General features: G+C 39.0%; 4 protein-coding genes across 6 annotated transcripts; 2 read left to right on the forward strand and 2 right to left on the reverse strand.

Moving 5' to 3' along the window:
• Positions 1-731: 731 nt before the first annotated feature.
• Positions 732-34,971, forward strand: phip (PHIP subunit of CUL4-Ring ligase complex). Its single transcript, XM_079255268.1, has 40 exons — positions 732-871; positions 986-1,044; positions 1,134-1,163; positions 1,317-1,376; positions 5,325-5,475; positions 5,573-5,671; positions 5,764-5,924; positions 8,874-9,095; positions 10,206-10,306; positions 10,533-10,603; positions 11,733-11,833; positions 12,041-12,081; positions 12,539-12,637; positions 13,941-14,097; positions 14,482-14,616; positions 18,114-18,242; positions 18,339-18,564; positions 18,882-19,028; positions 21,562-21,745; positions 21,841-21,943; positions 22,065-22,202; positions 22,419-22,516; positions 22,618-22,825; positions 22,986-23,096; positions 23,362-23,469; positions 24,904-25,028; positions 25,354-25,436; positions 25,554-25,665; positions 27,425-27,486; positions 27,571-27,726; positions 28,350-28,470; positions 28,546-28,671; positions 30,177-30,252; positions 30,556-30,615; positions 30,765-30,917; positions 32,093-32,245; positions 32,521-32,717; positions 32,803-33,035; positions 33,151-33,294; positions 33,385-34,971. The coding sequence occupies exons 1-40, from the start codon at positions 832-834 to the stop codon at positions 34,086-34,088; spliced, it is 5,484 nt and encodes a 1,827-aa protein (XP_079111394.1). The 5' UTR covers positions 732-831; the 3' UTR covers positions 34,089-34,971.
• Positions 34,972-37,462: 2,491 nt separating this feature from the next.
• On the forward strand, positions 37,463-40,823 carry LOC306767551 (uncharacterized protein). Of its 2 annotated transcripts, XM_079255617.1 has the most exons (8): positions 37,463-37,540; positions 37,630-37,694; positions 37,940-38,144; positions 38,243-38,332; positions 38,408-38,502; positions 40,133-40,293; positions 40,386-40,502; positions 40,581-40,823. In XM_079255617.1, the coding sequence occupies exons 3-8, from the start codon at positions 38,020-38,022 to the stop codon at positions 40,683-40,685; spliced, it is 693 nt and encodes a 230-aa protein (XP_079111743.1). In that variant the 5' UTR covers positions 37,463-37,540; positions 37,630-37,694; positions 37,940-38,019; the 3' UTR covers positions 40,686-40,823. The 2 variants fall into 2 exon arrangements, with proteins under 2 accessions (XP_079111743.1, XP_079111742.1); XM_079255616.1 differs by having other exon boundaries at positions 37,520-37,694.
• A 157-nt stretch (positions 40,824-40,980) lies between these two features.
• irak1bp1 (interleukin-1 receptor-associated kinase 1 binding protein 1) lies at positions 40,981-42,617 on the reverse strand (the record flags this gene model as incomplete). The annotated part of the gene is made up of 4 exons (XM_079255145.1): positions 40,981-41,407; positions 41,510-41,640; positions 41,726-41,807; positions 42,391-42,617. 4 exons carry the CDS (start codon positions 42,615-42,617, stop codon positions 41,146-41,148), a joined length of 702 nt encoding a protein of 233 aa, XP_079111271.1. The 3' UTR covers positions 40,981-41,145.
• An 84,045-nt stretch (positions 42,618-126,662) lies between these two features.
• On the reverse strand, positions 126,663-134,434 carry tbx18 (T-box transcription factor 18). Of its 2 annotated transcripts, none has more exons than XM_079255498.1 (8): positions 134,011-134,434; positions 132,699-132,861; positions 132,234-132,335; positions 131,043-131,214; positions 130,483-130,650; positions 129,658-129,722; positions 128,270-128,364; positions 126,663-128,150 (listed from the first exon to the last, which is right to left on the reverse strand). In XM_079255498.1, exons 1-8 carry the CDS (start codon positions 134,243-134,245, stop codon positions 127,609-127,611), a joined length of 1,542 nt encoding a protein of 513 aa, XP_079111624.1. In that variant the 5' UTR covers positions 134,246-134,434; the 3' UTR covers positions 126,663-127,608. The 2 variants fall into 2 exon arrangements, with proteins under 2 accessions (XP_079111624.1, XP_079111623.1); XM_079255497.1 differs by having other exon boundaries at positions 132,699-132,864.
• Positions 134,435-144,179: the final 9,745 nt, after the last annotated feature.

A 144,179-nucleotide genomic window follows, 5' to 3' on the forward strand; every position in this document is an offset into this window, starting at 1 on the left:
AGCTGCATTCCCCTTTCTTTCTCCAACCCTTCCCCCATTTTACTGCCTGGCAATATTTGGAAGAGAAATGGACGACTTCCCCACCAAACAGCTCAGAGAGAGTGGGTGTGTTAGCTACACATGAAGTTACACAAGAGGGGTCACAACAAGCGAGGCCACCTCACCGCTTTAATACAATTAACTAGCTGTATTGTTAAGCTTAAACATAGCTGAAACAGATCGGTTGTAAATCCCTCACAAACACGGGAGCCATATTTTACATCCGCAGATACACATTTAGAAAAAAACAAAAAATCTAGCATGGACTACGTTTTGCAACAACGAGCTTTAAACTAGAGAAAGGAAAAAAAGAGCTGTGCTACTTTAATTTACAAAAATACTGCAAATATAATCTTGATACAAAGTAACAGCCATGCTGCCGCAATGTGTCCTCTCCTTTAGCAGGCTGCCATTTCTTCCTCCCTTCGACAGAGGCGGGCGTGAGACATGTATGCTTCCGCAAAGGACTTGCGCTTTGAGGGGGAGGGGGATTTAAGCAAACATACTCCTACAGCAACCTAAACGCAAAAGAAATTCACCCCGAGTAACATTCAGTACAATTATATTTCAACAGTTCGTTCTCTTCCGTAAGAACACGGTGTATTGAACGGGAAAGAGTGCACCCCGCACTAATTGGCGCTTCGCGGAGGAATCGTCGACGCAGCCGGGACTATGTGTGAGCGAGGCTGAATGGAGGCAGCCTCTTCCTGGTGGATAAACAGTGACAGCTACAGGGCAGCCACCTAGACCCAGCACGCAGGCTCTGGCGCTGCCCTGGCAAACAACACCAAAATGGCTTCAGACAGTACACACACCGCGCAGTTGACTTCTGGTGAGTAAAGGAGAACGGAAAATATGTCATGGTTGTTTTAATATCCCCCCCAATTTCCTCGGTGCCCTCTTCTAACGCAGCTCCCGTCCTCTTCTCCCCCTCCAACCATACTAGAACTGTACTTCCTAATAGCCCGATTTCTAGAAGCTGGACCGTGCCAAAAAGCAGCCGAGGTTGGTGTTTTTACATTTTAGGATAATTTATAATATGTCCGATAATGTCACGAGGTGTAATTTGTGTATTTTTTTTATCCTATTTTCAGACTCTGATAAGGGAGGTGGAGGAGAAGGAGGTAAGCAGTCAGCACTACGAGAGAGAGATGCATCTCTCCACACTGTACTTTGTCATGTTGCTTTTACTCTGATTTATCATTTACTCTTTTAAAACATCACTTGATACATACATGAACTGGATGATCACTGTCGACACTATTTTTCCATCTCAGCTGCTGCCCAAAAGGCTGGACTGGACAGGACTGGAACACCCCGGGACATACGAAAATTTGGTAAGGGTGCTCTATAACTGAGGAAAAAGTTTTTAGAGAGCAAAATAAAAATTGAATTTCCCGCAATTTTTAAATCAGGTGGTGGAGAAAAAAAAAAAAAAAGGCGAGTTGGCTGAATGTTTGGGGGTTGTTTTGCAGCACCAAATGGGGGTCAGGTCCCAAGCTCCTGTGCGGCATGGTGTGCGAGTTTGGTGCCATGCAAGTCCTAAAGGTTTTTAATAGTTGTTGAAAATTGTGTGTGAAATGTTGATACGTCATGAGTGTTGTGGTGTAAGAGCGCCAGGATCCGGAGGAGGGACTCCCTGCGCCACAAGCCAGAGAGAGATGGAGGCGCTCTTGTCCTGCAAGAAGCATAATTTGTGTGCATGGGTTGAAAACACACAGGGGGACAAGAGTAAAGAAAAAAAAAAAAAACGGACTTTTTACAGAGGAATATAAACAGCAGATTGAGTAAGGCTAGAGTTGCAGCTGCCATTTGAGGCTCAGCAGTAAAGGGATTTATTTTTTATTTTTTTATTTTTTTTTCTCCGAGCACTTTTTGGGAGATTGCTCCAAAACGCAAGCGGAAGGAAATAGGGAGATCAGTACATGTGGAGATGAGAGGTAACTTCTCACAATCGAGCTATTAATTGAAGCGCTAATTTTTGTACGTAAACAAACAGGGGCTCGGCTGGACGCGTCCTTTACGCATGGGGGCGTGGAGAGAATTCATCACAGCTTACACATTTAGCTTCTTAGCCAGACTGGTTAAACCGCGCCGTGCTGTTTTTATTTATCTTTTGAGATCTTATAAGTTTAATTTGAGCAGTAAAAAAAAAATAAAAGATAGTGACACGTGGCTCAACGGAGCTTTTAAGAAAAAGCGCGTTTTCAGTGCACAGTTTCGCGCTCACATCCACAAACCTAAATCGACGAGCATCCACGACGGCACGAGCTTGAGTAGCATGTTAATGTATAGATGTTTAGAAATTATTGCGTCTTTAGCCAGCTGCGTTTCATCTTTTTTTTTTTTTCTCTCTCTCTTCCTGCTTGGCTCGTGGGGCTCTCCGTTCCTCCTCCTCCCTTCCCCAAACGTGCAGCCTGCCTCCTGTCTATTGTGCGTAATTTGTCGTATTAGGGAAAATAACGAAAATAAAACTGCGGATGGGGGGGTTTAATTATGCTAAACGGGAACGGGGAGTGGAGGAGGCGAAGCGCCGGGGTATCGGGTGTTTTTTTTAGCGGTTGTGGTCGGATATGACCGCTGCTTACAGAAGGGGGTTGGGCCGCATTGAAGAATAAACGCCGACTTCAATGATATTGTTGTAATTAACAGCATTAATAGTGGCTAATTAATTAAGGCGGATTAATTAGATGTTTGATAGGTTTTTATATGCCAAATAAATTAAAAAAAAAAAAAAAAAACAATCGGGACAACAACATGACATGTAATATGGGTTTATTTTTTGAAAGAAAGAAGAAATATTTTTAAAAAATATATATTTATATTTACATCGTCTAATATATATATATATATATTTTATTGTTGTCAGTATTGATTTATTTAAACATCGCAGGGTATTTCAGTTCACATATGTTAAATTAAATACTATATGTTTGTATTTATTGGGCAAAATACATTTAAGAGCGTATTAGAAAGCAAGGTGATATTTAAGAGTGTAAGTTGCAGTGGTGTGTGTGTAACAGCGTGTGAACTCTGGTGCTGCAACTGTGGCTGGAGGAGTGTGATCCATTATCTTTGAGAAGCAAAGAAAATGGAGCAAATTAATGCAGGAATAATTTCCATGAGTATTTCTGTGTTTTGCTCTTGAAATGTGGCTTGTGCTGTTATATGTGCTTATTAACACTGATCACGTCTCCATAGCCAGCAAGGATGTTGAAAGCAATTAAGGGGTCATTAATTTTGTGTGTGAGCGTGTGTGTCTGTGTGTGTGTGGAACAGAGAAAGAGAATAAGAGTTATTGTCACCACCAGTTATTGATGGAGAAAACGAGAGCATTTAAAGCGTCAGTGGAAAGGTGCTTAAATCAGATGTGACTGACGCAGAGCTGATTGCAGTGTGTTTATGAACACATCTGAAGCGATCCTGCTTCCTGAAATAAACACACACACACTGCTGCATTCTTCTCCTTTTCATCCTGTGGTGTATCGCGTGCTCTTCACATCATTCAGTCTTGTGTGTGTATTTATTTCCAAAGTAGGCCATGTAAGAGTGCCCCCCCCCCCCCCCCAAGTGTGTGTCAGTGGAATCGGTGACACACTGTTTATAACAGTGTGGGTTTCTTTCTGCCTCATGCTTATGTTGCGTGCCACACCCCCTCTGCTCCTTGCCGCTGTCATCTGCAGCTGTAGTCCTGTAGAGAAGAGGGAATATATTTTGCCCTTGGATATATTTCTACATTTTTACAGATATTTTAATTATCCCTCACTGTTTAATTGGAGGTTGCGTTTTCAGCGTGATTGTGATTCATTATTGGTAAAGTAATTAATTATTAGTCTTTATTAAACTTGATGGTTTTATTTTTGGGGAATCCCTCAGAATAGTTATTGATGCAGAATTTTAAAGAGCATCTTAATTCTGAATAAACAAACTCGCTTTTCTAATCATGAGCTTGTGAAAATCTTTGAAACACCAGTCCTTTCATTTTTGATGTCGTTTATGTGATAAAAGGCTGATGAATGCTGAGCAGTTGTCATTTTTATATACTAATCGATAAGATGTCTTCATGATTTGTGTGTGTGTGTATTTTAGAGCATAATTCAATCTGGTTTAAAGGGGTTTCCATTCTTTTTATTCCTTTAAACAGATTTATTCAGAATAATTTCCATCCATAATGGCATATTAATACAAACAACAACAGCAAAACAAAAAAAAAAAGGATACTCATTAAAGGAAAGGATGCAATTTTTCAAGCAAGGTTTTAGTTTCAGCATCTAATTTGGCTTCAAAAAGTTGTGAATGAAGAATGCAGAACTGAAAGTGATGAGAGGAGCGATCAGTTTTTACCCTTTGCTTTCAGGTTGGTTGTTTAACATTTTCTGCTATTTAATTTTTTTAGAGATTGATCAAAACTGAGAAAATCAGTCAAGTCATTTGATTCTTTCTAAGCAAATCTAAAAAAATATTCACTTGTTTTACCTGTAATCCCATTTTTTCCTCATAAATAATAATGTATCTGTGGGACAGTGAAACAAACTGTTCTGTAAATGTTTCTGTAGTTTGTGATTATTACACATATATAATGGATTTTAAATATTTTTAACATTTTTAAAAAAGTAGTTCTTCTGCAGTCCAAAGTTATGTGCTTTCTTATGTTTTCCTAAAGTTTTAAAGGTGGAGCATGTAAGATTTTCAATATTTTCAAAATAAATTAACTAAAAAAGTAACTACAATCATAATTAGTTTTTTTTTTTAAACATGTAGGTTCCAGTCTGTCCATATGTGATGTGTTATTAAATTACAAGTTTAATTAATGACAAAGACCCTTCCTAAATGTTTGCCTACCAGTAAAAAAAAAAAAAAGTGCTTTTTGTCATTTGTCATTAATTAAACTTGTAATTTAATAACACGTCAAATATGGACAGACTGGAACCTACATGTTTAAAAAAAACTATCTAATTATGATTGTAGTTATTTTATTAGTTAATTTATTTAGAAAATATTGAAAATCTTACATACTCCACCTTTAAAAATAACTATCAAATTCATTCATTAGAAAAATTATTTTCTATTTGCAGCTTTAGTGCTGACAGCCTGGTTCCATTTTTATCTTTACAGGAAGATTTTTCTCACCACTTCCTTCAGGGTTTAGTTGCAACAGAAGAGTTTATCTAAAACACATTCGTCCCTCATCCCTCCAGTTTTCTTTTCTACCAATCTGCTGACAATGATTGCTGTTTTCTGGTCAGCCGACTGCAGCTTTACCCAGGATATATGCTTGTGTTCAGGTGAAACTCTACAGACACATCACTCCAGACCACCTGCTACAGGTGTGCACCAGACTCTGTCCTCTGCTGGAGAGGGAGGTCCCTGCCAGCGTGCCTGGACTCACCAGCCTTCTGGGGGCTGGCCGCCAGAATCTCCTCCGCACCAGCAAGAGTGAGTGAATGTGCCCTACCGTGCATGAACTGCTGTTATGCAGCTATTTAAACTAAAGCACATGCAACAGTACGAATGTTTGTTCATCTTTTTGCAGGTTGCAAACATGTCGTGTGGAAGGGTTCAGCACTGGCTGCACTGCATTGTGGAAGACCACCCGAGCCCCCTATTATATATGGGAGCCCACCCAACATAGGTAGAGATATATATTCATATTCTAAGCTGTCAGTGTATCACAGACATTTTCTCTGCATGCTTAATATTTCTATTTGTTTACTCTGCGTCCAGTGGAGACGAGCTACAGCCGGCGGCTAAATGGCTCCTACCGTCTGCAGCAGCTGGTGCCCACGGCTGTGTACCAACACATGAAGATGCACAAGAGGATCTTGGGACACCTGTCGTCAGTGTACTGTGTGACCTTTGACCGGACGGGGCGACGTATTTTCACTGTAAGGCTACAGTTTTTGTGTCTTTTTTTTAATTTTTTTTTTTTTGTTCATGGTGTCCCTGGAGCCTGAATTTAGCGGTGCTAAGTTGTGCTGATTGTGGTGTTTCCTTCAGTCACCTCTTGTGTGCTGTGTGTGTGTGTGTATGTGTTTGATCGTTGCATTGTGTTTCGCTGAGTTCTGCATTTAAACATCTGTATAACCTGCTGTAACAGTTGTAGTAGGCGGTAATTAGTGTTTACCTGACAGAGATTGGATACTGTGCTCTGACTCACAGTTTGAAGATGTAAGAGAAAGAGATGAAGCAGCTTTTTTTTTTTTTTTAGGAAAGATTGTGTTTTTAATGAAAAGATGGAAACAGAACTTCCTAAATCTTTATTCTGGTTGTATTATTGTGCAAAGCAGCTGTTATAGAAATATATTTTCCTTTTTTTTTATGTCAGATATTGACCAAACACTAAGATAATGTTGGTATGATGTTGCCATCATTGTGTTTGGATCCTTGAGTCAAACACTGCCTGCTGCTTTACACCATTTTCAGCTTTCACTCCCTAAATCTCCACAAATGGCTGGCTGCTGCGAGGGAGGGAAGGGTAGGCTTAGATTGACGCTCTCCGTCTCTCTTTCTGGTATCTCTCCCTCTTTTTCTCTCCCCCACTTCCTTATCCCGTGTTGCCCCTCCTTTTGTTCCCTCTCTCACCCCCTCCCTCTTGGTGCTATTTCTCATCATAACTGGAGAAAATGTTTCCTCTGAGGTGCTGGCTAAGTGCCAGCATTAAAATTCATTCTTGGTCTCTCACTTTTTTCCTTTTCTACCTTCTTCTCCCCTGCCGTCTCCTCTCATCGCGACATAACTTTTATTTATATATCATCTTATTTTTAGATCTCTTCAGTCGTTTTTGCTAAGGTTTTGGTGCGGCTGTGTTTTAATATTGTGATTGACTTTTATGTGGGCTGAACATTCTCTGTGATCATTGCGTTTAATGAGCACGTGCATGTGGGTTTGGTTTGGCCGTTGAGTCTCAGACAACTCTATTGATTTGCATAATACAGCTCAGTAGGAATTCATTATCGCGGTCATCGGAAATGACAAATTGAGACAACTTGGAATGGATTAAAGGTCTCCAACTGCAGTTAACATCACCTCTACAGCAGGAAGGTTACGTTTCTCTTTTCCTTTTCCAAACCTGGAACCTTATTTACAACCATCTTCATCCCGTTTGCAGCTCCAGTCATGTTAACAAATAGAAGCTATACCGACACTCTGACTTTTCACAGAAATGCTTTTCAGATGTAAAATTTATAAATATTGCAACCTGAAGTGTGTGTGTGTGTGTGTGTGTGTGGGGGGGGGGGGCTGGCTACCTGTTGGATTGGAGAATTGTTTTGCGATTTTAATCAAGCCACAGATGGATGGATGGCACCACGTTGAATCACAAAACATTTGAAGCCCCCAGCAAGCTGGAGCCCAGCCAGAAATTCTCAGCTGAGCGCCTGAAGGCGGATTTTGAGTCTTGATTGAACTCTTGATCTTCAACAGAGATTTTAGAGATGTTGTTGAGCTGGCTGTGGGCTATCGTCTTTTTTTTTTTTTTTCTTTTTCTTCTCTCCTTAAATGTCCCATCCATTCACTTTATAAACCGCTCGGCCCAGTTCAGGGTCGCGGGAAGCTGGAGTCTATCCCAGCAATCGGGTTATTGGGCAATCCTTATATGTAGTATGTAGTATTAATCATTTTCCTTTTTATCTTTTTTTTTTTTTTTTAATGCATTGATGTTGCTTGTGTTGGCTGAGTTTTTGTCTAAATCAGACACTTCTGATTTCTTAGTCTCTGCTGATACACTGATGCTCCTCTCCTGTCTTGTTGTCTTGGATTCAGTTCTGCTTTATTTCATCTGGACTGAACAGAATCCAGAAAAAAGGGAAACTAACTCGTCTCACACTGGTACTGAAAACGTGGTTAGTTAAGCCAGCAGATTTGTTTTTGTTTTTTTTTCTTTTTTCATGTTGAAACATTTCTCTGCACGCTCCATCAGTGTAAAACAACTTAACGGTTGCATTGTTTGACGGTTTTTGATGAGTTTTACAGCAGCTCAGAATTACACCAGCTGTCAACGTGAAGTCACATAATTTTTGCTAGGTGTACTTGTGCTTGTTTTGTTCCAGTTTTACTTAACTCTAGCTTGTGTAAAGAAATACAGCTTTTGAGTTCTTAAATGTGTGTTCTGCTTGTGTGTGTATGTGCAGGATACTCAATCATTTGATTTATAATTTCCTACAGAAATAATATTCTTGTAGAGTATTTTACAGAAAGTGTAAATAAGTTGAATCTAAGTCCAATAAATTACTTTCATTTATTATAGTTCATTATAATCAAGTTCAGTTTACTACTTTATACTCGTAGCAAAGTAGCAATTTCCACATTAATTTGTCTGTTTGCTGTTTGTCAGACATTTTCAAGCCAGTTAAAACATTTTTCTTTTATTAATGTTAATAATCAGTTCAGTTAAGTTCATTTTACCTGGAAGGGAGTGTCAATGGTTGTTTTTCTTTGTTTTGGCCCTGCCAAAGACTGGTGACCTTTCCAGCTTGTACCCTGCTTCTCGCCTGCTAATTGCTGGGATAGGCTTTAGTTTTCCCGCAACCCTGTATAGGAATGAGTGGTATTACTAATGGATGGATGAGTAATCTGTCTTCATGCAGGTAAATACACTGAAAGTCTCATACCTTGGAAAAAACCGTTGTTGGCACAAAACAAATTAATCATGAATCCCATTCCTTTTAACTTTCTCAGTCTGACAGCTGAAAGCTTAAGTGCACCCAGATATACAGTATTTGTCGTCTTTTTGGAACAAGTTTAAATGTTTTACACGCCGCATCTCGGTCTGTCTCAAATTGTTGTCGTCTCCCTCTTTTCATTGTCACGTCGACATGCTCTCTGTCTCTCTCCAGGGCTCAGATGACTGCCTCGTGAAGATCTGGGGAACAGATGACGGGCGTCTGCTGGCGACCCTGCGGGGCCACGCCGCCGAGATTTCCGACATGGCTGTCAGCTACGAGAACACAATGATTGCTGCAGGATCCTGTGACAAGACCATCAGAGTGTGGTGTTTACAGACCTGCGCCCCTTTGGCGGTACTGGAGGGACACGCAGCGTCCATTACCTCTCTGCAGGTATGAGGGGTGTTGGTGTGGGGACTTGTCTGTGTCTGATTTTAAAAAGCCACCTATCTGCTTGTTTAAGCATATATTTACACTATTTAGACTTACTGGGTATCACAACAGTAAGGAAATCTGATGGGAAGTAATTACACGACCCTTTTAGTCATAGCTTATGTGTTTTCATTATCATTTTATGGCTAAAAAAAATATGCTATTAAATCATATGGATTTTTATTTTCAGTGTATATGCATCATTTTGAAGACATGTATTTTGTTTTTCTTTTTACAAATGAAATAATTACACCTTCGTAGGAAGGGCCCAGGGTTTAAAGTCATCATGCTGGTGTTTGTTCTATAGTTCCCAAAGCACAATCTTTTCTTGGAGTTACTGAAGGACTTGTGTAAATATTTTCCGTGGCACATTGCTCCCTGGGAAGTGAAAAACAAACATCAGCAGGATTTCACTTCTGGATTTACATGTTTTGAAGATTTGAACTGGTGTTTATAAGAACTATACAACAATTTACTTATTTGCTATTCATTATGTAGTACAATGCATATATTTGCACCATTATGGTTGATAGTTGTCTGAATACAACATAAGGCGATTAAGTTTGTTGTGACCTTAAAAGCAGGGAATGTTAAAGAGATGAAATCTGAATAAACCTGGGTGGTTTTCAGCTCACCTGGTTAACTGACCGTCTCACAAACACAGGCTGCAGCTCTTCAATGCAATAAGTTTGAATGCATATATAATATGTATATTTTAAAAATATCAACAAGATCAACAGTGGGGTTCATTTATTGCCTCGTAACAGCAGTGGTCATCTTCAACACAATGGGATTATCTGCTTTACTTGTACATTTTGCTCTTAATTGATGTTTTAACATTTGCCCTTTTTTTTTTTTTTTAATGTTTTGTTTGATTTTTAATTTGTGCAACTGTGTATTATAACCCCACATAGTTTTTTTTGGTTTTTTTTTTTTTTTGGTTTTTTTTGTTTTAATGATCACTTTACCAATTCATTAAAGTGCAGGCTCTATTATTTTCAGTACAGCGTTAGAGATTTGAGTTGCTCGCTCCCTTTGCTTATTTTAACCTTGATCTGGTTGTGTTTGCAGTTTTCACCTCTCTGTAGTGGTTCCAAGCGCTACCTGTCCTCTACCGGAGCCGATGGCACCATCTGCTTCTGGCAGTGGGATGCTCGCACGCTCAAGTTTGGGTGAGAAAAACACAAGACATAATATGCACACAGTCTCACCTGCACAAGTGACTTTCACAGTTTTTGTATCAAGCAGCTTGTTAATATCTTACGAAAGAAGTAAGAATAATGTCGAAATTATATGTTGAAATTAAAAATCAGTGTGTTTATTAGTTTAAGTGTTATTATTTTAATCTATACATTGATTTTTAACTATATGCCGGTTTGATATTCTTTGTGTGTGCAGCCAGAGGCCCAGTAAATTCACAGAGCGGTCCAGGCCTGGTGTCCAGATGATCTGCTCCTCTTTCAGTGCAGGTGAATGCAAATTTTAATTTCATGGTCACTTTTAAAGCATTGAGGAGAAATGGTCATCTAACTGAAAACATGTGCACAGATTGAGTGAAGATTTTGCACAGTAGGCAGCTACACTCAGAGATGCTCCCAGTTTTTCAGTGTACACTGTATATAGACCCCTTAGGTTTACCTGTTCGTACATTTTAATAGTACTGAGCCTGAACATTCACAACTCCAAGACCAAAGAAATCTCAGACACTGTGTAGAAAAGAAGAAGAAGAAGAAAAACAACCAAATGCAAGTATTTGCAACTCTCATAAACCAATATTTTCTTCCCCCCTATAAACATAAACAACATATCAGATGTTGAAACTGAGATCTTTGACCATTGCATTGAAATGGTAGCCTAGAGACTACAGTTGCAAATGAACTTAAGCACTAATGCAGCCTAATATCTGGATCAGAGATGCAGACTGTTCATTGATAACAAGGTGATGAGTTTTGATTGACAGCAGCATGTCTGCATTATGGTTACTTCTTTGCAGGATAGAGATTTAACCTGCATTTGTGGATTTCAGGGTAAAATGTTAACAAACAGTGATGTTTGGATATGTTCTTGAGCCAGTGCAGTGATTTCAAGAGGAGTATTATGATTGGTTGTAATACAATGCTACTTCATGGCCCGAATTATAAACATACAGTTTTTGCCTTCGTTTGTTTTCCCCTGAATACAGAGATTTCTCCTGAGTCTCAAAATCTTTAATGATATTGTACACTGTACTTGATTGTATCAAAGTATTTGAAATTTTACATTGTCAAACATTTTTCTGAGATTGTTCCACTGGTTTTGTTCTGGAGTGGCAAACCTTTAGCCATCTTTACATTGGAGAGGCTCTGCCTCTCTGAAATGCTCCTTTCCATACTCAGCCATGTTACTATTGGCAGCTAATTAGCCAACATGGAAAATCTTACCCATTTTGTTTTTTATTTGGACTAAATTTTTTCCGGTCTTTTTTCTTTTTTTTTTTTAAATCTAATCACATTTCTTTTATAAAACAATAATGCATGTAAATCTAATAATTTTAATAAGATTGATGTCAACAACAAAAACTCTAACAGTAATCTGGTACACTTGTGTGTTTGTATCCAGGTGGTATGTTCCTCGCCACAGGAAGCACTGACCACATCATCAGGGTCTACTACTTTGGATCAGGTCAACCAGAAAAGATTTCTGAACTCGAATCCCACACTGTGAGTCATCATGAAGACTTATATTTATTTTTAGCTTAAAACTACTTAATAATGTTCAGATTTCTATATATTCTGTTGCAGCATTTATTGATAATTTTTTTCTTAAAGTTTTCTTTTTTTTCCTTTTTATTAAGGTAATACATATATTGTGTAGAAATGGATAGGTTAACTTCTCTTTCTTCTTTTTATGTTATATTGTTCTTACAGGACAAAGTTGACAGCATCCAATTTTCACATTGCAGCGACAGGTACGTTTTCACAGGTTGTGTGTGTGTGTGTGTGTGTGTTTGTATGTATTAATTTTTCTATGTGCGCCACCGCTGCATTGCTTGTTTTTTAATGGAACCTCAGGGTGCTGTAATGTGACATGATTGTATCTGCAGAAACACCACTTTTACTTAATGTCTAACACGTGTTTTAATATATTATTCTCACACTTACACACACGTGTTTTGTGTGCTGAGCTGCGTTCACCAAGATGGTGTTTGCAGGAAAATGCAGTGCAGCTGTAATTCTCACTGGTGGGTGTAATCTAAAGCAGTGAAAATGGATCTATCTATGCAAAAAAGAGTTAGGGGGGGGGGTACATATGCAATCATTGGTGTACAGGAATGCAAAGGAAACCATTGTATTCTAGTTAACTGAATGAGAACTGTTTATTTCCGGTGGCATGAATCTGTGCTCTCGTGCATGTTTGTCTTGTAGGTTTGTGAGTGGCAGCAGGGACGGTACAGCTCGAATCTGGCAGCTGCAGCCTCAGGGTTGGAGGAGCGTTCTGCTGGACATGCAGACCAAATTACCGGGGTAAGTGTGTGTATGCATGAGTGTGTGCGTGTGTGTACTTATGCTATTAAGCTCAAACCTGAAAATCAGGATGACACTTGAGTTTGTGATGTCAAATTAAATCCTTACTCACCAAAAAAACTTGAAAAAAAAAGTTTTAAACATGAATTTGGTAAAAAAATTAATTTCTTTTGTCTTAAACTGGTCATTAAATGTGTGACAGATAAATTGACTGCTTTTTGAGACTGTTTGGATTTACTGCTGGTGTCTCACACAATGAATCAATGATGACACAAGCTGTTCATTTCTCTCACCCAACAAACCCAAAAGAAATGAACTAAGAAGAACAACTCTAAAAACATGTCAGTACTGATGATAAAAATCAGCTTCATATATATTCAAACTACTCAGATACTTCTTATTCCTTTGTGTGTTTTTGCTGCTGTAAATTTAACAACAAACAGAGGAATGTTGAGTTACTTGGAAGTAGTTTATTGACTTGCCTCTTTAGAAATCAAGATGGATGAACTGATTTAGGAGGACAGATGCTGGTCTTTGGCCAACATATATATATATATAAAGGATGACTAATGGTGCATTTTGACATTTAAATGTCCTGGTTTTTTTTTTTTTTGTTTTTTTTAAATCCTCCCTGCATCTTCTGCTTTTCCTCTGAAGTTTAAAGGGCTTCATACACCACAACAACAGTTGGTGTCTTTTGTAGCTCATTGTGGGAAACACACTTTATTCAGCAGAGAAAGTGGAACTGGTGTTGGGCTTATCTGTTAGTGGTATAAATCCAAATGGCAGTGATGCTGGAGAATCCACAATATCACCCATGTGTTCAATATATGGTTTTTCTAAATGTCTCATCCAATATAACAACAATCCTAGGTTAGTTACAAATTTTATAAGCAATGGTGGTGATTGAACTTAACCTTTATACTAGTTAAAATATAGCAGGTTGAATTACATGAAGATTCTTACATGAAGTCTGAAAGTACAGGCTAATTTCATAAATACCTTCTTCTTGGAACAAGTAAAAACTTGGAGGACGTTTTCACCTCTGAACAGTTTAGCTGCTGGTTTCTGATGTGGAACAAGATGATGTTGTGGAAACAACCCTCTCAAATGTTCCAGTTCTTGAAGGTTTCCTGCTGTTGAAATGTTTCTTTTTATTTTCAAAACTGTCAGATAGTTATCACACCTCATTAGGGAACTTAAAAAAAAAAATCTTTGTGAACGGAACAAGTTGGTTAGTAGGAATAAACAGGTGAACAGTTATTAACTCTTAAAATTAATCTATATTTATCTTCCATTTCAGGAAGTACAACCCGCCACCACTTGAAGACAAAGTAACTAAGCTGAAGGTTACCATGGTAGCATGGGATCGCCATGACAGCACAGTGATCACAGCAGCTAATAATCTGACGCTGAAGGTGTGGAACTCCATCACGGGGAACTTGGTACATGTCTTAATGGTACGTAGCACTGGGACATGTAAATGCTGATGCATTCTGAGATAAAACTGATTAACGAACTTGTGTTTTCACATTATTGATCAGTTCATCATGTTTTTTTTTTCCTTCTAACTTTGTCTACATTGTGATGCTGATTAAAGTTCGACATACGTTTGTGACCAGATATGTTTCAGTATTTTTGTAAATAAAATACAAAACTAAAATCTAAATGTTGGTAAAGAGAGTTTTGTTGGTCAGTGAGCTGCTTGTCTTGAATATCAAATTAGCCTTTTGCAAATTTTCAGAAAGAACATTAAAACAATCTCTCGCTTATCTTTTCTTTTCTTCTTAGAATCTCTAATTTTTAAACCTTTGCTTGTTTGTTGTCGTCCTGTTTGTTGACAGGGTCACGAGGACGAGGTGTTCGTCCTGGAGCCGCATCCCTTTGATCCAAGAATCCTGTTCTCTGCTGGGCATGATGGGAATTGCATCGTGTGGGACCTGGCCAAAGGAGCAAAGATCCGCTCATACTTCAACATGGTAAGGTTTTATGTTGTTTCTCTGCTGTTGCTGAACAAACAGCTTCTCAGATCCTGATGGTTGTACTCCGCCTGTGTAAGACAGATGTCATGCTGTTTGTAGAATATAAAAAAAAAAGAGAATTTATTGTTCTACATTATACTAGGACTGTATAAATGTGTGCTTTTCATTACAACAAATTCTAAAAACATTTGTTGCTTTCCCACCACACATTCTTTTCTCGTTCTTTCACCAGTGCTGGCCTTTGTCTAACATTCTTTCCCTTTCACCCACTGTTACTCTCCCTCTCCTTCGCTTCTGCTTTCCCTCTTAGTTTTCACAATTTTTTCTCCCTCTCATTCTTACATTTCTTTTACAAAAAGCATGTAGTGCATTTAGAAGTAAGCACACGCAAGTTCAAAGTGTAGTAAAATATCCAGCTGAGGTACATATGTCTTTCACGTAGTGTGTTAATCATTGTTGTATTTCCTGTCTTTGTCTCCATGGTAACTTGGGACGGTGATTATTGCAGTGTCAGATTATGATTCATCAGAGAGCTGGTCCTTTGGCCAAATGTGGGTTTTGATCGTTGTGTTGTTGAACAGTGCTGAATGTGAGAGCTTGATGGAGTAAAAACCTACATTTTTGTTTGAAAAGTCTTGTGAGATTCTGTAAGTTTTGCTAAATAACAGCTTCTGAAGACACAAGTGACAAGAACAGCATGAGTAATCTAAATGTTACTAATGTTAGGACACCATTGACTGAGCAGGAAGTGAACTTTTAAACCGATGACTTGCCTGTTTTTACACCACCTGGCTGTGAGCCATGTTGGCTAAACTCGGTCATCTTAAGCCACTGGACATACCAGAGAAAGTTGCATTAAAGCAGTAAACCCATCATGTAGATGTGCATGTTTCCCACTTCCATGTGAGACCTTTGATCCACATGTGAAGAAATCACCATCATTTTGTTCTGCTTTTAATAAGGTGAAGCCAAAATATCATACAAGTGCGTGCTGGCATCTGTCAGGATGTGCGGATGTTTTCATATAGCTTTTTTTAATGCACATTCATTTTGGCCATGTTTATTAATGGTCTGTGCATTAGATGTCACAACATGCAGTTGAGTGAAAATAAAAGCACGATAATGGCAGAAACCAGCAGTGCGTGAGGCTTGTTTAAGATGTGTGCGAGCTAAACTGGTTATTTCTGTTGTTTTAAGCAAACGCTTAAAACATAAAAAAATTAAAAGTTGATAAAGTTTTACTTTCTGCAGATGTTGTTCTGTTCGACTGGTTTATGTAGCCGATGTTTAGGCTTATTTCAGAAGGTTTTCAGCAACTTTTTTTCTTTTAAACATGTTTAGTTTTGAAGGAACCGGATTTGGTCCTGGGTTGTGGTTCTTTAAACTTTCTGAGTGGCTTTCTGTGTTTTCCTTTGGATGTTTTTGCTCATTTTTGCTTCAGTCCTTGTACCTGACCTTTTTCAGAGGAATGTTTTTGTTGTTTTATTATGTCACTTAAAACTGATCTATGAATAATTACAATATATAAAAGGCAGTCAACTCAAAGAAATAATCATTTTTGTGTGTGTTTATTGTGGACTTGGCAAAGAACCAGTTTTAGGCACATTTAGAGCACATGGTCATATTTTCTTTTGTCACATTGATTTAACAGTGCAAAAGTTAACACTGTTTAAACGACTAAATATTATACTGATTTCAAAAGACCTATAGGTTGAATATAGGACATATCTTAAACCCAGTATTTACTTTAAAAAAAAAAAAAAAAAAAAAAAGTTGCAGTAACTTTACTGGAGAAGGACAAATGAGGTGTCAGGCCCTGAAAAAGCAAAACATTTACGGCAATTTACCAGTATCTGAAAGTGGTCTGGTAAAGAAGTGAGAAAAGCAACTCCACAAAACTAGATGCAGGACCTAAGATACATCTAAACCTTCAGCTGACCTGTCTGCTGTTCACTGAATCTTCATCTGTAACGGTTTCCATGGAAGGTTGGCTGTTTAGTCATTTGTCAGGAAGGGAGACGGCAGAGGTATGCTAAAGTTGTGCTTTTGGCACCCTCTCATTGGAAAAAGGGGGGAAAATACAGCAATCATTGAAATTTATTAAAATTGACCAAGAAAAATGATCAATAAAAATTTAATTTAAATCCTGATATTGCTTTTAAATTGTGGTCGTAAAAAAAAACAAAAACAAAAACATGATGGGATATAAAAACTAGTATTTTGCAGAACAAACCCATGAGGCATTCGCTGTAGTCGGGTGTTTCCTTTACTTGGACTTCTGCACCTGTTTGCTTATTGCTCTTCAACAAAGTTCTCTAATTTGTCTGGAACAGTTTTTTAACTATTCTTTTTAACCATAGTTCAAAAACAGTGTCCCTTTTCACTAAATTATAATTCAGCAAATTTTAATTTAGGACTTTTTTCAGTTTGTAGTTATTTAAGTGACGTTTGTACATTTTGTTCTGTAAGACAACAGAACCGATACACTGTAATAGAACTGTAAATAAATAATAAACAACTGTAAATAAAATCAAACAACTGGACTGAAAATCAGCAGAAACAGGTCAGATGGACGGTTGAATCCTCCGCAAAGCCAAGGCCTCAACATTACTGAAGCAATTTGCTATCATCTGGATAAAGAACAACACAAAAAGGCAGCCAATGGCCAAAACGGGGTTTGAATTTGCCTTACCAATATTGGCTTTTAGGCTCATTAGAATTTAAGATTAGATAAAATAATATTTTGTTCACTGTGGATTTAGAAATATTGGAGTCAAAGCAACAAGGAGCGAATAGAAAATTAAAGAAGAAGCAGAAAAAAATTAAATGTATAACAGTACATGTAATGATAGAAGAAAAAATGTTATAAAATAGATCCCAGATGTCCAGCTTATTGCTTTTTTGGTCAAATGTAAAAAGTGTGTATGATGGTCTGACTAACAGTCAAAGTGCAGTGATAGTTTGTTAAGATGGAAACAAACGTCTCCGTTTTGACAGACAGTTGAACAGTTGAGGCTCAAACTCCATTTTCTGCCTTTATATACTTTTTTTTTTTTAATGTTTACATATTTCAATAGAAACATGTGATGGACTGCTGATCTGTCCAGGGTGTACCCTTCCTCTCACCCAGTGATTGTTGGGATAGGATCCAGCTTCCTGCAAAGAAAATTGATGAATGGATGGATTTTTAAATAGATTGCTGCATTTATTTATTTGCTTGGTAGTGTATGAATTAAAAAAAAAAAAAAAGGGGGGGGGGGTGTCTCCAAAGAGTTTTAGGAGAGCTTGTTGAAGTAAAGCAAACTATTATTAAATGACTGCTATGTCAAACTGGTTATTATGGATTAATACTTATGTTTGCCATTGTGGTTTGCAGACTAAACTATTAGCTGTCTTTGCTATACGTTTGCTACTATTCTCTGTAATTTTCTGCTCTAGTATTGAATCATGATTTACAGTTTGCACCTCTTCCTTGTCTCCCCCTCTGTGGATAGATTGAGGGCCAAGGGCATGGAGCTTTATTTGACTGCAAATGCAGCCCTGATGGGCAACACTTTGCAGCCACTGATTCTCATGGTCATCTGCTCATCTTTGGTTTTGGTTCCAGCAGCAAGTATGATAAGGTATGCCAGTAGGTTCATCTTTAATATTTATAGACATGCACAATAAGTCATGTAACTGAGTGTTCCTTCTACTGCCAAACCTTAAACCCACTTCAGATTGCAGACCAGATGTTCTTCCATACCGATTATCGGCCACTTATACGAGACGCCAACAACTATGTGCTGGATGAGCAGACTCAGCAGGCGCCACACCTGATGCCTCCTCCCTTCTTGGTAGATGTGGATGGGAATCCTCATCCCCCGAGATACCAGCGGCTGGTGCCCGGCAGGGAGGGCTGCAGGGATGAGCAGCTGATTCCTCAGATGGGGGTCACTTCTTCTGGTACAGATACTGAGATCAGACCTTTATGTGCATTTCTTCTTCTTCTTCTTCTTCGTGGCCCGAGGGCACAAACTTAGTTGTATATCCACTCTGCCCTTGTCTGCTTGTACTCATCAGATCAGAACTATGCCTGCAGGTGTTGCTGTCATTTTCAAACTCATCAAGGCTCGTCTGTCAGCTAATCAGGACAACTTTGTTGTTTTTTTTTCTCAAACTGATCATTTGGCTCAGTGTAGCCTGGCAACAAGAAGAAGCAGAAGCTTCTCCTTAAATTCTTCTTTCATATTTCATGCTTCTGCTCGTCTGCTGTCTGTCAGGCTTGAACCAAGTGGTGAGCGAGCAGGCAGTGGATGGGCCCAGTCCTCTGGACACCATGATTCAGAGGCTGCAGCAGGAACAGGACCAAAGACTGGGAACCAATGATGCTTCTACAGTTACTGCAGCAAACATCAGGGCCAGCAGAGGTAAGATGCTACTGCAGGGTGGGCAGATTTTTGTGAAGGTTCACTTGCTTTTCAAATTAGTGTTATTATCTGCCTGCAGCTAAAACTGACCTCTATATGTTGTGGTTTTATAAGTGTAATAATGCAGGTTAAAACAGGATTATTTTCATCCCCTCCGATCATTTTTATAATTCAGTTTGTATGATTATAGTAATTATTACTCATTTATTATTGCTTACTCTGTAAAAGCTTTTCATACGGCAAGGATGACTTAAAGTATTCAGGATGGCTACCAGATATAACTACTGTACCACTTATGTAAACTAAACAAAGCTAGAAAAACTAAATCTAAAAGCAGTTGGTGTGTATGTGGTTATTACAGCCAGTATTGAGGTGTTTGTTTGCAAAGAAAAATCAATGCTACCCTCTTCTTCCGATGTTCATTGAAGAGCAGCCTGGCCTGGAGGAACAAGAAAAGTACATTATTTCATATAGGAAATAGGAAACATACAAAAAAAAATGTAGAAGTATTTAAAGTTGCCATTGGACAGGAAGCATAGAAAAGTTAAATAAATGAGAGACGACTGACAAAAAACTCAATCTTGGCCTGGTTTCCCTTCACTTGATGTTAAAAAAAAAAAACAAAAAAAAACAAAACAACAACTGTGTAAATAAAAAGTGAATTCAGTTATGTTCCTCACAGAACAAATGGATATAGTAAAATCATTGCCACGGGTTAGGTCCTTTATATCCTACATGTTTAGCTTAATGATACTGCTGCAATTGTTTTGGTTTAGTTTTAGCAGAACTTCCTCTAAACTCCAGAAAAACATCCATGCTTGTTCTTTTTTAAGTCAAAATGTCTGCCATGGTAAAAGGTTGATATCTTAAAATTTATTTCAGTCCAAACTGTGTTCTGAAATATTATTCATGATGATGTACCTATGATGAATTTTGATTTAATGTTGCCCGGATTTATTGACATCTTCTTTGTTTACACAGTTTATCATGTTTTAATCTAAGAGATGCATCTGACCCTTTGTGCTTGGATTTACTGAAGCGGGCAAATAATAAACAGAATGAATACATGTATGGGCCCTGCGATGGACTGGCGAGCTGTCCGGGGTGTGCCCTGCCTGTCGCCCAAAGCCAGCTGGGATAGGCTCCAGCTCCCGCTTATTCCTGAATTGGAATAAGCGGTTCAGAATATGAATGAATGAATGAATGAATACATGTATGTAGCAAAATATGTAAAATAATGAGAAGAAAATTAACCCAAAAGTCAGATTTTACTGCTGCTGTTTAGCTTCTCCTGGGATATCATGAAGTGCTCAGGAAAACAGCAACGTGGGGAAAAAAAAACCTATAAAAACCGTAAATAAAATGTAAATGGCAGCACAGATTTTTAATGTGACAGGTGCTGCATGATTCTTTCGTTATAAATCCATGTTGGTTTCAGATTTCCTGCATTAGCTAAGAATAAAATGACGGTTTACTTTCTGATAACGCCTTCCTGTGGCACTTTGGTCCATCACAAATTTGCATGTACATCTTCTTTGGAGTACCAATCACTGCTGGATCAAGCATAAAATAGAAGTAGTGATTCTATTCTGTCATAAACAATGACGCAGTTGGTAGTGAACTGTGTAAATGAATCAAAGCGTTTTGAATTTAAATGATCTCTTTCTTGATTTTCGTACTCCAGTAGTGAAACATCCATACATCTAAAACAGGGCTTGATAAACGGATCAATGTGACCGCACTTTACAGGCTTTAATCAGCTGCATTTTCCTGATGCCAAAACAGTTTGTACCAATCAGAAGGCGATGGTAAACCTGCCGTATAAAAGCCCTTCTGAGTACTCAGAAATTCAGATATGCTGTGAGACAATAAATCTTTGTATCAGTATCAATAGAAAACTGCTCAGTTTCTATCAGACGGGACGGAGAACAGAAAAGTGTTCTGCAGTAAAGTATTTAAATGCAGAAGATCAGAGTCATGTGCTCTGGGACTCTGTACCAACACGTAAGCATGCAGGAGGTTAGAAAGCTGCCCAAAGTGGGCTTCATTTAAAGAAAAGACATGTCTGAGTTTTTATTAGATAAGTTATGGATTCCATTATGTTTCTCAGCTTGTTTTAACTCAATAACTAACTTCCTGTTAAATCAAATTATTTTACTGAAGTTTTCCAGTGAAAGAGTTTCCAGTCTGACTTGTAGCAGTATATTGATTAATTGATCATACAGTAAACAGTAAAGTCAAATGGAATTTTTTTTTCTTTTTGTCATTTTTTATTCTGATTTACAATACACTGACTTACAAAATATATTTTACCATATTATGCATCATTATTTTTGTTGTATTTTCTCTTATATTTGTATCCTGGCTCACTCTTGGGATTATTTAAATTTTCAACCCCCCTTTGGGACACTGAGATGTTGGCACGTCAACAAGTTGACGGAATAATCAATGTCCTTTAACTGGCCTGTTTCTTTCATATTGCTGAAAAAGTGCAGGATTTTTTTTCCTTAAATTATGCTTTTTTTATTATCAGGATCTGTGGGTTCACCCACAGAGGTACACTCCCCACCCAACGTTGGTCTCCGACGCAGCGGACAGATTGAGGGTGTCCGACAGATGCACAGCAACGCCCCTCGCAGCCAGATGGCCACAGAGGGAGACCTAGTGGCCTGGAGCCGCAGGGTGCTGGTCCCTGAACTGGAGGATGCTTCAGTCAGGTAACTTTCCTGACAGGTTCTTGCATCAAATAAGACTGTGAACCAAAATGTAAGTTATTGCTTAAATAAACATTATAATCTGTGCATGTTTGCAGGAGGCAAGTGAACTGGCGCGAGGCTAAGGGGGAAGAGGAGATCAATATCTATCAGTCAGAAAGGAGGAGACGGACAATCCACTCTCTCCCCAAAGAGAGCAGAGTATGTGAGCTCTCGACAGGAGCTGCTGTTTTACCTCTCAGATTTTTTTTTTTTTTTTTTAACCCACTAACACACTGTATTGCATTGTTTCCACTAAGCCTCCACCACTGTGTGTTTGCAGGGTCATCCAACTTCAGAATGTGTTGTGGAGGAGGGGAGGAAGAGCCAGGGGAACCACGGCTATCACACTCGGGCTACGATGGAAGAGAGCAGTCGTCAGAGTGCTGAAGGTGCCGATGACGATGATAGCACCTCGGAGGTACAGAATGCTCTGCTTTGTTTCAGTTTCAGCCTTTAGTTTTCTCAAGTGGAATTTTAAAGCGTACATTTATTAATTTTTAATCTTTTTATTGACTTTTTTTTGTCTTCTTTCCACCTTTTTTTTTTTTAAGCTCTTCTTACATGGCACTTACTTTAGATTTCCTTTTATATCTATATTTATTGCTTACTAACGTAAAATATTGTGCATGTTAAGGGAGAGGTGGAGGTTCGGCAAATTAACGGACACTCCTCAGAGGATGACAAGGAAGAGGAAGAAAAGGAGCCCTGGCCAGATGACCACAGCAGTTCAAGGTAATATTCCTACAACATCTCTACATATACATTTAGATGAAATATTCAAATGAAAATGTGACATGAGCATATTTTTTTACATACGTGTTTTAAATACACAGCGATTACTCCAGTGATTATTCTGACTGGACGGCGGATGCTGGGATCAACCTGGAGCCGCCCAAGAAGAGCGTCAAGGTGAAAAAGAAAAGTAGTGGCTCTGAGGAGGATGGAGAAAAGAAGCGAGAGGGGAAGAAGGAGAAGAAGAAAGAAAAACCAGACAAAGATGGTGCACTGCCAAAGAAGAAGACGCCAAAGGAGAAGAGGAAGGTTTGTTATCAGTAATTCACAAATTTCTGATTACTGGATTTCCTGTTCCGGGAAGACTGATGTGAAGTCACTGCGTGATTCAGTTATCCCCATTCGTTTGCATTTGTGACCCATTGCAGTGTGTGTGTGTGCAGTTTTGATACTGTTGTGTGTCTTTCAGAGGACTGAGTTACAGGAGCAAGGCCTAACCCTGGAAGAATGGCTTCCCTCCGCCTGGATCACAGACACAGTCCCCAGGAGATGCCCTTATATACCCCAGATGGGTGACGAGGTACACGGCATTGCATGTGCACCACATGGCTGCTTACACCAAAACACTGACTTTTATTTTACACAACAACGAGACCAAACTCAGTTCTCTGATGCTTTAATGTTCATACAACACAAAAACAAGAGGCGGTTACAGAAGTTGTTTCATGTATGTGACAAACACGCTTTCTGTCTTTAATTAGTCTTTAGTTGAGACACGGGACATTTATATTTCTACAAGCTGCAGTTAAAGAAATGATCTTTTTAATATTTGTGATTGTGCACAGGTGTACTACTTCCGACAGGGTCATGAAGCGTATGTGGAAATGGCCAAACAAAAAAAGATTTACAGCATCAACCCTAAGAAACAGCCCTGGCATAAGATGGAACTACGGGTGAGAAACAGTTCGACAAAGACGGATCTAACACTCCCTGAAGAGGGACTTGTGTTTCTTTGTTTTTGTTTTTTTTTTTGTGGGCCCACATTCACTGAGGAGAAGTCTATGACGTCTACATGGAGGAAGTACATGCAGTGATAGCCAGTGCTCACTAAATCAAGAGCAAGTGAAAACGTCCCTGTAGTACAAAACATGCATCAGCTGTAAGCCGTTTGAGATCCAACATTTTCTGTGGCTTTTCTCCGTTAAGAATGCTGACTGCACATAATAATGACAGAAAATGAGCCCAAAGGGAATTGGAAAAGAAATGAGACAATCTTCCTGAGAATATATTTCACTACTAGGAATTCATGCACAGTTCCAGCCTATAAGCTGAGTCACACACTGATGTTCTTCCTGCACACCTCATCATGGTCTGCCATCATCATCATCATCATCATCATCATCAGAGTGCTGGTCTGATTTCACTATTAATTTTTTTTGTCTTAAAAATGTCTGTACATTAAGAACAGTTTTGGCTCTGCAGGTATTGTCTCTGTAAAAGAAGAATCCTACCACTCGTGTTGAAATTGCAAAATCTAGGTATACAGCACAATGCATTAAAAGCATTCATTCTATGGCATTACTTCTGAGAATATCTGGGAAAAACTATCTCAACCTCCACACAGCTTAATCCTGCTTGAGTTTGGTGTTTTATTTTTAACAATAGAAGCAATACAACACTGCACTTAAGACAAAGTATGAATCTGAAAGGAAAAAAAACAAAAAAAACAAGATTAAATTTGCTGGCAGAAGAATATTTTTTATTTAATTAAATCATTAGACTTTTATTCAGGAAGAGCAAAATATGACAGTAGTCCATAGGATGCAGCTAAACTATTTTTAAATATCAATTTCCCAGATTACAATGAGTCTACTTTGCCTCAAACCATTTTATAGAAGCTTTGCTTGAGAAGATGACGGCGTTTCTGGATCCCGTTCACATATTTTACTTTGCATAATTTGCGGATGGCATAGTGAACTGTAATTCTGAAATTATTCCAGCTGTTTTTCGCTAACTGTTGAACTTCTACACACTTTCTCTAAGGTGCACCGTTTACACACACTAGTGTGACAGACTTCTACTCAGTTAAGCCAGATATTCGCAGCAAATTGTCTGCGCGGCTTTTCCTCTCTCTCTTTTTTTTTTTTTTTAAATTTTTTCTTTTGTAACGCACATCTGCTGCTGTCAGCAAATTCATAAGTTTTCTTTTTTTGCTAAGATGATAAAACGTCTCACTTAACATATTTTTTTTCCTTTACAATCTGTTTTCAACTTTTTTTTTTTTTTTTTTTTAAACTGGGTTTGAACATCACTGGTTTGTATCTGAACATAATATCTCTCTGTCATGTTCATTTGTATTTTCTTTTTTATATTTTTGGGGTCTTTAGGAGCAGGAGTTGATGAAGATAGTCGGCATTAAGTATGAGGTTGGTTTGCCCACTCTGTGCTGTCTGAAGCTTGCTTTTCTGGACCCCGACACTGGCAAGCTGACAGGTGGATCTTTCTCCATGAAGTAAGTACCTGACTCTACACATGACTAAATGTTGCTGCAAATGAATGCATTGTACGGAGATATGGCAATTATTTCTCACCTCTTCAGATTAAATGATGGCCTCTTTCTAATATGGCATGCTGAATTATAATGTGACACCTGTTGGGCTTGATTAAGCTCTGGGTTTAGAAGTCACCATCAAGGGAATCTATAAAACTCAAAATCAAGTTAAACATTTTTAAATAAATACTGATCTTAGCGTTATTGTGTGACAAGTAGAGAATTGAGGCAGTGTTGAGGAATGTGTGCTGCACACTATTTTGGGCTGTATTCTTTGTTCTTGCAGGTACCACGACATGCCGGATGTAATTGACTTCCTGGTTTTGCGGCAGCAGTTTGACAACGCCAGAAAGAGGCAGTGGAGCATAGGTCAGACCTTTTTGATAAACTTGCAGCACTAGAATCTATTATTAAACATGTTATATACGATATGTGGCTTTTGGTGAAGACCTGAAAAAACTTTTTGGTGTGTGTGTGTGTGCAAAGGTGACAGGTTTCGGTCAGTCATTGACGATGCCTGGTGGTTTGGGACCATCGAGAGCCAGGAGCCCTACCAGCCCCAGTATTCTGACAGCTTGTTCCAGTGCTATAATGTTTGGTATGCCCACAGCTTGGATTATGTCCATTCAGACTAATGTTCAGTGTGATGAAATGCTTGTATTTGCGCTAGTAATAAGCCAAGTGGTCCAGAGTTTTTAAACAAATGAAAGTACTGAGAGTACCTGTATTGATAAATGGCACTCAAGTATAAAAGATCAGAAATGCAAGAATGTTGTTTCATGGGAAAAATGTTGAAATGAGAAAAAAACTAGACCTGAATAAATTAGATTGATGGTGTGGAGAAAAAGAAGGTAAAATAAAGTCGGACATTTTCTGTTTTGAGATTTTGTACCTGCTGCAGGAGCAGTGGGCTCATACAGTACATCTAAAAGATGTTCACACTCTTGTTGAAATGCTGTTCTGTAAAACTGAACATAATCTTTTGTGGATGGAGTGTGAGGTATAGTACAAAAAGCTGGTTGCATAAGTGGGCAAACTTATGAAAATACATACGAAATGTCCCAACATTCAACCTCTTGAGTCCACCAGCACGGAACAGCTTGATTTGGCAATATTTGCCCACTTTGAAAAATTGTTCAGATGGAGAGGGCACAGGCCCCCCAGAAGTGTTCTGTTGCAGGGATGGTCAACTCCAGTCCAGTGGATTATAAATGTTGCACAGCTCGAATACACCTGATTCATCATGAATGCTTCTGCTCAACAATTTGTTTTCAAGCGTGTTGACCCATTGATCTGATTCTATTCTTTTGCTTTTGATTCTGCAAAGTGTTTTTCTTTTTTCAACCAAACTTACAATTTGGAATTGAGACAAAATGGTGACACATTTTCCCATTTACATTTTCTATTTTATTCTCTTTTAAAACTGCTGCCCGTCTTTCTTAGACAATGAAAAAGAAATCCATCCTCTGACCTGACATGGAGAATCCAGGAGATTGTGGTCATATTTAGAACAAAAACGGCACTTGCCAGAAATGTCTGCTGCTCTTTTAGTGCTGCTGGAGGTCTTTTGGCAGCCTCCCTGACCAGTTTTCTTCCATCTTTTTTTATCGCTTTTAAGGAGAACGTCCAGTTCTTTGCTGTGTTAGTGTTGTCCAAAAATTTCTCCAGTTCATATTGACTATCTTTATTATGTTCCATGGTATATCTAATGCTAAAGAAAATTTTATTACCCTTCTTTTGATTGTTATTCAGTACTGCAATACCTTTTAACATTACCAAAAGAAAACTAGTACGTTGTAGGAAAATGCTGCTTTTTTTGGGGTCAACCCTTTTTTCCGTCAACACCACTAAGGCTGGTTAGTTCAATAAATAATTAATTGCAAAAATTATGTGTTACTTTGTCACCTTTGGTTCTGGCTTTGTGTGGCAAATATTCACAATGTGTACTGCTCATTTCATTCAATGACATTGTGGTTTGACATTTACACTCCATGTCTACTTAAAAACAAAAGACTGTTTTAATTATAATGAATTACATGTAACACTCTAGTTGGATCCATATCAAGAAAATGCATTGAAATAAGTTTATAGGGATTATGTTGCTGGGATGTTCTCCCATAGGCCCCATTACCCACAGAAATGTGTGATGATTCATCGGCACAAACTGTTGCTTCCCTTTGTTTCCAGTGTTTACGATACATTTGTAAGCTCATAATTTTCCTTTAAAAATAATCAGTGCTTTCAATTTAGATTTATTTGATCCAACTTGTTAAGAAAATGTAAAATATATTGTCAAACCAAAAATAACAAGAAGTGATGTTTGCTGAGATTTCACATCTGTTTCACTTTCTATCCAGCTGGGATAATGGAGACACAGAAAAGATGAGTCCTTGGGACATGGAGCTCATCCCTGACGATGGTAGGTATTCACCATCATGCGTCCACACTACGGCCCTGTTTGTTTCCACTCTTTAAAATAAGGAGTTCTCTTCTGTCTTTGCAGCCACGTTTCCTGACGAGTTGGGCCTGAGCGTCCCACTGACAGAAGAGGAGCAAAAGGAGCTGCTATACGTCCCTCTGGATGGAGAATGGGGCTGCCGCATGCGTGCAGAGGAATGTGAACGCATCATCAAGGCCATCGACCAGCTCTGCACACTCGGTATGATGTCATCAAGCCTTGTTTGAAAATGATATGGAAATGTTGTGTGAATATGGGGGATGTGACGTTGAGCCAGTGAGGCGCATTTCTTGTAAATGAGCAACAGCAGTGTTACTTCTCATAACATGAGTCAGCACTCTGAGCTCATCAGCATAAGCCTGGATCTCATGGTTAAAGGAATAAGCTGCTAACTTACTGAGCTAAAAACAGAGTGCTGTGTCTTCCCATTAAGTGATGTAATGTCATTTTAGACAAAGACTATGGCTTACTGCAATCCTGTGTTAAAAAATCAGCCTGCAGACTCCCCCTAGTGGAAGTTTGGGGGATTAAAACCAAATAAACCTCACTGATTATCTCTTAATGTACCACCTACATCTTTAGTTGCAGCTGGTTTACACAATTTGGTTCTCTCTGAATGCCATAATTTAGCTTGACAGACTATTTTTTTTTCCTTAAATATATACAAAAGTAGCCTCGCTTTTTGCTGCTTTAGGTTAAACATACATCCTCGCATCCTCATGCCATTTTGTTGTAGATGTTTTACCATAAAAGCTGAAATCACCCAAATATTCCCTTTTTTTTGTAACAATCTTCCAACCATACAAAAAAATGGGCCCCTTCAGATGTGGCAGCACCATTTGCCTTCCCAGTGGACCTGCAGGCCTACCCGACATACTGCACTGTAGTGGCCTATGTTACCGACCTCAGCACCATACGCCAAAGGCTTGTGAATCGCTTCTACAGGTACCTCACCGCAGGTTAAGGCGAAGGAATCGGTGTTATATGTGCGATATTAACACAGTTGTGTCATCATTTCAGACGGCTTTCCTCTCTGATGTGGGAGGTGCGTTATATAGAACACAACGCCCAGACGTTCAACGAGCCGGGATCTTTCATCGTCACCACCGCTAAGTTCTGCTCTGACCTCATGCTGGCATTCATCAAGTGAGTATATGTAATGACATGTGGAGTGTCATTACAGAACTTTGTACCATGGTCATTGAGAATTTCAGTGCCAAATGGTGTGCATTATTTTTATATATGCACACTTGGTTCGGGCAAGTTAAATCACTTTAAATCACTCCGTTACCGGTGTCACTATAGCAACGTGTGTAGCTGGCTTTTGACAAATGAATGAGAGAAACTTGCTGTAGCTTGACAGCAGTTGTTTAGCATAAAAAGAACATTGAGGCTAACATAAAATTGTTCCTGTACTTATTTAGCGAGTTTCAGAAAAGAAATAAACATTTGTTATCAAATGTTTATTTTGTGGGACCATGGAATAAGCAGATTAAACAACTCTGACCTGTGCATTAAAAACGTGTAATGCACGGGTCAGAGTTGTTTAATCCTTACTGTAAATGTCATTTATATAGTAATTTTGATTAATAAGTAAATATTTAACTTTAGATATCCAATATAGACCTTGTTTTAAAGACACACTCAACAACTTCTGCAATTTTTCCAGCGACGTGACCACTATTGACGATTAATTCATAGGACTGTATATGTTTTCGTCCCGATTCGATTCTGATTTTTTTTGGGTGCCGATTCGATTGAAATTGTGATTCTCATGATTCCTCAATATTGCTGATTTTTGTAGATTAAAAACAAACAAAAAGAAATGTACAAAACTTTTTTTTTTACTTGTCATTTCTCTTTATTTAAATGAGGAAAAAAAAAACACACAGTAGCCAGACCATCATTCTGCTGCTATAATGCCCAAGAAGACAAGTAAAAAGATCAATAAAAACAATAAAAATGACAAAAAATTTTTTATTATGGTTTATTTTAAAAAAAAAAAATTAAAATTCTTAATCTATTTTAAAATTGTGAAGCAAAACATCTCAGTATTTGATTTTTTTCAATTCGATTTTCCCACCCCTACTAATTCACCATCCATCTTTCATCCTACTTGTACTGTGAGCCAATTCTTCTGTCCCTTTCTGTCTTTCTTTGTCTTTTTCCTCTGTCTTCTTTCATTTCTTTGCTAAATCAGTAATGGTGCATGTTCAAAATAGCCAGTATGTTTATATCTGTGTGTAGTGAAAATCAGCTGCAACATCACACTCATCTCCTGGATAAAAATAAATTTTATAGCGGGGTTTCTCAGCCTCAGGACACTGCTGCGTAGTTAAGGCACCACAAATATGCATAATAGATGTCGCTGTGCAATGAAACGAGTGCAGAACACAAAGTTTTAAGGTTGGAAAGTTTTGTAATGCAACTTTAACTAAAAAAAAAAAAAAAAAAAAAAAGGATAAAGGTTTCTGTTTTGTGTGTTAGATATAAGTTTGTAGTTTGTTTTCTTAATTAAACATTAGAGTTGAGAAACCCAGATAGCTGGAAAGAAAATTGAACTATTTCAGCTTAATTACCATTTTGAACACCATAACTTAGATAGTGGATTACCTTCTGATCTTTTCTCGTTTTCCTTACTTCTCTCACAGGGACCAAAGTCTAACAGACCTCATGCCTCTCTACAAAACCATGAAGAAGGCCACTTTCTCAGACTCTGAAGATGAGGTGTGTTTGCATGCACACTGAGCATATTTACACTGCGTTTGATTTGAATTTTATATTGATCATCATCATTACCAGCAATATGAACATGCATGGCTTCTCTCATGTACGCGATACTTCTTCATTCCTTCATAAAGATGCATTGGATTACATGTAATGCATAACAATGTCTGATAATGAGCAGAATCTGTTTTTATAAATGATGTGTGGAGGGTATGAGGCAGCAGCATTTTGTTGCAGATCAGCAATGAATCACTTTTAGTGGATAAGTGTGTTGACTTTATTGTTTTCTTTTCTCCAACGTAGGATGATGAAGAAGAGGATGAAGATATTAATACTCCTGGCACATCCACAAGAAACCACAAGGTGACATAACTGACAGCTTCCGTGTTTCTATATGTCTAAGATGGTAGTTCATGGAGGGAAACAAAAGAAACTTTGTGATGTCTGACAATCCAAACAATCACCTATCACAGTTTTTTTTTTTTTTTTTTTCTTTTCCTTTTTGTGTCCAGGGCCGTCGACCCATACAACGACAACTGCGAACTCGTCCTCCTTTGTACGATCCTCATGCCTGGAGGGGGCGCTGTAAAGAGTTGTTGGACCTCATTTTTCAGTGTGAAGATTCGGAACCATTCAGAGAACCTGTGGACTTACAAGAATACCCGGTACTTATGCGATGAAAACTCGATTTATCTAATGGCTTGCATCTATATTGTGTGTGTGTGTGTGTGTGTGTGTGTGTGTGTGTGTGTGTGTGTGTGTGTGTGTGTTTGTATGCAAGTCAAGAGGAAATCCATTTTGTCCTATTGGAATCTCTAAAATCCCAAAAATAAAAGTTAGACTTTTTGTTTATTTCCTTCCTCTAGTCTGGCATTAATTTCTGTCTCAAAAAGAAAGAAGGTAATTAATTTTAGAGAGGCTGCCGTCTGTGCAGGAAGCTAATTAAATAGAAAACAAGATGGGCAAACTACAAGCCTGGAAGTCAAACTGATGACATCCACCTTACTGTTGGGATTTTTAAACACTGATATTCATCATTACTGCAGACAGCATGCAAAGTGACACGTGTCATCTTTCACAGTTCTGACCTACGTCTTCTACCTTTCCTGCCCCTTATTCATTCATACCATTCAGTCACAGTATTTCCATGTGCATGTTACGTAAAACAGGACGAGAAAAAAGCTAAAATTTATCTTTCCTATTGCTGCTTAGAAATTAGAACTTTATTAATCCCCAAAGGACAATTTGTTTTCCATAGTCCACCAAGACCAAGGACAGATTATCCAATGGGCATGTTGGGCATGGGCCCAGGGGCCCTCATACACTTGGGGCCCATGTTGGGCAAACACCAGCAATTTGCACATGAAACAAAATGTACATAAAAGTCAGATAGTTACACCACAGTGTAGTGTATTGCTATTGGTACCACTGGCTGAGAGATGTTAGAAATGTTGTTTCAGTGTATCATTCAGTTTTCGCAATATTGCGGTGGGGAAGGGGGCCCCTGCAACACTCTGGGCCCAGGGACTTGTTCACTTTTAATCCGCCCTTGACCAAGACCATACTGTCACCCCTAAAGAAGCTAAAAAGAAATATTTTCAGAGATGGATATCAAATCAGTGCATTGATGGAGGCACCTTGCAGCAAGTTGATGCAGCTCAATCAGATGCCCTAAACAGATGCAATACAGTTGCATAACTAAGATCAATCTAATACATATAAAAATGTATTTTAATCCAATTTAAATAAATCCACTCTGAGTGAAATCTGATAAAAACTTAGTGTTTATTGTTCTCTTTATTTTATTTGGCTCTTCTTTGCTTCCTTCTACTTCTCCTAGGACTACCTGCAAATAGTTGACTCTCCGATGGACTTTGGGACGGTTCTTAACACGCTGACTGAAGGAAAATATCAATCTCCCATCGAGCTCTGCAAAGATGTCAGACTCATTTTTAGCAATTCCAAAGCTTACACACCCAGTAAGAAGTCCCGGGTAAGAGGAAAACACACACACACACAAACATTTACATCCCTGCTACTGCATGCATATATAATTAGCAAGCACTTATTAATGGTTACTCCACATGAATCATGTTTAGTGTTGTTTAGAACTTAGGACTGTCCTATCCACCTTATAGAAATGGTTATCTAAATGTGGAAATTGATATCGTGTATGTCTTTCTGTCTTCTGTCAACACACAGTTCCCCCCCACTGTGGGATCAATAAAATCCTATCTTAGTAATTTATCATGTTTCTTGTTTTTCCAGATATACAGCATGAGTCTGAGGCTTTCCGCGCTGTTTGAGGAGCATGTCAGCTCCATCCTAGCTGACTACAAGGCCATCCATGGTCTGACAGATAAACTGACCAGACAGACACGACACACTGCAGACAGACAAACACGACATGCAATGAAACGGAGGAGGAGGAGAAGTGAGTCACCTGCCAGCAGCAATGCGTCCAGGTAAAATAATTTTTTTCTAAGTTGTTGGAACTAATTAAAAACAGAAATGAAGGTTGTCAGCACTTCCTTCTCTTCCTGATTGTAGCCCAGAGAGAAAGAGGCGGGTTTCCTCCAGGGCGACTGCAAAGAGGGAACCTTCCCCAGCTCCGTCACGACCCCCCTCTCTGAGACAGAGCATCCCACAGAAAACGCCACCTCAGCTGGTCAACGGGCGGGCAGACACACCGGCTCCAGGGCGTACACGTAGCGCTGCACGCCAACATACAAACTCTTCCCCATCATCAAATAACATCCCAAACAACACGCCGAGCACAGCAGGTCAGACTGAAAACCACTTAAACCACCTAAACTGTTTGTATTTTTCTAGTCTCCTGCACGAGTTGTTTCAATCCTAACCAGCCGCTCAACAATCTTACCTTTTTTCTCTTCTCAGAGTCTTCTCGCACGTTGCGGGCTCATAATTCTGTGTCGGTTTCCGCTTCGCCGGCTCCCGAAAAGCCATCGCTCTCTCAACCCGCAGAGAGTAGTGGCGGAAGCACTCGCCGGAAACTCAGGACGCCTGTGCGACACAGATCCGGTTAGTGATGACGAGGCAAAACAAGAGGTTAAAGTTGAGCAAAGTCGGAACTTTCTTCCTTATGATCTGTCAATCATTTTCCCTTCGCAGGCTCTCCTTCCAGCCCGTCGTCTCAGAGCACAGTCCACTTGAACGGTCACAGCAGCCATGTGACGCTGAGTGTCGGGAGAAAGGGGCGGAAGTCTAGAATGGACTCGCCAGCGAGCCCCCAGGAAGTCACGTCGCCACCCAGCCCCTCCAGACCCCGGGGTCGCCCACCTGGCAAGAAGAGAGGCAGGAAGAGCAAGCAGGAGGTGGAGGAGATGAGGCAGAGCAGCAACCGTAGGAGCTCCACTCCTGACGATGAGCTCGACCAATCCACTGGTGACGAAGGAGGCGCATCGTCCACGCAGGAAATTTCTCTACTTTCAGACTCTGGTACAACATCGACACCCAGACGGCGAGGTCGCCCGCGGGCAGTAAGAACTGAGGAACCTGCCCCTCCTGCTGAGTCCCCCGAGCCTTCCCCGCTGAGGAGGAGCAGTAGGAGAACCAACGAGGAAGTCACACCTCCGCTACAGGCTTCCTCTCAACGATCCAGTCGTAAAGAGTCCACAAAGGAGGGGGAGGAGGGAGCTGGGTCCATGCGTACACGTAACCAGGGGCGACGGTCAGCCTGGTACATGGAGGAGGATTCGGAGGAAGAGCAGAGGCAGCTGCTGTTTGAGGACTCATCAATAACCTTTGGCACCTCCTCAAAGGGACGTGTCCGCAAACTGACAGAAAAGGCCAAAGCCAATCTCATAGGCTGGTAACGGAACCGACACACACGCCCGAGCGCTCGGGAACAGAAGGAATATGAGGTTTCAGAGCCGACACCGCGGAGTCGTCAAACAATCTGTGCTGTTTGGGTTTCTGTGTGCATTTCTGTCTGTGTGCATGTGAGGAGCCGCCGGTCCAGCCGTTTCACGCCGTGGAGACAAACTTGTGCAGTTACCTGTTTGCTCCTTGCCGCTGACCCCACCCTCCTCCTTGCCCAGTAAGCACATCGACACGGCATGTTCGCTTGTTCAAACTCCTCCTACGTTATTGATCCATGTTGGATCCCACAGGAGCTCGTGGAGTCTCATAGCGGCGTGCCTCACCTCTGTCCAGCGAACAACTCTTACACACAGTTTGCTTCCATATTGTGTGGAAGAGTAGTGAAACAGACTTGCAGTACTTGGAAAAAAAAAAATCAAAAGGAGACCAGACATTATTTAAATCTTAATGTTTTTGAGGACCTTTCAAGCGTCTCTGTTAGGAAGGTGAAAGATGCCCACAGAGCTGAAATTGTGAGGTCAGGGATGAACTACAGACCACCAGACTAACAGCATCCTTTACCCCCCTGCCTTCATTGTTCCTGCTATCTGTTTTTCTGTTTTCTTTTATAAATCTTGCTCTCTGCTCTGCTTTTTTTAAGATTTGTACGTGACGATGGCCTCCCTGTTTTTGAAAGTCTTACATGTAGCTGACCTGAGTGTGTCTGTCTGCGCTAAAATACCAAATGGTGTACCTTTTTGTTGGTACTGCATTTCTGTTGGTTTATCTTTTTTTTTCCCCCCTTTTGCATGTTAATTACTTTTGGTTTCTTTTCTGAAGCTGTTTTTACTGTAAGGAAGAGCAAAAGGATGCATGGGTGAAGAGTCGTTTATGTCTCTATAGATCATGTTTCAGTGTGTCTTCAACATTAGCAATACCTTGTGCCTTTATGTCTATGGTATGTGTGTGTGTGTGTGTGTGAACGTGCGTGTGTGTGTGTGCATGGCCTCTTCATGTGCCTGTCTGTATATGAGCTTAGGTTGATTATAACGAGTGCGTGTCATGGAAGGAGTTGTGTGAATGTGTGTTTTTTATAACACAAGTGAGTGTGGCATTCACTTGGAGCGTACAAACAGTGGCACACAGTTTGATCATTGTGAAACCTCTCAAAGAAATGTATTTAGAGCAGCCCAAAAAGAATTTACTGTTGTTGTAAGCATACCATTATTCACGTGGATATATCTTCTTATAACCAACCTTTTTGTCAGTTTCTACCTAAGGTACAGAGTGGAGCTTTTTGGACGACTAGCTTTGAGATGCACTTAACCACAGACCGGTTGTCAATGCAGTCTGAGGGAGTTTTATTTTATACATATTTTTTTTAAACCAGTTAGCTTTTAAAATGTTGATGTTTCTGTGGTGACGTGCACACATATTAAACATGCTGTTCAGTTTTGCATGCTCTAGCACTTTCTTGTGCCTGACAGAAATGGGATGGAGTTGGATCGGGCAGGATTTGGTTGGAACGCAAACTGGAGAAAGACTAGTCTTAGATTCACCTTTCTGGTCGTGTGCCTTTGCTATTCTGGCATATTCAGTCCTCCGTTTCTCCCTTTGGAGTCTTTTTTTTTTTTTTTTTTTTTTTTTTTTTTCTTTTTCTGAACTTCCTGGTTCTGCTCAACGCTGGGTTCAGAGAACTGGACTTTGGGGACCGAACCGGACCTTACATGCATGTACTAAGGGGCTTACGGAGGAGAGAAAAGACTGATAAATTTCTAATCTGAGAGGATGAAAGAATTATGTCAGTTTGTTCACACAAACCTAAAGGACTGAGTTTATAAAGATGGCAGCATCCTGTTCTTTTCTTTTTTATTTCCTCATCCCCAGGACAGAACAAGTGAATGCCAAAATCTGAGAGTTTAATCACATTTTGTAGGGCTGACTGGGGAGAACTGGATGGTAGCATCTCTATAAAACCTGGTTCATCTCATATGTCACATATTACTAAACATATATCTCATCTGTTTATTATTGTTGGTGTTGTTTTTGTAATGGAGTTTTGTTTTATCAATGCCAAATTCTGTCTTTGGGCACTGAAGTTTTAGAACATGGCTTTTGAATGTCTTTGTTTTCTTAAAGAGTTTTATTGTCTCCATAGTGGGTGTTCTTTTACATATAATGTGTCTGTTTTCTGTCCCTGCCATACAAGATAATATATCGGTGTCTGGATTTGTGGGAATGAATGGTTGGTTATGCTCTGCCGCACACGAGGAGATGATTCACAACACTGTTTATAATGTGTACATGAAGAGTTTATTTCCCACGTTAACTGCTTAAAATATCACTTCTTCCTCTCTAAATGACAAACATGAAAGTACATTTTATTTTTAGTGTTAAGGCTAAAATCTTTATTGATGGGAAAATATTTATTTTGTGCAACATTTTCTCAGTTTTACTTTTGTTTCTAAACTCTTCATATGCATATGAAAACTTTTGATTGGATTGTTTATATTCCAGTAACAACCAAAAAGACAACATAATTATATATCTACAGATTATCATGAGTGGAATGTGGAAGCAATATTTGGGTCAGGCTTTTATAAATATGAGGCATCAACTTATTTTAAGTTTACGGAAGCTTATAAAAGTTTAAAAAAAAAAATAAAAAAAAAATTATAATTGATTGGCAAATTGTACCTATTGGCCTGATCAAACTAATTTATATCTGCAAGATCTTATTACATTTATTTTTATTAGTAAAGATTTAATTAACTGGTTCAGCAATTAGGAGCACTTCTGCAGTGTTTGGATATCACAAATTCATTTAGTCTCTTTGTTGATGTGGCAGAGTTGTTTGTTTGTGGCTCCTGTCTGAACATCTCAGTGTTTGGTCAGAGGTTAAAGGTCACTGTGTGTGTGTATGTGTGTGATGTGAGCTGCATGTGATCCACCAGAAAGCATTTCAGGATGTTTTTGAGGAGGCACAGGATGGAAGATGAAGAACAGGAAGGGAGGGCGGAATGGGGTCTGTTTTATGTGAACTGATTGACGAAGCTGTCTTTGTTAGTTTGGATACTTTTTATATATAAAGGAATTAATGCAAAAAAGAAGCATAAAGCCTAGAATGTATGTGTAGGGGAGTACTGCTGTCCTGTTAGTTCATACCGATATTTTAAGTAAATAAACAGTTGTGTTTCCATATTTACTTTTACTTCCTGGTCTTCTTCCCCTTCATTTGGATTTAAATGTTTATTTCTGAAGTCAAACCCGTTTTACGTTCATGTTAATGGTCAGAAGAAACTCCGCCACCTTGTGTTCACAAAGCGTCACTGCAGCTTCCCCAAACCCGGACCTACCTTCACGAGCTCGGCTCCGCCTGACGTGGCGCGCGGCTAAAGGTCCGTCAGTCCCTCCGTGGGCTGCTGCCATTGGACGGACTACTTGTTTGGCAACTTTTCCGAAAAATGTAAATGCACAGGTGTCGGCGGCATGTGTCGCCTGGAGGTTTATGTAAATAAAACAGAAGTGAAACTATCGCCCTGCTCTGGTTTCCAGGCGCAACACACTTAAACGCGATGTTCACCAGATAGCTGAGTAAAGAGTTTGGATTTCAGATAGAGGTAAGACTCATGCGGATTTTGTTTTTTCTTATATTTACTGTAACTGGCATATTTACGTTTTAAACCAGGCTGAAATGTCAATGTGCATCATCCCTTTTTTAAAAATAAATTTATTCAACTCTACAAACAACAATATTCAGTCTCATTTAGTAGTGACAAGACATTAAACAAAGCTTTAACTTTTATTGAGGCTATTGTAATTTTTCCCCCTCACTGTCTCTCTCTCTTTTTAAAAAAAAAAAAAGTGTTTTAAGACTGGATCCGTTCCACATATGCTGCTTGCACCTGCCTCGCCTGTTTGCTCCCAGGTTTCGGCTGCGCAGCCATGCCTCAGCTGAACGCAGCGGCCGCCCTGCAGATCGCGCTGCTGCTGTCGGCCGTGCCCGCGCAGTACTTCATCTCCCAGTGGTGCGGCTCCACGGCAGCGCAGCGTTACCACGCCACCACACGGTAGGACCAGTACGTAAAACTGGCTCCCCTGATGAAGGCGCCTACCCCTTCTCAAATCATACAGCTGTGCTTTTATCTTATGATTTATATTTTAACAGGTTGCTTCGCATATGGAAGGACTGGAGAGCGTCATACCTTAATGGTACTGCATGGATGGACTGGACAAACCAATTGCTGTCTAAAGTCAAGTGAGAGATGAGAGAAAAAAAAAAAAAAGGTCCCACAACTCTACTATATATGGATAAAACATTTTTCTCCTGCAGATCTCTGGTTGGTTTGGGACAGGAGGATCAAGCAGAGCATGCGACACCCCCCATAGAGACCATGCTTTATGACAATGACAAGGGATATTTTGGAGGTTTGTGACGTGTGGCCCACTGGACAACTAACTTGTAAACATTTTTATTTCCTTGTTTCCTTCTTGTCAGAACCTTCAGCAGCTATTGAATCCTGCAAGGTGCACCATATAACAACATGCAAAAGTTTTGAGTCCCGCCTCATTTCTTTATATAGCAGCAGGAAGTGTGTTGCAATCGCCTGAAACGTGCAAACAGACATATTGTGTATAAAGAGAAAAGGAAATGAAAACATAGCTAATTAACTTGAAAGTCAACATTTGATATGAGCAACAACAGTCTGAGCCCTCGCAGACACATTCCCCTGGTTTTCAGAGATTTACAGCTTTCTTTGGATGGTTTTTGGTTCCGTTTCCAGATAATCCCACAATGCTTTAGTAGTGTTGAGTTCCGACTGGGCTCTGGAGAGGATTTATCACTCCAGTTCTGTTGCCACTGATGTTTCAGTGTCATTTCTCATACCTCTGCCTTTGGTTTCCCTTCCTTTTTAAAAGTGGAATCTTCTTGAATATTATATTCACACCATTTCTGATTGGACTTCTTTGAATAGATTAATCAAATAAGTGGTCAAATGTGTCTTTCAGGTCTTGTGTCATGACTACACACCTTGCAGTAATGTTGTACAACCTCTTTGGTTTAAAGTTCAATTCAAATTTAAATTGACAAATTTGCATTCATAGTTCACCGCTTCAATTTTGAGTGAGTTCAAATTTCTGTTTTATTATTTTACATTTTAACTGAGAATAAACTTAAGAAACCTGTAACTAACCCATTAACCAGTTGCTGGGATGTCATGGCGATACCATGAAGCCTGCAAGCATCGTGATCTGGGTTGTTTGGGGCAGTTTAGAGGGGGGTCTTTACAAGGACTTGCAGATGTCTTTAAACTAGACGGTTGCTTCCATTCCACGTCTCTTTTAATAAGGAGTCCAGGAGGCTGATGTTTTAACTTTAAGTGCAAGCAGACATTACTTATATAGTTTTATACTTATATAATTTAATTGCTAGTATCATGCAATACGCAATAAGCAATGCATGGTGGGTAATGGTGGAGTCAGTGCCTTGCTACTAAATATGTAGCTAAGGCAGTGACTACTGCTGCATCTCGCATAGTTCAAATTCACCTTCAAGTTATGGGTTGCGTTTATTTCAGCCTGCGCAGAAAAATCAACGTTTGTCTAAATGTCTCGCCGGTTAAAAAATTAAACGAGGCTTATTTAAAATGTTAGACTTTTATATTTGACATTTTATACGTTATTATTGGATCAGCTTTTTTTTTTTTTTTTTTTAAAAAATGGCCAGGTATAAAGACTAGACAGAACATGGGTAAAAAAGCTAGAAACATAAACATTACAGCTGTTTTTTTCTTTTTTTACATATCACTTTACAGAAAAAGCAATCACCTTAACAGTCATAGATAGGAGGCTCTGATGCAATCATCCTGCTTTCCTGTCATCACTTTAATTAGACTGCACTGTCTTTAAACAGATAAGTGCATGTCTTGTGATAAAATGTTCCATTTTATTGCTTGCTTGTTTTAAAGTAAAAGATCTCACATGTAAATATCATAAAATTATTTTTCCACGCGTTACATGCAAAATCAAAAAAGAAAGCTTGTTTTTGTTTCTCCAGCCTCCAAGATGGTGCGCAGCCCCCGTCCCCCTTTTGTCTTCCTGCGTGTAGGTGAAGTAGTGATGGAGAGAAAGGGCCACATGGTGGGTGTAGTGGTGAGCTGGGACCCTGAACTACAAGCTCCTCAAGAATGGGTCAATAGAGTATATTCCAACTCTGAGGTTAGCAGCTCCTCACCTTCTATGTCATCCAGCTAAACTCTGACAACACCTGAATGGTTTTAGATGAGACCACCTTTTGTGGTTTTGTGCAGGACATGAAAGCAGAGAAGACGCCACATTACAAGGTGCTGTTCAGCGGACCTGGACCCTCCTCTCTGATGATTGCTTACTTGCCTCAAACGCAACTGGAGCGCATCACGGGGATGAGGGTGAGTTTGGAAAAATCCCAGCACATGCCGTACATCACACACATTCCACATTTCAGACTCATGGTTGGCTGTTTCTAGCCGGATATTCCCACCCTGGAGAATTACTTCACACATTTTGATGGGACGCGGTTCATCATGCAGCCCTGGCTCAGGGAGCTATTCCCAGAAGACGAGGAAACTTAACTGCTCAATCCGAACAACTCTGACCCAAGAGACTGTTTCATCTTCTTCCTCAGCCGGCTTCCAGGTTGCAGTGAGGGGATACAAAATGCTGCTTCCTCTAACATGGTTTTGGACCTCAAGTGCCAACGATTGTGTAGATGAGGGAAAAATACTGAAAACCTTACTGGGACTCATTGTAAAAATGCAACGAGCCCATTAATTTAGGTATTAAAGAAACGTGATTAAGCTCATTACTTATCACCTTTTAATTATAAATGTACAAAAATGAAGTGTTTTTAATTTATTGTGTGGAGATTAATTCAATGTTTGAAGGTCTTAAGATGCTTGAAAGCTTTTAAATCTAATTTAGAATATTGTTACGGATTCAGTAGAGATAAAAAAATTGCACTTATATTCAAGCATTTCAGCAGTGAAATAAAAGTTGAACAAAACAAATACACTGTCTGCTTTTGTCACGTCCTTAAAGTTTTTTCCGGATTTTATCTCTGAAGCTGAAGGAAACTGACACCTGTGAGGAGGCAGTGACTGTCGGTATGTGGGGAAGGTATGCAGAAGCCTGTTCCCTGACTCCATCCTCCTCTTCTTCTTCCTCCTCGCACCTCCGCTCCTTGGTTTCTTCTTCTCTAACAAGCAAGGGAGACCCCAAACTTTGCCCCAAGAGCTGACTGACTTTGCAGGCCTTCTGCTGTGCATTTTCTACAGCTAACACACAAGCATGCTGCCTAGAAAACACAGAAACACAACTTGTAAAATCAGCTGCATCTGATTCAAATAGGAGGGCGTCTATAGAGATGAAAGTTAAGTATTAATGAGCTTTTAAATACCTTAGTTGACTCAAGCATTCAGGACTGTGGTAGAAGCGGGGTTTCCCCACACAAACACTCTTGTCCAGCTTTTCTAGCAGGATACTACATATCTGCTCCATCTTCTCAAAATCTGAGAAAGATACCAAGACCTGTGGGAAAAAAATTTAAATTGTCATGTAGATTTCTACACTTCCATGTTGTGTGTCATTGATGATGCCAAGCCAAATACCCAACCTCTGCATTCATGTGATACATATCCGCATCGTGGTGGAGAAATCTCCTCAGAGAGGTGTCTTCATGCCTGATGCCATGTTGTCTGAGCAGAGTGAATCAATAGACATTCAAATAAAGATGAGTGCTACCTCCAGTGTTTAAAAGTAACAAAAAATATATTAATTTTAGGTGTTAGTGGCTGTTCCAAGTTTACATGCAATATGAATTACTGAAAATAAACCTGCATAACTGCTAGTTAGTACACATTAAAGAGACTACAAAATAGTAGTAAAATAGCTGTATTTCTACTTTTATATTATTATTCAGTGTTTTTATTATTCAGCACCTTCTCACCAAAACAAGTTCCAAGTCTGTGAATTGTTCAAAGGCGAAAAAGTCTTTCTGATTATGATTCAATATAAATGTCTATTTGCAGTTCTGACTTATTACTTGTATACATTATATTACATACTTCATTATATATTTAGCTGGAATTGGTTACCTTATGCTTCTGCAACATTTTATTAGAAATCTAAAACTTGTACTTAGAGTTGATCAATAAAGTAGTACTACTGCTATTTTGGGGTCTACTATCAGAGAGACGGATAACACATGTAGCTTAATTAGTTACAAATACCGAATCTGTTCCTCTGATCCACCAGAACCTTTAGAGCCGCAATTTTCACCTGAGAGTCTGTAAAATGTATTCGAGTCTCCGGGAAACGCTGTTGGTCACCTCGTTGACGGACTCTTTGCTGTTGCTCACACTGACCCGTAAAGACGCTCGGTCCGCCGGGGAAGAAACCTCGGCTACTCCGGTGACTTGGACCTCCCTCAGCCGGGTACTGGAGCTATCTCTATGGACTGTTCTCACCTCCTGGGCCGGCTCTTTCTCTTTACCGGAGTATTCCATCCCTACAGCCGCAGGTATCACGGCGAAAACTTGACCTAGCTGTTCATATTTGAGGAAAGCGGAAACAAGCTTCCCGCTGCTATAGCAATGAGCAATGGGCGTTTTGGTCTCGGGATTAGCAGTCCTTTCCACCATTGAACTACAAACATGGCGGCTAGGCTTCAAATTTGTTTCTTTTCTTTTTTTTTCTTTTTAAATTCTTGTTTATTTGAAAATGAATGTATTATCAACAACAGACAAAAATGATTAACAGTCACCCCCCAAAATGCCAAAAACTAAAAAAGACATACCAAAATCAAATCGTTCTTAAACCTTTGGAGAAGCATGGTCTCTTTATGAAGATAACACTGTAAAGTTTTACCCCGAGCTTTAAAATGTATTATAACTGTAACCGGCATAAAGTTATTGAAGTTGGAACACAAGGGAATGTTTTTTTCCTCACCTGAATTTTTCTTCTATTTTGTCAATATTCTGCACATGGAGAGATGTTGCTATGGACTGGAAAATTAAATGTAGCTGTAGAATGAAACCTTACCTATTACCAGTTGAAATTAGCTGACAAATTAAGATCCTATTTTCATTGATCTTCTGTAGTCTAATTTTCTGAGACACTGCATTTTGGGTTTTCATTATCTATAAGCCATAATAATCGAAATTTCAAGAAGCAAGTGTTTGAAATGTTCCACTTTATGTGTAATGAATCGATATAATATATGGGTTTCACATTCTGAAATGAGTGACAAAAAATTATCTTTTTCATAATCTTACTTACAGAGATGTACCTGTCTGTTGGTTTTTCAGTTGTTGTGTTTGGTCAGCAGGTGGCAGCAAAATATAAACAGTGATGACAGAAAAAAAATTAAATAAACCGACATTTACTTGCAGCATTTAATCAAATTCTGTCTATTTTTGGAGACAGTTCTGAACTTGTTTAAAATATTATTTTTTATTGATGATACCATTAGTAAATACACCCTTAAAATATTCCCTATATACATACATACATACATACACAATATATATATATATATATATATATATATATATATATATAAAATATACACACACACACACACACACACACACACACACACACACACACACACACACATATTAAAATGATAAAAATATTAAACCAACATTTTTAGTGATTTTACTACTTAACATGTAAGGAAGTTATTGCTTTGCACAAGTGGAGGATGTATTATTTTAATGCACGCCCCACAAATCTGTCAATATGGATTATAAACTCTCCATGCACTGGATGCACCCGGCTTTTTTTCCTTTTCAAGATGAAGCAGCAGAGATGTGATCCAGTTCTGAACACTGCTTTCTTCATACAGCAAAGTTTATTTAGTTTCCCTGGGGCTTTAAACTGTGAAATGAGCGTTATAATCACAACCTAAAAATACAAGACCATATTTGTTGTTATTGTCTCCGGTTTCGCCGCTCCCCTGGTATGTTCTGTGAAACCCCACATCTGATGCAAAGTTCTGGCCAAGAGAGATGCAGCGCAGTATGATCGGGTATTTTCATGTGGGAGAGAATGAAGAACAGAAAGCGACCCCAACTGTTAGATTTGCCTGGAAGTTTTTTATAAGGGTTATGGGTTGTTTTTATGTATCTACTTATCTGTAGCTCCAATCACTTTAAAAAAAAAAAAAAAAAAACCCCACCAATTTTCATTCTACTGTCTCTATTTCTCATCCTCCATCTCTTAAGGCAGAACTGTGGCTCATTGACAGTGATATTAAATGGCAACATCCAGGCAACATACTGGGATGTTGCAGCAAATGGAAGTGGTGATAAAATATTTATTCAGTTGGCGATCATTACAAGGTACCAACTCGTTATGTAAACAACAAACCATTTTACTATCTAAAGTACAAAATCTTTCTTTCCTGATGCTTATGTAACGACCATCACTTTAATAGTACTTACATTTATGCCTACCATGAAATTAGGTTGTAAAGATTTATGTAAATAAAGAGTTTGGTGCACTAAGTCTCAGAAGTTTTGTCCTCTTTTCTGTCCTCTGCCCCTGCTTACTGGGTGAAAAAGGTCAAGGGGTCTTTGGATGGAGACTGTGGCCACTTAGGGAAAAAGATTTCTATGTAATGGTCTCTGAATCTGTTGATGTGTGTCTCCCCTTCTCCTGCTCTCTCAGATGAAGTAATAAAGTTAGCTGTGCTGGAGTCCCTCCATGTCTCTCCATAGACCACAATCAGGGCCCGTGCAGTTTTATTGCAGTTTTATTTTCATATTGTCCAAAAAATCTCCAGACTCCCTTCTGTGCCCGTTGCCATAAATCGTATATTCTGACTATTTCTTCCCTGCTGCATCTTTTTTTTTTTTCTTATTTATGGCTGAAGGCGATAAAACATACAGCTTGCACTCTGTGTGTCCACAGCTGTCATCTGTCTAAGGCTTTATAGCAGTAGGGAGGTTAAAAAAAAAAGGAAAAAAGAGAAAGTTTCATTTTTTATTCCCCTTCACAAATCTCTTTGCCTGTTAAAAACAGATGCTGATAGAATGAGAAAACACAATAAATGGAGATTTTCATTGTTTACGTCTCCAGACTCTTCCGATGAACACTTTTATTGGTTGTAAAACCAGCAGTATTCATCTAAGTTTAACATAAGATTCAGGTGGTGATCATTGTTTCATCAGCAGGAGGTACTCAGTACCTGCAGACTTGGAGTTAAATCCAACTGCAGAAAAAGCCTCATTATCCAGACTCATGATATGAAATATTTCTATTTCATTATGTCATAATTTGATTGAGAAGAATTGATTTCAAGCTGTGTAATCATACCTTCAAGAGGTTCTTACACATAGAGGGAATTTTATTGTAGTGGCCGGGAAAAGAACACTAGTGGCACAAAACAAGATGCCGAAAGTTATCTGTATCTGTCCTCTACTTGGCCAGGAAGTGAGTGACTGAGCAAAGTTTTCCAGACATTGTGGAAAGTTTCTGTTTTTAAGAGAATAGAAAAATGTTGGAATTTTTTTTGTTGGAGACTGTTTGTAGAGGTTGGACACATTTAATTAATTAATAATAATAACAATAAAAAAAAAAAGTGGTAGTACTGGTGGTAGTAGTGTTATAATGGCTGAACCTGAGCAGGATCCATTTCTTTGTGGATTTTTACATGTTCATTCTGGATTTTCTGGATTCCTCCTACCACCCAAAAACATGCAAATAAGATTAACTGGTAATTCTGAATTAACTGTGTTGTGCAGTAAAAAAGATAGTCTTCGCTCATATTTTTTCACATAGCATAGCTCTCAGTGCCCGCAAACTCCATGACTGTAGGTAATTTTTCAATACAAGCTCACAAATGTGCAGCCTTCTGAAATGCTTATGGCACAGAGCCAGTAATGTGACGTAACAGGAAAATCAAATGCTGACTGGCTGGAAATAACTCTAACTAGGAAAATCTAATTATCGCCAACAGTAGTGATGAGAAGTCTGGCCCGTCAAGGATTCAGCTCTTTTTTATTAGTTCAAAGCTTCATTAAAACTTCTAGCAATTAAGCTTTTAGCTGTAATTCTTTTATTTAGTGATTAATAATTTTTTGTTGAAAAAAAATAAAGTTACTTTATAATGTTTTTGTCAAACCTTTAAATAAACATCTGAGCATGGATCCATAACAAACAAGCCAAATAAAGAAAGAACAAAGTTTTCATGAAAAATGCTTTTGTCCAGATGGGAGTTGTAATGTTGCTCTAAACTTATTTTCCTTCCTTCCTTTTTTTTTTTTTTTTAAAGAAAAAAAAAACAATTTAATTAATTTTCTTCTTTTCCCCAATCTGTCTCTGTCACTGTGTTTCTGGCCTGTACCAGTAAACTGTCTTTTAAGAGTCTCCCCATTCTTTCTGTCACATGATGATATGATACCAGACTTATGATTGGCTGTATGGCCCATGAAATCAAAATCACAACCAGTCTGAAGAGTTGATTCTTCTCATTCACATAAAAGAAGTGGTTCTTGGAGGCCGTCTCAATTGCAAATGATACATCACCTGCAAAAAACAACTGATTTAATAACAAACATGATTTAATAACAAACATGATAACAGACCAGAAATGTTGCCCTTTTGAGCACAAAATCAATACCTGCAATAACATTATTTTATGATTATCCATATCCATAAATTTGTATTTTCTCCATTTCCTGTTTAAAGCAAAAACCAACAGAGCACACACACCTTTCAAGCTGTTTCATATTTTGAGCACTGCCCTCAATGGGAAGCTAAAATGGATAATGCTGCGTTTGTGGGATTTTAGCCCTAATTGTACATGGTTATTTGCTACAGTTATTTCCACGTTGGCTTTTGGATAGACTAGTGACCAGTTCTATGTTTCTTCCTCTCACCATATGGCACCTTAACCCTTTGTTGGGCAAATCAACATATCAAATTTTGAAGGATATCAGAATTTATACCTTATAAAATCAATCTGAACAGTTTATGAATTAATCCACTCATACCAGCAAGTCCTGGGAGACGAGCAAGGAGTTGGTTACTGCTGAGTTCTCTGTATGTTAGTATATTATCATAGGAATTTACTCATGCTGTCACTCAACTCCACTGCGTCTATCTCTGTAAACACCTCATAGTAAAATAAACAGTCCTATCCACAATTCTTCCCTTCTCCCATCACCGAACAGCCCCTCGTCAGACAGTTTGACATGTCATAGCATGGAAAACGCAATTCATTTTGATTACATTTATGCACTATTATTAATATGACAGTGGAATCTGTTACTGGATGTGGCCATGTCATGTTGATACACTGGTGCAAATTTCAGACGGTTAAATGCTACAGACATTGTAAGTGATTGTGGTGACAAAACAAGAAAAAGAGCTTCTTCATCAAATGATATTTTTTCTGAAACCTGTCTATTTTAAAAACAAATTTCTTTGACTGTTTAAAACTCTTGTTGGAAAATGTGCCAACCCATAACATTATGACATGATAACGTTAAAGGAATAAAGGAATTTCTCCGCTTTTATGTTTCCTGTTCATTTCCATTTTGGGGGTCTTTTAAGTCTCACTGATGAGAGGTTTCCATATTAGGCCCAGCAGGGAAACCTGTGTGTGACTACACACACACACACATACAACATGCTGAACCTGTTGTAAAGACCTCGTAAAGACCCAACATCTGTTTATTGCAATGGATGCCAGAAGATTTTGTAACACAAACACCCACTCTGGTAAATACCCACCAACTTCAACACCCACGAGGTCTCCATGTTGTAATTATTTTTTCAAGGCAGATATAGACACAGGTGCAAGTCAAATATACAAATGTATATGTATAATATAAAAAAACCCCACCTCCTTCACCCACCCCTCCCATCTCACCAGGGTAGCACGGGTGGCTGTTCATCTTTCAATCTCAGGCTCTTTACCAGAGTCTTGGGAGCTTAAGGGTCCCACGCGGTATCTTAGCTGTTCCTAGGACTGCGCTTTTCTGGACAGAGATGTCTGATGTTTCATCAGGTATCTGTTGGAGCCACTTCTCTAATGTGGGGGACACGATCCCCAGTGCTCTGATCACTATGGGTGCTACTGTTGCTTTCACCCTCCAGGCCTTGGTACTTCTCCAGTTTCTCATGCTCCTTTCTCCTAATAGTTCCATCATTGGGGATGGATACATAGATCACTACGGCTTTCATCGGCTGCAATTCCATGATCACTATGTCCGGTTGGTTGGTTACCACCATTTTATCGGTCTGGACCTGAAACTCCCAGAGGATCTTAGCTCTCTCATTCTCCAACACCTTGGGGAGAGTTTCCCACTGGGACTTTGGAGTTTCCAGTCCATATTCTGCACAGATGTTCCTGTACACTATGCCAGCTACTTGGTTATGGCGCTCCATGTATTCTTTGCCTGCCAGTATCTTGCACCCTGCTGTGAGGTGCTGGATTGTTTCAGGGGCTCCTTTGCATAGTCTGCACCTGGGATCCTGCCTGGTAGGGTAGATCTGGGCCTCGATAGCTCTGGTGCTCAGGGCCTGCTCCTGTGCTGTTATGATTAGTGCCTCTGTGCTGTCCTTCAGTCCAGCCCTCTCCAGCCATTGATAGGACTTGTTTATATCGGCCACTTTGGTGATCTGCTGGTGGTACATCCCATGCAGGGGCTTTTCCTCCTATGATGGTTCTTCCATTGTCCAACGGTATGTTCAGACCAAATGCGTTTTGAGCGTCGAAAACGCTGAACGCTCGATGGTGGTCTCTAAACTGCCACTTTTGTGTCCGACGCCCAAAACGCTCCTGACACTCCTGCCGCGTCTGCCGCTTGTGTCTGGAGCGAGCGGCAAACGCGGCGGAAAAGAGAGGAAGGAGGCGGCGCTTTTCTTCCGGTCAGTTTGAATGATGGTGGATTCAGTAGAGCGATGGCATGGTTTTATTTAATAAAGAAAGTTATAGAACGTTGTCGTATGGCAGTGATAGTCAGTGTTAATGCAACAAGAGTCGCACTCAGCAGAGAGCCTCTGCTGTCCCCAAACAAAGCGTTGCTAGGCAACGTATCCTGCTACGTTGCCAAATCAGTAACGATCAGCTTTTTAGTAAGGAATGGTCATCCTAAATATTACACGGAGTAATCGCATCTCAGCCCCGTGTCTTGGTTCACCACAGAAATCCTCCAGGAGCTGCGAGCTGATCGCTCTGATTGGTTGACGCCCCGCGTCAAGGGGCCAAAGTTCAGCTTTGCCCATCTCTGGCTTAAAAAGCTTCTTAAATTTTCGGCGCTTTCCGCGCAGAACCCCAACGCTCAAAATGCTCAAAACGTGACACAAGAAAGCTCGACGACCCCTTGCCGTACCTCCCCATAGACTTTACATGGAAACCTGCCGCTCTTGACGCTCAAAACGTGTTTGGTCTGAACACACCATAAGACATTCACTAAGTGGTTCATCCCTTGGTGCCCTCTTCCTGATGTGTTTGTGGAGCTTGGATGTTTAATCTTGTATGGTGGCCTTGATGCTCACTAGTCCCCAGCCCCCTTCTTCGCACTTGGCATATTAGGCCTTCTGAGCTGTGATCCTGCTTGCGAGAATATAATTGCAGCAGGACTGGACAGCAACATCAAATTATGAACAAGTGATGGGCAATTAGTTGGCATCTTTGGAAAAGACAGATGGGAGTCCATTTCTCAAATACCAAACCTCCAAGAGATGGAGGACTCTGAAGAGGAAGATGAGGAAACACCAGAAAAACCACAGGAAGAAAGTGCTTCAATAATCCCCTAAGTTGTCAAGAGGAGAAACAAAGTATTTGAAATGGAATTCAAATATTCCACATTGAGTTTCAACTCGACAAACATATGGACATGTTAGCCCAAGTTCCCCCAAAGTCACTCAGAGTTTACAGAAATTGTTGAAAGATTAAAAACAAAGTTAAACCAACAGCTTTGACAGAAACAAAACTTTTAATGCCAAGCAAAGTTAATGTGTTGTTTCTTACACAAAATTCCCAAAAAGCAAATAAACCTGCAACTAACCAGTTCATGGGTAAGGGCAATGTCAAAAAGACACCTGAGACGACAACTAAGACACACTTACCGCCCATCACAGGTGATGCACAGCACAGACCAACTCGGTATAAAACGTCAGCCCAAGTCCCTCGGTTGGAGACAGACCTCTAAGGAGCACAATCAAATCAGAAAAGCACGCGAGGGCAGAGAAAGAAACAAAACAAAAGTTTTCCTGTTGGGATTCAAACATTCCCCATAAGAAAAGGAAACAACAACAACAAATATCATTACAAGGGCATCAGAACATAACTAATAGTGTGTTACAGCTGTTTCAGAAATCTATGTGGCCAAGAAACAATAAAGTAACAAAACATATTTAAACAATACTTAACAAAAAGTTATCATCAGTGGAGTGCTGACACCTGCAATTACTATGCAAGTTATTTCACCCTATAATGAAAAAATATATAAAAAATAGACTAATAATAAATTCCCTTGAGAGTAATATTGTTTTGTGTTATTGTTTATGCTTGCCTGTGTTTCTGTACAGAACTGAGGTATTCCTCATCCTGTATTATCGCCATATATTCACAGACGTTTTTAACATTTTCAGGACATGGTGTTTTAGAAATTTCTCATATAATCAAGGCAAATGCTTTTCCTTAGAGGTCCACCCTCAAATATAATTCCAAACCTCATTGTGCACGAGCCAAAGTAACATTGCTTCATGGGCAAAGACTGGCCTTATTTATTTATTTATTTTTTTTTATCATGCACAAAGCGCAAATTGGAGGAGGATCACTAAACAGCAACCACAGACTGTTTAGCAATCATAGTTTTGTATTTTGAGTCAATATAAATTCCTCTTGCAAAACTTCAACAAGTGAATTCCCAAATGCAAAATGCATTTAACAGGAAGTGGATGTAAATTGATGCAAAACACACTGTTATCTAAACTTTAATGAGTGTTGATGGCATCAGATTTTAACTTTAATTTTTCTTAACACAATCAGGGCTGTCCATAAAGACACTGAAAATACATTTTATGCTTGAGAATATATTTAACCTTTTCTGGAATGAGTTCTTTTTTTCTTGGTTAAGCCAGTAATATGTGCCTAATGTTGTATTCTTTTTATACTTTCTTACTGGCTTTCTTGCAATTTGCATGCATTTTGTTAAAGGATTTAGTTTTTGTTGCCATTTCTTCACTTTTCTCTCCATTTTGTCATCTGCAAATTGTGTTTTTTAAGGCCTAGTTGGGTTTCAGGGATCTATTAAAAGTTCAAAGGCAGCATTTACTACTGTAACTGGAGCTAGTCTGCACTGAGGCTTTTCACTAATGAGTTTGCAGCATACACTCCTTACATTTGCAAAGCAAAAGGTACACACACCCACACACATATCTGGAATCAAGCAACATGTGTTGCACTCATGGAGGCTGCAGCAATATTCCTCATCATTAGTTGGTCGTTATTACAGTGATTCTGTCTTTTTTAAGCCAAATGATCTATCAGAAACACATCTGACTTTATAAACCTTTCAGCACCATATTTCTACTATTTTGCTCTCCCTCTGTTCAATTCCAAAATTATATTTAAAGCAGTCCCGAACTTGAACTGGAAAGAGTGATTGTATCATTAGTGAATTTCTACTACATCAAATCTTTTTCCCTCAAAAAAACCAAAAAAAAAAACACTCTGTGTATTGAGTTTATTGATATACATACTTTGTTTATAGACATAATGAAGTTTCTTTTTCTTCAAAAATGTTTATATTTAAATTTACAAATTGTAAAACAACTGAGCTATAATTCAGCAACATAACCCAGAACAACTACATGCCATGGAAGCTTGCTGTTTTTCTAAGCATACTATAGCAGTCAAGTGTATGTGTACTTTAGATTTAAAGTGGACATGCTCCCAAAGCACATAAAGACCTTTAAGGATACTTAAATAACCAGAGAAATTGCTAATGGTTTCACTACACTGTGCTCCACAAACCTTTTACAGCAAATTAGAATTTAATAATGTTTGTTGAGCCTTTGGAGCTTTGCAGTTTTGACCTTCCTCTCTGCTGCGTCCTCGGATGTCTGACATTCCAGAGTAAACACAAAAACAAACAAGCCAGACAGCAAGGCCTGGGATCAGTCTGGTAGTACCAACCCTCTGTCTCAGGACAGATCTGTTAGCGCTTATTTTATTGAACTAGTTCATGTTTTATCTTAGTTTTTAATTTCTTTATAAAGTAGGGCTCTGCTGTAAATTGTTTGGATGAATTTATTTGCAGTCCCTTTATAATTTGGGATATATATTACTTAACACAGTAAAAATGACAATATTTTATTCATTTGAGGTAGTTCTTTCTTTTTTCTTCTTTTCAGAAAGTGTCAAGAATCACATTTTAAATGTGCAACACCATCCTTATGTTATTACCGGTGTGGTTCTTTGCTTCAAAAATGCTTCAGTAAAGTGATTTAGATTTCACATGATTTTGCCCTTAGTGTAAAAAACATATTAAAACATAAAAACATATATTCTTTTACTTTTTATTTTCCTTTTTTACTTTCTATAACTGTCAAAAAACACAACAATGACAACAACAAAACAAAACATGAAAAAAAACCACACACAAAAAAAACCCCACCAACAGAAAGAGTGACAGGTGTTCACATTAATTAACAATGAGTATCACGACTGTTTTTGTATATTGTCCATTTCTCCTATAGGTTTTCACATTTTGGAAGTTGTAGCCTAATAGTGTACGTAAGTTTTTCCATGTTAGAAATTTCTTCTACTATTTCTTTCCAGTTCTCTAAGGTGGGTGGGTTAGTGTTGCTCTATTAACAAGTAATGGCCTATTTTGAGGCTGCCAGAAGAATCTTGAGCAGGTATTTATCCATATTTGAGGGAAGATTTCAGCTAAATCATAATTTTAAATTAAACTTTATAAACTATTATGGCAGTTTTAATTCTTTCTCTGACAAATCATTGGTCCAAAAACTTCAGTGTCTATTTAGTTAAAAACAAAACAAAACAAAACAAATGCCTTGCCAAATTTTGTTAAAAAAAAAATATAAATAAATAAATAAATAAAATAAACACAACAAAAAATTAGGCATCAATTCACATTATCTGTACTTGTCTCAGCACTCAGAAAATAAATGCTTCCTTGCCAAATTGTTTGAGGCAGTTATTTATGGATTTTATTTCGCAAAACCATACTTGAAGTCCTGTGATTAGCCACTGTATTTTTTGCTAAAACCCTTTTAAAACTAGTTTAAACAAAGAATTCCCCTTAAAAACAGTGAAATTTAAATGCCACTGATGGGAACGTAACACCTGGGTGCACATGCTAATTTTTACTGAAGATGTTGGAGTCAGAACTACAAGGGTTGGTACAAGCCACATTTTTGTTGCACAAGGTCCGGTTCATTGGTCACAAGATGTTATGTGGAGGCACTGAAATTAACAGCAGCAACCTAAGGGAAAATGTCTGCAAGACTGCTGGAAGCTCCCATCACTTCCACTATGTGGAGTTGGCAACCACAGTCCAATAAAAACAATAGACTAGTCTTATTATTGGTGTTTTATTAAAAATTGAGGTTCCAATCAGCCTGAAGGATATGGTGTAATGTCATCTGTGGATATGTTACTGGACTGATCCTGAAAACATTGTAATCTCCAGTACACTTTCATTCACACTGACTTTTGGGTCAACTTAAACATCTTGGTGAGGTTTAGCCTAACATAGGTGTGTGATTAGGATGAGAGAAAGAAATATGGGGCAAAACATCTGAGACTGTTGATGTTTTTAAGAAGAGGCTCAAGACAGACCTTTTTAGCTTAGCATTTAACTGAATTTTATTTGACTTTATTTACTTATCTTAATTTACTTCATTTATTAATTAATTTATTTTTAAATTGTTTTATTAGATTTCTTATTTTTAATACATTATTGTGAAGTCCTTCTATGTATATATGTATATTTTCTTTTATTGTTGCTCTTATTTCTTACTGCTTCTTAAGGTTATTCATCTTCTGGTTTTGACTCCAGTGTTTTCCTTATGGGGATCCAGCACGCTGGGGGCCCTGCCTGTTTGGTCTGGGGGCTATTGTCATGATGACCGCTGCTGTTTGGGTGGCGCGGGGTCCAGCACTGCAGCTTCACGGCTGCGGGGTGGCCCCTTTGCTGCCTGGGAGTTGTGCGGTTCCTGAGGCAGCGGTCCCTATGAGCATGCGGGGGACTGGCTCCTGGTGTGGATGGATCCCTAGGTATTGTTTCCTCACATCAGCACCAATTCAGAATTTTTATCACTTATTTAAGGTTTTTAGTTGTTTTATTAACCAGAATTCAGTTAAAGAGACAGTATTTAGGGAATGATGTTTTTCAGGGAATGTGGGTGGGTGTGTGTGTGTGGGTGTGGGGGGGTTCTTTGCTCTATGTCCTTTTATGTTTGTGTGTGAGTGTGTGGAAAGAGCTTGTGTCTATTATTTTTAATTGCCTTTTTATCCACTGTTTGTTTTAATCCTTATGACTTGATTTTATCCTGTAAAGCACTTTGTGTTGCCCGTGGCATGAAAAGTGCTCAAGAAATAAAGTTTCATTTGATTTGATGATTAAAGAATATTTCTAACCATTCTTTGAAAACCATCATTACTGTGTAGGAAGATGTGGGTCTTCACACGCATCTGAGAAACAATAAGACAAATCTGTAGAACCTACAAAAGGGAACTATTTGGCAATGTGTGCGTTTGATACATGACATGAAGTAGTGACTCATAGGACAGACATATGGGGTGCTGGAGTAAACGTTTATTATTACCAATGTCTGTTGCAGACTTACTTATAGGGGAAACTTCTACAACAGCGACCCTTGACCCTTCTGCTTAACTCCATCCCCCTATCTCCTCTTCCTTGTTTCACATTTGAGCTCTGAAAGAAGCTGAAAGGAGAATAAAAGATTACAGTGGAACAATATTTGAGGTCATCTGAGCTGACGCCGCCAATCTGAGAGTGCTGGAGTTTTCTGAGGCAATATTCTTTTCTTCTTTTATGGTGGCAGAGAATGAGAGACGAGTGAAAAACACACTTCACAGCTTTTTTTCCTCCAAGAATGGATCCAGGGCGATAAACGTCTACGCTCCTCCGAAGTTTTACAGCTTACCATACTCCTTTCCTCTCTCCATCTGGCCCGCATTCCTTCATTTTCTCCCTACTCTTCCATACCGCTCTATCGTTCCTCTTAATGCTTGGGAGCGACAGGAATCTGCTGCCCGTTGGCACTGTGGATAATAAACACCCCCACTGCACCTCCCCTCTGCACCTTGGGGCAGGAAACCCCACACATACGCACCTGCATGGGCTGCCATGACAACTAGGACCATCTGTCTGTCAGACCAATGTCTGAAAGGACCTGTTCTAAGGCATAAGCACACATACACACTTGCAGACAAACAGTGGACCTGGGTCAAAGGTTAAAGTACCCCCTTTCCTGTCCAGACAGACGAGCCTTCCTCTCAGTCCCTTTCTTGTTCTCTCCTTCTTACCCTCCTCCTTCTCTCTCTGTCTGAGCCTGGCATTCACTGGACTGCATAGGAACTAAGCTTTTGACGGGATTAAAAATGCATTTGTGATGTCAGCCTCATATTAAACAGCTTTTTGTTTCTTTACTGCTTCCCTTTATGCCAGACAAAAGGCTGATTCAATAACGAGTGATGTGGCACGTGCAAAGCCCACTTTGGTTTCAGGAGCTTCATTAAAACGGCCTGATCTTCTGTTACACCAGTTTGATTTGGTGAACGATTCTTGTCAGTCTCTATTGAAAACAGTTCCTCAAACATAATTTTAGAACTGCTTATCAAATCTGTATCTACGTCTCTCAGAAAGCTTTTAAAGCATCTTTAGCCAAACATGCATGGAAACAATTTCATGCATTTAAATAATTTATCAGTATTAGACGCATCTCTTGTAAATCCAGATGAACCAAGCATGCCTTTGTGTGTTTTTAAGCACGCAGACTATTTTTGACGACCATTTTGTTCGCGTCTGCATCTGAGTGAGCCTCTGTGGTGCGCGGCTGGTTTGGTAATAGCCTGTGTGCTCTGCTGCCTGAGATTAATGTGAAGACTTATTGATGTAATGATGGAGCCTTGAAAGAGCACTCTGGGCCGTGGTTTAGGCCCAACACATGATCCTAATGGACTTTGTGTGTGTTTGTGTTGCAAGTGTATCTGTGTGAGAATGTGGTTTTGGACTGAAACAGATGAAGTTAATTGGGAGGTTTTGCATTCACAAGAGATGTAAAAAAAGAAGAAATAGTTTGTACTTCTATGAATGCTCATAGAAAATACCTGACTTTAGGTGAATGCTGACATGTTAGCATGCCACACTGGCAATGGAGGCCAGTTTGTGCCTTCATGTCTTTTCGCATATGTGTGTTTTGCAGTCTGGCCCTCATCTACTCGACAGTTTTGTCAAGTTAAAGGGCAGAGTAGCTCATGCTGACGCTGCAGGGCGGCATGGTTGGACGCGACATAGAAGGAGGCTATGTAAATATGACCGAAATGAAAGTGGTACCTACACACACCAGTGCCCTGCGGTGTGTGTATATGTGTGTATGCATGCATTTGTGTATCTGTAGATTAACCGATGAGGCCCAGCAGGTGCTGACAAGACCCCCTTTATCTCTCCAGTCCCCCCACTTCGAACTCCATTTTTTTGTGTGTGTGAGTGCCAGCAGGCTTGATCTGCTTAGCGTGGGTCTGATATCGAAAGTGATTGACAGCCAAGCAGTCACAGGGGTGATTGAGAGCAGTTGTGGGAAGAGAGGGACCTTACAGCCTCCCTGCCTTCAGCCCTGAGGGGGACAGAGAGACAAAGACGGAGCGAGGGGGAAGAGACAGTCTAAACAGATTAACATGATACACAGAGATGGAGACTGCTGAAAATGAGCAGAAAACAGTTGCAAAATAAATGACGTCCTGCGTGGCTGGCTCTCAGAGGAACCTGTTTGTTGGCTGGACAGAAATGAACAAGATAAAAACTGAACTTACTGCTGATACAAAGCCGTCTTGCTTCTTGATAATCGCCTTGCCTATTCCCTGATCTCATGGGTGGGAAACCCTGGGGACCATGGAGGTTTATGGGAAATGGCTCATACTCACAGAGTGATGTCATGTGTCGGAGACAGACCAAGTTCTCCCTGGCTGATACGGGGAAGGGAGGGTAAGTACAAGTTGCATGACCCAAAACACTAAAGACTTCTTAATTAAGCTGTGTTGTCTTTCAGGCCCTTTATAATCGCCCAGGGTCCCCATTGTTAGGTCATACTCAAAAGAGCTCAGAGAAAGCTACGTCATATTTCTAAATCATATCATGAAGAAACAAAAATCATTTGGCTTGATTTTATTGTTGAACTAGGTTTGCATGTTATTAAAATGTCTAATAAAACCAAAACTCCCCCACTAAAATAATCACTCGAAGTTTGAATCCTTTATTTATTTGAATTTGTTTTGTATGACCGCCATGCAACCTCCTCTTATGCCATGGGTGGCCTGAGTCGAATTTTGAAGGACAGTAAAATAAACCAGGCACGAATTAGCAGTTGTACAGGCCCCAACAATTGCAGGATATAGAATGAATAAATAAAATAATCACATATATACATTGTTTAATTTTTTCCTATTTATGTGTCAAGGAGAGACAACTATGGCATCCTGACCAGTGCTGCATGGGAGAGAAAAGGCCAGTGGCCATCTGGGTTTAGAGGTGTCTTTAAAATGCAGAGGTGTAAATCTACTGCCCTTGTGCTGGAGGGGATGTCCGTTTTCTCTCTGGGCTGTAGACCCACTCACAGATCAATAAAGTTAACTCAAAACATTCACACTCTGCCATCTGAAATCAACCATTTAATGAGTTGCTGTTCCTGTAAAAGTGGAAAAGGCCCCTTCAGATTTATTAGAATGGAGAAAGAAAGAGAGTATAATTCCAGAGAGGAAGGAGAAGTAGAAGAGGAGGAGGACAAATGCAAGCACAGCTCTGGTGCTTTTGTTTGGATTCATTTCTATTCATTTAATACCCACAGAGTGAATCTCAGAGGAACACACAAATAATGAAAGTGGCTTCTTGATCCGTGTTTTATAAGGAACATACTTAAATATGATTTGTTTTTGTTTTTTTACAGCGGTAAGCATGGAAAATCTCCAGACTGTAAAGCAGTCAAAGTCCTGTCATTTCAGATAGAATACTGAAGATAATCCAAGCGTGTCTCTCGTTTCACAAAACAAAAATGCCAGAAGCAAAATGGCTCTTCAAATCACCATAAACTTTTTTACAAACAAGACCAAATGCTGAGCAGAAGGCTGAGTTACCTCCACAGTATTTCCACAGGCCTGCAAAATAACTCCCACACCTGATGATGTGTGAAAGAAGTTCTGGCAGTGTTCATACATTTACAAAGAGCCTGAGACGTCTCTTTCTTTATATCTTTCGCTTTAGTGAAAAGGAAAGAAAACACCTATTCCTGTGCTTTCTATTATCTTTTCATGGCTGTAAAGTTAAAATGTGTGAAGGGAACCAGACATATTGTTTTGTTTCCCCCTTTCCCTCCCATATTTTAGCCGCTTTCCTATTTTAAGAGGACCAGAGTCTTGGCTGCTAATCTCCCTGGACATGCCCCATAATGTCATGTTCATGCAAACCATGGAGTCTACCTGAAAATCATCTGATGATTGTTTTATGCTGATGTGGTGCATATTGAGTGTTCCATTCACTTCCTACTTCCCCCAATCTCTCACCCTCATCTACTGGCCGAGAATCCTCCAGGGGCCACATGGGAAGAAGAAAAGAAATGCATGAAAATGTCTATTTTTACATGGACGTTTTACTTTTGGGGTTTACATTACTACATTAAGGGTAAATCCCTCCAGCAGCTGCCAGAAAGAGCATAGACTCGTGAGATTGTGTTACCTACACACTCTGCTTTATGGCAACTGCAAAGAAAATCCTACAAGTTAACGAGTGTGCATGGAAAGAATTAAAATGTAGACTCCATGCTGTGTCTCGTCAGGTGTGACGTTATGGGGCTAAACCTGCGATCCCTCCGGATGTACAGGATGACAGGCGCTGACAGTTGAAGGCACAGGTCATGCGCACAAATGCTGTACAGGGCAGTTTGTGACATTTACCTCAGTGTGGAGATATGTCTCGTTCGGTGAACACGATTATTTGAAGAGCCGTTCACACACTGAGCAGGAAAGGTAGTTAAACATGCGTGAGGTACATGCATGTTTGTGCTGGTAATGGGTTGTTTGTTCGAGTGTGTGTGAGCCTGTATGTTTATGCTGCTAATGGGGGTTTAATTTGATAAGCGGCTGGCGGATTTGTCAGCGCTCAGCTGGGATGGAGGGAACAGGGCTCTGTATATTTTGGATAAACAAGAATAAATTCACTCCAGGTTTCCTCTCTTTCTCCTTCTGCCTGTACATATATATCCTATTAGTTTGCTAGACAAATATGTCACTGTGTTTCTAAAGGCTTTTTTTCTTTCTTTTTTTATGGAGAAAATAGTTCCAACAGCTTGGGAAAAACGTTTTCATTAATAAGATGGGTTAGATTCTGTGCTTTAAGCTAACTAGCTTAGCTTAGCATGATGACAGGTAATGTTTTGCACCCACAAGTGTTTTGTGAACATTTTGCACTTTTTCTTCTTTGTTTTTTTGAGCACAAATATGCAAAAAACAGCAAATGAGGTTTGATCATTCACCGATGCATCTTTTGTTCACCAATTGCCTCCTACATGATGATGACTGCCTGAAATCTTACCTCCACTTCCAATTTAACTGTACCCATGTTTCATGACAATAAAGGTTTATTCTATATCTTTTTCTGCTTTAACCAACATTATTAAGAGTCTATTTTCTAGTGTTAAATCATGGCATCTGACTGTTTACTTTTGATTATAGATTTAATTCTTGAGTTACATACCATCTTTCATATGCAAACATTTTCAAAGCCATGCGATGTGAGCACAGGAGTAGTAGCAGTAAAACATTTGGCAGAGCATTGACTTGCGTAGAATACACTTGCTTCTTAACCGTGTATTTGCATAGGCAGCCAGTTCTGTCATAAGAAAAAAATATTTGCATTCTTGCTTATGTACTGTGCTTTCTACCTTCCACTAAAGAACTCAGACTGGAAATATTTGTCAAATTTATCAATTGCAAAAACAAAACTATGAACGTGGTGACAAAGGTGGCGTTAGTGTTTGGTTTATGTTTAGATAATGGCAGAAAAAACAACAGCAACAGGAACACAGATGGTACAAAAGGCCCCCTTAAGCAAGAGCACCGTGTTTTATCTTCTAAACTTTCAGTTGTTTTCATCTTTTTTTGACCCTGCGACTTCACATACAGCGGCTTTTGTACAGAACATTCAGTTGTTTACATGGTACTTTAGCTTTTCTTTGGACTGTATGAATTTGATAAAGATTGTGAAGGCAGAGTTGTATCCGTCTGATGTTAGTGAGGTACAAGCTGGCATCTGAGTAACCCAAGTCTGACTCCTCTTTAAATGCTGAAGCATTGCCGACGTACTGCCCAGTTTAATGTAAAGTGGTCCTTGACTATTGACTGCATCAGTTGCCATTTTGAACCAGTCATATTTTTTTTTACTTGTTGCTTTACTCTATTGTGCACGTACAACTCTCAGCAAAGACAGGAAGGAAGTGATGTTTCACTCTAAGTTTTTCTTTATTTTGCAAACAAGACTTGAAAATTAAATTAATTGTCGACTATCTTTATTGTCAACAGCGTCGACTGATCATTGCAGCCCTGAAGGGCACCATCAAATCAAACTTTATTTGTATAGCACTTTTCATACAAAAGCATGTCAAAGTGCTTAACATTAAAAAATTAAAAACAGTTTCACACTTAAACACACACACACACACACACACACACACACACACACAGATTTATACAACGCAACCCATCCCCTGACCATTGATGCCAAAATATCTGTATCCACCCTATGTGAACACAGGCACGAAATCATGGCATATATATATATATATATATATATATATATATATATGTATATATATATATATATATATATATATATATATATATATATATATATATATATATATACATATATATATATATATATATATATATACATATATATATATATATATATATATATATATATATATATATATAATATACCTGCGATGGAATGGTGAGCTGTCCAGGGTGTACCCTGCCTTTTGCCCTAAGACAGCTGAATGGATGAAAATATACACACACACACACACACACACACACACACACACACACACACACACACACACACACACACATATATATTTATATATATATTTATATATATATATATATATATATATATATATATATATATATATATATATATAAATTCATAATAATAATAATGTGAATTTGAATGATGCAATTGATGTAGCTAACAGTATAGAAGTCCTGAAATTATAGAGTGAACAACCACATTATAACCACAACACTATATATATATATATATATATATATATATATATATATATATATATATATATATATATATATATATATATATATATATATATATATATATATATAAATTCATAATCTCCAGTATAAATTTGAATGATGCAATTGATGTAGCTAACAGTATAGAAGTCCTGAAATTATAGAGTGAACAACCACATTATAACCACAACACTCTAAAGACACCGGGTTGCATCAGAACTGAGCTAGCTAATTGTGAACAGCAAAGTAAATGTGTAAAACCTGTAAGTGTTTAAGGTGTGATTTTTGAGTGGAATGAGCAAAATAAAACAAGGCTTTTTAGCCTACAACATAGAATAGCATCACTTTCCCAAATTATAATGTGTTTATTTATAATCCAGACTAGTTCAAATCTCAAAGGTTTAACTGTGTTTGTGTGGACTCCGTTTGGGCCTATGATGCGGGTTTAATATGGGAGACATATGGAGTTGGGGGTGGTGATGGAGTTGTAATGTAGTCACAACAGAGGGTTCAGAGCCAAAGGAAACAGGGGTCTCTCTTTTCTAAACAGGATGAGAGGACGAGACCACACGCATGGCACACTGTACGTTTATGTATCTACATATAGATCAAACAGTCACATACTTTTTCAATATATTAGCTTTTTGTACCTATTCTGTTATTTTTGGTTAATCCTGAAGTTCCTTTTGCTGCTTTTCTTTTGAAGATACGCAGATTTTTCCTCCCTGTTCAAAGCTCCATATTTCCCAGGACTCTATGAATGGTTCGACTGTTTTTTTCCCTTATCTTTTTGGTCCTCCAGCTCCTCTTCTCCTCCACCTCCAGACCAGGATGGGCTTTATCTTTAGAGATATAGTAGGCGTCTTAACTCAGTTCTGCGTGTGCACAAAAAGGAACAACATGCAGATGTGGTTTGTCTACTTCATGCATGCTCATTCCTCAACACGTTTCAAAACACTATCATCTTCTGTCTTTTACTTTGTTCCATTTTTTTTCCCACTATGCCATCCAGCTTGGATTTGCTCTCTGAAGCTTTCTGCTTGCTGTTTGGCAGAAACAGAAATCACATTAAACAGAAGGTGAAAGGCAGGTCATAAGACATCGAATTTTCCCCGACTGTTATATTTTGTTGTAAAAAAAAAAAACTTGCAATCCACCAAAAATCACTATTGAAATGTCATAAAGTAGGAAATATACAGACATCACACTTATTTCTATCATTAATCACCATAATGCCACGGCCATGTGCAACACAACAGTGCTGCTGTGTGACTTTTTGATGGTTATCTTGGCATTTCAACTGTGCAATGACTTGTATGTGTGTGTGTGTGTGTGTGCCGGGGTGTGTATATGTGTTTGAGGTGTTATTCCAGGTGCTTAGTCAAACATGGTATGTGTAAATCAGCTGGAGACCGGAGAAAAGGAGAGTTACTATCCTTCATCACCATGCATCATCTGTGCATGTGCACGTGTGTTAATGTGTGTGTGTGTAAGAGGGAGAGCGATATAAAGGGGAGTATGTTGGCTCAGGAAGTGAAGGCGGATTTTGAGATCCACAGACACTCAGTGATGCTTTGATATATTATATGAAGAAACAGAGGGAGACAGGAGCCATAGCCGGCAGTGTTGTGTGTACGGTGTGCATTTTTGGGGTGCAAGTGTGTAAACACTCTTCTCTCCCCTGCTGTGCTGCCCAGCTATGGCACAGTGTAGTGAGGTGCCTCCACTATGCTACAACCACACTGAACACCAGGAAATCCTCCATGTGTTTGTGTTTGTGCCTGTCAGCATCCCATAAAACCACAATAATCAACTGCCTGGATGGAAGTCAGAGTAACTAAAAGCTGCTGTGAAGCTCATCTTAAACAACATATTCAGTATCGCGTCAACCAGGACTGTTAGAAATGTATGCAGTGTTAATGTGATTTATATTGCATTAGATAGTTTTAATGGAAGTGTTAAAATCAGATGAGTCAAGCAGGGACGAGTCAGAGCCAAATGTTGTCGGACACACATCGTAAATTCTGAACACAATAGAGATAATGACAATGCAGAGTCATTTAATGCACTATATCACCTCTTAATTCTGTTATTTTAAATGAGAACGCTCTAAAATAGGAAACAACACATACTTATTGTAAGTATTCATGTCTCACATAGTGTCTCACCAAATGCACCGATCAGATTAGTTAATAGATTTTAGTCAATGTTTTTTTCATATGCCACAGGTATAGATTGTTTCTTATCTTATGGCCTGCATATGACCTAATACTGTAATATATTAATAGAAATAAGTCTTCATGAGCCACGTCATGATGTGAAAAGTCGCTCGTAGGTTTTAGAATTGTTTTAATATACTTTTCAAGGCTTAACTTATGAACCTTATGAACACATATTTCTATATATAAAATATATACCAGAAAAACACAAATGATAATTGATGGACAAGTTAGGCCTATTTTACACTCACTAACACCTGCTAAATTCGATGTTTACTGTACAATGGAGAATGGAGTTTAGTTGGCATTCAGTCCTACATTGAAATGACAGCACTAGATGTTGTATTTAACTGATCTCAGCCTGAATGGAAGCACAACTTACATGTTTACATGTTAATTCTCTCTGAGGATGTTGTGGTAGGAGCAATAAAAAAATGTGCATTGCTTAATTTTTCGTGAGGTTTACAGAGACACACCTCTGCAGAACATAATAAATCTCTTCCGTGGAGGCTGTAAAACTGATGTACAAAAATATTAGCTTGATCAATTTAAGTTTTGATGTATTTATATATTTATTTTTGTCAGGACATCTGGAGGATTATTTTCTGTCCCTTACAAAGTGCCTGAACACACCAGTGAGTTGTGATGAACAGAAACAGAGCATTATGAAACTTCCTTCATGATGTTGTTACATGTCAGCTTACTGTTTTAGGACCCCTCAAAATAGACCTTGTTGGAGTAATTCAAAGTTATTTACACTAGAAAATAGCCAATTTTTGTATTTCAAAACTGCATGCAAGAAGCCACACCACCAGCTTTTTTTTACAAGCATGGAGGAGATAAAGGCATGGATGTCCAACAGATTTCTCTGGCTTAACAGAGGCTCAAATCCTCCTCTGTCACCAGCATCTCCTTTATATCCAGACCATTCATCTCTTTCCCTGTTACCAGCTAGAGAGTCAAATTTGACTGCCACCTATCTTTTAAACACCAGCCCAACATCTAAAAAAGGTTGCCAAACTCTGTCCCTCCATTTCTCTGATAAGCTTGTGCACTAAATGCTCTCCTTGTCAGGTTCAAGAGCCTTCAGGATTACCAGAACAGTTTACGAGGACAACTTTAAAGCAGATGTGCATTTCAATAAGGGCCGTTAAATGATGGAATTAGTTACAAGAAGAATTTAAGATAGGTGCAAATATATTTCAGTTCAAAGGGATGTATAAAAACAGAATTTGTAGGATGTATGAATTAAGTGAATGACGAATATTATGTTCATTATCAAAGAGTGTGTTTATTTATTGATCACTTGTTTATGTATTTTGTTATCTTAAAGTTTTGGGATTGATTGTCAAATTGGCTGACTTACCATTTGCTTGTGTGTTTTGTTGTTTTTTCTCTCTTTTTTTAAGAAGGGGGAAGGTTTTTAATTTTTACCTGCTCCATTTCTATTATGGTGGTGGTATTTTTATTTCTCTTTGTGATGTGAAGTTGTGCAGCACCATGTGTGAAATTAAAGAAATCATTTTGATCATTATTATTGTTGTTATTATGTCCAGGATGTCACAGTTGCATTCGACTGCATTGTTTTACCACTGTGTTGAAGGAAAGCAACCCGATCAAGAAGCTGAATGCACACAGTGTCAATGTTTTATGCGGATAAACATTTTCCATCCATTGAAAAGCCCCAAAACTGCCACTGTGCTTGCTTCTCAGTGATTGCATTATGGTGTAACACTAGGAAGATGACATGACATATTTAAAGTTTTAAATGAAGATTAGTTTTAAAAAAAAAAAAAAAGCTTTAAAAGCTTTTCAACAGTTTTTTTTTTTTTTTTTTTTAACAAAAAGGAGGCTGCCTGATCCTCTTCAAAGTGCTGATTTGCTCACATATGGAACATGACGGAACCTTTGATTATCAAAACCTAAACTTAAAACCACCCAATCTAGAAACAAAAGGGTAGAAACCCAAAAACAGTAATAAATTTGAACAGTAAGCAGCTCAGTGGAGCAGATCGGTGGCACCATCTTTAAGGGAACACCCATATGTTAAGTGTATAGATGTGTGTGGTTTTCGGATGTGTCATGGTCCAGAGCACATACAAAATCACCACAGTCAGCAAGGCTGGTTCTCAGACTTCAGAGACCGATCTGGTCGAAGAGATTAAAGAAAGATTCTGGTACAATTGGACACAATGAAAGAGGCGAGTCACGAATAAAACAACTGATGAAACAATTAAAAAAAAAGGATGAAAATCAATCATTTTTAATCTTGACATCAGCTGAAAGAAATCTTGATGCAAGAGAAATGTAGCTGAACTTCATTCAAGTTAAATAACAGACTCATTGCATCTGCTTTCAATTTTTACTCGACTTCATCAACCCTGTCATTAGAACCAGAGAAGAGATGTTCCTTTCTGATTGCAACAGTTAATTATTTTTACTCGCTCTTTCAACCTCTATTACATCACATAATCATTTAGAGTGGTATGATATTAACAGATGTTTTATAGCCTATAAAAGGGATCTTATGGGTAAATTATGGCAAACTGCTGTGGTTTACGTATTAGTGGAGAGTGCTGTAGGTACGTTGACTCAGTTCAGTTCAGCGGCCCAGTGTGGCTGCCCTTTGACCTCAGAACTGTCGTTAAGGGAAGTGACACCATTTGCTGCTTATCCTCTAGCTTCTGATGACCCTGCAGGACCTCAGCCTCCACCACACACGGAGACTCCAGTTGAGGGATTTACCAGAAACCTCAGTAACACATGAAAACAGAGTGAGGTAAAGCTCCACTCTGCACAGCCAGTCGAATAAAGAGGCTATTATGTTAAATCCTAATGCAACAGTTCAAACTGCGATGTGCTATACGTATGGCCTCACACCTCAACACTGTGGACTTGGAGCCTTTGAAGCAAGTGAAGACACACACACTGACAGCAGAGGATATAGAGCGCTGTATCTCACTGTGACTCCAGGAAACCCTGCACTCACTTCCACCTTTTGCAGGATGAAAGAAGTTGAGGGAGCTAGAGTTCCACTCCCCACAGCGTGTGAGTGTGTGTTTGTGTGAATGTGTGGGAGTATAACACAGCTTTTGGAGCCCCTATCTCCTGTCTTGGCAGTTCCAGCATAAGCACATTACAAATTCACACTTGCCCCTACCAACATCCCCATACTTCAAACCTCTATCGCGCTACATTTGATACAATCACAACATGGCTACAAAGAGACTGCCAGATAGGGGGTACCGGTGACTGTGTGTGTAAGCTTTTTGTATGTGTTCCTGGCCCTATCCATGGGACAGGATGCGGGTTTTTGGCCTCTTGCTGTAAGATGGTGAGAATTTCCTTTAACCTCAAAGCCTGTGTGTGCATACACAGACATACAAAAGTAGCTTTCCTTTATCTTTCTCTGTTTTAACATATTTGAAACACAGCACCTGAGACCCTCACAGAGCCAATAGCGTTATTTGGATTGTCACTTTTGTTGCATCTTCTTCTGCAACTAAAAGAATGCTTATTAAATTCCTTTTAATCTATCCATAATAATGAAATGCTTAGGCCCTTCATTGCATCTAATTTAAACTAAATGAATGGATGCTCTATTATAATCCTTTTTTATGTTAACAATATTGACTGGCCAAACTGCAAACATTAAACGTGTGTTGGACATCTATTTATCATGTCAATATTATTTCAGTATTGTTTAATATAGGTTAGATGTGACTTTGAGTGCTCCTAAATGTACAAACCTTATTGTCAAAAAATTTTGTAAAAATCTTCAATATATTAAGTTGTTTGAACTTTTATTTAAAGTAGTAATAAGTGAGAAGTCATCATTTGTGGACTGAAGGAAATAAAACACTACTATTTGAAGAGATAGAGGTGTAATTTCATCTGGACTATAGCATGACATCACACATCGACTTTCTGTGTTGATCTCCAAGCCGGTGTTTACCAAGTGGTGTGGACGCACGCTGATGTATGTTCTTTTCTATTGCCTCTTCCATCTTACAGCCCTCCTTCCCTATAAAAAACTTCAGCAAGCAAACAATGGGCACATTTTCAAAGCAAAATGATGGACTTAAAAGTTCATCAGAAGACAACCAGGATCTAGCACTACCTCTAAAAGCTACTGTCGTTAGCGAGGTAGTTGTTGGAATAACATTGGCTCTGTATTACTAAAGTAGAGCGCACTTAGGGTTTGACTTGGACCTAGCTGTTCTTCTATTTTCAGTAACTATATATATATATTTATATATATATATATATATATTTATATATACACTACTCACAAAAAGTTAGGGATATTTGGCTTTCAGGTGAAATTTATGGAAAATGCAATATGTTCATGCTACAGTGATATAATATCATAAAAGTAAGACATTTAAGTAGAAGGATGCACTACTGATTTCCTCATCTCAAAAAATTTATTCAACACAAAAGGTAACAACAATGGTAGTTACACCACAACAAAAAATTTGAACGTCTCAATATCTCGTCATGTGCCCTTGAGCATCAATTACAGCTTGACAACGACGTCTCATGCTGTTCACAAGGCAACTTATTGCCTGCTGAGGCATGGCATCCCACTCTTCTTGAAGGGCAGCCCTCAGGTCATTGAGGTTCTGGGGTGCAGGGTCTCGAGCCTCTACACGACGGCTCAGCTGATCCCACAGGTTTTCAATGGGATTCAGGTCTGGAGAGAGTGCAGGCCATTCCATTTGAGGTACACCAGTCTCCAACAACCGTTCCCTGATGATGCGGCCTCGATGAGCAGGAGCATTGTCGTCCATGAAGATGAAATTAGGCCTGTGCTGTTCATGTAGGGGCCCAATCACTGGATTAATGATGTTATTCAGGTAGAATGGGCTTGTCACTGTACCATTCACAAAGTGTAGGGCAGTTCTGTACCAAGTGGACACCCCTGCCCACACTGTAACACCGCCACCACCAAAAGCTCGCCTGGTGACAACAGTGGCTGATGCATAGCGCTCTCCCTGACGTCTCCAACATCGTTGCCGGCCATCATTTCTGCTCAGTGTGAATCGACTTTCATCAGAGAACAGCACTGAGGCCCACTGGTTCCTCGTCCAGCGTAAATGCTCCCTGGCCCATGCAAGACGATGATGCCTGTGCCTGGTGGTGTGGTCAGGTACCCGTGCAGGTCGTCTAGCACGCAGACCACGCTGATGGAAACGGTTTCGAAAGGTCTGACGTGACACTTGGGTGCCTCTCACCTCTCTTAAACGTGCCTGGAGTTGAGTGGCATTCATCATCCGGTTTCTCAGGGCAGTGTTCACAATGTAGCGGTCATCAGCACGGGATGTGGCCAAAGGACGTCCACTTCTAGGCCTTTCTGAGACTCTTCCAGTCTCTCCATATCTCTGTTGCAACCTGCTGATGACACTCTGTGACACTCCAAGCTCAGTGGCCACTTCTGTCTGAGAACGTCCTGTTTGAAGCATCGCAATGGCAAGGGACTGTTGTTCCATTGTTAGGTGTCGTCTTGGTCTCATGATGTCAAAATGTGAACGGCATGATGAGGACAACTGTTTAAACACCAGCTCTAATTGAACCAGGACATTTATTGGTCAATTCAAGGATCACACACCTGCCGTGATTTTTGCCGTTAAGCTCCTTGTTAGAGAACAGCAACTTGTGCAAAATTTATTGAAACATTTAACAGTTGGACATGTGCATTTAAAAGCTTAGAGAAGATCACATTAAGTTCACCTGTACAGGTCTGAATGCATTTTAGGCTTGTTGTGAAATTTCACCCAAAAGCTAAATAGCTGAATAGCCCTAACTTTTTGTGAATAGTGTATATATGTGTGTATATATATATATATATATATATATATATATATATATATATATATATGTATATTCTGAGTTTAACATGTTCCACAAAGTGAGAATACTGTTTTTAAGTGTTTTTGCACGTTGTATGTTAATTTGCAGATAAGGCGATAGGAGGCAAAACGTAGAGGGCGGTGTGGCTCCTGACACAAATTATTTTGGTCTATAGGCAGTGCACCACACAGTTCTCTGAGGGCTGATCCCAGATAATGCAGGAGTTGCATCAAGAAGGGTATTTAGCTTAAAACATGTACCAACATACTTGTGCGAATACAGTTTCCATACAGGTTTTGTAGGTGGGAGTGGGCCCTTGAAAAAGGGACAAAGCTGAAAGGAAAGGAGGAGGAGGCAGTACACAGCAGCAAACCTTGCAGATAAATGATTTAATGTTTTTGCTCTTTTAACAGACAGTGATTTCACACACACACACACACACACACACACACACACACACACACACACACACACACACACACACACACACACACACACATATATATATATATATATATATATATATATATATATATATATATGTATATATATATATATATATATATATATATATATATATATATATATATATATATGTATATATATGTATATATATATATATATATATATATATATGTATATATATGTATATGTATATACATGTATATGTATATATATGTATATGTATATATATGTGTGTATGTATTTTTATTTCTATTGCTAACACAAAGGCTCATGCTAAAATAGAAACAGGCTGCCAGATGGTGTCTTGATGACAACTTGAAAATCATTCACATGTTGAGGAAAACCAACTTTATGCCGGCACAGCCAGTCAGGAATGCTTCTTAGGATGTTGGATGTAGGCGGACAAGTTTCTCCTCGGTGAGCTAGGAAAGACTTGATCAGGAACAGGACCTCAGAGGATTGACCGCAACATGCACAATCCTCTTTAACCTAAAAAAAAAGCATTCAAAAACAAAGATGTAGAGCTCTGGGATAAAGCTTAAAGACAGAGAAAATTAAAATCAGTTTCTTTCTAAATAATGGAAGCAGGAAAGTAAAAGGAAAAACACACTGAGGTGGCAGCTTGGTATTTAATGTTCTTAGACACATCAGTCCCCCCCGTCACCATTTGATATATATTTATATATATATATATATATATATATATATATATATATATATATATTTATATATATGTATTTATATATATATTTATATATATGTATATATATATATATTTATATATATGTATATATATATATATATATATATATATATATATGTATATATATATATATATATATATATATATATATATATATATATATATATATATATATATATATATATATATATATATATATATATATATATATATATATATATATATATATATGTGTGTGTGTGTGCGTATGTACAAATGATTTTTTACTTCTGATGTGTACGCTCAGAGACAGTGACACACGCTCAAAACAATTAAGTTTGTACCACACCCACCAGTTCTAACCCACCTTCAGGTCCACCCACCCCACACCTATGAGCTGTGTGTGTGTGTGTGTGATTGTGTGAGATTGACACACAGTAAAGTTTTACAGGTGCGCTGAAGCGGATAATTTGCCTGTTAGCTGTGACTAATGAAATCTCCACTGCTGTGCCCTCCACTGCTGCAGGGGCAGAGGCCACTTTCCTGTTTGGATAGGCAACGCTTTAAAGCGGAGAGCAGAGGGGAGCCTGCTGAATGTGGGTGTGTGCTGTGTGTGACAGAGAGCTGGAGTATGGGTGTGCTTGCAGCCAAATACAGGATGAAAGCAGGGAAAGTTGACAGGATTCAGCTGACTGAGAGGGCAGGCGAACAGTTTGACTGAAAGGCTTTCGTTTTAACTGAAACCTCTCCCCGATTAAAAACCAAAAATAAGGAGAAATATCAAATATATGTTGCTTATTTCTGCCAGAATTATAAGCCATAAGCAGATATTTGGAAAAACGAGTACTGATTGCATTTTCTTTCTGAAATAACGACATAATAGATGTATTTTTGAATCAATGAGTGAAATTTTAATATGTTAATTTATATTTTTCTGAATTAACAAGAATTTTTTTCAGTTGTAATATTTTTTGTGTTTGAAGGAATTAATAAATTAATTTCTTTAAAAAACAGGTTTTTTTTGTGTTTTTTTTTTTTTTTTTTATCTTTGTTCAACAAGCTAATCTTAGCCATGTGCTTATCTGCAGACATAATGAGCAAAAGGAATAACAGAAAGATCCATTACTCTTTATCCCTTTACTGTGGACATACAACTCAATTAAATAAGTTGGTAAATGACTACTAGGCAAGTTCCTACAGTCTTAAAAACCTAATTTTCTGCATCACTTCTGGCATCATTTAAACACATTTTCAACTTTTATTGTGTCACTTTGAGCCGTTAACATGGTTAGGGTTAGGCTTAAAGTGCAGGACAGGGTTGTCATTTTCTTACATTACATAGTGTGAACTCTTTATCACTCTAATTCTAAATAATTTCGGTTTCTACAAAGCTGTTGTAAAAACATTTGGTCCTGTTGCTCTGTCTCTGAAGAAGCAAAAACTAGTTGACTCAGAAAAGTCAGACATGAAAACTATCTTTTATTGTGAAAAATAGAAAGATTTGTTTATTTTAGGTAAAAAAATATAATTGATTACAAAAGTCCCATTTTGTTGTCTCGTTATTCTAGGAAGACAGTGCTTTGATAATTTTTTTTTAGCTCATTGGTTCTAAGACTCCTTGCTGATAGAAACAAAAAATTAAACAGAAATCTAACATATATGTTGCATAATGTTGACACAGGTAGGCAGGTAGGTAGATTGGGTGATTTATTTTAATAATGTGCAAAACTGAAAAATCCAAATAATTAGGATTTTTTTTTTCCTTTTTATGTTTTATGGGAACTGAATAAATAAAACTGCCTTTTGGCCCCCTAACACTGCCCTAGTGGTCTTGTTGTTGCATGCCTGTCTAGATTCATGTTACCACTGCTCCATCCTCACACTCACTTGTGTCACTTAAATAGAGTAAGTGGTCGACAAGTGTGTATGCATTACTATGTGAGTGTGTGTTGGTGAGACTAGCCCCCCCAGGAGGGCTGATGAGGGGCTACATGCAGTTCACCTCTGACCCATATGCCACTTTAAGGGTTGGAATGTGCACACATACATATATGTGCACATGCAAGCACACACTGACACAGTAAAGTGCTCTTTTCTGCTTCAACCAACTGCTGACAGAGCTGCTTGTTGCAGTTTCGTGGCCTGACAGTGGAACCTGATTGATGATTGGCTGAAGGAGCAATCAGCAGTGTCATCGGGCCCTAACGCTGACCTGTAACCTCTGACCTGCAACCCAGGACAGAGGCATGTTTTAGCGATAACCATGTTACACAACAAGGCCTTCAACACAGTTAGCATCTTCCTCTTTTTGTCGGATACAATTAATCCATATAAAAAGCTACTTGATGTGCATCATCAAAGTTAAATTGATTAATCTCCCATGACTACAAGACACATCATACACTGAAATCTGCTAACTTGATTTCTAAAACAGTCTTCTGCTGTGATGTGAACACTTTTCTCAGTTCAACCAGTGTAAGTGTGTGTGTGTGAGAGATGATACCTCCGTGTGGGGGGCCGTGCAGCTCTCTAGGTGGTGTTGGGTGTTAAAGGCCACAGTCCAAGTGAATGTAATGAGGTGGCAAGATGTTGCCTCCGGGGTGGCTTATGTCATGCTTTTGTGTCCTCATGTCACCAACTGATGCAACTTCTGCTTTAGTCATCACTGCTGTCACCTCCTTGACACTTTGTTGTTCACTTAACAACCACGTGCAAGGGTCCTAATGAAGCTCTGTCACCTAGAAAAGGCTCTGTCTTATTCTGTTAGTTTCCATATGTTGCCTAAGCTGCCAAGATGCGCTTGTACTGCCGCAGTATTCTTCTTGTGAGGAATCCATGTTGAGTAATTACATTCTGAAATGTCTTTGTTCTTGGGTGGAGTCTTTAGGTGATGAATAGCTGTCAGTTTGACCACAGAGATGGGTGCGCATTTAGAAATCTGCTGAAAATCTTCTGTTGTCACGAACTTACATTTGCGACGAAGAGCTGGCTCAGTTTTAAAAAAGGAAGTCAACACCATTCTTTTCCGTTTAATAAAGAGAATAGTGTGTGACCTATGGATGAAGGAATGGAGAGCGAGGCAGAAGAACAAAGGAGGAAACCAACAAAAGGCAATGATGATGATGGAGCTTTACGATGTAAAAGTTCTGATGGGAAATTCAGCTGCTGGACCTAAGGAACAAAGCAGATGTATATGTATGTGTGTGTGTGTGTGAGAGAGAGAGCGAGAGAAAGCAAGTGTGCACATGCAAGCCTTCTTCTGATGTGTAAGTGTGTAAGTGTGTGTGTGTGTGTGTGTGTGTGTGTGTGTGTGTGTGTGTGTGTGTGAGAAAGAGCGAGAGAAAGCAAGTGTGCACATGCAAGCCTTCTTCTGACGTGTAAGTGTGTGTGTGCGTGTGTGTGTGTGTGTATATAAAAGATCGAGAAAAAGGTCAGGTGCCTTTTCGCTGTTCTTCCTCTGAGGAACAGTAATTGTGATCCATGCTCTGTTAAAATCTTCAGCCCGCTGGGACCAACATGAAGACATCTCACACATACACACATGCATGCAGAAACTGGACCAAATAAGACATCACACACACTCACTTGTGCTGTCACTTTACCTGCTCCTGCAACCCTTCTATCCTACTCCCCCACATCTGGATCCTTCTTTCCTTTGCCCCCACTCTTGCCTCCCTGATGAAATGATGAGCAGTACTAAGACAAGCCTCAGGGTGGAGCCCTTTCTTATGTCAACAGAGCGCATAGATTCTTGACTTTATTACAAGCATACTAAATGACTCAAAATATGTTTTTAGTATTTATTCATTTTCATACGATATTTCTTGAATTTTATGGAATTGTTTTTTTTTTTTCCTGATATAGAAAACTTCTTATTTAATTTTCAAGACACATCTGGCCTTTGAAGACATTTGGATTTGACAGAAGCATTTTTTTAAAGCATGAGAAAACAGCATTGTCCTCTACAGCTCATAAAAGTTCATATTTTAGAAGTTTAAACACACAATAAAAAACATGCAAAAGCTTTGAAAAAGTTGCATGATGGGGAATTTGGAGCTATGTTACACATCATTTTCTCATTTATATGTCCCTGATCATGTAGTAAGAATCTATGCAGTGTTTTAAGCACAAATTCCTGCAGTCACGTCAAGCTTATCTGAGAAATACCTCACCATGTTTAAGAAGATTTACCCCAAGTTAGTCTAATTTTGTTCTTAAATAAACTAGGGTGGTGATTCGTGGACTTGATGACTGCTAAATGTGGTTTTATGTTTTAGTTTTTAAAAAGTGCAGTTAAAAGTCAGTCTATTTAAGGCCAGTCTCAAATCTGTCTGTTAATTAAATTCAACACAGCCCTCACTTCCTTTGAAGAGAGGCCATTAAAATGTTTGGGATATTTTCTCTGTATTTGCCTGCAAAAATAACCAAACCCTGAAACCACAGTTAACATAAAGTTTCACCCTCAAGAAACATGAAAACGTTCTGAAGAGACGTGGAAGGAAACAATCAAGATAAATCTGAAGCCCAGTATGGTCAAAGCACACACACACACACACACACACACACACACACACACACACACACACACACACACACACACACACACAAGCAAACACAATCATTGCTTGGCAGGGTTTTGAGGCTGGTGCCATGAGTTGCATTTCATGTTTTATGTTCATGTATACAGGGTAACCATGAGGAGGGAAAATAAACCAAATGCTATTTTGACTGTCAGCACATTTCAGCAAGTCTCTACCCAGTAAGGAAACAATCATCAGATTCGACATAATACGCATTTTAAGAGGACAGGAGAATGACTTAATAGTTATTGTTTCATGTGGTTCGCCTGATGTGATGATTTTCACTTTGTAGTTGTGTCGACTTCAAATTTGTTTATTTTGTGAACTTTTGTTTCCCAAGAATTTCACAAAATGTCTGCGTGCATTCCTCTACAATCATCACTACTTTAAACACAGGGAGAAAAATTCCTCTGAGTCAGTAAAGGAGGACAACAATGCAGCAATTTGACAAATGAGACCAGGATGAGATGACTGATGCCACTTTAAGCCTTGACATCAACTAAATAAAGCAAGATGGGTGGCGAGTAGGTACAGTGTGCAGCAGGCAGGATGTCCAATTCCTCCCCCACTCAAAATCAAATTATCATCATGTCCATAAGAGGTTGTTACAGACATAAAGACTTTAGGAAATTCAGAAAGCAGCTATTTTCTAGGTAGAACAATATAAGAACTGATTTTGACAACTTGCAGGGTGGAGCTTTGCAGCTAATGTGGATGAGCTGTGATGAACTGATGAAATTAAGCTAGAACAATAGGTAGCAAGTTTTAGCATCTATAGCTGCTGAGCATTTGGCTGTAAACATGCAAACCATAAATACTTAATACAGACTTATAATAAGTTTACCTTCTATTAGCTGAAGGAATTTTAGTAATCACTTTTGCTTGCCGTGGCCTCATAGCAGGCTGCTAGTTATGGCTGCTGACCTGACTGCACATACAAGTAGCTATGGTGGCTATTGCAACTACTAAGCCCATTTAGCAGGCTGGCTAATGAAATGTGACTCTTTCAATAGTATTAAAATCAACAAAAAGTGCCATTATGACAGTCAAACTTGCATGCAACCTTGTGTTGTTTAGCACCCTTTTCTTGAGAAAAAGCTCTCTGCTGTAAAGAATTAGCCAGGTTGTTGCATTTCTGTAGAGCTGTGGACAGATGATTTTTAGGGGGAATATAAGTTGCTTGAGAGGGACTTTTAAAAACATTTGATCATCAGTTGTAATTATAGTTCAATTCCCGAAAATACAACTGAAACTAGAACAGATAATAAGCTTCCCTCTTCAAAAAAATGACACAGCTTCCCTTGTTTTCAGGTGAAAAACATTCAGTGAAGACTGCTGAGATGTATGCTACAGGCTGTCATTGTGATTGTTTTTACAGTGAATATTTTAGCAGTTATATAAATTATATAAAAACAGGCATCAGGTTCAGCTTTGAGTCCCTTCTTTAGATTTTGGACTGATCGGTCGTTGTCTTTCCCATCTGTCCATCTTGGGGGCTGCTTTGTGTTTTAATGCTTGAAGACAGACACTTATAGGTCTGTCAGGGCTTGTGGTTTGAGCGTTTGAGTATGAAAGGAAACATGACAAAGTGTGTGCCATATTTTTTTGTCTGCCGTTTCTGATAAGATCCATAATGGAAAATCCAGAACAAGGTTTGGAGGTAGGAAAAAATGAATTTTCAATTTAATTTGTGAATGCATTCTTTGTGCCATTTTTCCAGTTCAAGTGCTTATAATCTACCTACACATAGGCAACATGTTTGACATATCCAGCAGATGTTATACTATATGACAGATGGGTAAGAACTCTTAACAATGACACACTTTAAAGGTTTGTGAGATGACTTAACAGCATTTTGGTGGAAAAAAGTGTAAAAGACTTACTTACAGCAGATAAAGGGGAGAACAGAACTGATGGTTGTTATATCACCGTCATTTTATTTCTCTTTTTTTAAAATATTTTCTCCTCATTTAGTAAGTAATGATTTACATGAGTCTAAATTAAGTTTTTCCAACTCTTTATTTCAGGAAATGAACAGGCATATATTTATTTTCTCTCTAATTTACTTTGCTGGTGCAGACTGACTGTTATGGTGGTTGAAGTTGCCGATGAGATTCAAATTACTTAAAAGAAATGTAATAATAACATGTTAAATTAAACAGGTAAATTAAACATTGATCCAAATACCTGCTTTGTGTTGTAGAGTTCAGTTCACTTATTAATTTATTTTTCATTTAGAATAATTTGTTTGATGAAAATCTTGTTTTGTGACCAGCAGCATCATCGTGTATTGAACCCTAACCATGTATTTTTATTCTTTAAATCGAAATGGAGACATTTGTTTTAACTGAAAAAAAATAAATTATTAATTCCTTTTAACTATTGAAAGTAGTGCAGAAAAGTAGGTAATTGCTTTTGAAACAGACCGAGTTTCTGTCTCTACAATTCTGCTTGCTTCATTGTTGTTTTACATTTATTTTAAAGTGTAACTTTGGAAGTATCCATCCATCTCCATTCTCCACCGCTTATCTGGGGTCGGGTCCCGGGGACAGCATCCTAAGCAGGGAAGCCCAGACTTCCCTCTTCCCAGCCACATTTGCCAACTCTGGGGGGGTATCCTGAGGCGTTTACAGGCCAGCCGAGAGATATAATACCTCCAGCGTCTGGTCAGGAGACATTCTGACTAGATGCCCGAGCCACCTTAACTGGTTCCTCTCAATGCTGAGGAGTAGCAGCTCTACTCTGAGCCCCTCCCAGATGACCGAGCTTCTCACCCTATCTCTTAGGGAGAGCCTGGCCACCCTGCGGAGGAAACTTGTTTCAGCCACCTGTTGCGAGATCTCATTCTTTCGATCACAACCCACAGCTCATGACCATAGGTCTTCCCCCAGTCTGCCAGTCCAGAGGCACTGTCCCTGATGTCCACACAATGCTGCAGAGATGTGTCAGCCAGGAAAGCCTCACAACATCCAGAGCCTTAAGGAACCCCGGATGGATCTCTTCCACCCCCAGGGCTTTGCCACCAAGGAGCTTTTTAACCACCTCAGTGACCTCAGACCCAGAGCTAGAAGAGTCCACCCCCGAGTCCCCCAGCAGTGCTTCTTCATCGGAAGTTGTGTTGGTAGGATTGAGGAGGCCTTCGAAGTATTCTCTCCACCGACCCACAGCATCCTGAGTTGAGGTCAGCAGCTCCCCATCTTCACTGTACACAGTATTGAAGGAATACTGCTTCCCCATCCTGAGTGGCCGGATGGTGGACCAGAATCACTTCAAAGCCATCCAGAAGTTGTTCTCCATGGCCTCGCTGAACTCCTCCCATGTCAGAGTTTTTGCCTTGGCGACAGCTGAAGCTGCATCCCACTTAGCCTGTCGGTACCCATCAGCTGCCTCCGGAGTCCCACAGGTCAAGAGGCCCAATAGGACTCCTTCTTCAGCTTGACGGCATCCCTCACTGCAGGTGTCCACCAATGAGTTTGGGGATTACCGCTATGACAGGCACCAACGACCTTACGGCCACAGCTCTGGCTGGCCGCCTTAACAATAGAGGCATGGAACACAGCCCATTTGGGCTCAATGTCCCCCTGTGATGGAGATGTGTGACTCCATCACCAAGTACTGCTTTGTAGTGGATGCAAAAGGTATGTGATGACAATGAGTAAGCACACTGATCAATTGTTTATTGAAAATGTTTAAAATCAAATGTTGATAGGTATTTGTGGAGGGGGACTGGCCATCCTTCCTCTGTGAAGAGAGTTTTAGTTAGCATTGCTTGATTAGAAAACTTCCTATACATTTGTTTTGTTATTGTTTCAAAAACTAAAGTTACTACACACCTCTTGTGGTCTTGGAGGAGCACAAAAGCTAAAAAGGGAAGTAGGCTCAACTACCTGCTTAAGAGCTGCAGGAATGGACCATGTTAACGAGGAGGGGGATGTAGTTTAAAGATAAAACAGTTTTATGTATGTAACAAGGTTTGATAGTCACTGCCTGATGGGTATATATAAAAAGAGATGTGTATATGTACATATTTATGCTTTGTCGTGTTTAATCCTTTTAAATAGGTGTTAGTATTTTGTGTATTTTGTGTATGTAAACTCGCTGTGATGGGGGACTTTGCCAGACGTTCCCAGTAGACCCTCATGACCCATTTGGACCTGGCAGGCCTGACCGGCTTCCTCCCCCACCACCTAAGCCAACTCACCACCAGGTGGTGATCAGTTGACAGCTCTGTCCCCCTCTTCACCCGAGTGTCTAAGGCATGTGGCCGCAACTCCATGCATACAATTACAAAGTCGATCATCGAGCAGCGGCCCAGAGAGTCCTGATGCCAGGTGCACATATGAACACTTTTATGCTTTAACATGGTGTTCATTATGGACAATCCATGACGAGCACAAAAGTCCAAGGGGTGGGTTTGGCATGACCCCCAATCACTCCCCTCCAGGTCTCACTGTCATTGCCCACATGAGCATTGAAGTCCGCCAGCAGAACAAGGGAGTTCCCAGAGGGAGTACCCTCCAACACTCCCTCCAAGGACTCCAGGACTCCAGAAAGGGTGGGTACTCTGAACTGCTGTTCGGTGCATAAGCACAGACCACAGTCAGGAACCGTCCCCCCACCAGAATGCAAACCTTTCGTCCTCTGGGGTAAACCCTAACGTACAAGCCCCAAGCCGGAGGCCAATGAGGATGCCAACACCCGCTCAGCACCTCTCACTGTAAGCTACTCCAGAATGGAAGAATGTCCCTCTAGCGGGAACTGGCTCTAGAGCCCAAGCCATGCGTCGAGGTGAGTTCAATTATATCGAGCCGGAACGGCTCAACCTCGCGCACAAGCTCAGGCTCCTTCCTTGCCAGAGAGGTGACATTCCACATCCCTAGATTCCAGTTTCTGCAGCCAGAATCGGATTGCCAGGGTTGCTGCCTCTTGCCGCCGCCCAGTTCACATTGCATCCGGCCCCCACAGCTCCACCCACAGATGATGAGCCCACGGGAGGTGGGGCCCATGTAACCCTTTCAGGCTAAGCCCGACCGGACCCCACAGGCGTAGATATATACATATATACATATATATATATATATATATATATATATATACATATATATATATATATATATATATATATATATATATATATATATATATATATATATATATATATATATATATTCAACCATGACTGGTTGAATTTCATGAAAAATCTTTGTTTCTAGCTACAAACACCTCTGTCTCTTGAAACTATATCTGAGTTGTATTTTACCTGACTGACACTCTGACCTCAGAAAAACTGGGCTTTAAGGCAACTTTATTCCCACAGATGTTGTTTCAACATATTTCAGTCCAAGTGGCAGCACTTTGTTCAGTCACTTAGTTTTTTCCTCTCAGTAGATTTAAAGCTGTAGGTTTCTTTCACAACTCCTCCCTTATATTCCCCTCCTGCACCAAATTCTGTGCAGCGCTGTGATGAATCTGAGGTCCAAACAATACTGGTGACACAGTATGTTGATGGTCATGATGATGATGATGATAGCTAGTGCTGAGTTGGGATTGGCCTGATGTTGATGGGTTGGTTACAGTAGGGCTCTGACATCATTATAGCCTGAGTGGAGCATTTAAGAAATCTGATGATAAAACCAGTCATTCAGTAACATACACACAAATGGAGACACACACCCTCTGCTGGATTGCACAGTCAAACAGAGACAAAAATCCTGTCACACATCCCACGGTCTCACAGGGCCTTGCTCTTTTGGAGCTCGTTTAATGAATTTCCAGAAAGAAAAAAAAAAAACACCAGGAAAGCTCAAAAATATTCAACAGGTTGTTTTTCCATTTCCTTTTATTTTTTTTTATCTGTCTCTTCTCTCATTACTGAGAAAATGTAAAAGGAGAACCTTTTCATTAACAACTTGAGGTCATGATGGTCACAAATGAAAAAGAGATCTAGTTGGGGATCATTCTCTTTAGACTAGGGTTACTCAGTCCAGCAGGTTTTCCATGTATCCCTGCTCCAACAAACCTGACTCAATTTAATAAGTCTTTGTGCTGAACTTGATGGGCTGTTAGATCAATTTTATTTTGTTACAATTTGTTGAAGCAGGAATACATGGAAAACTTGCTGGATTGTTGCTCCCGCAGGGCCAGAATTAGTAACTCCGCTTTAGAGCTTAAATTATATGCACTAGGTAGGGGATAGACAAAGAGAAGCAAGCGATAAACTGGCCTAGTTTATTATGGTAAGGTTTAATAAAAGTTGCACATGTCGCTTTCTTGCTGCTGCCATTTCTTTTAACTGAAACAGTAACAAAATCCTCTGAATTTGTAATTTATGTCAGCAGAAGCAGCATATTAAAGAGTTTGACCCCTCATTAAAAGCTCTGCACTCTAAAATGGTTGGATGCAACTTCAACCTATGACTATTTTCCTGGCTGTAACTCCACAATGTGTTTGCAATGGGGCAGTGAAAATGGAGCTACTAAAACAGTTGGAAATAGACTTATTGAATGCTGTCAATGACAGTGGTTACTTAAGTCCGCGGCACTTCTTTTGCTGGTCGGCCTCCATATCATGACAGCAGCCAAGATCCCCTTTTGGCAATCCGTAAGAAACCTTAACACAAAGTTTTTATATCATCTGAACATTATTAAATACAGTCAGTAAGTTCTGAAGATGGTGAGTGGTAGGATATTCGAGCAGGACAGTAAAGAACGTTACATCATAAGCGCCATAGAGCCAGATCGACTCAGTGTTGGTGAAAGCCTCATCCAACAGTGACACACCACAGGTCCTCTCAAAGCAGGTTTATGTTAATCTTCTTTTCAGCTCATCTTGGTGAGTATTGGTTTGTCATGATCATTAAATTCCAAAAGATAAACACTAAAAGCCTGCGCTCCACTTGCAGTCTTTTGTTTTTACTGACTGGACAGTGAAAACCAGCATCATATAAATGTTTTTTATTTAGCTGAGAGGGTTGGACTCTGAAGTTAGTAATCTAAAAAAGGATATTTTGATGTGACTTTTTTTTCCAGTAGCAGCCATGATGTTTCGCTAATCTTATTCAAGTTGTTTGTTACGCGTAAATCAGCAATGAGAGTCACTGAAAGTGAAAGAAGCGTGTGACTGGATGCTAAAATAACCCCAAAAAATAAAATTATTGGAAAATTTTGTTGAGACAACATTTTACATGATCAACATTGACCTGCTTTACTCCTCCAGCCAAATCCTCTGACCAGAAAAACATTTGTTTTTAGTCACCAAAGTGTGATACAACAGTTGTTTCATGTCAATTTTTTTGAATGCAGTAACAAGGTGTTTTTCTTATGAACCTGTTTTTGTGAACCAATGAAGAAAAAGAAAAAAAGACGACAACCATCTGAAACTCTGTCAGCCAAAATGAAATAGATAACATTTTTGCAACTATATAACATTTTGCTGGGAGACAATGGGCTGCGTAATAAGAGGGGAAAAGACTATCTTCTAGTTATAAATCAGCAGCAACACTTTAAAGCTTTTTTTTTTAAATTAGAAAATTATGATTTCATTTCATTTCATTTATCAGCTCTTTTAAGAAATCTTCTGCTGTTTACAACCAAAATAAAAGAGAATAAACTAATAAAAACCTTCAACATTGGCAGCCTTGTCAGGAGCAATGATGTACACGTGACATTAGTTTGATCCCATACAATCCAGGTAATACGACATGTATACTGCCAGCAGTCCTGCTTGTCCTATTAATTTTTAGAGAAAAATGGCGGGGCACCAAGCAAATTTTATTCAAATAAATCATAAATGTTGTGGATTGTCCCTGCAGATTTAACCCAACACTTAAAGAAAGTGCAAGTATGTCTTGACCTCATGATCATCCTGCATACATGAAGAGGTTGCTTAATTTTGTTGAATCAGAAAAAAATGGCTTTCTTACTGTGGCTCTGGCAACGGACGCCTTTATTCTCTTCAGCTTAGAAAAAGTAGGACAAAATCGTACAGTGGTTTACCACACTGTGGGCTTTGTCAGACATTAACCCTTTAAAGTTCACACTTAAAAAAAACAGATAAGTGTTTCTTTGTATTTTTCCATTTGTTTTAGACAAGAATAAACAGATTTTTTTTTTAGATTTTTTTTTTTTTAGCGAATGGTTGAGCTATAAGTTATTGATAACATAACAACAATGAAATGGTCGGAATTTGAAACAGTAGTATTAAAAGAAACCCTTAGTTCGGGTCAACATACACAAACTGATTGATAGAGATTGCTCAGAGAGGTTTATTTCCATAATTTTGATAAAGACGTTAATCATAGTCACTGCAAATTTACCTCTGCCAAGTGGTAGACCATTACCAAAAAGGGTTAAAATCTCATTGTTTTTCTTCTTCTTCAACAGTATAGTTTGGTAATATTTCACAGCATCACCAAATTTTCATTTCAGTTTTTCTAACACAAGAGGTCTGTACAGTGTTTTTTTGTTTCTTTCGTTTTTCCCAGTGGATGAATTAACACATATGTAATCATACTCACAAGGCCACGCTATGTACAAGGCATGTCTCCTCCCGGTGTTGCTGAGAATAACCAGATTATTTTATCTGGAGATACCAGCACCTAGAGCGACCTCCCCACTTCTCTGTCTCCATCTGTCTGTCTCACTCTAATTCCATAGCTCCCTATCTGCCTGTGCTCCTCTATCACATTCAATAAAAAATATTACAAGACATCCTAAAGTTAGAAATAGTCATGCACACGTGTTGAGCATGTGTTATACTGAGGTGTGTAATTGTACCTAATAAGGGACAAACGGTGCAAAAATCTGATCTTATGTTATCATCATTTGAGCTCTGTCAAAGGTTTTATGGACAATTTTTTAAGATGACGTGGAGGTCATGGGATCAAGGGGAGGGATCTTTGTTGAGATAGACAAAGTGAATATATGGTGAGAAGTTGGATTTGATAACAATCTGCTAAAAAATACAGAGTAAATATAATAGGACACATACTTCAAAAGCCATACTATATTTCAAAGAAAAAAAAAAGGATTTATGTTTTTTAAAGCCATTAAAATCACAGCATGTTTTCATTTTAGTTGTAAGTTTGGAAGTTGGGACAGATGATAGCCTCATTGTTATATTGCTAGATTATTATATATATTTAAGAAATATTTATATAATTAGGAAATGCAATAAGGACATATCAAGCAGCTGGACAATTTTTTGCATATCTTAAACTGAATTTTTTCTGAGCGAAACACTGAGTGAACAGGACAGTGATTCTATGAGGCTGTAATTGTTGCTCTGTAATATTTTTAGCTAAATGTTGATGAAAACAGGAGGTACAAGGAAGAAGTTAATGGCCTGTGATGAGCAGTGGCCTGGATGCACATGGTAATTGTACTGGGCAAAGCCATCTTCAAACCTGGAATCTTGTGGTACTCTGAAACTTGTGAGTATTTTGTTTTAAAAAATATGATGATTTTATCATTTCTTGCCAAAAAAAAAAAAAGAAAAAACACACAAACTGTAATACGTTTAATAGTTATGTTTTCTTTTTATTGATTTTAAGTTTTAGCCCTTAAGTTTACCTTCCTTGTCTTGGAAACTTTGTTTGAAACTGAGTTAGATAATGATGTGACCAATTCAAACACACAATCTGGTGACATTGTGCTAACATGGACTAGCATGCTAAGGCATAACACATATTGTAAAATGTTTACTTTTATTATTGTGAATGTCACTTAAAATAAATATTTTTTTACAGCAAAAATAATGTATTTAAAGTTTTTTTTATTTTTATTTTTTATTTTTTTATTTTTTATTTTTTATTTTACAGCTACTAAAACAACCTTTAAATAGAAGCATGTCTACCTTCGGTAATATGAGGGCTACAGCGGCCTGACATCAGGTCCACTAATTCTGACCCTTATAAGTAAGCCTAAAGCATTAAGTGTTGCTTCATGCAGTTTTCTATAGGCTGTAATAGGCAATTACATTAAATTATTTGCGTTATTATGAAGGAATTGAGAGAAATTTTGAAGTTTTTCAAGCAAAAATCAACTAATCCTTCTCTTTTTGTACGCAGCTTGTTGCTGTTAGTTTAAGACTTCCCATGTAAGCTGTCTTGCCTGCTAAACAGTAAAATTTATTTCCATTCTTCTTGCCAACACTACAGTTCTTTCATGAACAATTACTAAATTTACCGGAGTGTTGTGTTCCCCTCAATTGTGAGGAGTCTAAGCTGGTAAATCCTACAGAATTCTGTTGAGTCATTTCATGCAGGACTGAATACTGATGAAACATTTTCCCATTGCACTCAAAAGCCAGATGTTGGTTGGTTTATTTCATTTTCTTTTACTTGTATTAAATGGGATGTGCAATCTGAACCTTTTATGTTTTTACCATAGGTATATGACGTGATTATTTAGTCGTGTGAAGACAGCCTACATTTAGATTAATTACATTTTTTTCTTTATTTGACAACCAGTGAGTTACACAATTTTAATTTGGCTTATCTAACAAAGTTTTTTCCTCTTTTTATCAGTCTTTTGCCTGCTTTGTTGTCTATTCTCTGTATGTTTAATCACTTCCCTCTCCAAGAAAATATGGGACATTTAGTCTGTGAAGAAGATAAGGGTGAAGACAGGGGGAGATGCAAACATCTCTTCAGAAACATACACACACAAGGAGGTGAGAGGGACTAGTTTCACATTAATGACTCATTATCAAATTTATGAGGCCTGGAGTCGCCAGGCCCCATCATTCTGCTGCTGAGACAAGTAGTGAAAGAAATGCTGACAGGGAGATTGAGAGAAGTTCAGGAAGGATGGGGGGGAGAAGATGAAGGCAAAGAAAGACCTCTGTGATAAAGACTTTATTAATGGTTTCATCTTTTGCCTTGACTTTGTTTTTCTGTTCCTTCTCCCTTTCACTTACAAACACACACGCAGCCAGCTGCCCTTTCCTCTGTGTGTTTTCTTAAGACACTGATACTCCATGCTTCAAAGAGTAGACGTGAACTGTTGCCATGTAAATACAGCAAGCTTGTATTTGAGCTCACATGAAAACACATAGACACTCTCAATCTTCCTTTTTACATTTTTTTTCTGTGCCTCTCTGTCTCTGTGACGACCTCAGGAGGAGAGGAAGTGATTCTGAAAATAACTTTGTCTTAGTTATCGTATTCATGCACACACACGTTCAAATACACATAGGAACACACTGACTCGCGTAAAAACAGTTTTCTGTTGTATTCAAAGCAGAAGGCCAAGAAAACAGCTTTGGAAATCACGTGTGGGTAAAAGCGTTGGACAGAACCTTAAAGCCCCAACCACCACCGCCACTGCCGCTGCCGCCTGAGTGGAAGAGTTAAGCTGCTGCATATGGATGAAAATAAAGGTGTTCCAAAGGATCAATTTGGTTGGCTCATACATATCAGTTAAAGGCTTGAACTGATGTCAGAAACTGAATGTTTGGTTAAGGGCTTTGTGCCCAGTTGGGGTGTCAGATGCCAATAAAATTTGCCAAGCCTGGTCCAACACTTTGAGGTATTAAAATAGATTCATAGCCTAGAAACTTCTGTTACCACAGAAATCCCCAGGAATATATTTTGTGCTCACATTCCCAACGGAAGGGAATCATCCCAGCCTATATGTGAGCATGCATGCAGGTTTATGATTAGTGACTAAGATCATTATGATGGATGGCTTGGTGGTGACATTTCTCCTGTAGGTCAAATATAAACACCTGCATATAAATACATGACTATCTGCTATCTGTGTGTCTCGCTACACTTAGGCAAGCCTTAAGTGACAAGCAATGCTTTTCACTGCTATCAGGCCAGATCCTGAACCCTGAGGCTGTGACAGAGACACATAACAGAGACCCCGTTTGTCTTTTCTCACCCACTCCGACACTTATAGTTCCGATAAGAGCTTGCAAGCTTCCCTCTCAGCCACATAAGATACGACATGCACACATTTAAATTTAACACTTGCACCCGGAGAGGTTGGTGAGATGCATTTCATTAAGGGTGACAGTGACATATCTAGCAAATCCTGGAGCATCACCACAGACCTGGAAGCTACCTGTCAATTATTATCCCAGCTCTTATTTCAGGGTAGGTAGCTGGTTCAGTAAATGCTTGCAGTATTAGGAACCCTAAAGGTGTATTAACTGGCAGGTTATGAAGTGGCTCATTGTGACATGAGGATTAGGGCCCGCTTCATGCAGGAGATCATGAAATCTCCTGGACACTGATTATACTTTTTATGTTTTTAAACAATGACATGATTAGGTTGTTTGGTTGTACTGGTTAGAAATAATCTATATGGTAATGTAAGGGTTAAAGTTAGCACATGTTCATTTTACAATAGAAATGGTTAAACATATTTTTGCATTGTGTTGTGTTTCATGTGACATAAACTCTATCTGACAGAAAACAAACAGCCTTAAAATAAGTTACCGCCTCAAAACATTTTGACATTAGACCAATGTATGGTATGTTTTACACTAAAACTTGGCCTACACTAAAAACAATTATTTCATGAATATTTAGGGTAAACTTAATTTTGTTTAGAACATTATCAAAATAGTGCTTACAGATTAAATAAATCTAAGAGTGTGTTTTTTGTCACTCACTGTGGATGATCGTCCATTGAGGTTTACTTTTATTCTGCATACCTATCCATAACAATCTGAAATGATACTGAATCACATCACGTGTTGTTTATTACGCTATTCCATTAACATATATTTTAGTGAAACTTCAACATTTGGTCAAATGTACAAATGTCTGTAAATCCTGGACAAAAAGTCCAGTCAAAGTTTATTCAAGTCAGCATCGTACCATGTGGTTCAAATGTATTCAGTTTCTCAGTGTGAAGACATTCTGAGCCATGAATGAATAAATGAATCTTGTTGTGGAGGGTGAGGATTGGTGTCAGGTATAGTTTTCCTGTATGTTTTTGTCTTGCAGTGAACGTGAAAAAAGTCCAAACGTTGTTGCTTCCCTGTGTTGTGCAGAGGACGTAAACAATTGTTTGTTTCTTAAATCTCAGCCTCAACAAATGGCTGCAAACCTGAAACTTTCTGAATCATTCATTCATTATCTGTACCGCTCAGTCCGATTGAGGGTCGCGGGGGAACTGGAGCCTATCCCAGCAGTATGTAGGGGAGAGGCGGGGTACACCCTGAACAGGTCGCCAGTCTATCGCAGGGCTACTTTCTGAAATAGACTTAGAAAATATAGGAAACATTTCTGGTCTTTCATGTCTTGTAGATTGCTTCTGTGTAGCATTTCTAGTCTAATCTGCTGCCCAGCTGAACTCCAGCGGGCTTGCAGTCCTTCTTCACCTTTTTCTCTAATATATAAACAGTCCTGTTGCTCTTTTTCCTCCAGAAGTCAACAATCATCTCTTTTGTTTGCGTTCAAGATGATGAGATGCTGAAGAAATAAATTCACATATTGAATAACCAGTTATCAGGGTAAGGAGTAACTGTGACATGAAGGCAGTTCATGCAGGAGTGAATACTTCCACTGACTGCAGATGAAGTGTGTAGATCCTGGTCACCAGGAAAATGGAGAGACACGCCCACCGGAGCAGGAACCACAACACCAGGCGGTTGTAGAAGTATCCATCAGGAATCTCTGGAGCTTCTCACATAACGGAACTGCTTTACTTTTCCAGCTGAAGCAAGTAGAAGATGGCCTCGTCAACCCCAAACCCATTGCAATAAGCAAACTAACGGGTCTTGAAAGGTGTTCACTTGCTAACTGAGTTGAGCCAATAATGATGAGATGAGATGCTGAGATGTTATTCCAACTGGTTCGTAGTACTTTAGTTCAGATGGTTCAGATTTTTAGGTGCTGAACTAAGACTGAATGTTTTCCAGAGTGCAGGAACTCTTTTCTGACATAGACTTATTTTAAACCAGTGCTGTAGAATCCAACATAGCAGGTTTTCAGAACTGAGGCTGACACCATGGACTTGAAGCCCTGACTGCAGGATGAAGACAGATCAGACATGGGGGCAGAAGAGGTCTCAGTATGTTCAGATTTGGAGCGAATAAGTTCCATGAATCACCAAAACTCAGATGGCACTAATGCTAGAAATTAAAATGTAGATGTAAAACTCCATTACTATTTCTCTACTACTCTCCTAGCTAAACTCAAAAGAATTTATTTTTGTTAAAACACATTTTGGATGCATGACATGCTTGTGGGAAAATATATGGCAAGACAAGACAAAAATAGTATAAATCATGAAAAGTTGCTCTGGTCCACCTTTTCCACCAGGAGGGAAATCGGCATGTTTCCGCTGTACCTTTAAGTGTGTGTTTTTAAGTTCCCATCACTGCAACATGTGCCATGTGGGTGTTATCTGATGACCAGCTGATGGTGCTTATGGCAGAGTCCGCCTCCCCACCCCCTCCCCCGCCCCCTTGAGAGCTTTTCCTGCACACTGTAAATCTCACTAATAAGGCCCGGGCCCCTAGCAAACCCCCTCTGTTTTGCCATGAGGCGATAAATAACAGCGGTCTCACCCAACGGAGAGCAACTGGACAGACTTAACTACAAAGAGCAAACCCAGAAGTTGGGCTAATAACTGCGGATATCAAGGACTCAGCATACACTTTACGATATCAGAGAGAGCAAGACTATAAAGAAGATAAATGTGTGTATTTGTCTCTGTAATTTTGTGTAATTAAGAGGTCATAGATAGGATAAATGCTGGAATAGGGAGGGTGGCAGCTTGTCTTCCCCCGTCAAAGTTTGCCCGTGTTGTTTTAATGAAAATCTGGTTCTTTTCTGTGTTTCTAAGGTAACGACTGATTGCTCATGGAGACAGCCGTCTGACAGAATGTCCTCACCCCCGCAAGCTCATTAATTACACACATAAACACGTGCACACACAAGTGCACACTTATCGCTTATCTTCCCTGCTTATGAAGTTTGAAGTAATACACAACTCTTGTAGGACTGGGAAGAGGAGAGCGGGATGATAGGGAGGTGGAAGGGGAGCAGATAGAAGAAGAGAGGTTATGGAAGGAGGAGGAGGAGGAGGAGTTCTGCCTCAGAGAGGGAACTGTTGAGTTTCTGTTACAAATTACTTTCAGGGTGAGAGGAAGTGACATGGGTCAGTATCATAACCTGTGATCCCAACTTGTAGGCTGCTTTTTGACTCCATTGACGTCTATCAATGTGATGATTAAGAAAATGATGAATGCGTTCAGTTCTGTTGGTACGCCTGAGATCGCTACCCTTTGATTTATTTGTCAGATCGTTGCATGAAGGTAATCAATCAGCTCTTTGGGGAAAAAGGGACCTAAATGTGGTAGGTCACAAATCTATGTGGGCTGGGTGATGATGTGGTCTACTAGCAGAGGAAGCTTTCAGGAGGAAGGTGAGCTTACGGTCCATCTCCAGCTTCCTGGTCTGCTCAGAGTTGCTGTGCCCCATAAAAAATGTTTAAGCTGTTTTTGTGTTTCTCATAATGCCATAGAGGAAATGTTTTATTAAATTATCTATGATTCCTGTGTTTTGGTTATCATGCACCATAAGGTTGAAGGTAAACGGTTAAACATGGCCTGGAATGTCATGCATGTTGGAAATGGACGATGTGAAGCAAATACAGCATGTCATGTTGGAGTCGGCTTGTGTGTTATTTAGATAACGACAATGCATCAAAAATATTAAAAAGCAGTTTCTTTTTTCTTTAAAAAAAAAAGCACTAAAATGGATATTGAGATATTTATTATTATTCGAATATTTTAAAGATAATTGTTAACATTGTCACAATGATTTCAACCACAACAACAGTCTATCTCAAGTTCATCCACATCACTGTCTAATACAGTTCCCGTAAACCACTCTCTTTTAGTTGTTTCAGATGGGATAACAATCTTCATATTTCCCTTTCCAAGTAGCTTAGTTTGTCATTAATTCTTCTCATTCTGAGAATGTCCTGACTGCTAAATGAAAGACCCTGACTTGTGATGTGTGCCGCACCAGTGTTTGTTTCATCATCTTGTGGTTTTAATTTTCACTGACAGCTATTCATTTCTGATAAAAAAAATTCAAATAACTAAAAACGAACAGGATTGAAAGTGTCACGATTGCTGTGGAGGTGAGCCAAATGCAGGAGACAGGAATCCAGTTTGCAGGAAGTAGACGTAATTTTAATCCATGAAGAAAGTGAGGGCAGAACTAACAAAAGGAACCGGACACTGACAACGCAAACCAAGGGGTATAAATACACAGAAGGAGAAACTAGTCACAGGTGAAACAAATCAGAAAATCAAACTGGGTTAACTAATGAACAGGAACCTAGACATGAGAGAACTAAACAAGGAAAACTACAAACCAAAACAGGAAAACAGAACTAAGGAGAAACAAAATATCATATCATGACAGAAAGAGGTAAAAATGACAGAAAGTTTAAACTTGAAAACAAAATGTGATATGTTTTGGGCCTTTATATCGCATATACAATATCACTATTGACATTTTTTGTCTTGCGGGGACATGGATGATCTTTTTTTGGGGGGGATAAAGGGTTGTGGGGGGTTAGGGCTTTAGAAAACCCATTATTTCACAAAGGCGAGAGAATGGCCTGGTGTTGGCCCCTGAGGGTGTAACATGTAACACCTATTTTTTAAACTAGCATACATATCCCTTTGTGTGGCTTTTATTACCAGCACACTGATGGATTCTGGTTTCTAAAAACAGATTTATAGATATGAAGAACTAGACTACAAAGAGTGATCAGAAATTATTATATACTAAATGGCTTTGTTTCACCCTGAAAAGGATGAAATCACAGGCATAGGAAGAGGTGCAAAAGCATAACATAGAAGAAGGATACCAGTGGGAGATATACAATCTTGTCTAAATGGACCATTTCAAGGACCACTTTTCTGATAAAGTTCAGTTTAAACCCAACTTTTAGGACCCAGGCAAAAAATGGCCAACAAAAAACTAACAAAAAAATAACAAAACAAAGGTCTACATTTGAACCCTTTAAAGCCCAGCGTTAGAAACACTGGGCAGTAAAATCCTATTTTAAATCTGAAATGTTTATTTGGCCCTTTAAAAATAACTGAAAAAAGTTAATTTATTCTTTTTTTCACCATTTATTACCATGTGATAGGTCAAAATTATGTAGTGTAATCAGTGTCCAGTGGGAGGCAGGAGTAGTATTCCATGGAGTACAACAGGGTTGAGTACCATAAAGTGAGTTTCTGCCATAATGCGATGCAAAATGTCTCAAAACTATATTTATCAAATGATATGTTTGGCTTTATAGAGTTAAGTTAGTCCCTTATTTTTATTACTGCCTCCAACCATGTGGCAGAGGAATTCAATAATATGTGATTGCAAGGTACCACCACCAAGTAAGGACATATTTAGATACACATCAGAAGTTCTCCATCATATGAGCTTCACATGTAGTAAAAAGGAAGAAAAATTATTTGAAAGAATTTCACTTTTTGATAAGGATTCAGAAGACCTTAAGCTTTGTCTGTCTCCTCTTTCATGATCAGTTTTACTTTTCAAAGGTTCAGAAGCTTTGTAATGTATTTTGAGCAATGTTTACCTATGTTTATAAAGTTTTTTGTAATGGTGGGTTCAAGTGCAAAAGTCAGTGGTTATATTCAGTCATTTACTTTACTCAACATAAGGTTTTTACCAGTGTATGTGCTTTGACGTAGAAACAAAAAAGACGATACAAAGGAAAGTTCTATGAACTTACTCATCTATAGTCCCAGCTGTGCGGACAAAAAGATAGATTGTCTTATTTAAAAAAAAAAAAATCTATGAAATGATTGTTTTACTGTGTGAAATAAAGCATCAGTTCATCCAAGACATGAACCAGTTTCTTTGGTAAAGGTCTTACATATTGCACAATTCCAGTGGTATCCTTTTACAATCCACATTTATCCCTTATTTTATTATTTTATGACAACTTATTGGTATTGCTTTCATGCTGCAGACAAAATATTTCATCAGATTGCACGCCACCACAATGAAAGACTTTTTGAATAGATTTGTGGTCATTTCACATATTTGACAGTGTGCGTGGTAGAATGGTAGCTCAGTAAGACAGGAATGTTCTGTGTATGGACTGAAAACAAAGGAGAGTCAGCCATCAAAAGCTATAAACATGAGTAAAACTGAAAAGTTTTAATGCATAAAAACTGTGTTTTCTAAAATCTTTAAGCTGAAGTTCACACAAAGCCTCACAACCATACCTCTACGACACACACGTGCATTTACACACACTATGATGTATGTGTGAATAATAGGGTGTTAATCCAGGATGTGTTGCCAACATGCTGTCACTCCTTCTGAACGCACCCACATCTTCAATTCATTTCCTTTTTCGCCTCCTCTTGAAGTTTTTAGGCTGAGTGATTTCTTCTTCCTTTGATGGTTTTATCCAACTCCGTTACAACCAGGTGTTACTACGGTGCACTTTGTTACTTAAGATTCTCTAAGGAGTGCATTACAGTGATTATGTATGTTTGCATGTTTATACTAGTTATCAAAGCTGCAAGGTGTCACCACTATGCTTCACTGACTGCTGCTGCAACAAACCCATGGCATCTGCCTCAACTTGTGATTACGTGGTGAGCTTTTAGGGCCCTAATTCGCTCGATGGTTACGGGGTGTTACTTTTCACTAGTGTCAATGTGCCTTTCCTGCGCTTACAGATACAGATGTCTAGGATTTAAGGCTTTCTCCTTTCAACACTTCCTCTCTCTGGCTGATGATTACAGATAACGCTTCTTGCTGGCTCACTTGGGCTTTTTCCTCTCTCTCATCCTCCTTCTTCATTCTGTCTTTGCGATAAGCGATATGGCGATGTTTACCCGAGATAACTTTATTTTGACTGCTTATGTGCCCCTATACCAGTAGTGTGTGTGTGTGTGTGTGTGTGTGTTGGGAAGGTTGCTGACAGACATGGACAACCGGGCAACAGCAGCATAGAGATGGCTGATCAGAAGTAAGAGGTACTTGAAGTTTCCTGAGTGCATTTATGGCAGTAATGAGCTACTCGGACCACACCTCTTTTGATCCCTCCATGCTACTTCAGTTAGCACTTCTGCATGTTAAGAAGTGTCACACAAATAAATCTGCTCTCAGGACTTGATAATAAGAAACCTTAGCCCTTTGGACAAATGGAATTTTACACATGCACAAATAGAAACGGCCACATTTTTTCTGCATCCTTGTATTTTGGGAATCTTGTTTAAGTTTATGATCACTTATTTTTGAGCAAACTTTTACAGCAAACACATATAGCACAGCTAAATATGTTACCCACACAGCATATACTTGTGTGTATGCCTTTTGGGTAGATGTTTGTGTGTGTGTGTGTGTGTGTGTGTGTGTGTGTGCTCCACATCAATGCACATTTATGCTCTAAATTGGCAAAGATGCTTTGCATTTTATTAGCTCCTGTCTTAGCATCTGTTAGATGTTTGCTGTTATATTTAGCATTTACATCCCTCTGTCTGAAATTAGTGAAGCCACAGTGGAGCTAATTCTGGGAAATATATGCTAAAATAAGGTCCTCATAAAACACATTCTCTGGTTTCCGCTCGCCTGGCTCTCTCTGATCACCCTGCTGTAACCTGCTAATCACAAGCAGCATGGCAGAGTGATGGTTCAGCCCACTATGTTTAGTGTTTACAAGGCTCAAACACGGCCCTGTTTAGACATGCTATACTCATATAGGCAAAGAGACAACAGATGCAAGCGCACCCACAGACACACACTTCTTGCAGCATCTGCATCCATCTGCAAAACCCACATGTAGGAAACAAACACGAACCCTCCATGTTGTTGTAATTTGATTAGAGGAAGATAGGATTTCATGTGTCTTTCCATTCATCCTGAGGACCATCATTCTCCTCTGGCTTTGATAACATCTGTTGCTGCACTACAAAGACCATCTTTGACAGTATTGTTGCTGCTTTGTCGCTGTTTAGAATTTAGAATAATTTTTCTGTCGTCCTAAATCTTTTCTATTCAAGACCAAAAAAATGGTCTACGTACCTTTTGTTTTTTGACATTTTTTAAATAACAGATGTTGATCAGGCTGCACAGTGGCAAAGTTGTTGACTCTGTGGCCTCAAAGCAAGAAGGGTGCTGGTTTGAGCCTCAGCTTGGGGAGGTTTGAATGATGGCCTTTCTGTGTGGAGGTTCCATGTTCTTCCCATGTGTGCATGGGTTCTCTCCAGGTACTCCAGCATCCTCCCACCATCCAAGGACATGCATGTTAGGTTAATTGGTTTCTCTGAATTGTGTCTAGGAGTGATTGTGAGTATGTGGTTGTTTGTCTCTCTGTGTTGGCCTTGAGCTGGACTGAGGACCTATCCAGGGTTTACTTTGCCCAATGATTGCTGGGATAGGCTCCAGCTTCCCACAACCCTCAATTGGACTAAGCACTTAAGAAATGGATGGATGGATATTGATTTACATTGATAATTCATCCAGTGTACTCGAAGAAGGCTCACAATTGTTTTTCTTGCTGTGTAATATGGAGTACGAAACTCCTTGCTACGAACCATTCAGCAAATGAAGTGAAAGGTTGATTTGTATTCTTGACAGTAGTAAGACTTGTTGTTTGGGTTCTGTTGGACTGTGCCTGCGCAGCCCTGTGTCACTGATTCTCTTCATAAACTTCATGTTCAGAAGCCAAGTACCAATTGGTGACCACTTATGGTGACAATGTCCTGCTGACTGCATCAAGTGGGGACCCATGGCAGGTCTTGAAGCTGTCTCTAAGTTTGGTTTTCAGTGAGAAAATGGTGGATTGCTTTGAATGAGTTATCTCAAGTGGAAGAGTTTAAGTATGGGATGTGGTTCTTGGGCTTTTGTGGTAATGTGGATGCTTTACTGGTCTGCTTTGGTGATGAGAGAGATGAAAGGTGATACCAGCTGATCTACATTTCAGCAATGAGCTGTTGGTAGTGACTGAGAGTTAAACAAAATTACCTCAAACAACCAAAAGGAACTTTTTCCTCATTGCAGGGATAACACTAAGAAAATGGTGAAAAGCTCAGTCCTCTGGAATAGGCTCGCAGTAAAATGACTTTGCATTGAAAAATGCTTGTTGAGGTAATTTGGGCATCTAGTCAGGATGCCTTCTAGATGCTTCCCAGGGTAGTTATTTAGCACTTGTCCCACAGTCGAAACGCAGGTCTTGTTGGATTAACTGAGTTTGGTTCCCTCCTATTTCAGCTGGAAGAGGTACTCAGTAAGGTGATTGTCATGGTATTTATTCTTTGACCATTGCACCTATGACTCTATGTCCCAATGGCTCAATTAATGGATTGCAGGTTTGTTACCTGTCTGTTAATCATACTTATCCTTACTTTATACATTATTTTCATTACATTATATTATTTTTATTTATACATTGGTCCCTTTTCAGCATTTTCCACTTGCATACGATTAGGTTGCTGCAACTACTGGATGCACAGACACACTATGGGTTTCATCAGTCTAAAGTCTAGTTTTATCATTTGAGTCAAAGCTTTAATAATAGATAACTATGTTAACACAACCAGCAAATGAGTAAATCTGCTCATTAACCATTTATCTCACACATAATTATTTATTATATAACATGAATGTATGTTTCATTAATGGAAACAAGTAACCACAGACTTGTTAGCCTGAGACCTGAGCAAATGTCTTCATGGTCTTTTTTCGTTTTCCCTTCCGTTCCTCTGTGGGCCCTGGTGGCGTTACAGAGCATGACGCCTACAGCAGCCAAGGGAGTCGTAGCTGTGCTCCTAAATTAAATACAACTCTCAGAGGAGAGAGGTCTGCTGACCACACACACAGACAGCAAAGATACACTGCCTCTACCATTATATGACATACACTAAATATAAACTGGCAACAAAAATTCACATGCATGCAGATAGAGATGGGAAGGAAAGTCCTTGGACAAAAATACAAGCTTTTACATGCACATACATTCATGCACAAAGCTCTATTGTTTGAGTTGGTAAAGATCCACTGGATTTATCTGTTATCACTTAGAGGCCAGCTTATGAGGGATCGAAACACAGTAGAATTATGAGAGATTGGGTCAAAGGCCAAGGCCAGGAGCAAAATAGAGTGTGTTTGTGTGGAAGAATGACGAAATGGTCTCGTCTGGGAGGACGTCTGCACGGATCATCAGGCATGTGATGGAAGGTGTTCATGAGGAATTTTGATTAGCACTGGGAGAAAACAAATCAGAGGAGGTGGGAGAGTGTGAGTAGGGAGGGGAGAGTGTTAAACGACCCGAAGAACACTGGTTTTATCATGTCAACTTCTGTTGACATCTTTTTTTTGTTGCAGATATACACATACACACATACATATATACTTGCATATACACATATATAAATATACAAACATATCATACACGTATACATACAAACTTACATAAAAGAAATAGATAAAAAAAATAAAAATAAACACAATTATATATATATATATATATATATATATATATATATATATATATATATATTTTTTTTTTTTTATTTTTTTTTTATTTTTATTTTTATTTTTTTTTGTTTTTTTGTTTTGAATTGTATTCTTGCTGTTTTTTTATTCATTCCCATCACGTCCTTTACCCCTTCCCACAAGATGTCTTCACTAGGAGGTTGTGGTTTTAGCCAGGATGTTGTTATTACCTTTTTTGATGTTTTGAATATTTTCCTATTTTTTGTTGATACATTTTTTCTGTTGACATTCTTAAGCAGATGATTGGCTGTTTGTGAACTATATTGAAAGGGTGAAAACATTTTTACTTTGCTCAGTGTGTCCGGCAGATAGTCTAAACGTTAATGCTTGTGGCTAGCAACAGCGGTTGTGTGAAACTCCAGAAATCTTCCCAGATTCTGTTCTTGTCAGTGTTTGTGGCTCATAAGATGGATAATCAACAAGAAACAGTAAACTGCTGCTGTACCTTTTTCACAAGAACTGGTAAGTTACTGTTCAGCTAAACCTAAACATGAACCCTAACATTTCCCATATGTCCAACTTTTTCTGTTTGTAGTACTGATTTGTTGGATGGTTAATCAAATGAAGAGAAAAGTAGAAAATCAGTTCAGATGAAGCAACGCAAAAATTGTTCCACTAGCTATTTGACTGTGTTGTTCCAGGATCAGTACTGTCTTCACCCTGACGTCTGGGGCTTGAAGAGAACCTGATTAGGACTTCCTTGACCCTATTACACTCCTAATTACTCTGATGCTGGCCATCAGAAAGCAGCTGGTTGACCTGTACAACAGAAGGAATTTGGTTTGTTTTTCTTTCACTTTTTTAAGAAAGGAAAAAAAGAGAAAAAGAGATACATATACAGATAGATATGTACATCTATTTGAGTGTATTTCTTCCCAATGGTGTCATTCTTTCATTAAAAAAATACTGCAGGGGAGGAAAAAGGAGGGAGGTCTTTGGGTTTAGAAGAAGTCCAGCAACTGTCCACACGCAGAGATGTATTTTTATTAGATGTAAAATATGCACTGACAACAAGTCAGGGGTGTGAATTCAAGCATGAAAAGAATAAAAATATGGTGGGAATGTGAGAAAGAAAGTAACATTGAGAGAAAGCATAATTCTTTTGGCTGAGCAGTTAATATCGCATCAGCAGAACCAGCAGGTCATAACCTTTCCTTGCAGTTTTATTTCAATTATAGACAGAAGGGCTTGTCCGTGTAAGTGTATGTGTGCATGTGTGTCGGTTGATATGAAGTGTGAAAGGCGTTTATTTGGTCGTAGGTCTAAACCGGATGGAAAGGTGTGGGTAACAGCAGCACTGGGAGATGATTTCATGAATGCTCTCCCGCATACACACGTGTGTGTGTATGTGTATGTGTGTGTACTTGTGTGAGGGGCTCATGCTACATTGGTGTGCAAAGGCCGTGTCTTTCCCAGCAGCACCTCCTGCAGCGGGCTGGTCATGGGAACGAGGCGCGCTCACATGAGGCAACTGACATGAAGATGGTGATATGAGACTTGGAAAAGTAATTCACAATAAGCTGCTCTATTCTTTTCTATCATTTACTCCTCTTATTGCACTCTGTCTTCCCATCTGAGGAAGGAAGGAAGCCCGCAAGGAAGGAAGTAGGTAACCACCAACCACTTTATCAGGTACACCTGTTCACATGGTAAAAACTGACTGTATTTCAGTGTGTAGACATGGTCAAAATGACTTGCTGAAGTTCAATCTGAGCATTGGAATGAGGAAGAAAGGGGATTTAAGGGACTTTAGGGTTTACAGATGATCATTTGAAAAAGAGAAAATATCCAGCGAGCAGCAGTTGTCTGGATCACAAATGGCTTGTTGATGTCAGAGGCCAGAGGAGAATGGACAGACTGGTTGGTCATGATTAAAAGCAGGTGAGCTACAGCAGCATTCATGTCATCTAACAACAGGAAACTAAGGCTAATTAGAAAAACTGGTTTCCATTTCATAAAAGCATGGATCCATACTTGTCTTGAAAGTTCAGGCTGCTGGTGGTGTTAAAGGGGTGGGCTACATTTTATTGTCCCACTTTGGGCCTTGTTAGTGTCAACTAAGCATAATTTAAACACTACTATCCTACCTGAGTATTGTTTCTTACCACCCATTTATGATCACAGTGTACCAATCTACTAATGGTGTGATGGGGTTTTTTTGCTGTGCCAAGACTCTGGCGCAGTTGTGGCTCCTTTGCGGTGATTTTATTGTGCTCTCCCAACCGACTCTCCACAGTGCAGTGATGTGTACAGTGTCCAGAGAGAAATTCACAATATTTACAAGGTTATCTCACCAAGGGTTTCACTATCATTGCTGTTGTGTTTACAGGCACTTGCATTCATGTTAACTGCTCCTATGTTGGGGACTGTAAAAAACTGGTATTTTGTACCACCAGGGGGCTCTGTGCTGAGTGAGAACAACTGTAAGAGAAGAAGAATAAGATGATGAACTGAGCTGAGAGTTGAATACGAGGCAGTTTAAAGTGGCTTCATATGCACATTTCAGTCTAATTTATTTTAATATGCTTGTCCAGAAGGGCAATAAATAATCAAGCATTTTTCAAAAACCATTTCATTCATTTTGTATTGATCCTCTCAGATCAGCCGCTGCCAGAAACAAGCTAACAGAGAAAGTTCCGCCCTATGTCCTGCCTGCAGGCTGCGTTTGATTGGTCAACTGCTGCAAATATTTATACAATATAAATAGCGATGGAAGTGGGTGTGGCTTCTTTCTCATGAACGTGCACAACCTAGAGAAGATGACCACTGAGTCCCTCCCTCGGGATGTCACTATAATTTCAAAGTAGAAAAAACTCTCTAAAACCAATAGTTTTCGTCGCCATGGAAATTGGTGATAAAAAATGGCGCTGCTCATATGTCAAAGTTACATACAGTTACATACAGAAAAAACAAATAAATTATACACATTGGAACATGTAAACCATCTTTCAAACCGTCAAATAATCATAATAATTGACGCTGTGCTGCGTTTTCCTGAGTCACGTGATGATGACATCGTTTCCTCATTCTACATAGACATTTTAAGCGTGGATTGGGCATTGCCTCGGTTTCCACCACACACAAGCGCAAGTGGAAGGAACACGGTTAAGTAACCTTCCAGCATCATACTGACAGTATAGTTAGCAAAAATATCAAGTGTGCACCCCTAATATTACGCTGCTAGATGGAATGCCTGGACTATAGCTGCTATGGTGTCCCATCTGAGCGTCGCTTGTGGGTGCGCACCCATCTCATGAGAATAGCCAGGTGAGTATGGGTGTGTGTGTGTATGCATTCGGCATCATTGTACGTGACAAGGCTACTTTGTCACAAATGGGTAAAATCCAGAGGAATAATGCATCATGCCACAAAGCTCAAATTATCTAAATCTGGTTTCTTTAGTATGGCAACATTTTTAATGTACTCCAATGACCTCTGCTGTCACTAAATCTCAATCCAATTGACCTTTGCAAAGTGGTGGAACCAGAGGTTCAGCTAACAAATCTGCAGCAACTATGTGATGCTACAATGTCAATATGACCAAAAATCTCTGAGGAATGTTTCCAAAACCTTGTTGAAGTTAGAACAGTAAGGATAAATAGGTGTTAATAAGCCTATGTGTAACCGCTCACTACAGATAAAACCTGTATTAATATGAGCGGGATCAGTTGTTATCGGCAGTGCAATGATGCGAACAGAATCTGCATGATGCAAAACAACCCCAGCTGTAAACAAGCATGCACACATGCAGAGGACACAAACAAGTCTAAACAGAGCACAAGCAGTAACCCAAGAGGGTCCATAATATAGCAACAAGTTACATATGAAACAGAGGGGACTTCCTCTCCAGACTGGTCTCATCTGTTTCTCTGCCCCCGTAAAGATCCAAACTTGGATAGTTTCGCCTCGCTGCAGGTGTAAGTGTAAGCTCTGGTGCAAACTGGAGGAGAGACCTTGAGAGATAAAGAGACCAAAGCAGAGAAAGAGAGAGAGATGTGTGAGGAGATTAGGTAGATGGCGCCTGTCTGTGGTTCCAGTGAACTTATGTGTCACCCGGATCCTGAGGGTGTTGACAGCAGAGCAGAGCAAAAGAGACTGTTGATGCTACTTGGAGTTATTTAGCTCTTTGTGCTGTTTTTGTATATTTTGATACCTTGGAACCATACCAAGAAAAAAAGTTTTCATGTCTGAAACAACATACACACATTAAAAAAAATCTTTGTTCAGTATTTTCAGTTCATAATAATTTGAATGTCATCATTTCATGACAGTCATACCAAGAAAATACAGTCCTATCATAATTCAGTTAAAACAATATGAGCCACATTAGTACAATTTATAAGCAGTACATTAGTACAATTTTTCAAATATTCACTTTAGTTTGATCCCCTTTCCAGAGTGGTAGGCGACAGTGGAGAGGAAAAACTCCCTTTTAACAAGAAGGAAAAACGTCCAGCATAACCAGCCTGAAGAACAGTGGCCATTACAAACTGTTAGGGTTGGAGAGGGACAGAAAAAGGAGACAACAAGTTCTTTAACTAGGTTATATTTTTTGTGCAAGAAAAAGAGAAGCGCATAAGTGTTGTAACGATCTTATATATCAAAGCATAGAGAATATGGATTTAAGTAGCACTAGCCTACATCTGTGGTAAATAAAAGGCAGGATTAGCAGTTCCCATAGGTAGTTTTAGTTATAGTTTTACACATTTAATACAGCTTGAAGTCTAAATATAAAGGAGATAGTCTCTGCTTACCAAAAACCAAACTAGGAGCTGGTTCTGTAAGAGGGGGGCCTGATACCTGACAGCTCTATCTCCCATTTAACCTTTACAAACTCCAGGGACAAAAAACCTGTATATTTTATCTTATCAGCTTCCTTTTTTTTTCCTTCTTTAATGGGAGGGTATCAATAAACTTGAGGATGACTGTAGCTTTTAAGTAAACATCAGAAGTCTGAGACTGAATTTATCTTTCATACACAATATACCTGAAGAGTTTTCAGAAGTTTTATAGCAGATTACATTCAAGTTTCTATCATTTTAAATAGCGCCATCACTGGTTCGTTTCATGCTGATGTTGTGTTGCACTTGCCAATATCTTGGGTGCACTCGTGACACGAGTTTAAAGGGTGATAAAATACTTCTATTGATAACTCGGTTTGCTCTTTGAAAAAATAGACACTTGAGGACTCTTTGCCTGATGTTACAAGGACTAATAGTTGTCTTGTTCACAGAAGTGAACTTGCTAAATAATTTAGCTGGAGGTGGTCCCTAAATGAGTCCTTCCTATAAATACATTTAGTGTATATAGTACAAAACCTAAAATGAAAACTGTTACCTTTAAATGTAATGCTATTTACTATAACTTAAACAGCGGTTAAAAGTACAAATGCTGTGTCCTTAAAATTTAAGATATTTATACTGAAACATAATTTTTTATTTATCTATTTATTTATTTATTCATTTTAACTATTTTACGAGCTCCTCCTTACGAGCACAATAACAAATAAAAGAATACGGGGTTGGTTTTTTTTAAAATTCTTTTTATCAATTTAGCAGAGATTGCTTTTTTTTTCTTTTTACACCACCAACAGCTTTGCCTACATTATTGATAGATTTGAATGACTTTAAAATAAGTTAAATGAGCAAAAAATCTATCTGCTTGATATTTTGTCCTCATTCTTCACATTATGCTGAAACAAATTTCTTTTTGGGTTCAAAAAAAGTTTTAGGTCTTGAGAGTCAATGTTGACATTTTACAAGTTTTTAAGTGTATTACTTTTTATGATTCACCTTGTTGGTGATTTCTTATTACAAAGGAAAGACGGACAACTTATATTTCTTTTTGACAGGCTGCTAGTAACTAATCACCAAAAGATGAAGTCGTTGTTTATGTTTATCTAAAGCTGGCTCATCCCTTGAGTTAAATGCCTTTTTCCTGCTTGAAACATTAACAAACAAAACATATTTTCTTGGAAGTGGTCAGGTACAAACACTGTACAGAAAATGAGTGAAATAGCAACCTAAACTACTAAAGACTAGAAATTATAAGACCCTGTACCTTGGAAGCAAAGCATAGAAAAATTATGACTGGTTCAAGATTTTGACACATTATATATTTTGTTGTATCAGCTTGATCACATGGTTAATAGTATAAGAAAAATGCAACATGTCTCTCCGTTTATCTCACTGAACTGTCCAATTCAAGTGGAAGTATAATACATGTATACATGTGTTCCTAACTGAATCACACATGGTTTTCTCATATCGGTTTTACAGCCTTTTGCTACGAAACCCTGACCAGTGTCTAACCATCTGTCCTTCTCTCTGGATGCTTGTAATAACCAGTTACCCCCCCCTTCCCTCTGCCCTCTCTGCCCTCATCCACCTGGGACATTCTGGCCGAGCATCACAAGTGTCTGAATACCAAGAATCAAACTGAAACTGCTTTTTACACTTTTGGTAACTTCACATTTAATCATGAAGATGTATTTAGAATAATTCAATATCAGATAATTGTTTGCACATGAAAAGCCTTATTATACACCCACATGTGCACAAGGTTGCACAATAAAATGTTCAAAGGCAGTTTATCTAGTTTCTTTCATACATTCACACCTGTGTTTTTGAGTCTTGACTCTGTGGATGACTTCCACAAACACACACATATGTACAGTTGCCATAGTAGAGACAAAGCTATACATTCACAGCTTGGTTATCAAAACAATACAGTGAAGGGAGAGGGGGGCACGGAATGTGGTGGGAAGTACTTGTACATATCTGCAAACATAAAAGCCCACATACACACACATACCCACATAATCAAATGCTGAAGGGCAAAACTGATTTTCTCTGTGTTACTGCTGCAAGTATCGGGGTTTGTTAATGATTTATAGATTCTTTTAAGCCTGCATTCATTTTACCATAAACTGTTGGTTTGGTCTTGTCAAAACTGTACAGAGGAATTAACAAATTCAATTATAAGGTGGTATTTGAGCTTCTTTGTTTTTTAAGATTTTTATTCAACTAAAATGCTTCACACTGTGAGGCAATAAAAGAATCTAAAATGCTAAACAAACAATAATGAGATACTTATTAGCAAAAACTATAGATTACCCAAATAAATACTTCTCCAGGTTGTTATTAAACTGCATTTTTTTTCCTTTCTTTTTTTTTTTTTTTTTTTTTTACTATTTTAACATTTTTTGCTTGATATCCTTTTATCATATTTTCATTCAACAGAGGACCACTATTTTAAGTAGAGGATGAGTATCTGAAAGCAATTTCTCAAAGAAATAGGAAAAAAATCCAACAAAAACCTGATTTAGGACCTGAGAGATGCTCCTGACATGTCGGGTGAGCCATCTACTGTTGGTCGAGACCACTTTAATGGTCTCCATGATGGATGGTCGGCTGTCAAGATGCCATTTTTAAGGAGGAGAGAACTGGAATGAAAATAAGGATGACTTGCGACTTTTGCACAGCAATTACTAACATTTTAATTTCCCAAAGTTACTCCAATCAATTGATCAAGAATTCAGTTTCTGATCACTACGAACTCTTAGAAAAATGTAGAGGCACAAAAAGAAAAAAGGTTCCCATGCGACAGCTCCTAAGTGACTTTCTCAGGGATATACACTTCAGCAGAAGCTAAATATGTGTGAACAGGATGTGAGCCGGTTAGTATATGTCACATAAATCTATAGATAAACAGTATGTTAAGCCAACTAAATAAAACAGCAGTCTATTAAAAATCAAAGCTTGAAGATGTGTTGCTTAGTAACCCTCTAAATAGAGTGTGAGGTTCTCTGCAACTGTTTAATTGCTGGGTGTTGAATTGCGTCGTCCAGGCATAACCAAGGATACTTTACATACCGTCCTGCATGTGTGTGTGACTGATCATGACCTCAGCTGTCTTTATATACAGGATGTGCAATATATTAATATAGACGCAAGTTCTTCTGCAGATTGTTGATGATGCCATCTGTTCCACTTTGCTACAAAACTACAACCCGTGTCTACAAGGCAGATTTAACTGTCCACTGCTCTTATAAGTTGAGTCAGAAGTGTTTCTAATGTTGCTTCATAGCAGAGAGGAGACTATAGTGATAGTTTGCAGTGTTTGAAAGTTTATGAATCACTTCAAATTTATACATTAATCTAAACATCAAAAGATTTCCATATAAGTACTTGAGATAGTTAAACTATATCCCATTTAACAGATAACGCTAATAATAATAAAAATATTGATAATAGAAAATAATTCAATTAATTCCGGCAATTAAAAGCAATAAAATGTCTTTAGCTTTATAGAGAGAGAAGAAAGGGAAAGTAAGCCTTAATCAGGCTTTTCTAACCTTTCTCACCAAGAGGCTCTGCTTCTTGGGGGGATTGCCCGTCGAGGAACGAGGAAATAAACTCTTTTTACTACTGAACTTTTAGAATACAGCATGCAAAAAGGACTTATGAGGTATTTTCACACACTTTTTTTTTTTTATCTCTGTTTTGAAAATTTACCTGAAGACCAATAGCTCATCAGTAATTTACTTTGTACAAAGTTTAATATTGCAACATCTGTGGTCTTGCACATCTACAAGGTGCACCGTCACTTTCTTCTGCAAAAGTTGTGATTTACACCCCAACAATGCATGCAGATGGTTTCTGGGTAACCGCCTGTGGTTTGCCGTTTCTCTGTATCTTGTTATGAAGCAATACAAATAGGTGTTACTTCCTTTCTCCCCTCCTGTCTGCTTTCTTTTCAGGGCTACCCTCTGTCTTTCTATGTTGCAACCCATCTTGCAACATCCTTTAAACACTCTGTTACGCATTACAAAATGTAAACTTAGTTCAACGGCAAATACTTTCAGCTGTTTCGACATACTATAAGGTCTTATAAACAATGTAAGCAAGAAAGATTTTTAAGAATAAGCATTCAATAAGGCAACAAAATAGTACAATTAAAATAATAAGTGTTTGAAAAGGTAGAAAGGTAGCAAGATTATAGTGATAAACATTCAATAAAGTAACGATTATGACTGAGATTTACAAAATCAGCTCACATGACACATGACACAGTTAATTTTAATACAATTCATTATTGTCCCATTATAAATAAATTAAAACAAGTCCATTAGATGATCAAGTATAGTCCAATTTATAAATAAGGATATTAACAATTTACATGCTATCTTCTATTGATTCAATATCCCATCCTAAGCATGAGCGGAACAATAGTAACAGTGGAGATGATAACATAACAGAAAGGAAAAAACCTTCATCAAATCTATGAAGAGGAGAGGACAGAGGGGTCCAAGGACACCCACTGAGAAAAAAAGAGAAACAAAAGTTAATGACAATAATGTCTTATGTGTATAAATGAAGAGAAAAAGAGCAAAGAGAAAAAAGTGGAGGAAAATTCTTGGTGCATCTGGACATTCCTCAAAAGCAACATAACTTTAGTGATGGATAAGGATCAATCAGCCAGCTGTAACTATAAGCATATTCAAAACGGAAAGTTATAGGCCTAATCTTAAAGGCAGAAAGGGTTTTTACTTCCTAAACTTTAAGAAATACAAGTAAATCTGAAGTCTGAGAGTTAAGTGTTATGCTTGGGAAAGTTTAGAACTACAGTACCTTATTCTGGATGAATGATCAACCGAGAAGCATGAAGAAGCTGAACAGGAGCGTAAAAAGTCGTATATCAGAAGTTGTAGCGCAAACATAGGCATTTCAAGTTAAACTGGAAATGTCTCCTCCACTCCTACATAATGCCACAGCTGAAACATGACTGAGCTCTTTTTTAAATTCCAGCTATGATAATACCTGCGCTGTTGCTTGAAAACATGGTCCGGATCAATTAAAACATTGTTCTTTTCATTTTCTAACAGGTGTACAGTCTAAAGTCCACTGGTGCCGCCTTTGTTCTTAACTTCAGTGCTTGTGGTTGTGTGTTATGTTAACAAGCTCATTTCCGCAGGTCTTCACCCTGGTTGTTTGTGTCGGTTTTAAACTTCTGTGGAAATCCAACCTCTGCTTCCTCTCTGCAAACCTCACAGTCAAAATACATCTGTTTAGGCTTCGAGGGGGGATTGCAGAAGGGCTAACGGGGGTCTGGAAAGTCTTTTGGGAGGGTGTTCAAGTGACACATATCAGGTAAACCTGAAACAGAGGCTGTTGTCAGAGTGAGAATGGATTTTGCAGGTTTGGTATGCAAACCTTAGTCCTCATCTTTTATTTGGGAAGATATTTGAAATGTTCAAAAAAAAAAAGAGAAGGGAAAAGGTTATAAATATATCAGAGAGGTGCTGCTGTTGTGTGAGTGATTGTTGCTCCAGTCTGAGCCGTTTGCTGTGGGGTTAATTAGGCATAGCAGGCACTAATCCTTCTCCAGGATCATCTGCTGGGGTCAAGCCTAAAAACAGAAAGGTCACAGAAACATCCGGCTCAATGCATTACTGATGGATTCTTACTGTAAACATGGGTTGTCTGTCATATGATGGTATATTAACATCACGTCAAATTTTTTATGTTATTTTGTTTAAAATTGTATTAAGTGTGTTAATAAATAAAAGTCATGTTATCCTGATAAAGCAATGCACAGAGCATCTGTCAGGCTTCTGTGTGGAGTGTTTATTTGCTCAGGCCAATAGGTGGCAGATGGAGGAGTATTGATGATTAGCCTGCGATCACTATTATTGATTAGTGATTACAGTGAAAAGGCTTTACTGTATTCTGTTCAGCAGGCACGCAAACATACTAAAGGGGCTACTGTAGCCCACATGGGAAAAGCTGCTCTCTGTATGTACAATGGAGTATGTGACTCCCGAGCAAGGACAAGGATTAACACGAAAAGCATACATGTGTAACACACACACTCACAACAATAGGCAATAGTAAATGGTCATACAGATGTATAGTAAGTAGCGTATAGATATATAGCATTTATTCTTTCACACAATGCATACAAAGTCCCTCTTATTATTGTCATAAACTGATAGGATGCAGATCTCCCTTCCGTCTAGTCCCACACTGATGAGTATAGTATCGGCAAAGAGATGTCAGTGTCTCGCCCTTAAATTTTCTTAAGTTAATGAGGACAAAAAATTAAACCTTTTGTTTTTGAGTTTTGGCACTGAAAACATTGGCATTTAGGTCTTTATTTGTCCCTTTAACAAAATGTAAAATAATAAAATCACCAAAATGTTTTGGGGATATGTACTGTTGATTACCACGTGATGGTTTTCATAGCCTAATATTCTGCTTTCTAGTGTCCATCAAGGGGTAGAAGAAAAAAATACGATTGTGTTCCACAGCAAATTGAACAAAGTTTAAACCATAAATGATGCCAAATGTCTCAGAAACTGTATGTATCATGTATATCACGCTGGTTTTTCTGGGTTAAAACATCAAGATGTGACTTGTGTGGAGTTAAAATGTGCTGTAAAAAGTGATATGCTAAAATAAGCACATTATATTATTTTGACGTAACTACTGCAAAGCTTATGGCATGCTTTATTATATGAAAATTTACATTAAAAGTAATTATATTTACAAATATATTTAAAATAAAGTGTCTGTGGCTTGATACATGTACACAGCAAGTTGTGAGGATTTTATTTGAAATCTTATGTGGTTAGACTTTTATTGGTGCTTCTTCAAATTTGAAGCTGAGAAATAATTTAATATGTAGACAAATGGTAACATCCATCTACCTTTTCTCTTGTTTTTACTGTCTTCTAAGCTCTGAATGCCATGTGTTTGCTTTTTCTATTTTTATGGCCATGTGACAGCCAGCAGCCCTGATTCTGTGACATTGCTCCATGAGTCCCTGACTTCTATATTGTGTTACAACTTCTTTTCATCATCTCAGACATGCCTCAACTCCAGAATAGCAAAGACTCTATATCTGGTTTTTATGACCATTCCCATAACTGTGGTCATCAGGAGGCTTACCCTTGTAAGAAATCTGATATAGACTTTGTTTAGATGGAGACATGATTAGATCCAAGACAATTTAAGTTTTATTAAAACAAGATCATTCAGATGCTTAAGAGTAGAAACGGAATTTTAATAGTAATATATGAGTATGCTCTAGTTATAAAACCTATTTTTAAAATTGCAATTAACAAATCTGTTTGTCAGGTTAAGTTTTTGTTTATTCAAATCATGTATTTTTCAGATGAAGTTATGAATAAGGATTTCACAATGAGGAGCCGTACATTAGACGGTTATAATGCACGATGTGGAGTTTAGAACACTGTGACACACAGCGGAAGAACTGTTTCATGTTGGCTTCGATGTACTTTTCATGCCAAACAACCATTGTCAAGTTACAGAGCATTTTTCTCATTTAACTGATAAAGACAGCTGATCTTAATTAGTTGATTAACACGTTGCTACGGTGATGCCCCATAACGGAGGATTATTACAGTGATTTAACTGCATGTGTGTATATATGAAAATTATGCAGCCAGTTGTCATTACAATTATTTCTGACCATGGTATTATTAAATGATATATCATACTCATATGTAGCATAATACTCTTCAGACTATGCATTAGTGATGTTTTTGAGTAATATAATTTTTTAGACATTAACAAGTTCCATATAAACCTTTCATGAAACTGGTCCATCTTGATGAGTGACTGTAACCAAAGTTAAGCTGGCTATAGCTCAGGTGAACACCCCTATGGAGTATTCTTGTGAATAAGAAGGATAAAAAGGCAGTGGTATTTAGGGTACTGTGGTGCCATGGGTGCAAAGATGTGGCAGCTGGCATATTTGTACCATTGGTGTTACAGTGGTGTCTCTGAATGGACAAACAACTCCTGTGTGCTCAGTAAAACTAATAGCTTTGTTTGAAGCTTGTTTCATACTCCACGAGAAGCAAGAACTTTGTTCTTGCTCTTGAAGTCGCAAGAACAAGAAAAAACTTTTTTTACTGGCCCATTCAGACTCAGCGAGAAGCTTCATATGCAACTGGGTGGGTATCAATGTGAGTGGTGATGTCTGCTTTAATGACTGAACCCAGTTAAATTCATATTTAATGGGAACTTGGTCTGCGGCAGGGCAGGTTGTGCTGTGTGCTTCAATGCCACAATTTGTAAAATTGTACATTCTTACCACCTTAATCATCTGTTTTATTAAAACAATCTGTTTTTATCTGCATCAGCAAAAATGCTGAAGGGGCAACCTGAGTCAGAATATACTGGACTTTCTAATCAAGTTCTTTGCAGCCTGTTAACAAACACTTTATTTCATTCAGATGAGTTAAAGTAGGGTTACCTATGAAACATGCAGTGCAGTGGTCCTGAAGACGTGGATTGGGAAGCACTGGTCTAGATGAATTTCCATCGCTGATGGCCGCCATCTGTTCCCAACTGTGCCTGGTATTTTAAGTGATTTTGATGTCCATCTTTGCCTCTAGATGTCGGTAATTCTTGCACACTGTACCTTTAAACTATAAGCAAAATAAGTTGTAAGTTTATTTGATACGAACTTTACTTCATAATAAATCCTTGACCTGAAAATGCAGAACCAGAGAGCTGATTGGCTGCAGGAAACCCTGCATGTGGTTGGCTGTAAGCCAGAGTGATTGACAGTTCTACCTGGGTGGTGGGAGGCAGTGACAGCTTTGTCGCTGTGGAAACAAACGTGGCAAGCCAATCAGCCAATCAGAGCTGAGTAAGAAGCCCTAGGGATTCTTCTAGCGCATGCTGAAGATTTCCTCAAGACCAAAACACACATAAACACACATACACACACAGATATATCCATGTATTCCTCACTGTGCTGCTTTGTTGGAAAGAGTGCATGTGTGCTAAAGTTTATTTGTGTGCATGTACGTATGCTTGTGTGTTGAGCTGATGTGTGGTGTGTGTTCTCCCTGTGCGGTGTGGTCTTCTTTCGACACCATCTCCGGGTCGTTGACGTAGTTGTCATGGGAGAGTGCTCTCTGGGCTGACATACACACAAACACATATCTGTGGACACACACACATCAGGGGACAGGGGTCAGCTTGTATTAAACGTCCAAATAAACCAAGTGTTCACACCACTAACCCACCACAGACAGGACAAGCAGACAGAAAAGGAGAAGGTGATGGAAGGAAATGTGTGGAGATGAAGGGGAGCTGTAGAAGGAAATATCTTTCATATCTCAGGGCAGCAGGTTGGAACATTTTGGGGGTTTATTGTTTCTTACCTTAATATCATGAGATCATCCTCACCTGCACTACTGAAAGAGCCTTGGAAAGTTATTCTGTACTTTATCAAAGTATATAAAAGGAGACAGATGTGCATCATGTGAGCTGGGCTCCAGTATGTACATGTTGATAAATGGAAAACTGTAATCTTTACTTTGCTCTCCTGCTTCCTACCAGCACTTACTCCAGCACTATTACTCCATCCCTCCTTTTCATTCATCTTCTTTTATCACATCTTCTCCCAACTCTGTTTATTTCATTCTCTCTCTCCCTCGTTCGCTCTGTTTATGTCTCCTTCTTCTATGTCTGTCTTTTTTTCCTCCTCCGTCTCTTTTTCTCCTTCTCTGGCCGTCATAAATCGCTCTCTTGTTGGCTGTTGAAGTGTGAGGAATGGCAGATCTGACGGTTTCTCACAGCTGTTGCAGGCGTTCCCAGGTTCACCTCATCACACAGTCTTTCTGTGGTCCCGGCTTTCAGACCTGAAGGCAAAATATACAAGACATGAATAAGGTTTTAAATATTTGCTCTGCTTTGATGTGTGCTTGATTTATCTTGCCAAGTAGTCCAACGGCGGAACCCATCTTATAGGAGAAATCCAGCACCACTATTTGAGCAATCTTGCTAGCACTTCAAATTTTAGTGCTCTAGATCATTTTAATCACTAGTTTAACTATTTAATCACCTTAACCCAACTGGACTGAAAAGTCAATTTTAAAATCTAAAGTCTTTATTTTGCGAGATGTGAAAAAAGATGGACAGTTATTTATATATTTATTAATTTGTTCTATCATTTATTTTTCGTTTGGTAGGTCAAAATTATTGTAGTTATCTTCTGCCTGCTGGTATCATAAGGTGTAAAGTTTCTACCATAAAGTGATGGAAAATGCATCATAAACTGTATTTATCATATATGATAAGTTTAAATTCCTTTATAAGTTTAAGATTTTATGAATATGGAGAAAGATACTGCTTTTTTCCAGCGAGGTCTGTGATGACCATTTTAAAGTGGATATTCTATTTATGCCTACAACAACAACAACAAAAAAAAAAACTTGATCAAAGCTGATTCTGGTTGTTGCATCCTGGCACTGAAGACAAGACATCAGGGGGTTAATGTAGACGTGACTAACTCAGATTCAGGTTTAAATTTAAGTTCAGGTTCAGATTTTGCTTTTAATTATTTTCAAGTGAACTAGCAATTACGTATTCAAAATGTAAAGAGTTGAGTTTTTAGAATAACTTCAGATAAAAAAAAAATATTTAAGTTTCAAGATAAAATAAAGTGAAAAGAAAAATTAGTTCTGCGTTTGTCTCATTTTAGAATAATGAGTGGCAAACTACTAATCCAAAAATGTAAAAACAGTCTCTAAGTGTATAATATCAAGTTTCTATACTATCGGGAAAAGGACCAGTGTTCTTTTTGGCTATGATAAAGTTTCACAGCAGTGTGTGACGGATTAAACCATCACAGTAAATTTTGAGGCAGATGTTGGTGGTGATGCTTAACTCTCAATGATCTCTGTTCATAGAGAATCATCCTGCAAGAATCCAATGACCATGTTAACAACTAAGTCGGTTCTACTTTTGCACACACTTCAATACCCAATCACACCTTACAGTGTATCTGCTGTGTCATTTACTTTAGGGAAGGCAAGTTATATGTATGGTACATTTCATGTACAAGATCAATTCAAAGTGCTTTACACAAAGTGTTAAAAGAATTACAGATGGTGCAAAGAAAGCATTAAAAAGTAACAAAAGCAACAAATAACAGATATAATATATAATAAAATTATAATTTCAAATAAAATACTTAAAAGCAAGTTAAGTTAAAACCATTTTTCATGTGTAGGTGCATGATAAAAGAAATGTTTATAACTTGGATTTAAAAGTGTTTATATTTATATACAAGATGAAGATATTGTGAGCATCAATAAAAAACTATTAAACTGTTCACCTCCACTTTGGGGATCTTTCAGTGGTACATCCCAGGGGCTTTTCCTCCTATGATGGTTCTTCCATTTTGTGTTCCTCCAGACTCCATTGTCTGAGACATTCACTAAGTGCTTCATCCCTTGGTTCCCTCTTCCTAATGTATTTGTGGCGCTTGGATGTTTAATCTTGGATAGTGGCCTTGATGCTCACTGGTCCCCAGACCCCTTCTTTGCACTAAGTGTATAGTCGCTGGACACTGGACTTGGGATGGAACCCTCCATGCATGGTGAGCAGCTTCCGTGGTTTGACATCCGTGGTCTGAGCTTCCTCCTTTGGCCAGCTTATTATCCCAGCAAGGTATCTGATCACTGGCAGGGTTGCCTGGATCTTGTTCTTACAACTGAGCTGACTTCTCAGTACTTGCCTCACTTGTTCCAGGTATTGTGCTTCTTCATGGTTGCCATTTGCCTGTGGTGTGCCAAGGTATTTGTAGCTTCCCTCCACATGTGTTATCCTGCCCTCTGGAAGTGCAATGCCCTCCGTATGGATTACTTTCCATCTCTTTGTAATCATCGGCCCACATTTCTCCAGTCCAAATGACATTCTGATATCCCTGCTGTAGATCCTGGTGGTGTGGATCAGTGAGTCGATGTCCCGCTCACACTTAGCGTACAGCTTGATGTCATCCATGTACAGGAGGTAACTGATGGTGGCCCCATTCCTGAGTCAGCATCCATAACCAGTCTTGTTGATTAGTTGACCGAGGGGGTTCAGGCCTATACAGAACAGCAGCAGGGACAGGGCATCTCCTTGATATATGCCACGTTTGATGGAGACTTGTGCAATTTGCTTGAAGTTGGCCTCCAGGGTGGTCTGCCACAGCCTCATTGAGTTTGCAACAACGGTCCTTATGCTGCCATTGATCTTGTACAGCTTCAGACATTCCAGGATCCATGTGTGTGGCATTGAGTCGTAGGCTGTCTGGTGGTCAATCCAGGTGGTGCACAGGTTTGTTTGTCTGGTTTTGCAGTCTCAGGCGACTGTTCTGTCAACCAGCAGCTGGTGTTTGGCTCCTCTGGTTCCTTTCCAATGCCTTTCTGTGTCTCCACCATGTATTGATCTATGCGCTCACTTACCTTAGCCACTATGATGCCTGACAGGAGCTTTCATGCCATGGAGAGGCAGGTTATTGGCCAGTAGTTGGATGTGACTGATCCCTTGTGGGGGTCTTTCAGTATCAGGACTGTTCGTCCCTTGGTCAACTATTCAGGGTGAGTCCCATCTCTCAGGAGTTGGTTCATTTATGCTGCCAGACGTTCATGGAGTGAAGTCAGCCTCTTTAGCCAGTAGACATGGATCATATTGGGGCCAGGCACTAACCAGTTCTTCATACCTGAGAGTCTATGCTGGATATCTGCCACCATGATGGTAACTGGAACTTGTTCAGGGAGGGAGCTGTGATCTGCTCTGAGGTCTTTTTACCACTGTGCTTCACTGTTATGTGATGCCTGCTTCTCCCATATGCCTTTCCAGTATTGTTCTGTCTCCATCATTGGTGGATCAGCTTGTGTAGTATTAAACTGCCACTGGGAGTACACTTCAGCTGGATTAGATGAGAACAGCTAGTTTATTCTTCTGGCCTCAACTTCTCTTGTGTATCTCTTCAGTCGCACAGCCAATGCTTGGAGTCTTTGTCAGTTTCCAGGACCTGATGTATGGACATCTGGCAGTACCTCCCTGGCACCCTGGCTGGAGTTCGGGGGTGGCACACTCTCATCTTAGCTATGATGCTGTCTCTGAGGCTGATTATTCCCTTACTTATCTCTGTCTCTGGGCCTTGGTACCCAGTCTCAATGGGGGAGTTGGTGTTATCTACCCCATACCTTTTTCCCTCAGTGGTCCCCCTTGCAGTATCAGTGTGTTGTATCTCCCCAATCTCTAACTGTGATAGCAGCTGCCGTTTGCATATGTTGAAAAATTGTGCTACTAGGTGTTTTGGTGTCATTGTGGATTGTGGGTATCGAAGTATCCATATGTCCCACAGCCTATTTATATAGTCCTGCTCACTAGGCTTACTTGCATAGTAACCTTCAAACAATACCTTGTTTGCCTCTCAAGTTTAGTGTTGTTTACTTTGTGTTCCAGAGCCCATTTGTCATCACAGCACCCTGGTTCCTCTGTGTGTGACAAAGACCTTTTCTGACTGGGCAACATCGGAGCCGGTATGTCAGCTTCACTGTTTCCACTCATCACGAGATAGTTGGGCAGTAGTGCTAAGGGTCAACTAATCACCATATGTATATATATATATATATATATATATATATATGTATATATATATATATATATATATATATATATATATATTTTTTTTTTTTTTTTTTTTTTTTTTTTTTTGTATGTGTGTGTGTGTAAAGGACTACAAGGTTACAATGCCCTTGGAAGCTCATACTCCTTCATGAAAAAAGTAGCATCATTTTAAGTGGACACGTTTATGACTGAGTTTACAAGGGGAGTAACTTGAAGTCTTGCAGCCTGCAAGACATAGACTGCAGGTGTCTTATTTTCACAATATTCATGACTACATTTTTGCAAGTTCATATGGTTTGGATCTTTCTTTTTATCAATAAACATATATTCTTTCTAATTGTTTAATTACATTATGAGCTCTACTTCACCTGAATTACATTAACTGTATGGTAATGCTTGCAGTTAAACATAGAGGGACTATAAATATTGACTTTCTGAGTCTCTGTTGCACCTTGTTGCTGAGAGTGATAGATCTGTTGTTGCATGAAGACGCAGTGTCCTGTGTCAGCTCAGTATCACAGCACATTGCCAAATATCCCCTCACCATTTCCCACCTCTCAGCAGCGCTCCTTCCCCCATAAACACACAGTCTCACACACACACACACACACCTCATTCCAGGACCAGGTCTCAGAGCACAGTGTGATCTGACACCCGGCATGTGACTCAACTTACTCAGCTGGTGACACAGTCTGTACTAATCAACCCTCGTGCCAAATTTTCAAATAATATTTTGGGAAATCTCCTTAAAACAAAGACAAATTGGGAGGAAGTGACCACATGTTCTTGTGAAGCTGGCTGTTCAGCAGTTTTCACCAGGCTTTGTCTGCCGTCACTCAGAGACACGAACAGAGGGGAGAGGATCAAATCATTATTATCACCAGCAGGGATAAACAAGTTGTGACCTCTGTCTTTCTCACCCCATCCTTCTTCCCTTCTCCCTCCCTCCTCACTTTCACTCCTTCTCTGCACCCTCACCCTGCCACTTCCATCTCCTCTCCAGTCACATCCCCCCTCCCCCCGTCTTTTATTTTTGCTCCTCCCTCTCTCCTTGCCCCCTTGAGTGAATAGTGATCATGTCTGGCGTTTCATCGGCTCTTTGCACTTCTCTCCTCTATTAAGATTGATGGGCTGCTTAGCTATAAATGAGCATGCTAAGACTTCGACAGGACCACGGTCAGGCAAGGGCTACGTCCACGTAAACACACACACACACACATATACACATGGAGGCTCACGCGCACCACACCTATTGGCAGCAGAATGTCTGAGCTGGGGCTCGAGGATGGCATGTTGGTATACACTCAGAAAATATACAGTACGCTGTCTTCAATGTAGGGATGACCGTATCATTCACATCTCAGTGTGTCTGCTGTAGATGTTGTAGTCATCGCTATTGTCATCATAATCAGGCTTTATAATCCCTGAAACCAGAAACCAGCTCCAACACAGAGCCCTGCTGATGTGGAAGAGCTGTGTGATGCTCGCACTTTCTGTCTAAGTAGGCAAGACAGAGACAATACAACATAAGAAAATAAGAAACATAGTTTAATATGAAAACATACATATATGTGGGTATGTATTAATAACCTAATGTTTTTAATATGCTTCTCCTGCTTTGACAAATCAATGAAACTACTCAACTATTAGAAGAGCAGGGTTATTTTCCAGCTTGAAATTTTTATATTATTACAAATGTCTATGTGACTTTCTTTTATGAGGCTTAGGATTTTTAGAATTTGGTAATAAAATAACACAGATTTTTCCACATGAAATCAGATCCTGCACTGAACCCATCAGGACTGTTAGCCCTCTATTTCCTCTCCCCTTCTATTTTCTTTATTAATATAGAGGCACTGTGATTTGGTTTTTTGATGACATCATGTTGACAGTTTTCCCCTCTCTTCTTAAGTTTACTGTTGTTCTGCTTGGGTATAAGGTAGTTTTTTTCAAGTTCCCAAAAAGTCGTCAGCCCTTAAAACCGTCCGCTAAGGCAGCTGTGAATAACTGTCTTACATTTGGTTATGTGTTGGACAGAGAACTCAGGAGGGACAGAGCTACAGATCACATGGTTAAAGAACCGATAGGCGTTTACAAGACATCGCAAAGCCTCTCCTTTCTTTTTGGCTCGACACACAGTCTGTCAGGTGTTCCCAACGTATCTGACAAGCATTAAGCGTTACACGCTAACGATGAAGTTTGCATGTGTAATCACGTGTTTTGGGTCTTTATATCACTGTAGCACCAGGGAGAAACTCAGATGAGGCGCTTGTGTCATATTTGTTGACATAGAAAAATTATTTGTGTCATAATTATTTCTCAACAGTTCCTCATAGAGTTCATGGGGTGTCTAATTGGGTGGGGGCGGGGCAATGAGAAACACAACGTGCGGAGGTGGTAATAAATCAGCTTGGCTGGGGCAGATTTGATGACAAAAATTTCATGACTGTAACGGACACCCTGAGTCTCAGATTCTTGCAACTGTCATCAAATACTCGCCAAGCCATTAACAGGTCACGCAGACGGAGCTGTGACACCAACAACACACTCACCCTTCTCTTGTCACCAGCTGAAGCCCTCTTGGAGCACAGCTATCCTTCCTAGAACAGCAGCAGGGAATGAAGAGGTTTTTTGCCCCAATACTTGCCCTCTTCTTTCCTCGGTAAGTCTTTGGCTCCTTAAATTGAGTGCAACATGCAAGAATTACATAAAGCTTGAAACCTTGCCATCTCCATTTACATCATTCGCTAAAACCCGACTGACTTAAGAACATTACAGAACTCCTGCTTTGGAAATCGTTTCAAAACCAGAAACTTTCATTTCACACAAACTGCCTTTTGTAATCCCAATGCTGCTCATCAGCTACAAATAGAACTCTTTTTCATTTGCTGCTGACGTTTGCAGATATTTGCCAAACCGTACTCTTTTCCCCAGAGAGGGTTCTTGTCACAACTCAACATGACTTCACCTGTGGACTTCCGCAGTTCATATGCTTGGTCACGTACCGCATGGCCACAGCTGCCTTCTGAGCATGCTCAAACACGTGGTCTCATCATCGGCCCATATGTTAATGCAACCTTCAATCACACAGAAAACTAAAACCACATAACTGGCCTCTATGCAAATACTAACTTCTGTGTTTAGCTCAGTAGTGAAGTTCCTGAGAGAACGTTTTATTTCACTGGTTGACAGTACCATAGTCAATTACACTTTGCTGTCATGGGTACAGATTTTAGTCAGTTTTAATAAAAGATATTCTTGATTAAATATCTTTTTTTTTTTTTATCCTAATTGGCTTAATCTTCTCAATAAGAAGTCAATCTGTTATATCAGGTGTGCTTGTTAATTTAGCTGCATCAGCTTTAAACAACAAGAGGAAAACATTTCAATTTGTCTGAGGCTGCCAAATGCAAAACCCCCATATGTTGTCATGACAACTTACAACTCTAAAAAACAACTAAGAAGCCATTTTAATAGTCGGAATTGTGTATTTCACTTCTGTTCCATGATTCATGGCTCACAGTTACTATAGTAGATGTCTATATTAGCATGTCTAAACTGGCATGAATATATTTCCTTACACGCAACTGCACTCTAAATGAGGACTGATATCTCTCAGCTTTGATTTGATGCCTCAGACCTGTGGTGATATTCAGTGTCATGATGAGATGCCTTGGCAGCACTGTGGGGTGTGGATTTATTTGAGGTTAATGTTAACAGTAAATCAAAGTAGTCTGCTTGAGATAATTATAGATATTACAAGTAAAGATGATACATTAAGCCATTTGATTTATTGTTACTATGAAACTATTGCATGATACATTAAGTTACCAACTAATGGGCTAAAATATAAATGCGACTCTTTCAACACATATCTTATATTTGTACTGTGAAATGTGAAAATAATCTGTGTTACAGCATGGTGGCAGGGTCACATCACAGCAAGAGGAGAAGAATCTCAGATGATGCCTTTCTGTGTGGCGTTTACGATCTCTCTGGTTTCTTCTCGCAGTCCACAGATTTGTGAGTTAGGAAAATTGGTGATACTAAACTGTCTAGTATGAGTGTAGCATGCATGCTTGTCTGTCTATGTATCCTAAGATGGACTGTTGAGCTGCCAAGTCTGTTCCTCCGGCCAGATTTCAGACCCACATGAGCCTAAACCCGATAGTTAAAGGACAAGAAGTAAATGAATAGATTAAAACTTACCCTTGCATAACCTACCGTTGCTTTGCAATGAGCAGAGTCAACGGTCAGACTTGTGGCCAAGCAAGAAGTGGGGACACAAGGAGTCTCAAAAAGCAGTTTTATTCTTGTTCAAATGTCCAACAAAACATGAAGGGGACACAAGCAGCCATTAAATCATTTGTTCAGGGATTTTTGCTTCGATCTCAGACAGCACGTGCTGCTTGTTTTAGAAGATTTTGACCACCGTTTTGACCACTGCTTTTACCACAGCAGCCTTTTGTGCTCACTGAAGTAGAAGAGAAGCCACCATAAGCTGCAAGGAATGGTTACTTAATGTGTTTAAACTTATTTGACTAAAACAGAAATTGTTGCATAATGACCCAGTTTTTCTGACATCTGCTATTTTTTGTTCCAATCATTTACCTGAAGCCAAAGGTTCATATTGTCCATCATTTGTATTGATTGTTAAAAGCAACACTAAGTGAAGTTTCTATAGTTATCTCCATTATAAGGTCTTGTGCAATTAGTTTGTTGTTCTCTTGCACATTGCTGTCTGTGTCAGAAATGGTCATGATTCAGCATGGTGGACTGTGATAAAAATGGGAAAAGCATCCCAATATTTATAAGAATAATGTAGAAAATGTGTGACATGTAGAGCTGGCAGTATCAGTAGGATAGATGTGAATGTGTTAATAAAGCGCAAACAAATCAAACAGTACAGGAGTGGGGTGGCTGCAAACACGGTAATGACAGAGGGAGAACTCACAATGAAAGAATTGATCTTTTATAACCCGGATGCACTGGGCCCAAGTGCTCTGGTGAGAAGGACACAACTGAAGTCCATCAGCCTAGGCAACACAAGTAAGTACTCAGTTACTGGCAGCCAAAGCCAGGATTGTCGCAAGATGCTTCATGCTGAATTACTCTTATACACATTAGGCTTTGCAGAGTCAGAGCTGGAGAGCTGGAGCTGTCAGAGGCACATGTGTGGACATGGCTAGATTGTTATACTTGTAGACAACTATTCACTGACTGAGGAATAAAATATGTAGCCCACAAAGTGAAATATGAAAAATGTAAAATTTTGAGGAACACACGGGTTGTAATTAATATCTGGAGAGGAGTATTTAAAAACCAAATAAAAATTATTCATAACCTTTCACACAGTGGTGCCTTGAGAGAGAATCCAGCTTCCTTATGACCCTGGTCTGGATAAACAGGTATAATGGATGGATGGATGGATGGATGGACGGATGAATGGTCAGTAGTATATCAATAAATCTTCTCATGGATTAATCTTCTCAAATCATAAAAATGTATCTATCTATCTATCTATCTATCTATCTATCTATCTATCTATCTATCTATCTATCTATCTATCTATCTATCTATCTACAATAAATAAATAATTTAAAATGAACTTTTAGCCTTTAAAAAGTAATTAAAATGCACAATAACTATGAATCTTTGGAGAACTTTTATCCATAACTTTGTCTGTTGACCGAGTGAATCTAACATTGGAGATTTGTTAAAGTTCATGGATGTAATTTATGTTAGTCACAGACAGAAATACTGCACTCTAAATAGACCTGCAATATAATCTATGTATAGTCCCATTTCCAAAAAAATGCTGGAATGCCATGTTACACAAATCAAAACTAAATGTAATGATTTTCATATCTTAGGATACAAAATCTTTTTTATTATAATAATAAATGTCGAAAAGTGGGTTAAAGTCAACAAAAGGCTCTAAAATTAAGTGTTATTTAAAATAAACAATTGAAACAACCCGTTGCTATTATTTGGGTTAACTTCTTTACTTGGCAAAAGGTCAACAATATAATTCAGAAAAAATAGCACCTTAGTTTTAATCAATCTGCAAAAAGACAGTGCACAAATATGGGGAAATTCATAATGATTGTCTCCAATAATAAATTGTGAAGACTTTAAATATTTCTTTATCCACAATACACATAATCAAATGATTTTGAGAATCTGTAGAAATCTCTGTGTATACAGGAAACAGTTAAAAGTCAGTACTGGATGCCCAGGATCACTGGGCCATCAGGTTAAACTGCATGAAAAATAAACTTAATTGTGTCATGGACATTATTGCAGCATTTCCACAGTTGTATGAACACAGTTCACCATACAATCAGCAAATGCAGATTAAGGTAATTTCATTAAAGATATCATGTCTAAATGTGATTTATAAACAGATAGAGGAAATGTGGAAGTCATTCTATGGTCAGACAAATCGAAATTTGGAATTTGCCATGTGCTCGACACTGAAAAGGAAAAGGACTGACTTCTCTAAGCTCTGTTCAGAACCCTGCATCTCTGATGGTTTGGGAATGTATGAGGGCAACGAAAACATCTTTAGGTGGTTTTAAAGTAGCATATGCTCGCATGCAGAGTATGCCTTTTTCAGGGAAGATAATTCAGCAAGATCATGCACTACACTTATTACAACAGCATGCCATAGAGGAGTGCTTCCTTGCAGTCCAGACCTTTTCAAAGATCTAGACTGAAGACATAGTTCCAGTAACTGGTTTCTCAGTCCCAGATATTTCCACCGTTGGAGGAAGAACGTCTGATCACATTTTAAATCTTATCTTTAGATTTTTCAGATGCTCTGTGTGTTGAGGCACCAGCCCGGCTGATGTGCAGACACTCCTACGCTATGCTGACAAACGTCGTTGTCACCACCGGATGATGCCTGCAGACTGTGATAGCCCAATGACCTTTTTGCTATAGTGAGAAATATCGTTAAATAATGTTGTTTTCTCTGAAATTTAGTCAGATCTGGAAGATTTGGGGTGAACTTTTCACGCCCGTTTAATCTTCGATGCTTACTTATAGAAACTCCTTTACAGATCCTGAGTCGCAGAAAAAGGGAGGAAACTTGCTTCAGCCCACACAAACCTTGAACACACACACACACATACACACAAGTTCTTCTTCTCCCCTTCCTCCCTTCTCTGTTCTCTCCCCCTGCACCCCTCCTCCACGAAGATAGCGTGACAGATCTGTCACGTCGGCACCTGGTCATACACAAGTGTTAATGTCTCCACCTCAGTTAAAAATCGCTGGACCACTGAAACCCCACAGAAGTGTGTATGTGTGAACATGCGTGTGTATGCTCCCTCAACTTTAAACTCATTTTACCTTCACTTTTAGCAAAGTCAGAAGTCTGGAAAATCTCTCAAAGGTGACAAGCAGTGGGAGACTGGACCAGCCCTACAAAAGTGTGTATGAATTTGCACCGTGTGTGTTTCTGTGTGTGCTGTACAGATGCACCAGGCAGGGTTTCCGTCCACTGTCACTCAGGAACAACAAGCCAATCATTCCTGGATTCTATAATAAGCTCTCCTCCCCCCCATACCATCCACCTCCCCCCTTCACATGTGCTCCTCTCATCAGCACCTCTCACCTTCAGAGTGACAGGAGACAACTGAGTGGTGGTTGGGGTGGGTGGGTCGGGGGGGAAGCAGGGGAGCTGTGGAGGAAATGGATGACAGCAGGAGAGAGTCAGCAAACTTTATAAAGGGAAAAATTGGGGTTCCCAGTAAATCTGTTAAAAGCTTCAAAAGTAAATCAGCAGGTTTTGGTTGAAGCTTCCATTCCAGCGTCTCCTTTTCTGCTTCCTGGCTGTAAGCGTGCTTCGTAATGGTAAAAAAAATGTACTAAAAATCTAAAAAAAAGGAAATCATCTTATAAAATGATGAGGATATTGTTGCATCATTCAGTGTCAAAATCCGTTATGATTGCTTTATGAAAGAAGCCGACTGGGCTCATTATTATATTTGGGACTTAGTTGGACCTCATAAATTATTTAGAACTGGACGACAAACACTGCACAGTGGCGGGGGTGGGGGGAGAGGGGGGTTTAGCACTGTCTCCACAAAGTAAGAACATGTTTCGAACCTTGGCTGTGTGGAGTTTGCATATTCTCAGCACCTCCAGCTTCTTCCACCTGTTTGAAAAGGTGCTCATACATCATTTGGTGATTTAGGTGTGATTGTTGGCTCTGCAGTGGACTGACAACCTGTCCAGAGATTTGAGTCCCCCGTTGACATCTCTGAGTTAAAACTTTCTGAATGGACCCAACTGGTTTCTAATGCTGGTTGGTGTGTGTGTGTACATATATATATATATATATATATATATATATATATATATATATATATATATATATATATATATATATATATATATATATATATATATATATATATATATATATACTTCCCATTTTATATTATCAGCAACCTTCTGGAAGCATGCAGCACAAGGTTGGAGTGACAGCTGGTTTAGTCTGGGACCGTAACTGGAGCAGCTCAGATCTCATCAGGTAGGCTGAGTAACAGCTAGATCTCTGATCTAATCTTGACAAAGAATGGTGACAAATTTCCTGACATTGGGGTCTCATATCTTAAGAAGCATAGCATTTTAATGAGGAAAATGTGCATCTGTAAAAAATCTTAGATGCATAACACCTCATTTGAAATGTTTTATTTTGTTTCTGCAGTCATTTCCCTGACCTGGACCTAAGTCTTCTGCTCCTGGGAAAGGACTGTGATCCCTTATGAATTTAGCTTAAGAACAGTTCTTGGCCAGCTCTGTTTTGCAAAACAAATCATGATGATCACAGCTTTCTTACCTCTATCTACACGCCCTCCTTTGGGACAAAAGGAACCCTTTTCTTATATAAATCTTCCATATTTGTCTATATTTCCTTGCAGTGATTGGATTTAGCCTTGCAATTGACTGCCAACCAGTCCAAGGTGTGCCCTGTTTCTCCCCTGCTAATTGCTGGGATTGGCTCCAACTTCCCAGAGACCCTATTGGACTAAGCGGCATAGATAATGAATGAATAAATGAATAAGTTTGCTAAATGAAAGCATGAATGAATGTTTGGATTTTGCCTGTGCTTTTTTTTTGCCTATAAATAACTGTTTGTTTTAGCTGACTTTGCATCATAATAAACATATGCCAAACACATGGGGAAAAAAAGCAAGTAATTCTATTTAATGTGCAATTTAAAGCCATAAAATAGTTTACATAAAGCAGCACAATCCCAGTCCAGAACTGAAAGTAAAACCTCCTCGAAGCCACTTATGGATTCTTGTTGATATCCCTCTTGAGAAAACAAAGTACCTGTCGCTTCTAATATTACTGAGAAACTGGTTCAAATCAACCAGGATCCACATGTGTGAATAACCCAACTGGTTGCCACTGTTTGCATGCGTTTAAACAGAAAGTGTTAGGCTGAACATGTGGATCTTCTGGAAGCTCAGGAAACCTACAGGCTCCTCAAGCATTTTAGACTTTAGCCAACTGATTTTCTCATTATGCAGCTGCTGATGTTTCACATGCACATGATCATGTGTGATATTTACAAATACATACAACTGCAAAGTTATAATAAGGAGATTTTGTCTCTTTTTAAAATTTTTTGAGGTGTTAAAACGGATGATCTTTGTTGATGCAATAATCTTGATTAACGTTTTCAACAGTGAGGTTTGACTTTGTGTGTGCTTGCATGTGTGCGTCTGTGGGAGGCGGGGTGTCAATTCTCAGGGATCCACATGAACTTTGAAACTGTTAGGTCACACACTCGCTGACAACTCAACCACCTGTTGCTGCACACACACAAATACGCTCATATCCACACCTTCCCACCCACATCAACATTCACCACACACACCCTCTCTCATGCGAATAGTCACTTCTGCACAGTTGAAAGTATTAGTTTACACAAACATTACACAACATGGACTCCGTGAATGTGTTCGTACATCTGTGTGTATTCATGTGAGCATGCCTTTGTTTCATTCAGCTCCACAAAATTCATATAAAATAGCTACGTATGCGTAATTTCCTATATAAATAAATGTATTTTCTGCTCAAGGAAATGTATTTGGATTGCTCTCATCCACATAAACACAGAATTATATTACAAAACCATGTTGAATCACTTAAATTAGTAAGATATTGATAGGACCCAAACATTGTTATATGAATAGATATATTTTATTTGGCTCAAAAGGGTCACAGAACATGCTAATGTCCTTGGGCCAAAGGGCTTGCTGTTATAGTGTCTTTGGAACGAAAAGGTTTTCAGTCAAGTTTAGGGCTGGCCATTGTGCACCTGATCCAGTCTAAAGAACAGAAGCAGGTGCGTTGGGTTTTTAAGTGCGAAGGGTCAAACAACCCTTTATCAACACTCCTCCAGCCCACCCTCCCCCTCCTGCTATATATACAGGGTGATGTACCTTACGCCTGTGCCTGCTGTACTTCAGTCTGAGATCCACAGAGCCAAATGTCTGTCAAGCCAGATGTAGAATATGTAGATCAGTTTGTCAAGTATCACTCTCCCACAATTTTAGAGTCCAAAACTGAGACCTCACCAGTGGTCTTTCATTACCATGATGTCATCATCTTAATATGTCTGGCCCCAAATGTTGAGTAAAGGGTCGTTGTTTTCTTTAATCTAGGTGATGAAAAGGCTCTGACTGTAGTGCACATTAGTAAGTGAACTTCTATGAAAGCGCATGTAGAGTTTTAGCTCCACTGTCCGTAGACGAGATGATGGAGGCAACGTTAAATGCTGAGATTATCTTTGTGGCTGTGTAAGGACTTCCTGTCAGGCATTGAAGTGCTTGCTTTGATTACCTGGACGTGCCCAGTTTGAGCCCAGTCCAGCTTCAGTTCCAGGTGAGTCAGTGGCTCCTGGACTCCTCGATCATTACGTTTGTTCCTTTAGAGACCGCTGCAGCTGCATGTCATAGAAACCGTGCGCAATAGATACGAAATATTCCCTTTAGGTATAACTTTGACAAACTCAAATGTTCACTGAAGCAACTGCTTGATCTGTCACTCTGTTTCTCCACAGTTTGGCTGCATCAGCATGTGGATGATTAATTAGCAGAATGTAACCATAAAGCAACTTACGCACATCCCATTGTAGAATTGTGTTTCCGTGGTAAGCAAGAGTCAATTTCAGCCCATGTGGGCGGTAACCTGTGACGACCCACCCCCCGACTGGCTGCTTGTCACTCCTAAAGTCCGAGAGTCGAACAAGAAGCCTTGCTGTCCTCCACCGAGCACACCGAGACTGTCTGTTAAAGTCCCACTAGGAGACGAGCCAAGGAAGGGACTCTGATGACTGGCGGTGGCGGTGGTGGCCATTTTATCGGGGCTGGCTGCGAGGCGTGGCGAAGGGGGGAATGTGTAACCATACAGACTGTAGGGTGGCGTATGGAGGCGAAGACTTGCGTAGCTCTGTGAGGCGGGATTGGAGAGATAACCGAGCTGAGCTGCAGGGAGAGGCAGGGAGCAGAATCCTTCGCCTTCATAACTGGAAGGACCTCTTGGGGGTGGGAAAGGCTCGGGTGGGTTGCTGTAACGGTGGAGGGGATGCGTGGATCGACTACAGGCATAGTCTGGTGGACTGAGAGGGCAAACCTGGAAAGGTGATGAGCATGGGGATGTGGAAAGCAGGTGAGATGGTGTTCCAACGCCTCCATGAGCTCCTGGGACTCCTACAGGAAGGTGAAATTACCACTCAGCATTGGCGATGTTTGACATGAACATAGATGTAGACGCCATCAGCTACGGGCAACTTCTCCTCATGCAGAAGGCGCCGACTCATTTATGTTACCTTGCTTGGCAATGCCAGGAATGTCCTCAAATGTAAGTGTTCGTAAAGATGGACGCCAGAATGCGTAAGACTCGACCAAAGCCTCCAACCCCATCCTGTAAAACACACAGAAAAACATTGGTCGTTACTGGCAAAATTAACTTTTGCATCCTGAACTTCCTGCAGTCATAAATGCAGCAGCTCTCAGTGGGTTGCATGTTGCGCCAACCACCTGGCAGCCATCTTAGTCGTCTGTGGGGCCCTTTCTTGCCATCTCCATGGAGACCGCTGGTAATGAGGAGCATAAACGCCACATTGCGATTGGCTGCTGCTGGTCGGGTGCTTGGAGGTAATTGCTTTCACACGGCTTTTACGGGCGAATCAGGACGAAGGAGCAGGAAGCCACAGCAGCGATTTATGAGGTGGGACTCCCCTTCCTTCTTTCTCGTTCCCTCTCTCTCTCTCTCTCTCTCTCTTTAACTCCCCCATCCCATTTTGAGTCTCCCATCTCCTCTAGGTGGGGCAGAGGCTTGCTGTGGTGGTGTAATGCGAGTGCTCTGTTACCGCTCGTTAGCGTGAGGATAAAAGTCCTCCCCCCCACGGGGTTGTAGCCTTGGTGATAATTTAGACAAGCTACCCGGAGCGGTTCTGTGTGCTCCAAAGCAGCCTATCAGAGCAGAAGTTTATTTAGCAAACTGCTTAACTCTTCCTGTAATATTTAAGGGGAGTTTTTTTTTCCAGCCTTCCTGAGTTCAACTTTTATAGGGTCAGCTGTCAAGGTTCCTGGGTTATCCAGCTTGCCGTTCTCTACCTTCCTCCCTCTCAAATTTTCTGTCTCACACATTGCCTCTCCTGCTCTCTCCCCTCCTCTCTAATGATTTCTGTGAGGCCTCCAGGGAGTGGCTGTTTGGAGACTGCTGGAGTTTTACTGCTGTGTTGTTTTAATGCTGTGTTTATATATGTTTAGAAATGTGTTTATACAGATTTTTCTTCAGGACACTAACAATTTTATTATTTTGCTGTTGATGTTGAGGTTGGCAGGAATCTGACGCTCCATTAAGATTTGCAGCCAAACTTACATTTTCCCTGTCGAAGCATGTGTCTGGAGCAGCAGCGCAATTGTCAGAATTAATTTGCCTTTAAAGTTAGCGCTTTTAAATGAAAATGTATCGCCAGCTAACCTTCATGATGCATGCCACCTCTTTTCAGTTTAGTTGGTTTCTTTGTGGTCATTTAGGACAGATTTCATGAGAGCACGTTTTCCATTTCAAATAAATAAATATATACCGAGCTTCGCTCCCCATAAAATAGCAGTGACAAAAACCACAACCAAGCCAAAGTATAATGCAGTCATACATCCCGTAATGCAGTAGATAATGTGAAAATCTCTGTGGTTAAAATGAACTCACCGATTTCTACCAGAGTCTCTGAAGCCTTTCGCAAATGGGTTTCTGTCAATTTTCAGCCTTGTAATCTGAAAAGCAAAATAACACTCTAATTATTTCCCAAAATTTCTGTCCACGATAACATAGACTGTAATGGAAGGGTTTTTTTTTTTTCCCGGCCAGAAAAATTCCCCTCTATAATCTTTCAATCAGCTCTAAAAATAAATACATTTGTGCACATGGTTAACTGTGGATTGTTTCTCTATGTGTGCATGTTAACTTGCAGATATAAGAGAATTTGAGGTGCTGCATTTGGCCATTTGTGCCTGTGGGGCTGCCATGAGGTTGCTCAGGCTGTGGGTGGTGTTTAAAGCCCAGCTCTATGTGACCCGCGTCCAAAGGGACTTTTATTGCCATCGCCACCATGTTCTGACTTCAGCCATCATGCACTGCAGGCCAGCAGACCTCCGTTAATACCCAGCTTCAAAGCATCCAGTGAATGGTCTAAATAAAGAAAAGAAAAAAAAAAAACAAACCCCAGCAACTCTCTCCAATGTAGGAAACCAGCCTATAAACTAAGTAAAAAATCAGAAATGATAAGACACTTAAAACAACATGTCAGGATTTTTGCTTTCTTTTAAAATGAATTATTGTTTCATATTCAGCTGCCGTGTAACGTACAAAAACAGATTTAAAAACCTTCCCATTTTGTAACCATAGTGAATGCAAAGCATCATCATCTGTCCGCAACATGCAATGCACACTGGAAAAGGGTTTTATTGTGCCGAGCTCATCCAGCTGTGTCGCTCTAAGAAGGAAATGTGAATGAATGGAGTTCAGCTGTTCTACCTGTTGGTTCTGATACGCTGTGACTGTGGTGAACACGGTTTCGGGGAAGGAAAAGGTACGGGTGCCCTCCCCAGCAGGAACAGCTCTTACTGGAGACAACTCCTCTCCGCACTCCTTTCGAATAACATGGACGCGCGGTTGGTACTTGTGCATGGAGTGCAGAATGATCTAAGAGGAAGAGGGGAATAAACGGTTGAGGAAAGGATTAAACAGACAACTTTACTTGTATCTACTTTGTTTGCACCTTTCATTACTATTTGCACCCTCCTTGTTGTTTCTGAGAGCCCATGTAACAGTGAATTTCTCCAGTGTGAGATAAATAAAGTCTTATCTTATCTTATCTTATCTTATCTTATCTTATCTTATCTTATTAACCAGCAAAACTTCTTAAGTATTGAACATTAATCATAAAATTGTTAATATGGAATTTTTCTCCAAAAATGTAAATTATAACAAGTTAATTGTATAATACTTGATAATGAATCCTAAAGGTTGTTTTAAGCTATAAGAAAACAACAAAGAAGAATAATTAGAATATTAGGAAATATTAGGATGCATACATGTCCCTGGTCATCAAGCTCGTTGTTGGTCAGTTTAAGCTTGTCGAAGCTGACCACTTGGCGCATCCACGTCTCTCCTGAGGCTGGGGAGTCAGGGTGGATGTACACTCTGGGAGGCACCGGAGAATCTGCGTTCCCTGCCACCATCCACTTAGAACTGTGATATACGTACCTGAAGAAATCACACATGACAGTAATAATGTCAGAAATGGAGAAAGGAAAGTCACTTTTGAACACCTTTATAGCCATTTTTATTAAGAAATTAATGACTGCGGTTTTCATCACAATTTGTGACAGAAAGCAGAAATAACGAGAGACAATTGAGGCCTTTTTTTCTAAGTCTGTAATCTCATCAAACTGCAGATCTTAATTTAAAAAAAAAACACACATTTGAAATATGTCAGAAAAAAAGAATTCAAAACTAGTGTGATCAAATATTAAAGCACCCGAAAGAGAGGTTTTTTTTTTTTTAATTATTATTATTATTATTATTATTATTATTATTATTATTATTATTATTATAAAGAAGCTTTGAAACTGCTTTCAAGTCTGCTGAAAATGTTGTGATGGCATTTTTTACCCGCTATCAGACATCATGCAGTGAACCTGCTGTTAACGTTTGGTTGGGATTAAAACCTGCACTCTGCATCCTGCAGCCGAAATGCGCTGCAACATCTTTGGATGTCTCTCATCATTCTACCGCACCGCTAAAAGTATATCACACATAAACTAGTTCAGAAAGTTGGAAATGATGGAGTATGTAACATGCAAAGACTTGGCTGCATTGTCTTGTGTGTTTCAGCACAGTGTTTTCTTCTCTTTTATAACAACTTTTGTTGGTTTGACCCTCCGGGTTAGAGGGGTTACAGGCAATCCAAAAGGCCCTTTCCAAACGGGACGGCAAAACCGCCGTGACAAAACACCGGTGCCAAGCGCCATTTGTGGAAAGAAGTGGGGCTGAAAAATCTCGGGCTGTCCCACGAACAGTGTATGGAGTCTAAATTGAGACATACTTGCAAACGAACACAACTATACGGGACTTCAATACAGAAGGACAATGTTTGAGGCTACAGCCTACATGTACAACTCACTTTGATATTTATATAACTTTTTTATTGACTTGCTTATTGTGGCAAAATAGTTTTAAATTCGTGAGAGGATTACACAGGTTTTATTGCTTCTGCGTCTTACCGGTATCGCTTGTTGTCCACGGGGATTATATCCATAGCAATATAGTACTGCTGATGGGGGTCCAAACCCGTAATCTTAACACGCATAGCGGGGAACATCCGCCTGAAAGGAAAAGCAAATAAATCATCAGCAATGGGAATAATAAGAACAGAAAAAAGAACAAGAAGAAAACAAAGAAAATACACCAGTCATGATCATATTTCTGAATTAGGTTATATATATATATATATATATATATATATATATATATATATATATATATATATATATATATATATAAATATTTGCATCTTAATTGAAAATTATTATATGGCTCTATCTATTATAAATAAATTAAAACAATTTCTTTTTTTAAATCTTATTTGCTACTTCCTTTTAAATGTCTTATTGACGTTTACGTCGGAGTGATGACCTCGTTTCCACCGGACATTAGTTGACATCTAATCTATGATTTCTTTGTCCTACCGTCCAGCCTTGGTGATAATCATCTCCGTGCCAATCTCGTGGAAGCGTTTCCACAGGTCTGATCCCTGCAGGTCCACGCGGGTCTCCTCTGCGGTCCCGGCTGCGGGCGCCACGCACAGCGCTGCGGGCTGCGGGCTTTCCAGGAGCGCGTCCTCGCCGCTCTCTGCTGCACCGGAACGAGGCGAGATTTTACACCAGAGATGGGTTAGCACACGCATCCAAAGCAAACATTATTCTCTTTACAACTTTGTCCCCAGCAAAAGAATAAAATCTGGAAATAACACAAGCACATAAACATCATAGAAGGATTATTTAATGGCTGCAATAGTGACGTTTGAAAATAAAACACATTACGTGTTAATAAAAACTATATTTTTATTAATTTGACTGCAAACTTTGAACATTATAGTTATTTTAAAAAATAATAGTTTATTATCTATAGCGAATAAAAAAATTAATAAAATTGTCGTGTTCTTCTTTTATTGACATGGCTCTGAATATTTTATTTGTGTGACAAAAAATTTAAACTTACGACAGTGATCACTAAAATTGGATTAAAAAAAAAACCCCATCATTTTGTGACACAAAGGAAAAAATACCCCATAAATTAAGTAATCTATATATATTTACGTTTTTTTTCCTTTTATTTGAAACCTCTCGACATGTTTTAAGGACATCACATTACATGTGTTTATGTGTTTCGTCGCTGTTGTTATTTCCGCCACTCAACATAGGCCTCCCTAAGCAGGCAGAATTTATGGAGACGAGGCCCCATCCTGCAAAAATAACTCATCAGCCAAAATTGTTTATATTTTTGCTGCAATTTCAAAGTTGTGCGAGGGAATAGTCTTTTGTTTGTTTGTTTTCTGCAAACCTCCTAGTTTCCTATCAGTGGATCTTTCCCTGCCTTTATACGCAACTAACTGGCGTGTTTATGATTGCAACACAACTCATAAACCCGCTCACATTAGTCACACTTAACAGCGCTCATATTTACTAGACCAGGGCAGTAATGTGATATCAGATTCTCACTGCCCGACTGACAAAAGCCACCCTTTGTTGTTTCTTCATAACCTGTATTTTTGTTATGGCCTATTATTAAATAAAAGTTCTAAGAATTTCTCTACAGTAGCTTGATGCATTAAAATTAATTGAAAAGTTTTGGAGATTAAAAAGATTTAGCCTTTTTGTTTCTGTAAAATCGACCATGACCTTTGAGCTAGGAGCAACGTTATGACCAAGAATAAATAATAAACTACTGTTATTATCATTATTATTATTATTATTATTATTATTATTATTATTTACTTACGGGATCCATCACTTGCACATTCGGCCTCACTGCTCCGGTCGTTGGCGCACGCTCTGCCGGTTCGGAGTCCCGGGCTCCCGGTTAAATCAGACACGTCATTTCCATCCTCATAGCCGGGAGATCCAGCATCTTCTCCGGTCGTCCTGCGCCGTTTTTCAGCCCCTATTAACGCTTCCACTGAGAATGCGTGCGCCTTGACGCTCAGTGCGCATGGGGACCGACGCTTCTCTGCCATTTCTCGCAAGTCTCAAAACAGCGTTGCAAGAGCAAGAAAATCTCGGCGTCGCGAGTTTTAAGGGAGGAAGAAAAGTTCAACCCCCCCTCCCCGCCAAAGTCATCCACAATCGCAGTCCCGTGCTGTCTTGAGGACTTTCCTTGAACCGACAAACAGATGGAGCTTGGAGGAGCCAGGACTGTGACTCCGTTATCTGTAGTTGCCGTGCGGACTTTTGGAGAGTGTCAACAAGCAGCTTAGAGGAGAGCCGGAGAGAGGGAGCTGTCAATCATAGTGCAGAGCGACCAATCACGATTAATCACAGCCCCTCGGAACTTTTTTTCATGTCCCGCCTGCTGTGGGGGCCGCTCGTGCCGCCTTATGTGGTAAAAGCAGAGCCGGTGAATGAATCATGTCTAAAGGCGAAAGAGCGCGAGGAGCGTCCCTGTGGGGCATGGCGTGCATTTTCACACTCCAGCCCGACATGCTTTGCATATCTGGCTATTAGTACCTCAAGCACGGTGGTCACCACCTTAGAAATAAGCAACCTATAGATTATATGTGAAGATTAATGATGCATTACTGTGCATTACAGCATAGCTAAATAAACTTGCAATTTCCTGATACAAATGAATTATTTGCACATATTTGTTTATTGGGCTAACCTTTTAAAATCATTTAAATTTATTAGATATGTCATCAGCTACTCTGCTTAATGTTTTACTCCCTGCAACAAAAATATGTTTTGCATCATAACGATGAAGGTCTAAAAATACGATGCTGTTTAAGTTTTAACAAATTTCTATCAATGTTTAATTCAGTGTTAAACATTAGTAGGCAAGTCTATAGTTAGGTTTTAATCAATGTTCCCGACCTATAAGCTCTATTAAGTGTAAATGAGATCACACATTTATCTTTAAAGACGTCGTTTTTAATTCTTTTAAACTTTCATATGCAGCTCCGTTGTGGAGTGACAACAAAAATAAACCACTCAAACCAGTCCAATTCTGACTTGAGTCAAACAATAAATAAAACTCAGTCTTTGTAAAAAAATAAAAAAATAAAAAAATTACAGGATTCTAGACGTGATTTTACTGAAGTGAGACCATATTAAATGGATTCTTTCTGCATGCACGTTTACAAAAACAGCCCTCAACACTTGTAAAGGCGGCACAAATTTGTCTTGTTCGGTACGGGTGCACGTGCATGCTCTAAAGATGTGGAGTGAACCAGACAGACGCCACGTGCGTGTGTGTGTGTGTGTGTGTTTGTGTGTGTGTGTTTGTGTGTGTCGCCTATTTGCGGATTCCTTGATGAGAACAGATTCCAGTGAACTCGCAACCAAACCGCACTCCTCATATGATGACATCCGAGGCCTGACGAACCCGTTAATGCGTTTCTCATTATGATGTTGGTGGACCAGTATAAAAAAAACCATTAGACACACCAGGTTTGAGTTATTTTCCTGATGGACTCAACGACATTTCCTCCGGAGCTCCAGGCCTCTGCTGACTCGTTGGTAAAATAAACAGCACTGTCGTCGTCGTTTATTGGCATAAATGTAAAATAAATGACTGAACGTGAAGGGGGAAGCTCCGTCTCCCAATCCGCGTGGGTTATCAGATGGCCGCCTTCCCCATGAGCCCTGTGGGAATTTGGAAAATGTCGCATGACTTTGTAAATTTGTGAGAATTTAATGGGTCAAGAATTGTTGGGAAATAATTTAATCGCCTCATAAATCCTTTTCAGATTGAATATTTCCACCTAGTCTTGCTGCTTATTCATTTTGCATAGTTTTAGTCAGTGGAAAAAAAAAATAGGCCACTAAAACGGCTGTCAATTTGTTCTAATTGCATATCAACGAAATGTTTTTATTCATGTTACAAACCTAATAATTTCAATTATATAATGTATTTTTTTATGTTTATTCTACACTATCGACTTCATAAAAACTTGTGCATAACCAGATTTTATATATGTTTCGCCTACACCTTTTTTTCTCATGTAGGTTATTTAGCGCAGGGGTAATTTCATGTTTATAAAATAGCTCGAAGTGTCGCCTTTCTTCCGCTGGTTTTTAGTAGTGTGAGGTTTATTACTTGTTATTATTACGACGATAATGATGATGATTATTATTATTACATGAATAATAATAATAATAATAATAATAATAATAAACTATTTTCTGTATAAAAAAGCTATTAGACATATGATGAACAAAAAAAGGTTTTTGAAATCATTAATCCTTAAAACACGACTCATATGTTTGGTTTAGGCCTATACTGTAGCTATTATGAATCCACACTCATATACACACATATATATATATATATATAGAGAGAGAGAGAGAGAGAGAGAGAGAGAGAGAGAGAGAGAGGTGTTGGTCGTGCATGTTAAAAAAAAAAAAATGTAACAAAAAAATTTCGAAATAATTTATCGTTAGCAGACCAATTGATGTTTTTCTTGTTTCCCATCATAACAGCCCAGGGAAATTTAGTTAAATCACCATATAGTTCATCGTGATTTGGAAATAGGTCATGGATGTAGGCTAGGCCTCGTACTTCAGCTCAACAAGAAAAATAAACTATCCTTATTTGTTTATGACGCTACCTTCAAGAGAACTGGGGCGACGGTATCAGCTCACTTGTATATTCTTTAAAATATAGAGACGTAAAGACTTATTCTAACAGTACGGTTTTATCATTGTAAACTTCAGGCCTATCAAGATTATTTTCATCTCATAATTTAGCTCCATTAGCTTCCAGCTCTGTCAGCCAAACTTCGGCTTTGAATGGCAGCTGTATAAGCTGAAAATCCACCAACAGCAACATGACTTTGTTACTTTACTTGTCGTTGTCTAGCAAAGAGAGCCTGTAAGTGCTGTAAGACATAAGCAACTGGTTTTACAGTATCATTATTATTTACATATGACTATTTTTCTTACGCAGGTGTAAAGTAAGATTGCCTTCTGATAGTTATTCACTGCTTTGGCACTTTGAACTTTTACAAATTTAATTCAATTTATTCAAAACAACCACAGTCAATTAATTTTGCTTTATATTACAATGTGACAGACTGGTCGGCCTGTTCAAATGTGTGGCTCTTAGAGCGGCACATTTCTTTGATGATTAGCTTTAATTACACACTGTCCCGTGCAGGTGCGCGCTGACCTCGTGACTTTTAACGGCTGTGGGAAGGTGTTCGACCACTCACAGCGCAGCACATTAGTAGGTCTACGTGTTTTGTAAAAAAAAAAAAAAAAAAAAAAAGGAAGTCCATCCTAGAGGAAGGTGTAACCCACAGCGCAGTGAATAGACTGTTTATTAAAAACCTTTGACATAATTACCTGTGAGCTTTGAAGGGACGTTAGGGGAAGGCTACAAGTGCTTGCGCAGGGGAGTCTGGGTAATACATTGTTAACAGTTATTTAGCGCGTGCTAATGGGCACGTGGAGCATTGCCAGGAGTTTTTTTTTTTTTTTATGGCGGAAGTGGCATTAGAAGCAAGGAAGGTGTGTGTCTGCGCGCATGTGTGCGAGGGAAGGAGAAGCACAGAGGGTGCAGTAATACAGTGGGGGTTTTTATAGGTTTCGGGAGTGATACCTCGCCACAGTTTTGTAATGTGACACTGATCTTTCCATATAGGACGAGGGGTTGTTTAGTGCTGCAGCTGACTTCAGGGAAGAAAGGAAGCAGTTAAACACTGATAAGCTGTTGAGCTCCAGTTGTCTGGCCCCCACCCTTTCACATTCAAGGGTAACTTGGCAAATGGCATGTTACTGGGAGTTGTGGGCCCTGTAGAAAACTACAGGATCCTTTGGGTTTGGCTTCCTTGCATATATCTGCAGTTGTGGCAAAGACAAGATCAGGGCCCCTGTGAGTATATCCTGCTTGTGCTGGCCCAGAGTCACTCTTCATCCGAGTGAGGTGACCCACGCTCTCTTTCATAAAGTTAACCTTCCATTGAAAACGTGGTATTTACTGACATGCTTGATAGAAATGGATGGATCTATGACATTTATTGAAAATTTTTATGAGCTGGTTCTGCTCTCGACGCCGTTTATTCAGGCCTCGGATGTTATTCAAGTTGAACTTCTGCTCTGGCTCAAAGACACACAGCTAGACAGAAATATAAGGTCAGATTGCTCAAGCTTTGCACACCTCTGAGTTCAAGGATGAAACTGCTGGAGCGCTGTGAGATTCACTCCTTTATTTACAGATGTAAAATGCATCGCTGAGCCAAGTTGCTATTGCAGCAATATTTTTCCCAGTATCTTGCTAAAATGAATTTTGTGTCATTCACTCATTGTCCACAAATAAAGCCAATTGAATGAGGTGATGAAAAGTCTTTGAATCATCAACCAAAAATGAAAGTTTTTGAGGAAACGGTTATCACTGGAGCAACAAAAAGAAGAAAGGCAAGGAGACGGGACAAAATTTCACTGTGGCTGGACTTGAGAATAATAAATTGTGATGAATGACAAAATAGCCTCTCAATAACACAGGCGTAACATGTACTAAGCCTGCACACAGCAAGCTGGAAGTAAGACATTGAAAAGCAACACAGATTTGATCTGATCTGTTTGCAAAAGCAACACTGAGATGTTGTATGAACAACTGAGAGACCAAATGTTTTCTTTAGTTTTTTTTACATTTAGTAAATATCTTCAGTAGTTTATCTGGTTTTCTATCTTGGTTCCACATCACAACTAAATACATAAAATTAGGACTGTCATATTATCTATACATATATTTTTCTGAATTATAGTGACTTTAGTTATCAAACATAACAGAACCCAATAAAATAATAATAATAACAAAAAATAAATAAAATTCTACAGTGTAGGAGTGTAAATTGTACATTCCTTTAAATATGAAATACCATTAAATATTATTCTTCATGATACAGGTATAAACAAATGGGATAGGATTCCACTTTTCATACAGCATTTTTGTAAAAAAAAACAAAAAAACAATAAAATAAAATAAAAAAGGACATTATAAAAGTCTGGTGCTTTACTGATGTGTGTTATTGTGGTATTTGAGTGCTTCTCAAAAGAAGTGGAGCAGGGCAGTTAAAGAAAAAAAAGTTTTGGTTTTTTTTACTGTTTCTTTTATTTCTTTTATTTTTAAAACAGTAATTTTGCACTAAAGTTCGGGTTGTAGTTGATTGTTTCCTTTTTATTACAATACCTCTGCTGACTGTTACAACTGTATATGTGTGCTTATAATAGATTCTGTCAACAAATTAAAATAAACTTTGACTTTTCTACTTTATGCATTAATAATGTTTAAATGTAGAAATTAAATGATTTTAAATGCAGATATATTTTAGTGTAAATCTTTATTTTCTCTGCCGTCTAATTGTAGACCACATTTAATTTGCGAATAGAAGTTTTTTCATTCAAAATGTGTGACTTGTCATTGATTTAATGTAAATAATCAGCGATGGACTACACATAGTTTTACAATGAAAATATTTTGGTCTATGAATCAATTTCTCTACTGAGGTGTAACAGAACCTCTTCCACTATCATGCTGTCCATGTTAAGCTTCCTTATCTGCACGCAAATTGATGCTCATGAATCAAACTGTAGTTAATGTTGAAACCAGAGCACAAATAATCCTTTCTGGGTCACGCCTGGTAATCATAATAGTATCTCAATGAAAATTCTCCACTGGGTGATTTGGTTGGTATTTGAATGAAAAATCCGAGAGCTGTGGGTGTAGATTTGGGTTGTACAGCCTAAATATGAGTGAAGTTATGCAACAAATCCTTATTTGTCTGCATGATGGTTTACGAACCAGTGCTGTCTTTTCTGAAGCTAAAATCTGCAACATAAACTATTTCCTGAAGGTAACCACCTTATTTCATCACTTCCTAGCCTCACCTGGATGATTTACACATGTAGCGATTGATGGGTGAGCTATGCACATTTTTGACTCCAGCATGAAGCTTTGAGCCTTTGTTTTAAGATGCATGAGATACAAACGAGATAAAACACAAATTCTCTGGGGGTTTTTTTGTTTTTGTTTTTAGTTTTTTTTTTTTATTGTGCTGCAACTCAGCAGGGAAGCAACTCATCTAATTACCTCATGGTCTCCTTTTTCAACCCTTTCAAATACAGACTGAGGGGAGGGGAAGTAAGAATGGTGGGAGAACAAGCAAGCAGGTGCTGTTTTTATGTGTCTTTTTTCATCCAGCAAAGGAGAGGTGAGACCATTTTATCCTCTCATAACCCACAAAACCACGTGAGTACTTGGTGTGCATGTTGTGTGTGTGTGTTTATTTGCTTGTGTGCATGAGATCATTAGCAGGAAGGATTGTGTATGCAGAGGTTTTGATTGCCCCTCTTCTGTTCACTTTAGGATACATAGACAACTGTTTGTGTTTGAGTGTGTATCTTTGTGTGTGTAGTCTATCATTTTGTGTTATCACCTTTGTAATTTCCTGTGATCAGGCAGTATAATGAGCTGCTAAAAGGCACACATATTAGAATATGGTTAATTAAGCTCAAAGTGCTCCAGATTTGAAGATACTTTTTTAAACTATGTTTGCACATGCACACAAATACACAAACAGGGCACACACTCCCTAAAGAGTGCAAAGCTCATCGCAGCAACACCACAATTTGAAAATAACAATCATAAAAAAGACGTACAAACATCTGCAGCTCGTAACTGACGTCTCAGGCCAACCCAGGCACACTTGCCTCTTAAACTGGAGAAAATGGCTATTTTCATCTCTTAGATGTTCAGGTTTTATTTCTTTTCTCTTTCTCTGGCTCAACTGGAACCATTTAGTCGTTTTTTTAATCAAAGAGTGAAGTCATTAAAATTTAGAATTGGCGGCGAAGGCGTCCGGTAAGCCTGCTTCTCCTCCCAGCTTGCATTCAGCGTCCAGGCCAGCACTAACTAGCATTTAGCACAAATGTAAGGAATGCTGTTTTATTACTGTATTTAAGGAATGCCTGTGTTGAAGTGTGTGCAAAACAGATATATTTATATACCAAATTTTATTACTCTTAAAAAAAAAAAAAAAAAGCTTTTTTTTTTTTTTTTCTTTTTTGTATTTTAATACTTAAAAAAACCACCCTGAGGATCTAGTTAGAGGTAATGACACAGTTTGAACTGTGGCAAAAAGACCAAATTCTGCATGTAATCCAAAGCTCATATAATTCACATTAATTCACAACAGCAAAAAACATTCTCCTACAACTATTTATGCTTCACATGAAGGACCACACGCCGTTCATCAATGGTTAGTGTTAGATTAACATCAGTTTGTTGTTTGTATGAGTTATATGTTTGGTTTTTAATGGCCATATGTACATTTGCATGCATGCAAATGCTCCTAACGATGCAATTTTCATAGAAGTGAATGTACTATTAAAATTGCAAGTTCTGGTCCCTACTTCTTAACTTCTGGTTGCACACACAAAAAACTTAAAAACTGAAGTCGCTGAAGATTTGTACAGTTCAGATTCATGCATCTGGCAAAACAACAGTTTAAACAAAATATGAAACAAAGCCTTTGAATGAGAATGGAAAACTAAATCATTAACAAAAAACAGAAAAACTTAAATAGTTTTAAATGCAAAAGCTATCATCAGCATGAATATGCCCTGAAGCATTTATGTTCACTTGCACATGAACCTGACATGCAACATGGCTTGTTTTACTGTGTCCTCCACAGAAACTGCTTTGGACAAGCGAGGATTTTACAACTTTTACTTAAAGTTTATTGATCTAGCATATTAAAAATTTGAGTCAACTTCAAACAATGACATGAAATTAATTTTTATTCTTGTAAACATGGTGTGAAGCCACTTGATTAATAGAAGTTGCTTTCAATCATGCTTTAGTTGTCATTAGCATATAGTACATTGACTTGTCCAAACATGTATGTTTTGGGTGAATATTTTGAAGGTTAAATCTCTCCTAATCTTGTAAATGTTATGAGATTCAAGAGGATTTGCAAGATAAACTTTCAGATGAATGGAGAACTTTCTATCTTGTGAAAGCTTCCTGCATGGGGAACTTTAGGCCTTCTGTGTCCATCCCCAAAATGTCCAGCGGCACATCAGTAGAGAGCGACTTCCAATTCATGACAACACATGGCTGACAACTGTAACTGGTGAAGTTTTGCAGCACAGAGTGGAAAATACTAAAAATGTCTCCTCGAAATGAAAACACAAGCTCTCTTTACACGGCCTGTTTAGGAAGGGGACCCATGAGATTTGTTGCACATCATCGGGAGCAACTGTGAGCAACAGACATAAAGCTGCATAACTGTGAAGAAGATGGGTAGTGTGGGGTTTTACCAAAAATGTGGTTTCTCTTCAGATGCATGGGCCAGCTTTCTGTTTGTAACCGTATGCTAATACAATGCTAAGCCCACACTATTTGGTCTCTATAAATGAACAAAAGGGGAAACCAACAAATTTCAAGGTCTTTTAATGGGCCAGTATGACACAACCACAGTATGAAAAAAACTACAGTTTGTTGCTTTCAAGATGGATATCGAATCTGGAATGATGGTGAGGTGATAAAAAAAGTCTTATTATAGTGACTTATTACCAGTATAGGTACAGTATTAAACATTTCATTGTAAATTTGGTTTGATTAAAAGGTGTGTGTAGCACTTCAGACATCACACTAAATCCAGAGAACTTCAAACAATATCAGTCTGAGCCAAAACCAAAAGCACATCCTAATGTGCAGCTTTTGAGATTATGTTATGTTCAAGTAAAAGTCAGAAATCAACAGTATTGTCTTTTTCTTACTCTTGAACAGAACTTGACTCTGAACAGTGTTGAAATCTACAGTACAAGTGTGTAATTACTATTAAATAGTACTATTGTATGCTACTATATTGTGTTTACTCTTAATAATACCAATATTGTCCACCTAGCTATTACTCTATACCTACTATATCGTTTCATTAAGAGTGCAGTCTTTGCTATCTTACACTTTGTATGGTGGGAACACCATCCCATCATAGAGCTAACACAAAGCGACAGATAGACATAATCTGGAGAAAAAAACCTTTGCAGGATATTTCCACATAAATTTAAACTAAGCTTGTTATACAGAGTAATAAAAAAAACACCAACAAGAAAAATAAAGAATAAAGTTTATGACAAGAGAAGAATAAAAAGAAAGTTTAGAGTAAAAATACATTCATTTTCACAGTTTGATTGGCGTTGATAGAACTGAACCGATATGCATTTGCGCTGAATGTTCTCCTGCTCTCATATTGTGTTTTTCATTTTTATACATCAGCAACAGCATTTTTACAGCGTGTTGTTTTTGTTGTGGCTCCCATGTTGCATCTCTGCAAACATCCCTGCTGTTTGGTCGTGGAAACAGGTTTGTCCGGTTGTAAATGTATTGGAAGTTTGCAGCACATCTACTTCCAATGAACATTTTTTTTTTTTTTGTGATGCGGTCTATTAGTTGGTCTAAACACACATAAATGCTTTCATCTTGTGTGTGAATTTTGATGCAAGCGTGTACACGTGTGCACATCTCTGTGCAGCCATGTAACTGCAGTGATACAGCCTCGGGGAGAAATGTGTTTTTGATATAGCGTCTCTTCCTCTCCCTGCATGCATCTAATACTCTCCCTCTTCCCAGGATAACAGGGTCGCAGCATGGAGACCTCAACGACTCCACACCTGGAATAACACCACCCAGAATATCCGCTCTGCTCCGTCTGTGAGCTTTTGTGTGTGTGTATATAAATGTGTATGCGTGTGTGTGTGTGTGTGTGTGAGTAAAAGAGATAGGAAAAAAAGTGGAGAGCAAGGGAGGCTTTATGAATGACAAGGAGGAGGGGGTCGTGTGGTGCTTTCAAGTCATCCGTCTTACTAATTTCTTTTTTTCTCTTTCTTCGTCTCTTTCTTTGACACATACTCAGACACAAGCTGAGCTCTAGCGTGTTTTTATGTGAT

This window comes from Telmatherina bonti (genome assembly GCF_933228915.1).
Source record: "Telmatherina bonti genome assembly, chromosome: 16".
Lineage (NCBI taxonomy): Eukaryota > Metazoa > Chordata > Actinopteri > Atheriniformes > Telmatherinidae > Telmatherina > Telmatherina bonti.

Coding starts and splice junctions, on each gene's coding strand:
- LOC306767551 (XM_079255617.1), top strand. CDS start 38,020: ATGCCTCAGCTGAACGCAGCGGCCGCCCTGCAGATCGCGCTGCTGCTG. Junction 38,333..38,407: donor CAATTGCTGTCTAAAGTCAA/GTGAGAGATGAG, acceptor TTTCTCCTGCAG/ATCTCTGGTTGGTTTGGGAC. Junction 40,294..40,385: donor GAGTATATTCCAACTCTGAG/GTTAGCAGCTCC, acceptor GGTTTTGTGCAG/GACATGAAAGCAGAGAAGAC.
- phip (XM_079255268.1), top strand. CDS start 832: ATGGCTTCAGACAGTACACACACCGCGCAGTTGACTTCTG. Junction 14,098..14,481: donor ACTTGGTACATGTCTTAATG/GTACGTAGCACT, acceptor GTTTGTTGACAG/GGTCACGAGGACGAGGTGTT. Junction 23,470..24,903: donor GGCATAAGATGGAACTACGG/GTGAGAAACAGT, acceptor TGGGGTCTTTAG/GAGCAGGAGTTGATGAAGAT.
- tbx18 (XM_079255497.1), bottom strand. CDS start 134,245: ATGGCAGAGAAGCGTCGGTCCCCATGCGCACTGAGCGTCAAGGCGCAC. Junction 129,723..130,482: donor CAGCGTATCAGAACCAACAG/GTAGAACAGCTG, acceptor TTTGCTTTTCAG/ATTACAAGGCTGAAAATTGA. Junction 128,365..129,657: donor AGAGACTCTGGTAGAAATCG/GTGAGTTCATTT, acceptor TGTGTTTTACAG/GATGGGGTTGGAGGCTTTGG.